The 125,962-nt window shown below is 38.5% G+C and overlaps 11 protein-coding genes across 12 annotated transcripts; 3 read left to right on the forward strand and 8 right to left on the reverse strand.

The window, feature by feature from the left end:
- Window positions 1–9,541: 9,541 nt before the first annotated feature.
- LOC134330889 (odorant receptor 131-2-like) lies at window positions 9,542–10,498 on the reverse strand. The gene has a single exon (XM_063012160.1). It carries the CDS (start codon window positions 10,496–10,498, stop codon window positions 9,542–9,544), a length of 957 nt encoding a protein of 318 aa, XP_062868230.1.
- A 7,942-nt stretch (window positions 10,499–18,440) lies between these two features.
- LOC134330890 (odorant receptor 131-2-like) lies at window positions 18,441–19,388 on the reverse strand. The gene has a single exon (XM_063012161.1). It carries the CDS (start codon window positions 19,386–19,388, stop codon window positions 18,441–18,443), a length of 948 nt encoding a protein of 315 aa, XP_062868231.1.
- A 3,607-nt stretch (window positions 19,389–22,995) lies between these two features.
- LOC134330891 (odorant receptor 131-2-like) lies at window positions 22,996–23,952 on the reverse strand. The gene has a single exon (XM_063012162.1). It carries the CDS (start codon window positions 23,950–23,952, stop codon window positions 22,996–22,998), a length of 957 nt encoding a protein of 318 aa, XP_062868232.1.
- A 7,247-nt stretch (window positions 23,953–31,199) lies between these two features.
- On the reverse strand, window positions 31,200–33,939 carry LOC134330892 (odorant receptor 131-2-like). The gene is made up of 2 exons (XM_063012163.1): window positions 33,913–33,939; window positions 31,200–32,174 (listed from the first exon to the last, which is right to left on the reverse strand). The coding sequence occupies exons 1-2, from the start codon at window positions 33,937–33,939 to the stop codon at window positions 31,200–31,202; spliced, it is 1,002 nt and encodes a 333-aa protein (XP_062868233.1).
- Window positions 33,940–36,187: 2,248 nt separating this feature from the next.
- Window positions 36,188–54,429, forward strand: st14b (ST14 transmembrane serine protease matriptase b). Its single transcript, XM_063012165.1, has 20 exons — window positions 36,188–36,238; window positions 38,445–38,604; window positions 38,682–38,812; window positions 39,716–39,786; window positions 39,918–40,105; window positions 42,302–42,337; window positions 42,696–42,930; window positions 47,231–47,373; window positions 47,467–47,564; window positions 47,680–47,789; window positions 48,276–48,409; window positions 48,500–48,604; window positions 50,199–50,306; window positions 50,388–50,504; window positions 51,116–51,238; window positions 51,331–51,508; window positions 52,570–52,844; window positions 53,554–53,687; window positions 53,761–53,919; window positions 53,991–54,429. Exons 1-20 carry the CDS (start codon window positions 36,188–36,190, stop codon window positions 54,006–54,008), a joined length of 2,574 nt encoding a protein of 857 aa, XP_062868235.1. The 3' UTR covers window positions 54,009–54,429.
- A 5,484-nt stretch (window positions 54,430–59,913) lies between these two features.
- Window positions 59,914–77,509, forward strand: nfrkb (nuclear factor related to kappaB binding protein). Its single transcript, XM_063011943.1, has 25 exons — window positions 59,914–60,039; window positions 60,264–60,465; window positions 60,630–60,757; window positions 60,873–61,044; window positions 61,145–61,249; window positions 61,407–61,480; window positions 62,284–62,368; window positions 62,659–62,830; window positions 62,917–63,028; window positions 64,047–64,173; window positions 64,280–64,357; window positions 65,377–65,456; window positions 65,648–65,694; window positions 65,994–66,054; window positions 66,163–66,337; window positions 67,173–67,279; window positions 67,360–67,483; window positions 68,251–68,330; window positions 68,518–68,726; window positions 69,065–69,344; window positions 70,645–70,854; window positions 71,147–71,884; window positions 73,649–73,755; window positions 74,826–74,961; window positions 76,948–77,509. The coding sequence occupies exons 1-25, from the start codon at window positions 59,914–59,916 to the stop codon at window positions 77,092–77,094; spliced, it is 3,882 nt and encodes a 1,293-aa protein (XP_062868013.1). The 3' UTR covers window positions 77,095–77,509.
- A 1,493-nt stretch (window positions 77,510–79,002) lies between these two features.
- Window positions 79,003–82,169, reverse strand: tmem45b (transmembrane protein 45B). Its single transcript, XM_063011749.1, has 5 exons — window positions 81,970–82,169; window positions 81,659–81,889; window positions 80,579–80,763; window positions 80,314–80,456; window positions 79,003–79,257 (listed from the first exon to the last, which is right to left on the reverse strand). Exons 1-5 carry the CDS (start codon window positions 82,130–82,132, stop codon window positions 79,140–79,142), a joined length of 840 nt encoding a protein of 279 aa, XP_062867819.1. The 5' UTR covers window positions 82,133–82,169; the 3' UTR covers window positions 79,003–79,139.
- Window positions 82,170–89,231: 7,062 nt separating this feature from the next.
- rfc2 (replication factor C (activator 1) 2) lies at window positions 89,232–107,797 on the forward strand. Of its 2 annotated transcripts, XM_063011516.1 has the most exons (12): window positions 89,232–89,347; window positions 99,308–99,476; window positions 103,700–103,769; window positions 104,118–104,159; window positions 104,242–104,348; window positions 104,686–104,787; window positions 104,892–104,992; window positions 105,159–105,316; window positions 106,006–106,071; window positions 106,551–106,631; window positions 106,755–106,868; window positions 107,505–107,593. In XM_063011516.1, the coding sequence occupies exons 2-12, from the start codon at window positions 99,370–99,372 to the stop codon at window positions 107,505–107,507; spliced, it is 951 nt and encodes a 316-aa protein (XP_062867586.1). In that variant the 5' UTR covers window positions 89,232–89,347; window positions 99,308–99,369; the 3' UTR covers window positions 107,508–107,593. The 2 variants fall into 2 exon arrangements, with proteins under 2 accessions (XP_062867586.1, XP_062867585.1); XM_063011515.1 differs by lacking the exon at window positions 89,232–89,347 and having other exon boundaries at window positions 99,327–99,476; window positions 107,555–107,797.
- On the reverse strand, window positions 90,754–93,233 carry gng8 (guanine nucleotide binding protein (G protein), gamma 8). The gene is made up of 3 exons (XM_063011519.1): window positions 93,211–93,233; window positions 91,651–91,749; window positions 90,754–90,954 (listed from the first exon to the last, which is right to left on the reverse strand). The coding sequence occupies exons 2-3, from the start codon at window positions 91,732–91,734 to the stop codon at window positions 90,826–90,828; spliced, it is 213 nt and encodes a 70-aa protein (XP_062867589.1). The 5' UTR covers window positions 91,735–91,749; window positions 93,211–93,233; the 3' UTR covers window positions 90,754–90,825.
- On the reverse strand, window positions 96,694–98,091 carry LOC134330400 (syncollin-like). Its single transcript, XM_063011517.1, has 2 exons — window positions 98,009–98,091; window positions 96,694–97,285 (listed from the first exon to the last, which is right to left on the reverse strand). Exon 2 carries the CDS (start codon window positions 97,228–97,230, stop codon window positions 96,835–96,837), a length of 396 nt encoding a protein of 131 aa, XP_062867587.1. The 5' UTR covers window positions 97,231–97,285; window positions 98,009–98,091; the 3' UTR covers window positions 96,694–96,834.
- A 1,705-nt stretch (window positions 107,798–109,502) lies between the features above and the next one.
- On the reverse strand, window positions 109,503–117,304 carry si:dkey-183i3.6 (LAT2 domain-containing protein). The gene is made up of 11 exons (XM_063012166.1): window positions 117,202–117,304; window positions 117,064–117,106; window positions 116,412–116,455; window positions 115,960–115,987; window positions 114,670–114,704; window positions 114,547–114,588; window positions 114,432–114,453; window positions 113,981–114,027; window positions 113,104–113,151; window positions 109,645–109,695; window positions 109,503–109,543 (listed from the first exon to the last, which is right to left on the reverse strand). The coding sequence occupies exons 1-11, from the start codon at window positions 117,302–117,304 to the stop codon at window positions 109,503–109,505; spliced, it is 504 nt and encodes a 167-aa protein (XP_062868236.1).
- Window positions 117,305–125,962: the final 8,658 nt, after the last annotated feature.

The following is a 125,962-nucleotide window of genomic DNA, read 5'->3' on the forward strand; positions in this document are numbered from 1 at the left end:
TTATCCCGCGCGTTATCACGCCACCAGCGTTACATAACGCAAAATATAAAACTTGCCGTAAAGCACGTTGAGTATTTACCAGAACTATAAATAATTAGCTGACTGTGTGGATCTGAAGAACTTTGGATGCACTTTCCTCATTGGGATTCATTTCTCCTCCACAGACATGAACGCAGGTGAGGCAGCGCTGTGATTGGTTAAATGCTGCGTTCGATCGCTCTGGAAAGTTTACTTTTCCTGGGAAACTCGGATGTTTCACCTCAAGCTTGAATTCGTATTTTTGAGATTTGAATCTGAGAGATCAGAATTTTTTTTTATCTGAATTTTTAAAATCTGAAAATTGCAAGTTGTAATTTTGAAATGAAATTTTTTCAACAGCAAATTTCACCACCTCACAAGTTCAAATCACAAAAAAAGCATTGTTAAAATTCAAATTTATAAATTACGCCATTAAATATTTCAAATTTATAAAATTCAGATTGAAATATTTCAAATTTATAAATTACGCCATTAAATATTTCAAATTTATAAAATTCAGATTGAAATATTTCAAATTTATAAATTACGCCATTAAATATTTCAAATTTATAAAATTCAGATTCAGATACTTATGGCAGCGTTTGAGCTCCATATAAGAGTAGATGTTACAATCAGAAAATGAAAATCAGGCAATAAAACATCAACATTAATTCACTATTTAATCAACTTTCTTGAAAACAAATGTGAACAAAATGTGCATTAACTTTACACAAAGTGCTGTTACTGTTTGGATATCACAAAGCTGATCTTAACTGCTCCAGTCCTGGATGTGTAAAACTTTATAAAAAAGGTAATGTGATGTATTTAAAACAATAAAATATGCATATAAATACGCTGTTATTTAATAATTTTATTTTCACACAGCGAACAACCAAATGTAAATATTCAGATGAACAAATCAGAACACACAGAACAAGCTATCTGAATTTCTAACTGAACTTTGAAAACTCTGAACAATAAACATTGGTTTGCAGTTTAGTTAGTGAAGCTTTAGATGTGACGCTCTGCATCGTTCAAGTTCTTGTATTTCTGTGTTTAGTACCGTAACGGTGATATAAACCCTGGATTTAAACTGTGATCCTTAACCAGCTTTACACCTGACTGACTTTTAAAGTTCATGTCATCGCCTAATTTGCATAAGAGATAGCACATCTGGATAGGTCTATATCTTGTTATAAACTATAGGTAGCGATAGATCCATTGATTTCAAATTTATTTATTAGGATTTTAATTACATTAAATTTTATATTCGCCAGTATAGAAAACATTTTGTAGTAAATAATATGCTAACCTTCTATGACCGTGGTGTCCAAACTTTTTTCTAGGAAGGCCAGATTTGATAATGTGATGTATTTTAAACAATAAAATATGCATATTAATACGCTGTTATTTAATCATTTTATTTTCACACAGCAAACAACAACCAAATGTAAACATTCAGATGAACAAATCAGAACACACAGAACAAGCTATCTGAATTTCTAACTGAACTTTAAAAACTCTGAAAAATAAACTAAAATAAAAGACGGGGAGGTTCTGCTGCACAATATTTAAAGTAATGGTTGTTTGTGAGCTATTCTTATAAAGGATATAGCTAATTAAGATTGTTATATTGTTTTCGTTATAAAGTTTGAGTCTCTTGAAATGATTATTATAGGTGGTGCTGTTACTATTTTTCACTTATGCAGTCTTTTAAATTAAAATGCAAAAAAAAAAAAGGAATTTGAGTCTTTTTTTCAACTGCATTATACAAGAACAAAAAAATCGAAATCGTAATCGACAATCGGTAATAATATTAAAATAATCGAGATTTTTTTTTTTTTGCAAAATCGCCCAGCCCTAACACACACATTCATGCTTCCAACCCGTTACATGTGCATTCACTTAGTAATTCTACCCTCATTATATATTATAACTTACAGTTATATATCACCAAATACAATTCTAATATACTACAGTCTTGAACCCCCAACTGAAAATGAAAAAAGAACAATCCCTCAATTTTTCTTTCCCTATAAACTGAGATAAAATCAGTTAAAATATATTGTGTTTATAATATCTTATTATTGTTATTATTATTATCATCATCGAGCAATTAATTTAAATTAATCAATGGAAAAAAATATAAATTATAATGCAAATGAATAAATGAAAAATGGAAGAAAAAAACAAATAAAGTTAGGTAGTAATTCAGGGCGTCTCTGCATTCTCCCCCTGCAAAGTAAACAAAGAGGTTTTTTAAGTATTTCTGCATATTTATCAGTACATGTAAAACATTTTACACTGTAACCAAGTCATTCTGGGCAGCTAAAATACAAAGCTTCCTTGAAGTTATGTTGCAGTCTTTAATTTCAAGTCTTCAATGTGCAAGAGGTGTCTGTGGCTCTTTTTTAATGGTTGAATTGCTCTGATCAACTATTGGTTGCTTCCGCAATCTGTGCTCTTCTCTGTACTTGCGTTTTTATGGACTTGAGAAACATCATCATTCGAAGCCCAAGTACTGTTCCATTTAAATGTTCACATCTGGCAGAGTACAGCCCAAATAACCAGATGTTGTTCTTGCTCACCCACATTATCAAGGATGCATCACCACTCTCACTTGTGCCATATTGCTTAAACATTTCTAATATGAGGAATTATAAACTTACCTGTAATGGCTCTGATTGTAAGTCATCAGCAGCTGGTTTGACTGGTCAGATTAAATCTTTCACTTAGGAAGAGGGGCGGCACGGTGGCTCGGTGGGTAGCACTGTCACCTCACAGCAAGAAGGTCCTGGGTTTGATCCCCAGGTGGGGTGGTCCGGGTCCCTTCTGTGTGGAGTTTGCATGTTCTCCCCGTGTCTGCATGGGTTTACTCCAGGTGCTCCGGTTTCCTCCCACAGTCCAAAGACATGCAAGTGAGGTGAATTGAAATTGTAGATACTAAATTGTCCATGACTGTGTTTGATGTAACCTTGTGAACTGATGAATCTTCTGTAATGAGTAACTACCGTTCCTGTCATGAATGTAACCAAAGTGTAAAACATGACGTTAAAATCCTAATAAACAAACAAACAAACAAACTTGGGAAGGGCACTTTTCTTAGTCTCTTGGTACAACTCTCTTGGCTGCAATATGGTATTGAACTCTATAAATGTTTTTTCAATAGTAGCAGCAACTGAAGAAAGATCTTAAAAAAAACAAAAAAAACTTGAATGGTCAAAACATTGATTGAGCCTAAGCAGGAGTGACAGAGTATTATTTTCAAAGATAAAGTTATTTTTAAAAATAATCTGTTGTTTGAGTGGTCAGTATATGACAAGAGACATATGAACTTTGTGATCTCAGCATTAATCTTTATGGTGCACACAATATTTATTGCTGAAAAACATGACTTACCTTTACTTGTACTAATGCACTGCCTCAGACAGATGTTCTCTCTCTTTAACTTCTTTATTTTATGCTGCAGTACATCTATTTTGCAAATTAGCTCAGACTAGCTTAAGGTGAATCCGCATAGACCATCTGGATCATCTTCTGATTCACTAGTAGACTACTGGAAAAAGAATCAATGCAATCAGTACACAGTTTAGCATTTTCCCCATGGTAACACACCCAACAAAATGTGATAACAGTCAGGGCTTTAAGCATACAGAGGTGGGCGAGTGGGCACAAAGGTGGATGAATGAATAGATATTGTCAGCACCAGAACTGAAAAGAAGCGAATTGTCCCACAATATATTTTTACACAAATATTATTTTCAACACAATATATTTTAATAAAAAAGTCAACTAGCACTTCAATTGATTTAGGATATGGGCTACAAAAACATTGACGTTCTGTGAATCTGGTTGTGGAGCAGTGTACTAAATGTTAAACTTGTTGCCACTATTATAAACTTGAATATGGGCAATGCATCCTTTTGTGCTGATGTAAATGAAGGCAAAAACTGTATCTACAATACCCGGGTCTTCTCTGTCAGACACCGAGACTCTCAACCTCAGCAGCCCTCCTTGACATGTGGCCATTTTCCTGGAATAAAAAAAACACTGTTTTTGATTCCATATTTTAAATCTGTAGTTAACAGAATGCTACAATAGCTAAAACACAATGGCACAAATGCAGGGTTTTACCTGGGTTGTTGGTGGGCTTAGGTGGTGTGGTCGCTGGGCTTGGGCTTAGGTGGTGGGCCCAAATCTTATAAGAGCAGGGAAAACCCTGGAATGTGTGTTGATAAGAGATTTTCTGAATAAATCATACAAACTTTGATCAATTTAAAGCACACATATAACCTTTTATTTGAAAGAAAATTTTGGACCTCCAGTATTTTAAGTGTAACATGCAGGTTAACGTCCACATTTAATTCATGTGTACAGATATGTGTATAAATATGTCATCAAAGGTGAATTGTCTCGTAAGAGATGTTAAAAGCATTTACAAACTTCTCTATGTTCATTTCTAAGTAATATTATCTGTAAACCTAAAATCATTAAAAGTCATGAGTTTATTATAGTGCAGTTCAGCACAATAACAGCACTATAAACTAAGCAATTGCACCAGTCTTAACAAGTATAACTAAGTATTTAAAATGCACAGTGAGAAGGTTAATGTTAACGTTTAGCTAACGTCCCAAGTTACTCATTAGAAAACATTTCATGCTGATACCTGGGTTGTTTTCGACTTTCTACACTGACCATTATATAGTCTTTCCTGTTTATTATTATAAACTGTTTAAGTTTATGACTTACCATCGAACTTCAGTGGTTTAGCAGGGCATGACGATCGTGTTTTTTCATTTCTCACTGTAAGTTGACAACAGTTCAGTCGTCGATGAGATCTTGTCAGATTCTTTTGACCTTCAATAACACATGTGGCAGAAGTACACAAGCACGTACTTTGGCAGACTCATGTTTCAGAGTAAAATAACTGAAAACTCTGTATTTGTATTTCGCTTAAAGTTCTGTGTCGAGGCCGAGACGGTTGGTTAAAATAACGGTGTGCGCATGTGAAGAAGAGAGGTTTGTGCAGAATAAACATAATACAAAGCGCTATAAAGTCATTTAACTGAATGATATGTAATGTATTATTTGTCCTGCATGGATGAGTTCTGATAACAGCAGTTTTTAATGCAGTTTTTATAAAATCCAATGAGGAAATTTTGGAAAAATAATAGTTTATCTTAAATATATTATTGAATAAAATATTATATAAAGCAAAACTGTTTAGTAGGAAGAAATGAATTCAGTCTTACAGTGGTGCGTCTGATGACCCCTTTAAATTAATGTAAAACAGTGGACTAATATTTCCTTATATGCGTCTAAAGAATATCACACACGTGCGCCTTTAAAAAACGTTAAAAGAACGTTCATATAACGTTACACTTTGAACAGATTTTTTATCAAGGTCACGTAACGTTTATAGAACGTTCTACTGACGTTATTGTGAGAACGTTTGCTCTTAACATTAGGAGAACTTTTACATAACGTTAGTGAAAGTTGTGGGAACTGTTCCCTGTTAGCTGGGTTAGGTCTTAAATTGCGTTACTTGTGGCCCGCCAGCGCAGTCAAACAGAAAATAAAAGTATTTTAATACAAGATGTAATTCCCCTTTTCACCAGATGGTGGCAGCAATACTGTGTAAGTCATTCACATGCAAAGCGGCAAACCCGTGAATGAGACGTACTAATGTATGACGTAATAAAAGCGACACAGGCTGTATGAACAACGATTAACGGAAACAAAATGTAACGTGAAGTGTTGTACTAAAACAACGAGCTAAGCATTGGAGTGGAGAGAACTTATGCTCAGTAATAATTTAGAGAAACTTAGAGTTTCTGTGTCGTTCTTTTAATACATAAAGCCACGTTAAGCTTTATCTTTGTGAATGCAAAAATTTTTTATTTTAGTTTTATTAGAGTTTATTTTCTAGAGTTTTTAAAGTTCAGTTAGAAATTCAAATGACTTGTTCTGTGTTCTGATTTGTTCATCTGAATGTTCACATTTGGTTGTTGTCTGCTGTGTGAAAATAAAATGATTAAATAACAGCGTATTTATATGCTTATTTTATTGTTTAAAATAATGTTATTATGGACTGTTGGCCCTCGGGCACTTTCACATTATCAAATCTGGCCCTCCTAGAAAAAGTTTGGACACCACTGACTTACACAATATTGCTGCCACCATCTGGTGAAAAGGGGAATTACATCTTGTATTAATATACTTTATTTATTTTATGTTTGACTGTGCTGGCGGGCCACAAGTAATGCAATTTAAGACAGTAGACATGCCTGATCTATGAGGAATATCTTCTAAGGTTTTGCCTCTGTGATTTATCATACCGTGTTAGATAGGATCCCAGTAAGAAAACTACAGCTCACACAGATCTTATCTATAGCTACAAAAACATGGAATAAGGAACAAATAATTAGAACAGAACTGACAAGGGAAAAGCAACAAAATTGTTTTACACACACAAACAGCTAAGTACAAGATAACATAATAAATGCTCAACATATTCACTCAGTAATTAACTTTATTAGACACAACTTCGACTACACCAGTTGAACTGTTAAGAAAATACAAACATGAGAAATAATCGAATACATTTTGTGTTGTATTATTAAGGTCGCAGATGGTTATTTAAAAGTGATTGGCTTCCCTAGATGTATGAAAAACGCTCTAAATCACTGAACGCATGTATAAACGTGGTTAAATAAAACGTTAACACATAGCATTAGATAAACAATATATATATACAGGGGTTGGACAAAATAACTGAAACACCTGTCATTTTAGTGTGGGAGGTTTCATGGCTAAATTGGACCAGTCTGGTGGCCAATCTTCATTAATTGCACATTGCACCAGTAAGAGCAGAGTGTGAAGGTTCAATTAGCAGGGTAAGAGCACAGTTTTGCTCAAAATATTGCAATGCACACAACATTATGGGTGACATACCAGAGTTCAAAAGAGGACAAATTGTTGGTGCACGTCTTGCTGGCGCATCTGTGACCAAGACAGCAAGTCTTTGTGATGTATCAAGAGCCACGGTATCCAGGGTAATGTCAGCATACCACCAAGAAGGACAAACCACATCCAACAGGATTAACTGTGGACGCAAGAGGAAGCTGTCTGAAAGGGATGTTCGGGTGCTAACCCAGATTGTATCCAAAAAACATAAAACCACGGCTGCCCAAATCACGGCAGAATTAAATGTGCACCTCAACTCTCCTGTTTCCACCAGAACTGTCCGTCGGGAGCTCCACAGGGTCGATATACACGGCCGGGCTGCTATAGCCAAACCTTTGGTCACTCGTGCCAATGCCAAACGTCGGTTTCAATGGTGCAAGGAGCACAAATCTTGGGCTGTGGACAATGTGAAACATGTATTGTTCTCTGATGAGTCCACCTTTACTGTTTTCCCCACATCCGGGAGAGTTACGGTGTGGAGAAGCCCCAAAAAAGCGTACCACCCAGACTGTTGCATGCCCAGAGTGAAGCATGGGGGTGGATCAGTGATGGTTTGGGCTGCCATATCATGGCATTCCCTTGGCCCAATACTTGTGCTAGATGGGCGCGTCACTGCCAAGGACTACCGAACCATTCTGGAGGACTATGTGCATCCAATGGCGGTGCCGTGTATCAGGATGACAATGCACCAATACACACAGCAAGACTGGTGAAAGATTGGTTTGATGAACATGAAAGTGAAGTTGAACATCTCCCATGGCCTGCACATCAGATCTAAATATTATTGAGCCACTTTGGGGTGTTTTGGAGAAGCGAGTCAGGAAACGTTTTCCTCCACCAGCATCACGTAGTGACCTGGCCACTATCCTGCAAGAAGAATGGCTTAAAATCCCTCTGACCACTGTGCAGGACTTGTATATGTCATTTCCAAGACGAATTGACGCTGTATTGGCCGCAAAAGGAGGCCCTACACCATACTAATAAATTATTGTGGTCTAAAACCAGGTGTTTCAGTTATTTTGTCCAACCCCTGTATATATATCACGTATAGCTAATTTGAAAACCTTGTATAGTTCTGAAATAGAATAAAAAACAACTCACATAATAACGGCATTACATACACTTAACCTTTAAACTTTTATAGGAATTAAAACCAAAACCATACATTTCTAACCGTTAGCAGAAATAAATTAGGCAAAGGTAGCACAGAATTATAGGCGTTCCACTGAACGAGTCAAAAACAGATGTGCGCATGCTCGGTAGGACAAATCGATAAGTAGGATAAATCAACAGAACAGTAACTGCAGAACGATATATGCTTTCACGTCCGAGTCTCTAAAGTCTCCAATAACACCAGAAAAAGTCGCTTGATTTGAGAGAGTCGCTAGATTTAAACAATCCTGTTATATAACATGTGTGATGTACATTTATTGTCACAGGCTACAGGGTAAAAACCCTCGACTTAGAGTATTAACAAGGCTACAAACACTATGAACAAAATTATTAAGACACCCTTTCTCTGTATTAAATGTATATTTTTTAAATGTATGTTTTTCAGCTACAACAATTGCTAACGGTGTAATAAATAAAATATATAAATGAAATTCTTTCAACAGCAACAGTTTAGGCAAGGCCGTGATCACAAAGCAAGCTCTATAAAGTCATGAAGAAAAGCTCACTGAACAGCTTTGGAATTATCTGGAACATCAACTGAGGCTTTTCTGACCAACGTCAGTGCCCAGCCATACAAACACTCTTTTAAATGAATGGGCACGAATTTCCACAGACATACTTAAAAGTCTTGTAAGTTGCCTTTTCAGATGAAAGGCTGTTGTTATAGCTAAAAAAGATAACTTAAAGGTCTCTCTATTTTAATACCATTTTTTTAAATAAGATGTCTAACAGGCTATTGGTCAGGTGTCCAAATATTTTTTGGCCATAAAGTGTACATTTGTTTTTGCTACGGTGGAATAACAAAATAATTTAGTTTAGTTAAAGATTATTAAGATAAACACTTCAGTGGGAAAATGAATATAATATCAAAACAGTTTAAACCTCAGACCTTTGTTTTAGGCTTGAGAACTTAACTGGTATTTATCTGAAATGATACATAAAATATAAAGGATAAACCAGACAAACCAGAATCTCCAAAAGAGCAGAATTTTAAAGTTACATATGCAAACATTTAACATTCCTACATTTTCTCCAATTAGGAAATGTTTTCTCAAGACTTTCTGCAAAACCTAATATTGTGGCACATTAACTTTGTTCAGCTCAGCAAATGAAGAGAAATCGTGCAAAATGTCATCTAAAAGTTTTCTGTTAACTGTTAACTCATTTTACTTCGATAATCGGCAGATCATGCTATTTGACCAAAGGTTTGGCATAATGCATGATGTCCACACAGCATGTCCTGGTAAAGTTTTTCTTTTGTTTTGGAAAGTACAAATAAGCCTTTTTATCTGACACAACAAACATCAAATTGTGGAAGCCATTAAAAAAAAAAAACTCTGCATAAGACTTTAGCGAAGCTCTACATGTCCAAACTGGCCTCTGATCAGTGTATGTTGATTACACTGGCACGTTTTCTTCTGCCAAAGCAGAGGAAGTACATGAATAGTGGCCTCAGGGCTTCATCTCTCAGCCCGTAGATGAGTGGGCTCAGGCAACGTGGCAGAATCAACACAAATAAATAGTTTAAATAGCGCATCTCCCTATAGAAAGTGCTGTTTCCAGTCAGGGCTGCTGCCTGCTCTATGACGATGTAGAGAAACGATGTAGAGCACAGACCCAGCTGAATCAGGTGCAGCAGGACAGTTTTGTGGGCCTTCGTGGCTGGTTCTTTATTAGAGGAAAAAGACCTGGCAGCAATCATAATGCTAACATAAGAGAAAATTATGATCATTGTGACTGACAGGAAAAAGAAAATGTTAAAACCCTGTAAGACATCCACTTGCCACGGTTTCAAAAAGAATTTTTCCCTGGTGCAAACTGTGTCAGAGGTAAAAAATGTTGGATTTGTCGCTCCATAAAACAAATCGAATAGGATGTTAATGGAGCTGACGAACCAGATCACTCCGATTGCAGTTTGAGTTCTTTTCTGAGTTGCAATCTGAACATGTCGTAAAGGAAAACAAATTGCCACGTAGCGCTCGAGTGACATCACTGCCAGGTTTAAAGGAGCATTAATGAAGGTTGTAGTTGATACAAAAATCAAAAAAGCACAAGCAACACTCATTACCCTGATGACCAAAACACTACAGATAAACAAGATGTATGTGAACAGGAGCTGAATGGAATCATTCACAAGCATGTGTGTGAACAGGATGTACCGCGGCGTCTCTTTAAAAACAGCTTTGCTTCGCAGAGTGTACACCATAATGGCATTCAAGCTGATGAAAAACATAGACAGGAGTGTTACAATGAGAGATCTGGCTAACATTCCCTCGGACAGTGTAGCCATGACCATCTGCTGGTATGAAAAAAGAACCTCGGCTGCACTTGCATTAGCCATAATCCCCCCCAAAATCATAACCCTATAGTGATAATCACAGATCATTTAATGTGAGTCACTACAAATGATCAGAACTTACTCACAAATCAAACTGCTAACAGAAGACAGTATTGTTAAATGATGTGTCAGTCTGGTCCCTTACAGAAGAACTGCACTGCCATATTTCACCCAGCTCTGCACACAAGGACAATCGTGGAGTCTTTATATCAGACACCATGAGGCCTTGGAGACCTGATGAAACACCTCTGAGTAAAAAGCTGATTACACGTCTCTTTCTCATGGTACTAAAAAATCACAAATACACTGTTTGTTTTATTTTCTTCCCTGAATTATCCACAGCCATTACGTCAGATGTGAATTTAAACCCTCTAATTTAAGTCTTTCTTATTTTCACTTTGTTTTGACATGACTCACAACCCCTTAATTATTTATTGATGAATAATTACTGTAAATATAATAAATAAATCCACAGTGGTTTAACTGGTTGTGTGGGTGCTGCAATCCGGGGTTCAAACCTTGAGTTGTTTTTTTATGCTTTAATAATAACAACTGTTTGTAATTTTAATGAAACATAGACACATTTAATAATGACTGAATTTTGTATTACACTAACTAGTTTTTTGTTAACTGCTGATCTGGGATTTTTTAAAATCTTAAATACACCATGTGTAACCAGTAACAAACCAGCATTTATCACCAAAACAACCTCTCTGTCCCCTATGTGACCGTAAAACCCAGTATCAGACAAAGTTCTTGGGGAGTCTAGTGAGCTCAAGGCTTTTGATTAGAACATTTCTGATTGCTGAGCGCTGAGGCACATGGAGCTTAAAAGTCACCAACACTCCGCTGACTCAATAAGAGCCGAGTCCCAAACCTCCTCTGGTCTTAACATCAGCTCAAAAACTCTGCACCAGGAGCTTCATGGCATGATTGTAAGGGCTGATTAACTGTTGGTGCAAATGTCTAATTGTAACATATATTCTTAACAGTATCAGCTTATTGAAACTGTACAATGTACTGCTTTTTATTAAAAGTTAAAATTAATATTGAGCAGAATTATGTTCATTCTATTGGTCCAGTCCTCCGCAACAGTCCGAGTTTCTCATGTGGACCCTTGGAAAAATTGTATTTTTTTTATTCTTTTAGATTTTAGTTTTTTTTTCTCATTACATTTGTTTTTGCATTTTCTTCGTGTTTGTTTGTTATTACATTTGGGATGAGTGCTTCATACTGTGTTATGTGTTTCTCATTGTTAAGTTTAAAAATAAAAAGTAAAGGTTGTTTGAACAGTTGGGGTGTTATTATTTAAATTATACCTGGGACACGCTGGCGAATATTAGAACGGTATCCATCACCTGTATGACCTTTGGTGGTTCTCAGATTACACTGGACCTTCCAAAAAACTTCCGCTCAGCTTAGGAGGGAACTGTTGGTTGTCTTTCTGAAATTGGCAAGAGTTTTCTGTTCCATGTACTTTGTAACAGGTAATGTCAAACTAGTCCTATTTATGGTAGGCGCTGTGGTGTTCGTAGGATGTAGACGTGCTTTCCCTCTGCTCTGAGAGAAAATGGACTCAATTCATTTTTATATTTAACACAACAATTCTTTTTTTCATAAAACAGCTTTTGAATACACCCCAGATAGATATTATCGCATTGCCTGACTTTCTTATCGGACAAAATGTCAGCTACCCGCAGCAAAACGGAACTTTCAAAGTTGGGCCGCAAGCCTGCGGCACTCGTGGCTGATACACCTGAGGGAGAAGTGGACATCCCACCTGATACCGCGGTTAGTGCTTCTAATGAACTAATGGCAATTTAATTAAGGGGGCGTATTAAAATGAAATACAATTAGATAATCTTTTCTCCATTTACATAATCAACATGTATTTTTTAATCATTGGGTTTTAAGTTTAAGTTCGAAAACATGCATTTTTATTTCTTTACCTCATACATCACTTTAAGCCAGTATCAATAGCTTGGCTGTCATCATTCATGCACAAATCAAGCCTTGAATATATTTCTGGCTTCAAAAACATGACTATCAACATGCCCCCTCATTAGGTTTTACTGCCCCCCCAAGCAAAGCAGTCCAGAACCGGGGCTGGGCTGTTGGCAAAGTCACTACCCAATGCAAACGCCTTGAAGACAGATGTGAGGACCTTGAGGCACGCTCGCGAAGAAATAATTTGCGAATTATTGGGGTCCCAGAAGGATCGGAAAGAGCTCGGGTTTCGGACTTTGTTGCGGGGCTGCTTCAAGACGTGCTCGGACTGGAAGAGAAACCACTGCTGGATCGGGCACATAGAACCCTCCGTGCAAAACCCAAAGAAACTGAGACACCTAGACCTTTCATTGCCAGAGTACACTTTTTTCATGTTCGGAACGAGATCTTGCAGCGGGCCAGTAGGTCTTCACCATTGTATTACGGAGACAAGAAAATCTTTATTTTTCCGGACTACACTTCATCTGTCGCACGGAAACGTGCTGTTTTTGGTGATGTGAAACGCCGTTTAAGGTCTTTTGCGGACATTACATTTGGCCTGCTTTACCCAGCAACATTAAAAATCACCCTTCCAGACGGTACGGTACACAGATTTGAGGATGCAAAAGAAGCGGCGGATTTTGCCGATGAACTTTCTTAGTAATCGCACCCGTTATAGGGACACGTGAGTTATTTAGTGACTGTTGTTATTAATGTTCTTTATTTGAACAGTTGTTGTGTAGGGTAACGTGATTTGATGGCTGTCGATGTTAGGTTATTAATAATAATAACCATTCCCGGTTTGGGAAGTTGCTATGGAGTGGCTTGTGCTAAGTTTGTTGGGGAGAATTTGTTCTTGCATCTCAGTTGGGGAGGTGCTAGTTGGGAGGTGGGTGAGGACTTTTGGCTTTATTCTGTATTTTATTAGTTTAGTTTTTACTCACTTTTGGTTTTTTATTTTATTTTTTATGTTTTCTTTATTTGTTTTAAGGGCCAGTAAATGTCAGATTCAAGTCCTTTGCAAGCTTCACACTTTCTTAATTTGTTATTATGTCTTTACTAATGTCCTATTAGGATACAGTCCGTAACACATTTTTGCCATGGGGATGGTGAACTTAGATTTATCAGCTGGAACTGTAAGGGCCTAAATTCCTCAAAGAAACGTACTAAAGTGTTCCAACACATCACATCTGGGTGCTCGGGTTATTTTCCTTCAAGAAACACACCTAGATAAATCAGACAGGTGCAAACTTAAGGCTGGTTGGGTTGGTCAGTTTTATTATTCCTCTTTTTCCGGTAAAGCAAGGGGAGTGGCAATCTTGTTTTATAAATCGGTCTCTTTCATTTGCTCAAATGTAATATCAGATCCGAATGGGCGGTATATTATACTTACTGGCAAACTACACAATACCCCGGTACATTTAGTTAATGTCTATGCCCCAAACTGGGACCATGATGACTTTTTTAGGCAGCTTTTTTAAAAACATCCTGGACATGTCCTCACATGCACTTATTCTAGGTGTAGACCTTAACTGTTGGCTTGACCCAGTACTAGACCGCTACTCCAATAAGCCTAGCCCAGAGTCCAAATCAGCCACAGTGATCAAGACTTTTCTGAAAGATTTTGCAATCTCAGATTTGTGGCGTTTTCACAATCCTAAAGGTAGAGCATATTCCTTCTTTTCCCACGTACACCATACTTGGGTGGGTGAATTTTGAATTTGGGGACAAGGCTCATCGGTTACGACATTCTTCTGCTTCTCATCAGATTGTTCAAATTCAAACAGCTTCAGGAATCACAACGAATACTGCCATTATTAATAATGAATTTAGACAATTTTATAGTACATTATATACTTCTGACTTAAAGGCAAATGTTGTTGACTTTGATAATTTCTTTAGGCCATTGGAGATTCTTTTGTTGGATCCAGACGCAGATAAAAATCTGGATGAACCATTAACAATTTTAGAACGGTCTCGTGCAGCAAAATCTATGCAAACTGGTAAGAGGATGGGTATCCTATTGAATTTTATATTAAGTTCTTTGATAAATTGGCACCATTATTATTAAATATGTTTAATGAATCACTAGAATCAGGACACCTCCCTACAACCCTTAATCAGGCCTTAATATCACTTATACTTAAAAAGGATAAGGATCCTCTTAGTTGTTCCTCGTATCGTCCAATTAGTTTATTAAATGCAGACTATAAACTTCTATCAAAGACTCTCGCACTTCGATTAGAAACAGTATTACCTACAGTTATTTCTTTGAATCAGACCGGCTTTATTAAAAACAGACATCTATTTTTTAATATACGTCGTTTGTTTAATGTAATATATAACCCTTCTGAATCTGACGTAATAGAAGCCGTAATATCATTGGATGCGGAGAAAGCCTTTGATAGGGTGGAATGAAAATATCTCTTCTATACCTTGGAAAAATTTGGTTTCGGTAAAACTTTTACTCAGTGGATTAAACTGCTCTATGCTTCACTGCTAAGCTGCAGTAAGAACAAATAATATTCAATCAGATTTTTTTCCTCTACACCGCTCTACCAGGCAGGGGTGCCCTCTGAGTCCTTTTCTGTTCGCTCTGGCTATTGAACCCCTGTCGTTGGCTCTCTGTGGCGACCCTGCGGTTGAGGGCATGGTGAGGAGCGGTCTGGAACAAAAGGTCTCTTTATATGCCGATGATTTACTTCTATTTCTCTCTAACCTTCAAACTTCAGTTCCAGCTGCTTTAGCGGCATTCAGTTCATTTGGGTTTATATCAGGTTATAAATTAAATCTAAATAAGAGTGAACTTCTTCCCCTGGGTAATGCAGCATGGGAATACTCACGTAACTCTCCATTTAAAATAGCCAATCATAGCTTCCGATATTTAGGTATCCAGGTGACAGATGATGTTAGAAATCTTTACAAGGCAAATTTCATTCCACTTTTGATAAAATTAAAGAAAGATTTAAGCCGATGGTCCATATTAAATTTATCCTTAGCTGCACAAATTAACACTATTAAAATGAATGTTCTCCCTAAATTCCTTTACTTATTTCAATGTATACCACTTTTTTTACCCCACAGTTTTTTTCACAAATTGGATTCTCTCATTTTGGAGTTTATATGGAATAAAAAAAAAACAAGATTGTGGAGGCAACTTTTACAGAGACCCAGGGAGCTTGGTGGTATGGCCTTACCAAATTTTTGGTTTTATTTCTGGGCAGTCAACCTTTGAGTCATACAGTACTAGTTGCAATATACTCCCCATTCAGTGTCGCCGGCCTGGCTTCACATGGAAGCTAACTCAGTCAAACCGGCTTCCCTTGGCACTCTGGTCTGTTCACTGACCAAAATATCCTATTCGTCTTACACAAAGAATGTGATGGTTAGAAATTCCTTGAGAATATGGAACCAATTTAAACGTTACTTCCGGTTTCAATCAGCCTCTGTTTTGGCTCCGATAGCTGCAAATCCATACTTTCCTCCATCACTTGTGGATGGTGCATTTAATATTTGGTGCAGTTTGGGTATAAGAACATTTAAGGATCTATATATTGATGGCTCATTTGCAACATTCCAACAATTAGCTCAAAGGTTTGTATTGCCTCAGCAACATTTTTTTAGATATTTGCAAATTCGTAGTTTTGCCAAAAGTACATTCCCTCAGTTTCCTCAATTACCAGAGGGGACAGAGTTGGACATGTTTATTAAGCCCTTACCCTCAATGAGGGGTCAGATTTCACATATTTATGAACAGATTCATTCTCTGCATTTAGCCTCTCTGAGTATTAAGTCACGCTGGGAGTCTGAGCTGGGGGAGGAAATCTCGGAAGAGCTGTGGAGTATGGCACTGAAAAAGGTTCATAAATCCTCCATCTGTGCTAAACATGGCCTTATTCAATGTAAAATAATCCACAGATTTCACTTGACTAGAGTTAAACTCTCTCATATACATAAGAATATAGACCCCATATGTGACAGATGCCATCAAGCCCCAGCTGATCATGTTCACACATTCTGGTCCTGCCCCTCTCTATTCCCGTTTTGGTCGGAGATCTTTAAATCTTTATCAAAGATGATGAAAAAACCTCTTGAGCCCAATGCTCTTACAGCTTTGTTTGGGGTACCTCCTATATCAGCCCCAGTTTCTTCTACAGAGGCCGATTTGATATCTTTTGTCACTCTCCTTGCCAGGACATTGTTATTGCTTAAGTGGAAATCACCTATACCTCCTTCACATACTATGTGGATTAGAGAGATTGTTTATGTAATGAAGCTGGAAAAAATTAGGCATCTTAGGAATGGCTCAGTAAGCAAATTTTACAAAGTTTGGGACCCTTTCTTTGACCATATTAGAAATGTATCTACATTAGACTGTCCTTAATGAACTGGTTGTTCATTCAGCGCCCCCCCACCCCCCCTCCTTTTGTGATTTCTCTGTAATTATTCAGATTCTGACTGTGAAGTTTGTATTTGGACTACATGTTTTGCTCTGTTTTAGGTGTGACTGTCCCACTTCTTTTCTATATTTGGTTTATTTGTGTTTATTTTTATTATTTTACTCTTTGTATATATATATATTTTTTTTTCTCTCTCTTGGTATTGCTTTGTAATTTGTTTCGACTATGTACACTTTGATATCCAGAATGTTTTGCTGTGTTGTTTAAAAGTTAAAATAAAAATAAATATAAAAAAAAAAAAAACTAGTCCTATTTATATGAGCACAGAGCACCAGCTGTAGATTGACATAATTATTAACAAGGAATAAACAGAGCATGCTACAAAATTAAATGTTAAAGCTTTAAAATTTTCCACACCGACAAATTCTTGATCTAAGAGCTGTATGGATATTTTAACCCTGTCATGTTATACCACTGCTTTTTCCTGAATCACTCGGCCCCAGAACAGAATGCCAGTCCATAACGAGGCCTAGACATAGCCAGTCATGTCTGTATGTTGATGTCTGACCGACTGATTACATTGCTGGGGATTCAAACCCTGGATCTAAGCGGTACTGAGCTGGCACATTGTACCACTGCTCTACTTGAGCACCTTAGGAAAACAAGCTCTCCTTCTTGATCAGGAATTAGATCACAAAGTAGATCACAAAAGAGACAGAAGATGCTTTTCACAGAGCATTATTTACTGTTTCTTGTTAAATATACATTGTGTTGAACCTGTTAGTAATCACATGTTTTGTTAGGCTACATTATTTATAATATAAAGAGCTCCCAGCATTGACATCAGCAAGGACAAAATGATTGAAAGAGTGGACTTCAGCTGTTTCACATCAGTGCTTCATACTAACAAACCTTAAGTAAGTAAGTGTGGGTCGCCCCTTAATGTCACAGGCTGCAGGGTAAAAACCCTCGACTTACAGAGTATTAACAAGGCTACAAACACTATGAACAAAATTATTAAGACACTCTTTCTCTGTATTAAATGTATGTTTTTCAGCTACAACAATTGTTAACAGGTGTAATAAATAAAATATATAAATGAAATTCTTTTAACTTTGCAGCAACAGTTTAGGCAAGGCCCTGTGCACAAAGCAAGCTCTATAAAGTCATGAAGAAAAGCTCAGTTTAAAAAAACTCCAGTGGCCTCCACAGAGCCCTGACCTCAGTACCACTGAACCTGTTTGGAATGAACTGGAACATCAGCTGAGGCTTTTCTGACCAACATCAGTGCCCAGACATACAAACACTCTTCTAAATAAGTAGACACAAATTCCCACAGACATACTTCAAAGTCTTGTAAGTTGCCTTTTCAGATGAAAGGCTGTTGTTATAGCTGAAAAAGATCACTTAGGTCAGTCTATTTTAATACCATTTTTAAATGAGATGCCAGTTAGCTCATGGTACGGTGTCCAAATATTTTGGCCATCAAAATAAGCCAATCAAATAAAAACTCTGTATAAGACATTAGCGAAGCTCTACATGTCCAAACTGGCCTCTAATCAGTGTATGTTGATTACACTGGCACGTTTTCTTTTGCCAAAGCAGAGGAAGTACATAAATAATGGCCTCAGAACATCATCTCTCAGCCCGTAGATGAGCGGGCTCAGGCAACGCGGCAGAATCAACACAAATAAATAGTTTATATAGCGTATGTCCCTATAGAAAGTGCTGTTTCCAGTCAGGGCTGCTGCCTGCTCTATGACGATGTAGAGAAACGATGTAGAGCACAGACCCAGCTGAATCAGGTGCAGCAGGACAGTTTTGTGGGCCTTCGTGGCTGGTTCTTTATTAGAGGAAAAAGACCTGGCAGCAATCATAATGCTAACATAAGAGAAAATTGTGATCATTGTGACTGACAGGAAAAGGAAAATGTTAAAACCCTGTAAGACTTCTACTTGCCACGGTTTCAGAAAGAATTTTTCCCTGGTGCAAACTGTGTCAGAGGTAAATAATGTTGGATTTGCTGCTACTCCATAAAACAAATCGAATAGGATGTTAATGGAGCTGACGAACCAGATCACTCCGATTGCAGTTTGAGTTCTTTTCTGAGTTGCAATCTGAACATGTCGTAAAGGAAAACAAATTGCCACGTAGCGCTCGAGTGACATCACTGCCAGGTTTAAAGGAGCATTGTTGAAGGTTGTCGTTGATACAAAAATAAAAAAGGCACAAGCAACTCTCATTACCCTGAGGACCAAAAAACTAAAGACGTACAAGATGTATGTGAACAGGAGCTGAATGGAATCGTTCACAAGCATGTGTGTGAACAGGATGTACCGCGGCGTCTCTTTAAAAACAGCCTTGCTCTGCAGAGTGTACACCATAATGGCATTCAAGCTGATAAAAAACATAGACAGGAGTGTTACAATGAGAAATTTGGCTAACGGTCCCTCCGTGACCATCTGCTGGTATGAAAAAAGAACCTCGACTGCACTTGCATTAGCCATAATCCCCCCAAAATCATAACCCTATAGGGATAATCACAGATCATTTAATGTGAGCCACTACGTACAAGTGATCAGAACTTACTCACAAATCAAACTGCTAACAGAAGACAGTATTGTTAAATGATGTGTCAGTCTGGTCCCTTACAGAAGAACTGCACTGCCATATTTCACCAAGCTCTGCACACAAGGACAATCGTGGAGTGATTCTTTATATCAGACACCATGAGGCCCTGGAGACCTGATGAAACATCTCTGAGTGAAAAGCTGATTACACGTCTCTTTCTCATGGTACTAAATATCACAAATACACTTCTATTTGATATATTTTCTTCCCTGAATTATGCAAAACCATTACGTTAGATGTGAATTTAAACCCTTCAAATAAAGTCTTTCTTATTTTTACTTTGACATTACTAATGACCGCTTAAATAATTCTTTGATGAATAATTTCTGTAAATATAATAAATAAATCCGCAATGGTATAACTGGTTGTGTGGGTGCTGCAATCTGGGGTTCAAACCTTGACTTGTTTTTTTTTATGCTTTAATAATAACTGTTTGTAATTTTAATGAAACATAGACACATTTAATAATTACTGAATTTTGTATTACACTAAAAAAGGACATTTTTGAAACAGTCTGTTTAACTATGTTTAGACATATTTAAATACACTTACTAATAGACACTTTATTAGAAACATGTTACACAGAAACATGTTACACATCCTCAGCCAGTCATGTGACTGCAGCTCAATATATAATATTACAAAGACATAGAACTGCAGTTCATGTTTAAAAAATATCATTTGAGTGACTTTAATCATGGCATACTTAGTTGTTGGTGCAAAATTAGCTGGTTGGAGAATTTTCTTAACTGCTGATCTGGAATTTTTTAAAATCTGAAATACACCATGTGTAACCACTAACAAACTAGTACTAGCCAAAACAACCTCTCTGTCCCCTATGTGACCGTAAAACCCAGTCTCAGACAAAGTTCTTGGGGAGTCTAGTGTGCTCAAGGCTTTTGATTGGAACATTTCTGATTGCTGAGCGCTGAGGCACATGGAGCATAAAAGTCACCAACACTCCGCTGACTCAATAAGAGCAGAGTCCCAAACCTCCTCTGGTCTTAACATCAGCTCAAAAACTCTGCACCAGGAGCTTCATGGCATGATTGTAAGGGCTATTAACTGTTGGTGCAAATGTCTAATTGTAACATAAATTCTTAACAGTATCAGCTTATTGAAACTGTACAATGTACTGCTTTTTATTAAAAGTTAAAATTAATATTGAGCAGAATTAAGTTCATTCTATTGGTCTGGCCCTTTGCAACAGTCCGAGTTTCTCATGTGGACCCTTGGAAAATTGTATTCTTTTTATTCTTTTATATTTTAATCTTTTTTTCTCTTTACATTTTTTTTTTGCATTTTCTTCGTGCTTTGCTTGTTATTAAATTTGGGGTGAGTACTTCATACTGTGTTATGTGTTTCTCACTGTTAAGTTTAAAAATAAAAAGTAAAGGTTGTTTGAACAGTTGGGGTGTTATTATTTCAATTATACCTGGGACACTCTGGTGAATATTAGAACGGTATCCATCACCTGTATGACCTTTGGTGGTTCTCAGATTACACTGGACCTTCCAAAAAATTTCCACTCAGCTTAGGAGGGCACTGTTGGTTGTCTTTCTGAAATTGGAGAGTTTTCTGTTCCATGTACTTTGTAACAGGTGATGTCAAACTAGCCCTATTTATATGAACACAGAGCACCAGCTGTAGATTGACATAATTATTAACAAGGAATAAACAGAGCATGCTACAAAATTAAATGTTAAAGTTTTAAAACTTTCCACACTGACAAATTCTTGATCTAACAATAGTATGGATATTTTAACTTTGTCATGTTCTACCACTGCTTTTTCCTGAATTACTCGGCCTCAGAACAGAATGCCAGTCCATAACGAGGCCTAGACATAGCCAGTCATGTCTGTATGTTGATGTCTGACCGACTGATTACATTGCTGGGGATTCAAACCCTGGATCTAAGCGGTACTGAGCTGGCACATTGTACCACTGCTCTACTTGAGCACCTTAGGAAAACAAGCTCTCCTTCTTGATCAGGAATTAGATCACAAAGTAGATCACAAAAGAGACAGAAGATGCTTTTCACAGAGCATTATTTACTGTTTCTTGTTAAATATACATTGTGTTGAACCTGTTAGTAATCACATGTTTTGTTAGGCTACATTATTTATAATATAAAGAGCTCCCAGCATTGACATCAGCAAGGACAAAATGATTGAAAGAGTGGACATCAGCTGAGGCACATCAGTGCCCAGCCATACAAACAATCTTTTAAATGGATGGGCACAAAGTCTCACAGACAAACTTCAAAGTCTTATTAGTAGCCTTTTCAGATGAAAGGCTGTTATGGCTAAAAAAATCACACCAAAATCACTCTATTTTAATATAACTTCTTAAATTTCATGTCCAACAAGCTCATGGTAAGGTGTACTAATATTTTTTGGCCATAAAGTGTTTTTTTTTTTTTTTTTGCTACAGTGAAATTATGAAATCATTTAGTTTGGTTGAGGATTAAGAAAGAGAAACAGTTCAGAGGTTAAGAAATATCAAAAAGACCTCAGACTTGAGAACTTAACTGGTATTTATCTAAAATAATATATAAAATATAAAAGATAAACTAGAATGTCCACAGGAGCAGAATGTTAAAGTTACCATTCCTACATTTTAGGCAAGGAAATTGTTTAGGCAAGACCATGTGCACAAAACAAGCTCTATAAAGACATGAAGTAAAGCTCAGTTTAAAGAAACTCCAGTGGCCTCCACAGAGCCCTGACCTCAGCCCCAATGAACAGCTTTGGAATGAACTGTAACACCAACTGAGGCTTTTCTGACCAACATCAGTGCCCAGCCATACAAACACTCTTTTAAATGAATAGGCACAAAGTCTCACAGACATATTTCAAAGTCTTGTAAGAAGCATTTCCAGAGGAGTGGCTGTTATTATAGCTAAAAAAGATCACTCAGAGGTCAGTCTATTTTAATATCATTTTTTAAATAAGACGTCTAACAGGCTAATGGTCAGGTGTCCAAATATTTTTTGCCATAAAGTGTACATTTTTTGCTACGGTGAAATTACAAAATCACTTAGTTTGGTTAAGGGTTATTAAGATAAACACTTCAGAGGTAAAATGAATATAATATCCAAACAGTTTAAACCTCAGACCTTTGTTAAAGGCTTGAGAACTTAACTGGTATTTATCTGAAATGATACATAAAATATAAAGGATAAACCAGAATATCCAGAAAAGCAGAAGTTACTTATGCAAACATTTAACATTCCTACATTTTCTCCATTTAAAAAAAAATTTCATCTAAAAGTTTTCTCTAAAGAAGCTGTTAACTTATTTTACTTCGATAATCGGCAGATCATGATATTTGACCAAAGGTTTGGCATAATGCATGATGTCCACATAGCATGTCCTGTTAAAGTTTTTCTTTTGTTTTGGAAAGTACAGAAAAGCCTTTTTAGCTGACACAACAAACATCAAATTGTATAAGACAATTGTATAAGGCCAAACTGGCCTCTAATCAGTGTATGTTGATTACACTGGCACGTTTTCTTCTGCCAAAGCAGAGGAAGTTCATGAATAGTGGCCTCAGGGCTTCATCTCTCAGCCCGTAGATGAGTGGGCTCAGGCAACGTGGCAGAATCAACACAAATAAATAGTTTATATAGCGCATCTCCTTTAAGATAGTGCTGTTTCCAGTCAGGGCTGCTGCCTGCTCTATGACGATGTAGAGAAATGATGTAGAGCATAGACCCAGCTGAATCAGGTGCAGCAGGACAGTTTTGTGGGCCTTCGTGGCTGGTTCTTTATTAGAGGAAAAAGACCTGGCAGCGATCATAATGCTAACATAAGAGAAAATTATGATCATTGTGACTGACAGGAAAAGGAAAATGTTAAAACCCTGTAAGACATCCACTTGCCACGGTTTCAGAAAGAATTTTTCCCTGTTGCAAACTGTGTCAGAGGTAAAAAATGTTGGATTTGTCGCTCCATAAAACAAATCGAATAGGATGTTAATGGAGCTGACGAACCAGATCACTCCGATTGCAGTTTGAGTTCTTTTCTGAGTTGCAATCTGAACATGTCGTAAAGGAAAACAAATTGCCACGTAGCGCTCGAGTGACATCACTGCCAGGTTTAAAGGAGAATTAATGAAGGTTGTAGTTGATACAAAAATCAAAAAAGCACAAGCAACACTCATTACCCTGATGACCAAAACCTTATAGGTGAACAAGATGTATGTGAACAGGAGCTGAATGGAATCATTCACAAGCATGTGTGTGAACAGGATGTACCGCGGCGTCTCTTTAAAAACAGCCTTGCTCTGCATTGTGTACACCATAATGGCATTCAAGCTGATAAAAAACATAGACAGGAGTGTTACAATGAGAAATTTGGCTAACATTCCCTCGGCCAGTGTAGCCGTGACCATCTGCTGGTATGAAAAAAGAACCTCGGCTGCACTTGCATTAGCCATAATCCCCCCCAAAATCATAACCCTATAGTGATAATCACAGATCATTTAATGTGAGCCACTACAAATGATCAGAACTTACTCACAAATCAAACTGCTAACAGAAGACAGTATTGTTAAATGATGTGTCAGTCTGGTCCCTTACAGAAGAACTGCACTGCCATATTTCACCCAGCTCTGCGCACAAGGACAATCGTGGAGTGATTCTTTATATCAGACACCATGAGGCCTTGGAGACCTGATGAAACACCTCTGAGTAAAAAGCTGATTACACGTCTCTTTCTCATGGTATTAAAAATCACAGATATACTTCTATTTGTTTAATTTTCTACCCTGAACTATCCACAACCATTACGTTAGATTTTATTTTTACTTTGTTTTGACATGACTCACAACCCCTTAATTATTTCTTGATGAGTGATTTCTGTAAATATAATAAATAAATCCACAGTGGTATAACTGGTTGTGTGGGTGCTGCAATCTGGGGTTCAAACCTTGAGTTGTTTTTTATGCTTTAATAATAACAACTGTTTGTCATTTTAATAAAACATAGACACATTTAATAATGACAGAATTTTGTATTACACTAAAAAGGGACTTTTTAGAAAGTCTGTTTAAATATTGTTTTGACATTTATTTAAACACACTCACTAATAGACAGTTTATTAGAAACATGTTACACATGCTCAGCCAGTCATGTGACTGCAGCTCAGTGTATAATATTACAAAGACATAGAACTGCAGTTCATGTTTAAAAAATATCACTTGAGTGACTTTAATCATGGCATTCTTAGTTGTTGGTGCAAAATTAGCTGGTTGGAGTTTTTTGTTAACTGCTGATCTGGGATTTGTTTTTATCTTAAATACACCATGTGTAACCAGTAACAAACCAGCATTTATCACCAAAACAACCTCTCTGTCCCCTATCTGACCGTAAAACCCAGTTTCAGACAAAGTTCTTGAGGAGTCTAGTGAGCTCAAGGCTTTTGATTAGAACATTTCTGATTGCTGAGCGCTGAGGCACATGGAGCATAAAAGTCACCAACACTCCGCTGACTCAATAAGAGCCGAGTCCCAAACCTCCTCTGGCCTTAACATCAGCACGAAAACTCTGCACCAGGAGCTTCATGGCATGATTGTACAGTATCAGCTTATTGAAACTGTACAATATACTGCTTTTTATAAAAAGACAAAATTAATATTGAGCAAAATTAAGTTCATCCTATTGGTCCAGCCTTCCACAACAGTCCGAGTTTCTCATGTGGACCCTTGGAAAATGTAAATGCCCACCACTGCTGTAGAGGTTATTTTCCCAGGGTTTTTTTTATAATGATGCATACAAATTTCATTTTATATTCTATTAAAGATACTGAGAAATATATATGGTTACTATACCATTGATAAAACACCAAATCTAATGGTGGCCTAAGTCTTTAGCACAATACTATACATTGACAAGTTTTGTGTGCAGGTGACCTGCACAGAGGCTTGACCTCAACCTAACTTAACTTCTCCAACTCCGTTACCGGATCCCGTCCCTCAAGCCATCATCATCTTTGTTTCCACACCGGGATATTGCTTGCCTTCCACGCCATAAATATATCCATTGTGGCTCTTGTCAAAATTACAAATATGACGACAGCAAATCGATAAGGTCTCTCTGGTCAACTCTACCCCTTTCACCCAGCAGATGCTGTACTCGGTCTGTTAACCGGGATGTGCTGGCTACCTTGGCTAGGTCGGCTAGCACCGTACACAGCATGAACTCTCTATACATTGGTCTACTAAACATCCGTTCACTCTCTGACAAGAGTTCTTTGTCTATGATTTACTAACCGATCATAAATTTTATTTTCTCTGCCTGACAGAGACATGGCAACAACCTGGTGAGTTTTCTCAATTAAATCAATGCATTCCACCCGGGTTTGCCTTTACCTGTGAACCTCGCACCACTGGGCGAGGAGGCGGTATTGCTACCCTCTACAGTAAGAAATGGAAAGTGACCTCAGTGTCTGTTCCTCCTCATTTTTCATTTGAATCAACTATTATCCAAATCAGTGGACCAATATCTACTATTTTGGCCACAATCTACTAGCCACCTAAGCATAATATTAGGAAATTTTATAATTTTCTAACTTTACTCTGCTCTATGTCACCAAACACAATAGTCCTGGGAGACTTCAACGTCCACATGGACAACAAAAATGATACATTTACAAAAGATTTCTTGTCATGCATTGATGATTTTGGCCTGCAGCAACATGTGGACTTTCCAACCCACTGCAAATGGCTTACTCTAGATCTCACCTACTGTTCTGGAATAACTCCTCTGAATTGTACAGCTTTAGATCTTCCTATCTCTAATTATCACCTGATTTCTTTTACTGTGACACTGCCATCAGCTAAAATGAGTTCTTGGGCCATCTTATTCCATAACATCAAGAACATTGGTCATACTGCCCTGTCGTCAGGAATTAGTGCTCTCCATTGGAACTACGGATCTGCTTCTACCCAAGACCTTATCTCTCATTACAACACAGAGCTGCATAATCTCCTGAATAAACTTGCCCTATTAAAAACACAAACTATGTCATTTACTCGCACTGCACCATGATACACTACTGAACTACGACAACTAAAATCAAGGGCACGACAGCTCGAATGCCTGTTTAGGAAAAGTGGACTTACTGTGCACAAGGAAATGTATAATAACCACCTACTGCATTATAAGGATGCTATCTCTACTTCCAAATCTACCTACTATGAAACACTATTTAGGGCGTTCGAGGGTAACACTCGTGCACTCTTCTCTACCGTGAATAACATTTTGCAGCCACCGGACACTTTACCTAACCACATGTATTCAACTGAACTGTGTGACAAGTTTATGTCATTCTTCAATTCCAAAATATTCACCAGCAGCTGTACTCTCCACCTGTTAATTCTACGTATAAGCTACGACTGTACAACTGCTCATGTACTATGTTCTTGTTCCCTATCTACTTTTGAACTTTCTTACTATAACTGAAATAACCAGCCTTATCCAAAAATTTAAACCTTCAACCTACATTATTGATCCTCTCTTGACAAACCTTGTCAAATCTTGTGTTTCTTCTCTGTGTACTCCTATTACTGCCATTGTTCAATCATCTCTTCTTTCTGGTTCTCTTCCTGCCCCTCTCAAGATGGCAACTATTACACAACAACTAATAGACAACGATTTATATGAGGCTTTCCAGTCTGGTTTTCGCCCTCTACATAGCACAGAAACAGCACTTCTTAAAATAACTAATGACCTTCTAGTGGCGGCTGACTCTAGTCTCCTAACCATTCTCATTCTTCTAGATCTGAAGGTGGCCTTCGATACTATCTCGCACAAAATCTTGCTGGACCGCCTCAAGTCAATTGGACTTACTCATACTGTTTTTGCATGGTTTTCCTCCTATATCAATGGTCGTAGCCAGTTCATTCAACTCAAACATTTTCACTCTCACCCATCTGAAGTTGTTTGTGGTGTCCCGCAGGGCTCTGATCTAGGACCTCTCTTATTTATAATTTACTTTCTACCTGTTGGTCAAATATTTAGGAAACATAAAATCCAATTCCACTGTTATGCTAATGACACCCAACTATACTTATCCAGTAAACCTAATGCTTTCCTCCCACCTTCTACCCTATCTGACTGCTTAAGCGAAACTAAAAACTAATTCTTTAAAAACTTCCTGAAGCTTAATATAGATAAAACCGAAAATCTCTCTCGCCAAAACCCAATCATTTACTTTGAACTTTGAAAACTCTGTCGTTTCGCCTTCTTCCCAGGTTAAAAGCCTGGGTGTTGTTTTTGACAGTCATCTTTCTTTCAAAGCACACATCAATAACATTACACGATCTGCCTACTTCCACTTAAGAAATATCCACGGCCTATGCCCATTCCTCAGTCAAACAAGTACTGCCATTCTCGTCCATGCGCTGGTAACATCCCGAATTGACTACTGTAATTCAATCCTATTCGGCTTACCTCAAAAATCATTATGAAAACTCCAACTAGTCCAAAACTATGCTGCACGGATTATCTCTAGGTCACCCTTAACTAAACACCACTCCAGAGAGCTTCATTGGTTCCCTGTAAATTATTGCATACACTTCAAGATCTTATTATTCACATTCAAAGCTTTACATGGTCTAGCACCCTCTTACATCTCAGATTTACTCCAAGTCTACAATCCCACCCGCACTCTTAGGTCTTCCTCAGCCTTCCAGCTTTCTACTCCTTCTGTCCGCCTGTCGACTATGGGTGCGAGGGCTTTCAGCCACTCTGCCCGTTCTCTCTGGAACACCCTCCCAATCCATATCCGTATCGATTGTTTCTCTACTTTTAAATCCCAACTTAAAACCTCACCTCTTCAAGCTAACCTACTACTGATCTTTCGAACTTGATTGGTACTACTACCCCAATATTTGTTTAACAGTGATTTTATTGTATTTATCTTTATTGATTTTTCTATTAGATTTTAATGGTTTATTGATGTCTGTTACTTTCTTGCTTTTGTAAGGTGTCCTTGAGTGTTTTGAAAGGCACCATAAATAAAATGGATTATTATTATTATTATTGGAATACTGGAATATTATCGGAATACTGATTGTGAACTCTATCAACATCAGTGCCTGACCTCACAAACGCAAGTGTCCTCATACATTTTGCTGGATTTTTAGGTGGACCAGAGATTACCAGGACTAGAAAAGGTTTTAAAAACTCTATTTGCCTAACTGTACTGGGTGTCTAATAAAAAAAAATCTTTGGTCTGGATCACCAGCAAAAAACACACAGTCCAACCCTTGACTAATTCGTAAAATGTAATTCATGAGACAAATGGCTGTTAAAGCATAAAAGAATTAAGAAAAAATTATAAAATCTGAAAAATATAATGTCTTTTAAACATAAAATCTGTAAAACACAGAGTTACTCATATAAAATTGCTGGAGGAATGAGGCTTTGTTTAAGGCAGAACATGGCCTTTGATAACTCAACCCTGTAATCACTATGGAAAGGCCAAAGCTAACTTCCAACCTTTCCCTGTGCCCTCATTATTTTATTTAATGAATTATTTATGCTTACACTGTCAATCACCTGTGTTATTTTGTCATAGATGTAAAAACACACTCTCCACTGGGGCATTAATTAAACTGTCTCAAGACTCTGTGGAGCAAAAAGTTTTTAAATAGGTACTGCAGTCTAAAGTTCTCTATTTTAACAAGCTAAAGTTTACTCATTTAAAAAGTTCCCCATGGCACCAAACCCATGCAGACATAGTTTTTCCACCGAGGACTCATGTTTATCTATCTGTATGACAAGTGCAATAAACAGTGTTAACATAGGGTTTGAATAATTAATGTAATAATGAGAATGCATTGGGGTGTTTTCTAAAAGACGTTGCATTGGGGTCTTTTCACTCTCAGATGTTTATGAAAATAAAACATGTTTACTTAATTACTGAGTCTATCACTGGTTTTCACGAGAGGATTGAGAAACTTCTGAATGATGATGAGGCCTAAAGTGTTGCTGCTGACAGTACTTGTGTAAAACTGGACACCATCAGTGGTTTAATTGGTTCAAGTGGGTTGAATTGAGAAATGACCCATGATCCTATTTTGAAGGTCAGAAGATTTGGGATTGATGTGGTAGACAGAGCTCACCATGACCATCATCAAACCAGCAAAATATGTTTTAAAAGAATGATGTCCATCCTTCTATACACTTCCAGAGACTTGTATGCTGTGCACAGAAGCTGCTGTGTTAATTCAAGGAGGCCTAAAAACTTAATTCTTACTTTAATTTATCATTCATAATAAGCATGTTGGCAGCATGGTGGCACAGCTGGTTCATGGGGTGTTTCATAGCAACAGGGTCTTGGGGACCTTCAATCACTGTCTGTGAAACATCTTGCATATTCTCTGTGTCCTCTCAGAATCATGCTAAATCATGTGTAAGTGTGAAGATGCTGTAAGAATTTAATGTTAGTACCACAGGCTGCTTTAGGAGCAGAATGTAGAGAGAACATACAAAATGTAAGATGCTCTGAGAGCAGAATTTAAACCTAAGTGAATTTAGGAGCAGAGTTAAAGTAAGCTTTGTGTAAAATCTAAGCTTTATGCTTTATTACTAAGTGTTTGTAATTTTAATGAAACAAACATATTTAATAATTACTGAATTTTGTATTACACTAAAAAGGAACATTTTTAGAAAGTCTGTTTAATTATCTTTTGACTGCTCAGCTAGGCATGTGACTGCAGCACAACATATAATATTATTGATAATATAATATTACATAGACACATGAAGAACTTCAGATCATGTTTAGATGAGACATCAAAAAGAGGAAAAAATCATCTGAGTGACTTTGATCATGACATGGTTGTTTGACTATTTTGTTAACTGCTGATCTTGGATTTTTTTATGCCAAATACACCATGTAACAAACCAGCATTTGTTGCCAAAATGCCCTCTTTGTCTCATATCTGACCATAAAACCCAGTTCTAGACAAATTGCTTGTGGAGTCTAGTGAGCTCTAGGTACTTAACATTTGGGGTTTTACATTTTTTATTGGAACGTTTCTGATTGAGTCCCAAACCTCCTCTGGTATTATCATCAGCACAAAAACCATGTACCAGGAGCTTCATAACATGGTTGTAAGGGCTGATTAACTTGTGGTGCAAATGTGAAGACATGTCAAGTGCTCTCATCATTGATCACGACCATTCACAGTGTATCTGTTTGTTTCATTTACTTTATTGCTTATTTATTGATCTGTAGGTACAGTTTCTCAGTCATGTACAAGATACCACAAGAAACCAGTTCATACATTCAGTCAGGGCCAGCTATAAATTCATCTATTCTGAAAAATAATCCTATCAATCATTGGCTCTACTGCATTTAGTACTTTGTGCAACCTTGCTTTCTCAGTGTAACAACACTGCGTCTTTACCTAGAGCGCTTGATGGGACTGTGGAATCTGTGAACCCTTTCTTGAGATACCCAACATTTTCAACTGAGTTTAGGATTGATTCTGTGCTCATCAGATCAGTTTGGGTGGATTTTGTGTTGCATCTTATTCAGGTTTTGGTTACATTTCCTTCTAAAAACAACCTTTACGTGAACTTTACTAAGGGTGCCAAATTAATCAGAACGAAAGTCTAACAAGGAGTTAGTCCTACAGGCTGGGACATCTGATACACACTTTTGTCCCACTGATTAGGCAACATGGACTACAGGCTTAATTCTGTTGGGTCTATAACAAAAATAATATCTGAACATGGGCCGTACAGCATCGTCTCTGAGCCCGTAGATAAGTGGGCTGAGGCAGCGTGGCAGAATCATGACTATGAGAAAGTTCAGATAGCGCAACTGTATAAATAAATTGTTAGTGCTACCAGCCATCATGTATAACGTTCGCTCTATGGTGCCAAATAGGAACGTGTTAACACACAAAGCCAGCTGGATTAGGTGCAGCAGGACAGTTCGGTGGGCCTTTATTGCTGATTGTTTGTTAGAGGAAACATTCCTGGCAGTGATTATAATGGCGACGTAAGTGAACAGTATGATCACTGTAACTGAGACAAAAAACACAATATCCACTCCTTGAGCTTTATCATATTGCCACCTGGCAACAAAAAGCTTCTCCCTGGTGCACCAAGTAGTTTTTAAAAAGAGGCTTGGATCTGTAATCAATTCAAACATGACATCTGTTATTAAATTCAATAAGATCAAAAACCAAATGATCCCCAGGGCAATGCCCGTGCTTTTCGGTGTCACAAGAGTGCCGTGGCGAAGAGGTAAGCAGATCGCTATGTAGCGCTCCATGGACATTAAAGCCAGGGTCAGAGGTGCATTCTGAGAGGTGCAGGTCACGAGGAGGACCATAAAGGAACAAAGAGCTCGGACTACGCTAAGAAAAGTGAAAGACAGCGCATACAGTGCAGTCATAATTAGCAATTGGACCGAGTCATTGAGAAGCATGTGGCCGAACAGGATGTATCGAGGGGTTTCATAAAATACGGACTTGCTGCTGAGAGCAAAAAACATGATGCAGTTTATATAGACAAAAAAGAGAGACATAAAAACTGCAACTATAATTTTAGAAATGGTGACAATGTCATGGTCCACTGTGTAGGCCTGGTCGTAGACGTTCAACAGGTTGGCACTTGAGCTGTTCATTGCCACCTTGCACTGCAAAGAAATAGACAGAAAGCTGTAATACAGTATTTCATGCTGAATCTTTTTATATGGCAGATACAGTTAGAAGAAATTAGAAATCGCATAGATTCTTTGGATTGATTTCTCTGTAAATGTGGTCTGATCTCAATATAAGCCAAATCTCTTGTAAACTAGCAACACAAGTACAAAAAATCACCTTAATAAGTCCAGACTTTTAAGAACTTTATTTAATCAGCAGACGTTTCTGTTCATGTGTCCACTGAAAAAGTGTTTTTCTCTTACTTTGGTAATAAGACCACAGTTCCTTGTATTTTATTGTGTGCAATCAGACAAGCCCTTTCTTTATGGGCTCAGAGAAACACCAGCTGTAATCTATCATAATCACTAACAAGGAATTAAAGTCAGTGTAAATGTATTATTCAAGTTGTTCTGTGTATGTTTTTGACTCACCAGATTTTGTCACATTTTTCCTAATAAACTCACAAAGGAACTTATTAGAAGATAAAAGTAGGTGTTTTAATTATTTATAGACGGAAAAAAAACAGGTGTATTTGTAAATCAACTGTCATGTCTGCCTTGCCATACAGTACTTTTGTCTTAAAACTGTATTTAAACATTTGACTTTAAATATGTGCTTTAAAACAATGCTCTCCAAACCATAAAATTTGGTGAGGAGTGCACCATTGAGCAGGTTCCAGACCTCAACACCACTGACAGGCTGTGGTGTGACCCATTGAGGGAGGTTATGCAGTAAATTCAAAAATGGTCTTAAATTCCTCCTAGCAATCAGTACATTGCTTTATTTTCTCAGTGTTGAAAAATCTGCAATTATTAGAGGAACAAGTGCACATTAAGTTAATTTATAATTGTGTAGAAAACAAACGAGAAGAACACCAGGGCAGCATTCATCACCTGAAGCTAAAGAAAAGTTTTATAATGGAACAAGACAATTATTTAAAACACAGTAGTAAACATAGTAATACTTTTGTATGTAAGCAGAATGTGTTTAAAAATTAGACCACATTTAAAAAAGAATTTAGTTTAAGGTATTTCAAAGCATTCACACATTTCTTTACTTCATATTCTTGTATCTGCAATACACATAAATAATATTAATATTAAAGTTGGAAAGGTTTTAATGTACAAACCTATGCTTTCAGCTGAACAAATACCAGAGACTGTTAACCCTCCATGTGTTTCAGCTTTGGGAAACTCTAAAAAAACCATGCCAAAAAATCCATCCACTCCTGAATTTATGTAAAGTCTTATAGTCTCCAGTAAGTGTCCCTTATGGGGTAACAGGAGTCTGAAGTGTGTGTCTGCGCATGTGTGGTTTTAGTCATGGGACAGTTTTGACCGTCTCAGCCTGTGCAAAAAATGTTAATAAAGATTAAAATTAAATGTAGAAAAAAGTTAGATAGATGGGCAGACAGACGGATGACCAAAAGAATGGATGAACATTTTAGGCCACCTCTAGCGTTTGTTGTTTTAGCAAGTTTTAATGGACATCTACATTTATGTTTTGGTCTGTTTATTAAGTTGAAATACAGGAAATACATACACAACTTTTAAAAAAGTCAACATTTTCAAAACAAAATGGCTTGTACAGGCAAAAGTCAGTATTTAATATGACCTCGCTTGGCACTAAACACATCTTGAATTCTTTTGGTGAGACTGTTTGTTTCTGAAGTAATCTTCTAATATATTATACCAGGCTTCTTACAGCACTTCCCAGAGTTCAGGGCCTGACCTCACAAACACAGATGTCCTCATACATTTAGCTGAATATTGTATGTAAGCAGTGGTGGCTTAGCTGATTGATTTTAAACTGTTTAAAAGTTTAAGGCGGTGTCAGTTCCTTTGACTGAGGAACTCTGCCTTTAAATGTTTGTTTGTTTGTTTGTTTTATAGGATTTTAACGTAATGTTTTACACACTTTGGTTACATTCATGACAGGAACGGTAGTTACTCATTACACAAGGTTCATCAGTTCACAAGTTCAATGTCAAACACAGTCATGGACAATTTAGTGTCTCCAATTCACCTCACTTGCACATCTTTGGACTGTGGGAGGAAACAGGAGCACCCGGAGTAAACCCACGCAGACACGGGGAGAACATGCAAACTCCACACAGAAAGGACCCTGACCTTAAATGCTTTGACTGTATTACCTATTAGCTGTAAGTCACTTTGGATAAAAGTTTTTGGGAAAAAAAAGGTTTTTAGGTGGATCAGGACTCACTACTCATTTGCTGTACTGGATCACCAGCAGAAAACACACAGTCCAACCCTCGACTAATTCTTGAAATTTAATTCATGAGACAAATGGCTGTTAAAGCATAAAAATAAAGAAATAATACAATCTGAAAAAAATGTCTTTTAAACATAAAATCTGTAAAACACCGAGTTATTCATATAAAATTGTTGGAGGAATAAGGCCTTGTTTAAGGCAGAACATAACCTTTAATAACTCAACCCTGTAATCACTATGGAAAGGCTAACTGCCAACCTTTCCCTGTGCCCTCATTATTTTATTTAATGAATTATTTATGCTTACACTGTCAATCACCTGTGTTATTTTATCATAGATGTAAAAACACACTCTCCACTGGGGCATTAATTAAACTGTCTCAAGACTCTGTGGAGCAAAAAGTTTGGGGCTAAGACACTTTTGACCAATTTAACAAGTAGGAACTATAAAATCTGACGTTTTTGGTACATACTAAGTGCAGCTTAAAGCATATCCTGAAATCCAATTTTAAATAGGTCCTGCGGTCCAAAGTTCTCCATTTTTACAAGGCCTAAAGTTTACTCATTTAAAAGGTTCCCCATGGCACCAAACCCATGCAGACATAGTATTTCCACCGAGGACTCATGTTTATCTATCTGTATGACAACAAGTGCAATAAACGGTGGTAACATAGGGTTTGAATAATTAATGTAATAATGAGAATGCATTGGGGTGTTTCCTAAAAGACGTTGCATTGGGGTGTTTTCACTCTCAGATGCTTATGGAACAAAACATGTTTACTTAGAGTCTATCACTGGTTTTCACGAGAGGATTGAGAAACTTCTGAATGACGGTAAAGGCCTAGTGTTGCTGCTGACAGTACTTGTGAAAAACTGGACACCATCAGTGGTTTTATTGGTTCGAGTTGGTGGAATTGAGAAATGAAACCTGATCCTATTTTTTCTGAAACAGGCTGGTCTGTAAATGCAAATAAAAAATGAATCTGTATGTACTATGACAACAAGTAGTAATAGTGTATCTGTAAAGTCCACTTAAATGGGAGGTGAAAATGTTTGTGAACCCCATAAAAATACCTGGATTTTTCATTATTGACTTAATGGCTGTCCCTTGTCTCGGTCAGAATCCTTAGGAAGCACTAATATAGAGCTTTACTGATGAACTGCTATACTGTATTTTATTTGCTGTTATTATTGCTTGAACTGAAAGTAATAAGATTATCTGATCATAAATGCATTTGTTAGTTGTCTTGTTAAAACGTAGCTGCAATTGTCAAATATTTAACCCCTGACAAAAGAAAGTCAACTACAACTGTTCTCAGGTTGCTCCGCCTCGGTTATTGATTTTACCTCAGCAGTCAGGTTCACCGGACAACACACCTAAACTAGCTGCGCTAGCCCGACTTTTAACTCAGCTTTAGCTATTATTTTCTTCATTAATATGTGCTTTTATTAGCATAACTTTTCATACATATACATTTTAAACTATTTGTAGTGGATTTCATTCGAGTTCAGTCGGAAGGAAATATCGCTAGCATGACACACACCTGTTCCCAGGACTGAGTCGGCAGGTGAACCAAACCATACAGACCAGGCAGCGTTCAAAACTAACTAAAACTAAAGCATGGAACTATATAAGAACTAAAATAATACACCTAATGTTTTTTAGGGTTCGTGTTTTAATATGTTAGGTTTCAGAATGGACGCTAACGCAGTGTGTAAACTATACTGTCCGGTAATGTGAGGATCAGTGAAGTCTCCTGAATGCGGTGGTTGATATGGAGGTGGCGGAGCCGGAGAGTGGCATTGAAGGCAGCATGAAGCATCCGGTATGATTCATAAACACGTATATATTTTATATATTACATTATTAAAGCCATGTCCTGAATACCAACACAAATAAATATATTTTATTTATTTATAACAAGAATAGGAATATATATTTTACATTTATATATTTAGTTCCTCTGTAGAAACAAGTATGTGCGACCAGCTACATTTTCTGCTCTTGTTGCAGGTCTCAAAAATTTTACTATTTTAATCTGTGTCCATGTTGTTTTAAATTTAATATTTTATATATGTATGTAATATATAAAAAAACAGTAATTATGAAAACAAAGACTGTAATCAGCTATAAATTTAGTACTATTTAATGTACTTTTGAGGTCAAACATTACTATAAACTTGTAAGGAAAATTGTGCTTGATGGCAATCTGGAAATTTTAGTTTGGTTACAAACAGTTCTGTGTTTAAGAACAAATTTGAGTTATTTTATATGTTTATTGTGGGTTTTCTGAGAATAGAATCAAACTTGTAGGATTTGTGCCTATAAATAAGACAGGCTTGATTAAACCAACACTATCAGTGACTCTTATTATTTATAAATGTAATGCCGTCATTTGTTATAAATAAATTTCTTTTAATAAGCATTCAGAATAATTTCCATTTAAATTACTGCAGACTTCAAATAAAAAGTGTTGTGAACGTGTATATTTATTTCCTTATTTTGAATTGTATTAATTTGGATGTACTTCATTTACAATTACTGATACTCTTCATTGGTCTCACGAGTGTTTCAGACATTCTCATATCTACACCGTTTAGTAGCGAATTCTTACAGAGATTCTAAGCATATGTGGAGGATCATGTTTCACTCTTCAATCAATCTTTCCTCCCAAAAACATCACCAATTCTGTAAGTGCTCAGCTAGGCCATTGTTATAAAATCTGTATAGGAATATTACCAGGTTTCAAACTTCCTTTGGAAGGAATGGCAGACTGTGGTAATACATACCGCCACTGGACTTCTGGTAGGCTTCTTGGGTTTGGCGGTTACTAGGTGAACACTACCTGCCTGAGTGCATAGTGACAACTGTAAAGCTTTGTAAAGGAGAGACGTTGATCCCCTGCAGTTCTAACAAGGGGGTTTGGAGTCAAGTGTTTTGATAGAGAAATATTATACAAAATAGATTATATACCTTTAAAATGCAAGGAAACTACATTTACATTCCTTGAAACAAAACAGAAAATAAGGTAACAGCCACAGGTCACAAATTTAAATTAATTTTTGGTGGCTTTAGAGGCCAGTGAAGTCTGTTATAGCCACAAAATCATTTGAATAATGCCCATGGTTTTGCAGTAAAATCTTCAATAACCAAAACCTTTATGATGCTTAGATGTTCTTTCTGCCATGAAGTTTTGCATTTAATTACACAAGTGTGCATTGTATTGAGCCTCTTTATAGAAAGGTGTCAGAACACCCAGCCCTAAACACCGCTGCACCTGCTGAGTCACCTTACTGTTGACACGACAGGCTAGATTAAACTTGAATAACATGACCTATTAACTTAAAGTGGTGGCTGGTATGCAGGGTGTGGCTGGGCTTCTACACTTCTTGGTAGTAACTACATAGTTACTGCGAATGAACAAATCACAGATTCTTGTTTTTATTGCATTTTACAAAATGTCACAACTTTTTTGGAAATGGGGTTTGTATACCAACACAAATAAATGGTATAAAATGGTATAAAAGGGTTTGTAAAAAGTTGAATGATGTATAAAGACAATGAACGCTTGCCTCAGGTGTGAGTGAGTGAGTGAAGGTTCCTTGTGTTGTTAAATGGTTCTGGACCCACTGCAATCAGGACTAGGTTAAAGCGGCTAGTAAAAATAAATGAATACATAAATGTTACTGGAAACATTTGGGTGGTGCAGCGGTTAAATGTGCTACCCCACTACTGCTGGGAACCAGGGTTTGAATTCACAGTGATTTGCTGAGGCCCTGTGATGGATCGGCATCCTTTCCGGGGTGTGTCACTGCATTGCACCCAGTGATTTTAAGGAAACGGGACCCATGCAGCCCTGATCAGGATAAAGCGATGGTAAAACATAAAAATGACTGAATGTATGAATATTATTCCTTTATTATGACTTTTGATGAGTAAGTTAAACTGAATGATTTGACACTTTGAATGTAATTACTACACTGTACAAATATTTTCATTTGTGCATGTTTTATATTGTGATATATTCGTAGGATCATGACTTGGACCCATCTGTGCAGTTTCTACCTGCATCTGATGAGAAGAAATTGGAGAAAAGGAGCTTATCATTAAGGACAATGCTGCTGATTGGGCTGGTCGTATTAGCATCAGTCACTACACTTATAGTAACATTGCTCGTATGCAACTTTCATTGTGAGTACTCATGTGTAACATGATTTATATTCATGCAAAATTGATATGTTTCTCTGAACTCTCACTGTCATGTATAGTAAGAACAGGTGAAAAAATAAGGAAGGTTTTTAGTGGCTCGATGACTATCGCCAGTCAGAGATTTACAGACTCGTATGAGGACAGTAACAGTCGTCAATTTAAAGAGCTGGCATCTCAGGTCTCCAAACAAGTACGTTTTATGTCTCATCATATGCTAATCTTTTTTATTTTCCTTGTTATAATAAGTTATAAAACATTTCAATTACCAATATTATTATGCCTTTCCAAAATGTTTTGCAGCCGGTCACTTTTTTGTACTTGCATGAGGCAGGATAATATAGGGCAGTTGTAGCCAAGTGGTTAAGGTACTAGACTACTAAACGAAAGGTCACTGGCTTAAGCCCCACCACTGCCAGGTTGTCACTGTTGGGCCCTTGAGCAAGGCCCTTAACCCTCGATTGCTTGGACAATATATTGTCACATTACTGTAAGTCACTATTGAAAAAAAGCATCTGCTAAAAGCCAAAAATGTAAATATGAGATCCGCATCACACATGGAAAGTCACAAATCGATCTTGATTATCTCATGTCTCTCTGAAGGCAATCCTCTCCAGCATTCCCACCCTATGGATGAGCCAGTCATTGTCCGTATAGGAGTCAGGCCTGCCAGTAGCAGAGCTTAAATTCAAACCCGTTGGTATGCTAGTTTGTTTTGCCCATGCGCCACCCGAATACACTATGGCCTTTAAGTCCGGAAAATTACAATTTCTGTCAGGCTGTAAAGGGTTAAAAACCTCTTTATTACTAGAGGTATGTCTGTAAAGTAAAATATCTCAAGTTTTTAAATACGTTTATGTCTATAATATCAAGAGAATGTAAATATAATAAAGGTTATAATAACCTGGCAGTGTGAGTATACGGGCATGGCCCTCTGAGACCTGCAAAATGGCAGGTCTGCATTGACTAATTCGGCAAAACGGCATGCTGATTGTATTGCACATGTGCAAATCTTATTGTTTGTATTGTTTTCTTTTTGAGCTAAAAAGCTGTTGGCTTTTTTTCATTCTTATCAAGCTAAATTTTTGCCTTTCAGATGAAAGATATATACAACAACGTCCCATTATTATCCAGATACTACATTAGCTCCACCATTCAAGCCTTTAGGTATGACTTCTCTCAAGCTTTAACTCGAGCTTTTCTTTTAATTTCATCATCATCATTATCCAGTAGTTGTTTTTAAACTTTTGAGTACTTACTTTAAACCTCATAAACATACATAAGGGTTTTTTTTTCAGTGAGTCGAGTAATGACAGTGTTGTAGCGTACTACCTGTCTGAGTTCAGCGTACCAGAGTCTCAGTTATCTGCTGTGGATGAAGCCATCAGATCCACAGAACAGATTGGGGCACTCAGAAAATCACGGAGAGTGAACCTAGAACACAAACCCACCAATACCCTGCTTATATACAGCATGATGTCTGGAGGTACGTAGATCCTTCCTAAGGCTATGTACTATACAGGGGTTGGACAAAATAACTGAAACACCTGTCATTTTAGTGTGGGAGGTTTCATGGCTAAATTGGACCAGTCTGGTGGCCAATCTTCATTAATTGCACATTGCACCAGTAAGAGCAGAGTGTGAAGGTTCAATTAGCAGGGTAAGAGCACAGTTTTGCTCAAAATATTGCAATGCACACAACATTATGGGTGACATACCAGAGTTCAAAAGAGGACAAATTGTTGGTGCACGTCTTGCTGGCGCATCTGTGACCAAGACAGCAAGTCTTTGTGATGTATCAAGAGCCACGGTATCCAGGGTAATGTCAGCATACCACCAAGAAGGACAAACCACATCCAACAGGATTAACTGTGGACGCAAGAGGAAGCTGTCTGAAAGGGATGTTCGGGTGCTAACCTGGATTGTATCCAAAAAACATAAAACCACGGCTGCCCAAATCACGGCAGAATTAAATGTGCACCTCAACTCTCCTGTTTCCACCAGAACTGTCCGTCGGGAGCTCCACAGGGTCAATATACACGGCCGGGCTGCTATAGCCAAACCTTTGGTCACTCGTGCCAATGCCAAACGTCGGTTTCAATGGTGCAAGGAGCGCAAATCTTGGGCTGTGGACAATGTGAAACATGTATTGTTCTCTGATGAGTCCACCTTTACTGTTTTCCCCACATCCGGGAGAGTTACGGTGTGGAGAAGCCCCAAAGAAGCGTACCACCCAGACTGTTGCATGCCCAGAGTGAAGCATGGGGGTGGATCAGTGATGGTTTGGGCTGCCATATCATGGCATTCCCTTGGCCCAATACTTGTGCTAGATGGGCGCGTCACTGCCAAGGACTACCGAACCATTCTGGAGGACCATGTGCATCCAATGGTTCAAACATTGTATCCTGAAGGCGGTGCCGTGTATCAGGATGACAATGCACCAATACACACAGCAAGACTGGTGAAAGATTGGTTTGATGAACATGAAAGTGAAGTTGAACATCTCCCATGGCCTGCACAGTCACCAGATCTAAATATTATTGAGCCACTTTGGGGTGTTTTGGAGAAGCGAGTCAGGAAACGTTTTCCTCCACCAGCATCACGTAGTGACCTGGCCACTATCCTGCAAGAAGAATGGCTTAAAATCCCTCTGACCACTGTGCAGGACTTGTATATGTCATTTCCAAGACGAATTGACGCTGTATTGGCCGCAAAAGGAGGCCCTACACCAGGGGTCAGCAACCTATGGCACGCGTGCCAAAGCTGGCACTTGAAGCACGTTTGTCTGGCACTCTGATTGGTAAGAGTAAAAAAAATTATTTCATGCTCAGGGTTGCGCCTTATTAGTTGGATCCGTCCTTACACCCTTATGCCATATGCTCACTCCCGACACCTTAATTAACCTTAACAACCATAAATTACTCCACCTTAACCTCCTCCACCTATGGTCAGTTAAGGTTGAGTAATTTATGCTAGTTAAGGTTAATCAAGGTGTCAGAAGTGAGTCAGCTTTCAGTTTTGTGCAAAACGTGGTATAGCATGGCTGCTAAACGTGCAAAAGTGGATGTTCGTTCAGTTCAACAAGACTGGACAGATTTGTATGGATTTATTCAACAAAAAGACCAGCCTGTGTATGCTATGTGCGGTGAAAGCATCGTTTGTCGCACCTCAAGTGTGCGCTGCCATTTTGAGACAAAGCACCAAAGCTCATTTAAGGATGATGCTGACAAAATGGAATCAATCAAACGAGCAATTTCAAGGTACAAGAAACAAACCAGTGTTCTTCAAAAATTAAGCCAGTAAGTTCACCTCATATACACTACAGATGGATCATCTTTGTAGAGAGTCAGGGACAAGGATCACACTGACAAGATTAATTAACTGATTAATTGGTGTATGTCACATACATAGCAACAGTTTGTGTTATATGACGTATTCTATGGCACACTTATTACTTCATCTTCAACCTATTTTTTTCAATCGGCACAGAGTACAAAAAAGGTTGCCGACCCCTGCCCTACACCATACTAATAAATTATTGTGGTCTAAAACCAGGTGTTTCAGTTATTTTGTCCAACCCCTGTATGTTATACATATTTCTATACATGATACTCCATGTAAACTTGTACTAAGTTACTTGTAACTTAATTGTTATTTTTATACTTATTTTTGTGTGTCACAGCTGTGGATGCTCGCTTCATTAACTCTTCACTGAATAGTAAGTGATATATGTTTGCTTTTTATGTCAGTCAGACACATACAGTCTGATTTCAGTTCATTCTGCCCCAGGTGGGGCGGTCCGGGTCCTTTCTGTGTGGAGTTTGCATGTTCTCCCCATGTCTGCGTGGGTTTACTCCTGGTGCTCCGGTTTCCTCCCACAGTCCAAAGAGTGAGGTGAATTGGAGATACTAAATTGTCCATGACTGTGTTTGATATAACCTTGTGAACTGATGAATCTTGTGTAATGAGTAACTACTGTTTTCTGTCATGAATGTAACCAAAGTGTAAAACATGACGTTAAAATCCTAATAAACAAACAAACAAATAGTTCATTCTGACTCTGTTTTGTCTTTCAGGTCACTATATGGAATCCCATCACTCTCACCCAGGAAAGACTGGCATTATCCAGTCTCCAGGCTTTCCAGATACTCCGTACTTTCCCAACATGTACACTGAGTGGCAGCTCCGTGCTGACCCTAACCACAGAGTCCAGTTAGAGTTTATTGCTGTAGATCTGGAGGACGACTGTCGTAATGACTTTATCCGGGTGTATGATTCTCTTGTTCCCACTGAGAGTCAGGTGATAACAGAGTAAGTGCTCTTTAATTACAGTATGACATGGTTATGGCAAGGAAAAGTGGTTCAGATTTTAAAGAAAGAACAAATACACTGTTACAAAAAAATTTAACCGGTTGGTACAAGGTACTGTAGGCCCAGTATTACAGATTTAGATAAAAGCAGGTGTGCCAATGATGGAGCTGGGAAGTGTGAGAGGGAGAAACCGTGATATATATAAAACCTCCACCTGAAGCGAATTAACACCTACAAGGCACAGGTGATTGTCAATCAAGAAAAACTGGCGCCCAGGTGGCGCAGCGTGATATTCCATGGCCGCCGGCCGGCTGGAGTGCCTGCAGCAGATACTAATTGACCATCGTATCTGCAGGGTGGGGTGGGCTCTTCATACTCTGTATAAGGACCCTAATTGGTGGAAGAGACGACGCCTGTGCAGAATGCAGGGGCGAGAAGAGGAGGGCTGTGCACGTGTCAGAAGAGATGTACAGCGACATGCTCTCCTCGGATGCAAACAGCCAATACCCTCAGCAACGGAAGACAAATTAACTGCACTAAATCGGGAGGAAAATGGGGAGAAAATGCATATATGTATACAGTGTATCACAAAAGTGAGTACACCCCTCACATTTCTGCAAATATTTTATTATATCTTTTCATGGGACAACACTACAGAAATAAAACTTGGATATAACTTAGAGTAGTCAGTGTTCAGCTTGTATAGCAGTGTAGATTTACTGTCTTCTAAAAATAACTCAACACACAGCCATTAATGTCTAAATAGCTGGCAACATAAGTGAGTACACCCCACAGTGAACATGTCCAAATTGTGCCCAAAGTGTCAATATTTTGTGTGACCACCATTATTATCCAGCACTGCCTTAACCCTCCTGGGCATGGAATTCACCAGAGCTGCACAGGTTGCTACTGGAATCCTCTTCACTCCTCCATGATGACATCACGGAGCTGGTGGATGTTAGACACCTTGAACTCCTCCACCTTCCACTTGAGGATGCGCCACAGGTGCTCAATTGGGTTTAGTCCATCACCTTTACCTTCAGCTTCCTCAGCAAGGCAGTTGTCATCTTGGAGGTTGTGTTTGGGGTCGTTATCCTGTTGGAAAACTGCCGTGAGGCCCAGTTTTCGAAGGGAGGGGATCATGCTCTGTTTCAGAATGTCACAGTACATGTTGGAATTCATGTTTCCCTCAATGAACTGCAGCTCCCCAGTGCCAGCAACACTCATGCAGCCCAAGACCATGATGCTACCACCACCATGCTTGACTGTAGGCAAGATACAGTTGTCTTGGTACTTCTCATCAGGGCGCCGCCACACATGCTGGACACCATCTGAGCCAAACAAGTTTATCTTGGTCTCGTCAGACCACAGGGCATTCCAGTAATCCATGTTCTTGGACTGCTTGTCTTCAGCAAACTGTTTGCTGGCTTTCTTGTGCGTCAGCTTCCTTCTGGGATGACGACCATGCAGACCGAGTTGATGCAGTGTGAGGCGTATGGTCTGAGCACTGACAGGCTGACCTCCCACGTCTTCAACCTCTGCAGCAATGCTGGCAGCACTCATGTGTCTATTTTTTAAAGCCAACCTCTGGATATGACGCCGAACACGTGGACTCAACTTCTTTGGTCGACCCTGGCGAAGCCTGTTCCGAGTGGAACCTGTCCTGGAAAACCGCTGTATGACCTTGGCCACCATGCTGTAGCTCAGTTTCAGGGTGTTAGCAATCTTCTTATAGCCCAGGCCATCTTTGTGGAGAGCAACAATTCTATTTCTCACATCCTCAGAGAGTTCTTTGCCATGAGGTGCCATGTTGAATATCCAGTGGCCAGTATGAGAGAATTGTACCCAAAACACCAAATTTAACAGCCCTGCTCCCCATTTACACCTGGGACCTTGACACATGACACCAGGGAGGGACAACGACACATTTGGGCACAATTTGGACATGTTCACTGTGGGGTGTACTCACTTATGTTGCCAGCTATTTAGACATTAATGGCTGTGTGTTGAGTTATTTTCAGAAGACAGTAAATCTACACTGCTATACAAGCTGTACACTGACTACTCTAAGTTATATCCAAGTTTCATGTCTATAGTGTTGTCCCATGAAAAGATATAATGAAATATTTGCAGAAATGTGAGGGGTGTACTCACTTTTGTGATACACTGTATATACAGTGCCTTGCAAAAGTATTCAGCCCCCTTGAACTTTTCAACCTTTTGCCACATTTCAGGCTTTAAACATAAAGATATGAAATTGTAATTTTTTGTGAAGAATCAACAACAAGCGGGACACAATCGTGAAGTGGAACGAAATTTATTGGATATTTTAAACTTTTTTTTAGAAATAAAAAACTGAAAAGTGGGGCGTGCAATATTATTCAGCCCCCTTGCGTTAATACTTTCTAGCGCCACCTTTTGCTGCGATTACAGCTGCAAGTCGCTTGGGGTATGTCTCTATTAGTTTTGCACATCGAGAGACAGAAATTTTTGCCCATTCTTCCTTGCAAAACAGCTCGAGCTCAGTGAGGTTGGATGGAGAGCGTTTGTGAACAGCAGTTTTCAGCTCTTTCCACAGATTCTCGATGGGATTCAGGTCTGGACTTTGACTTGGCCATTTTAACACCTGGATACGTTTATTTGTGAACCATTCCATTGTAGATTTTGCTTTATGTTTTGGATCATTGTCTTGTTGGAAGGTAAATCACCGTCCCAGTCTCAGGTCTTTTGCAGACTGCAACAGGTTTTCTTCCAGAATGGTCCTGTATTTGGCTCCATCCATCTTCCCATCAATTTTAACCATCTTCCCTGTCCCTGCTGAAGAAAAGCAGGCCCAAACCATGATGCTGCCACCACCATGTTTGACAGTGGGGATGGTGTGTTCAGGGTGATGAGCTGTGTTGCTTTTATGCCAAACATAACGTTTTGCGTTGTGGCCAAAAAGTTCGATTTTGGTTTCATCTGACCAGATCACCTTCTTCTACATGCTTGGTGTGTCTCCCAGGTGACTTTTTATAGATATCTTTGAGAAATGGCTTTCTTCTTGCCACTCTTCCATAAAGGCCAGATTTGTGCAGTGTACGACTGATTGTTGTCCTATGGACAGAGTCTCCCACCTCAGCTGTAGATCTCTGCAGTTCATTCAGAGTGATCATGGGCCTCTTGGCTGCATCTCTGATCAGTCTTCTCCTTGTTTGAGCTGAAAGTTTAGAGGGACGGCCGGGTCTTGGTAGATTTGCAGTGGTCTGATACTCCCTTCATTTCAATATGATCGCTTGCACAGTGCTCCTTGAGATGTTTAAAGCTTGGGAAATCTTTTTGTATCCAAATTCGGCTTTAAACTTCTCCACAACAGTATCTCGGACCTGCCTGGTGTGTTTCTTGGTCTTCATGATGCTCTCTGCGCTTTAAACAGAACTCTGAGACTATCACAGAGCAGGTGCATTTATACGGAGACTTGATTACACACAGGTGGATTCTATTTATCACCATCAGTCATTTAGGTCAACATTGGATCATTCAGAGATCCTCACTGAACTTCTGGAGTGAGTTTGCTGCACTGAAAGTAAAGGGGCTGAATAATATTGCACGCCCCACTTTTCAGGTTTTTATTTCTAAAAAAAGTTTAAAATATCCAATAAATTTCGTTCCACTTCACAATTGTGTCGCACTTGTTATTGATTCTTCACAAAAAATTACAATTTCATATCTTTATGTTTAAAGCCTGAAATGTGGCAAAAGGTTGAAAAGTTCAAGGGGGCTGAATACTTTTGCAAGGCACTGTATATATATAAAATGACTTATCAAACATATGCACCTCCGTGCCCCTTCTGCCGGGCAGAAGACACGACTTCTAACGTGGGTTTTTTGAACGTTTGCCTTGTTTAGCCAGTTTTCATCTTAAAGCACAAAATACTGGGAGATTGAGATTTGTATTGAAGGACTGACAGCAGCATTCATGTAGTTATTTTGGTAACTGTTACTGTTGGAACAGTTACTGTTCAGCAGAGACACTGAGCTTTACAAAGACAGCATTTTTGCATTATTGATTTTTTTACACACCCAACAAACCTTTTTAAAATGACTAAAACATTTCTTGACCGCAATGAAACCCACACATAGCAAATAGTTGTAGCTACATCTAGACCGTGTTTTTAGAAGAATGAAATCACACATTAATGTGACTGCATTGTTTGTACTGTTTAAACCTCAGAAAAACTCTGTTACTGTTATAATTGTGAAGCAAGGATTTTTTTGTTTGGACAGCCTCATAAGTAATCATTTGAATATATTTCTGCAGGGAATGTGGAAACATCACACCCAATAAGAAGCTGGTGTTCCTCTCATCTGGAAACGTCATGTTAGTTACACTAGTCACAAATGAAGAGAAAAATTTCCCAGGCTTCAGGGCGCAATACTCTCAGGTTGCGGCCGAAATCCCAGGTAAATTTTTTACAAACCAGCATTCAAGGATCATATCACAGCCCTAACAAATTAAAGCTCAGACCTATTGAATTCTTTAGTCTCGTGTTTCAGGGTGTGGTGGGAAACTAACGGGAATGAAAGGCACCTTCACTTCTCCAGGTTTTTCGTCCCATTATCCTCCTCAGATCCAGTGTGTTTGGGATATTGAGGTAATGACACAGCTGTTTAATAAAGCGTACCCATACACTGTCAATAGATCCTAGATATTTTAGTATCTTATTCCACTTTAATTAGGAGTTTAATGTTTCTTTGGGTTTTTTCAAGGTTTCAACAGGAAAACAAGTCATGCTAAATTTCAGCAGGTTTTCTATGCATGAGCCTGGACAGAGTCCCAAAAACTGTACTAAAGATTACGTGGAGATCAACAGCAACAGGTTGGAGCCTAGTAATAATTTATGTACAGAGAGGTAATAAAGTTAAGAACTACATAAAGTGTCTTAGCAAGGTCAAAACAGCTTCAGTTTACATTGACATACCGTTAAAGTACACAAACTTCAGAAAAAATGGCATTCTTGGGTTTTTAATTATTTTTGCAAGTGTTTTTTTGTGACTGAATGATTGAAACACATCATTGTCCTTAAATCTGCTCAGTCTAAAATATACATACAACAATTTATTTGGCTGTGTAGAAAATTCCAAAATAAGATCTAACTTTGTGGCATGTTTTAATAATTAAAATACAAAGTTTCCATTCAAAGTTTCCATTTTGACTTAAAATATTAGTAACAACACTAAACGATACAATATTTTTACATGGATTATTTAATAGTTACATATTTAACAATGTTATGCAACAATCAGTTGTGCCGAACATGCTTAAGAAGGCTTAGTATCTAATAAAGTACTATGTTTCATTTCAGAATGTGTGGATCACAACCTACAAACAAAGTTCACGTCTTTGAGAGCAGCAAGTTAACCGTGAAGTTCTTCTCTGACATGTCCTACGTCGATGAGGGCTTTTTTGCACAGTTTGAGGCTTATGATCCCCATCATTGTAATAATAATAAAAATAATAATATAATAATAATAATAAAATGTATTGTATTTATATTCTAGTCATATTAAAATGTGTTTTTTTCTGAAGTTTGTCCTGGGAGGTTCCAGTGTGACAATCGTGTGTGTATTGATTCTAAGCTTCAGTGTGATGGCTATAATGACTGTGAAGACATGAGCGATGAGAAGGATTGTGGTGAGTTAAGAGTCACCAATTTCACTACTTAAATAAAAAGGTTTATTTATTTATGTTTTACTTTAAGTCAGGCATGTCCAAAGTCGAGGTTGGATTTTTTATGGCCCGCGTCTTCTGTCTTAAATTGCATTACTTGTGGCCCGCCAGCGCAGTCAAACAGAAAATGAAGTATATTAATACAAGATGTAATTCCCCCTTTTTACCAGATGGTGGCAGCAATACTGTGTAAGTCAGTGGTGTCCAAACTATTTTCTAGGAAGGTCAGATTTGATAATGTGAAAGTGCCCGAGGGCCAACAGTCCATAATAACATAATTTTAAACAATAAAATATTTAATAATTTTATTTTCACACAGCGAACAACAACCAAATGTAAATATTCAGATGAACAAATCAGAACACACAGAACAAGCTATCTGAATTTCTAACTGAACTTTAAAAACTCTGTAAAATAAAAGACGAGGCGCATTCACAAAGATAAAGCTTAACGTGGCTTTATGTACTAAAAGAACGACACAGGAACTCTAAGTTTCTCTAAATTATTACTGAGCATAAGTTCTCTCCACCACTCCAATGCTTAGCTCGTTGTTTTAGTACAACACGTCACGTCAGACTTTGTTCCCGTTAATCGTTGTTTGTACAGCCTGTGTCGCTTTTATTACGTCATACATTAGTACGTCTCATGTTTCACATGTTTGCCATGACTTACACAGTATTGCTGCCACCGTCTGGTAAAAAGGGGAATTACATCTTGTATTAATATACTTTATTTTTTTTCCTGTTTGACTGCGCTGGCGGGCCACAAGTAATGCAATTTAAGACAGAAGACATGGGCCATATAAAATCCAACCGCGGGCCGGACTTTGGACACTTTGGGCCCCGTCTTTTGAGTTTTTAAAGTTCAGTTAGAAATTCAGATAGCTTGTTCTGTGTGTTCTGATTTGTTCATGTGAATGTTTACATTTGGTTGTTGTTTGCTGTGTGAAAATAAAATGATTAAATAACTTTCACATTATCAAATCTGGCCCTCCTAGAAAATAGTTTGGACACCACTGCTTTAAGTGTTTGAGGCCCAACTTTAAGTCATTTTGGATAAAAGTTTTTTGTAGTTGCATATGTGCTAAAGCTTTGGTCTACAACCACTTTTATTTAGGATTACTTAGCATCTCGCAACGTTTTGAAAAAAAGCACATGTCGATTCTGCATAATTTTAAGCTTTTCTTACTTGCTTGCAGCATTAGGCCTAAAATACAAAAGATAGATAGATAGCTAGACAGACAGACAGATAGATAAACAGATAGCTTTATTATTCCCATAGGGAAAGTCAGTTATTACAACAGCTCAAGATAAAAAAAAAAGTATTATAAAATGAGATGACACCAAACATATGCTGCCTGATTAATTACAATTTGTTAAAAAATTGTGTAAATAAGACAAGTTTGCTCTGCACAATTTTTTGCTATGTAGTTTAAATCTCAGTTTACACTGTATTTATATGAAACTAAAACAGCTATAATAATAATATGCCAAGATGCTTGTTGTCTGCTTTTTAAACGTATTTATTATTTATTTATTTATTTACATATATTATGCAGTCTGTGAGGAATTTTACTTCAGATGTAAGAACGGCCTCTGCAAGCCCAAGCACTTTTTCTGTGATGGAGTGGATGACTGCGGAGATAACACAGATGAGGAGAACTGTGGTACACGTGGATTAATTCTAGTCTCCCTCAGTCTCTTATTATAGCTCAGAGAATACAGTCATTGTTTTGCCCTGTCTGCAGGTCACTGTGAAGCTGGGCAGGTCGACTGCCGGAACGGCAGATGTGTCTCTGAGCAGAAAAAATGTGATGGACATAATGACTGTGGGGATGGAACTGATGAATCAGAGTGTGCCAAAGGTAAGTCCATATACCACATCCATAAAAGTTTAGTCCTTCTTTTGGTTTTAACTGGTTTTAATGACCTCAAAGATTTGCTCTTTATTCAGAGTGGCTACATAAGCCTATTATCTGGGTATCTTGTGTAGATTATAGGAATGAACCTCATATCATATAACTAGAGCAAAAATTAATCAGGGGTGGCTCGGTGGGTAGCGCTGTCACCTCACAGCAAGAGGGTCCTGGGTTCGATTCTTAGATGGAGCGGTCCGGGTCTTTTCTGTGTGGAGTTAGCATGTTCTCCCAGTGTCTGTGTTGGTTTCATCCAGGAGCTCCGGTTTCCTCCCACAATACAAAGACATGCAGTCAGGTTAATTGGAGAAACTAGAATTGCCCTTAGGTGTGTATGTGTTAAGGTGTGAATGTGTGTGTGTATGTCTGCCCTGCAATGGACTGGTGCCCCGTCCAGGGTGTTTCTGTGAGCCCATTGAGAGCCACTCCCTCCTAGACCCTGATTAGGATAAGCTGTATAGAAAGTAAGTGAGATTAATCAGTAATGCTTGATTGTTTTTCAAAAGTGTAGCCATGTAGCCTTGCTTGATATGATGTGACTATTTTTTTTCCTTGTTTAGCTATAGTTTTAAGCTGCTCTGAGTTCACCTTCAAGTGTAAGAATGAAGAGTGTATCAGTAAGCAGAATCCTCGATGTGATGGAGAGAAAGATTGTGACGATGGTTCGGATGAAGCAGACTGTGGTGAGCTTTTTTTCCTTCTTTATTGTTCTCTCTGTATTACTGTTCCAGTGTAATTTACATTAGTAGCACTTGTTTGTTCTGTTTCTGTGCAGATTGTGGTACGGTACCATACAAGAGCTCTCGCATTGTGGGTGGTGAGATTGCCGGTGAAGGCGAGTGGCCCTGGCAGGTCAGTCTCCACCTTAAGGGCGAAGGTCATGTGTGTGGAGCGTCTATTATCAGCAACAGCTGGATTATCACTGCTGCACACTGTATACATGAGACTAACAGGTAAAGCTCTATGGTAACACTTAATTTAAAGGGTACAAAGCTAGGGGCTTTCAGACGCAATACATAAAGTATATGTTTAATAAATAAATAAATACTTTACCAGTGTCACTCACTCACTCACTTTCTTAACTGCTTATCCAATTAGAGTTGCAGGGGGTGCTGGAGCCTATCCCAGCTTTTAATGGGCGCAAGGCACACAGTAACACCCTGGACAGGGCACCAGTCCATCGCAAGGCAGACACACATACACACACCCATTCAACTACAGGGCAATTCAGTGTCTCCAATTAACCTGACTGAATGTTTTTGGACTGTGGGAGGAAACCGGAGCTGCCGGAGGAAAGCCACACAGACACGGGGAGGACATGCAAACTCCACACAGATAGGATCTGGACCGCCCCGCCTGGGGATCGAACCCAGGACCTTCTTGCTGTGAGGTGACAGTCTTACCCAAAAGGTGTCACTAGATATTTAATTAATAATGCTGTGGAAATATGTTTAATAACAGTGTTATAAGTAGTAAATTGAGTTTTTAAGATTGATGGCATGAAGCAATTTTTTCAGCTGGCACATAAAGTTTTTAAATACGTAAGATTGTAGATACAGTAGTGCGGCAAGGTAAGGTTCTATTCTCTAATGTCATCTCACATGCTGCAAAATACCAAAACACCTCTGTCAGCTCAAGTCTTTTGACACAGATTCTGCATAATTTCTTAGTTTTGCTTTTATAAAAGGTTTATGTTATGTTTATGAATGTGTTATGAAGACGTTATGAAGACTCTATGTTGGAACACTTCAAATAAACTGTTACTACCTGTTTCCCTACTCAATTTTAATGTCAATTTTTTAAGTCTGGACGCCCCTAGGTAAACTGTTTTTTAATATATATTATATAATATAATATAATATATATTATTATACAAGCCATATTATGTTTGATTTTCTAATTGATAAACAGTAAAATAAACAGTAATGGTGCTTCAAAATGTGTAGAGGTTTGTTTCACATGGAGCAAGTCTGTACTTCAATTAAAAAAAAACTGTATGTGTATATATGAGCAGATATTCTCAGGCGGAGCAGTGGGAGGTGTACCTAGGTCTGCACACTCAGGGTGAATCCAACACATGGACAGTACAGAAGAGTGTGAAGCAGATCATCTGCCATCCCGCCTACAACCCCGTCAGCTTTAATCATGACATCGCTCTGATGAAGCTGGACAGCTCGGTGATCTTTAACCAGTACATCTGGCCCATCTGCCTACCTTCAGCCACACGTGTCTTACCTGTTGGTCAGTCTGTGTGGATTTCAGGCTGGGGCAAAACCAGAGAACATGGAAGTGAGTAGAAATAATCTGGGTTTTTCAGATTTGTTGATGATGATTGCTTTTGTCTATCTGTAAATCATATAGCTAAACATCTTACTCTGCTTCCAAAATAATAAAATAAACCCAGTTGGCCTCGTCTGAGGACCAGATTGCTGCTGGTCTCGTTCACAGGTGGTAGTCTGCGGTCCTCCACAGCCAGTGGGTGTTGTATGTGGTTGCTAGTGCAATGGGGATTTGGAGATGACTAAAATTGAAAATGAAATAAAACTCAATTTGTCAATTTGTCTTCCGCTGCTGGGGGATCCCTGACTGCAATATAGGTGGGTATATTGCTGCTCACGCCTCCTCCGATCCACGTGCAGCCCTTAGCGGAATACTTTCTCCACCCATGCACTCTGCACAGGCACCTCTCTATCTGCCAATCGGGGTCCTTACACAGCGTCTGAAGACCCCACGCACATAGTCACCCCGCCCTGGGCAGCCCTAGTTTATATGCAGTACAAAAGCACACAGATGGCTTTATATGGCAAATAAAAAGGGGGCAGTTATGCGTTCTAAGACTCCCGGTTATGGAAGGTTGGCATTGTCCAGCTGTTTAAACTCCTAACAACCACACAGTTAATTCAATTCTGTTTACACTGTATGACTGTGAATATTTATAAAAATCATATGGATAGAAGGATCGTGGTGTCAATTCTGTATTGCCTTGTCCCTGGTAAAGATTTAGCAACAGTGCTTCACAAAGCAGAGGTACGCATCATCAACGACACAGTCTGCCATCAGCTAATGGGTGATGATATCAGTCCAGGAATGATCTGTGCAGGCCTTCTCACTGGTGGTGTGGACGCCTGTCAGGTACAAAAAAAGCAACCCTGTTCTTAATTACTGTTCATTTAATTATTTCCTAATCATTTTTGTTTACTCTCAGGGTGACTCTGGCGGGCCGATGTCCTACATGGACCCGGGCAGCAAGCGATCGTTTTTAGTTGGAGTGGTTAGTTGGGGGGAAGGCTGTGGTCAGAGGGAGAAGCCTGGCATCTATACACGGGTTACCAAATACCGCAACTGGATCAGGGAAAAGACTGGGGTATGAATGTGTAGTACGAAAGGCATTCGCTGTATGGTTTACTATCATTTCTGATCTGTCCATCCTCACAGCATCCGTTGGGGAGCTAGAGGTGGCAGAGATGAGGATGCTGCCACCAGCTGTGAGGATGCTGTGAGGATGGACAAGATTAGGAGTTGATAGATCCAGTTAAAATTGTAAATCATTTATGATGCCTTTTACTGTATTATGTCATTGTAATTGGATCGTTTTAATCAGTATGTGTAGTCTGTATGTATGTCAAATATGTGTTTTCATTGTCAGGGATTTTTAAATTGAACTGGTGCTGCTGTTTCTTAATAAAATGTCAAATGAAGTGAATTAGAACCAGCTTCTTTATTTATGTGCCTTTGTGTTTCATTATTTTTATTTCACAATTTTTATTTAATTAAATTGTAGGGGTTAGACAACCTTGCCCAATATATACAGTGGCATTTTACTTTTTTATATTCTCACAATTTTACAATGTGCCTTATTTCTGTACAACCTTCTGTTATGTCTTTTAGTGTACATAATAAAATGTCTTTAAAATTTTGTAGCGTAGTGAACGTCTTTATGTATTTATTTACTATATGAATGTAAAATAACAATCACTTGAATATATCTTTAATTATTTTTTATAAATGTGGCGGCACGGTGGCTCAGTGAGTAGCACTGTCACCTCGCAGCAAGAAGGTCCTGAGTTCGATCTCCAGGTGGAGCGGTCAGAGTCCTTTCTGTGTGGAGTTTGCATGTTTCCCCCGTGTCTGCATGGGTTTTTCTGGGAGCTCAGGTTTCCTTCCACAGTCCAAAGACATTCAAGTGAGGTGAATTGAAGACACTAAATTGTCCATGACTGTGTTTGATATTAAACTTGTGAACTGATGAATCTTGTGTATTGAGTAACTACAGTTTCTGTCATGAATGTAACCAACGTGTGTAAAACATGACTGATTTATTTTTTACCTTTTATTTATTTGTTAAAATAGCTAAATCTACAAAAATAATGGGCGTCCATATATATTTTGCCATATAGTATGTTTCATCCTGAATGTATTTGGACAGGCCTTCTGGTACGGCAGTGTTATTGTTCCCTACCTGCCCCTCTTGTAGCCAACTTATGTTTTAAACAAAGCTGAAGAGTCAGATGGGTAGCATTTATTGTTTCAGCAATAGTAACATCAAATTTGTGTATACAAGCTTTACAATAGATAGAATAAAGAATAGCACAACTTTTCTGATTCATGTTCGTCACTGATGAGGATTAAGCTTATATATTCAAAAACTAAGATATGTTAATGATATATCACAAGAAATGTTAAACTTACAGATTTTGTGAATAAATGTTTAACTGGTGTTGGTCCCAGCACTTAGACATTGTGGGGCAAAAGTCTGAGATCACTTCACCCTACAGTTCATATTAAACACTCCACCGCTGTACAGTACAAACTCCACGCTTTACTCAAACTCAAACAGCTTTATTGGCATGACAAATATGGACATTTGTAATGCCAAAGCTTGGTAACGCATTTAGGAAAAAATAAAGTAAAATAAAAATAAAAAAACAATAATAGTAATAGAAAATATACAATATATAAAAATTACAGACACATAAAAATGTAAGAAAAACTGCAAATTGTAATAATATAAGATAAAAAAATAACAGTGACATGAACTACATTTAAGCAGTAATAAGAACAAAAGTGTGTGTGTGTGTGAGAGAGAGAGAGAGAGAGAGACATGGTCACCCACTGTACCTCACCTGGTGGCAGGTGTGTGTGTGTATGTGAGAGAGAGAGAGAGAGAGACATGGTCACCCACTGTACCTCACCTGGTGGCAGGTGTGTGTGAGAGAGAGAGAGAGAGAGACATGGAGACATGGTCACTCACTGTACCTCACCTGGTGGCAGGTGTGTGTGTGAGAGAGAGAGAGAGAGACATGGTCACTCACTGTACCTCACCTGGTGGCGTGTGTGTGTGTGTGTGTGAGAGAGAGAGAGAGAGAGACATGGTCACTCACTGTACCTCACCTGGTGGCAGGTGTGTGTGTGTGTGTGAGAGAGAGAGAGAGACATGGTCACTCACTGTACCTCACCTGGTGGCGTGTGTGTGTGTGTGAGAGAGAGAGAGAGACACATGGTCACTCACTGTACCTCACCTGGTGGCAGGTGTGTGTGTGTGTGTGAGAGAGAGAGAGAGAGAGAGAGAGAGAGACTCTACACGACTCGGAGATTAAACTCCTGCTGTATGCAGATGATCTGGTCCTGCTGTCCCCCAGCGCTCAGGGTCTCCAGCACAAACTGGACCTGCTGCAGCAATACTGTCAGACCTGGGCCCTGACAGTCAACCTCAAAAAGACCAAAATTATGACCTTCCAGAAAAGAGCCAGATCTCAGGGAACCAAACACACATATAAATTAGGACAGCACGAAATTGAGCACACTAAAGATTATACTTACCTCGGACTAAACATCAGTTCCACAGGAAACTTTAACCCGGCAGTAAATGAACTGAGAGAAAAAGCTCGCAGGGCGTCTACGCCATAAAACGTCAAACATTCGTGGAAATTCCGATTCGAATCTGGCTTAAAATTTTTGAATCAATAATTGAACCGATTGCTCTATATGGCAGTGAAGTTTGGGGTTCGCTTACACACCATCAATTCCATAATTGGGACAAACATCCATTAGAGACCCTGCACACAGAGTTCTGTAAAAGCATCCTAAAGGTGCACAGACACACCACGAACACACACCAACACACCACGAACAATGCGTGCAGGGCAGAATTAGGCCGATTTCCACTAATTATAAACATACAGAGAAGAGCAATCAACTTCTGGAACCATCTAAATGAGAGCGACCCCCAATCTTATCATTATAAAGCCCTGAAACACCAAGAGCTGAGCAAACATACCAGTCCCCTCATCCAACTGGTCCTGAGTCACTGCACCCACACACCACTAACACACACAGATACACCAGTAACACACACAGATACACCACTAACACACACCGATACACTAATAACACACACAGACACTCTAACACACACAGATACACCACTAACACACACAGACACTCAAATAACACACACAAACACATTGCTAACACACACTGACACACTAATAACACACACTAACACAATAAAGACTCAGGAACAAGAGAAATCTGTAAACCCAATTAGAATAAACCAAATTACACAAAAACTCAGAACTAAATATCTGAATTATTGGGAAACTGAAACTAAAACTCAAAGTAAAATGCAGTGTTATTTGGCCCTAAACAGACACTACAGTGCAGCAGATTATCTGAGCACAGTATCCGACCGTAAATTAAGAAACACCCTGACGAGGTACAGACTGAGCGCACACGACCTGGCCGTGGAGACGGGGCGACACACCCGGTCCTGGCTGCCCCGGGAGGAGAGGTTGTGTCAGCACTGCACTCTCAGTACAGTAGAGACGGAGCTGCACTTCCTCACCCGGTGTACCAAGTACCACCACGTCCGCTCCCAATTCTTCCCTAAATTTAATAACATCATCCCCAACTTTACCTCCCTCCCAGACCCCGACAAACTGCCCCACCTACTGGGGGAACACAGAGAGAGCTGCACACTAGCAGCACTCTATACTTACACCTGCCACCAGGTGAGGGACAGTGGGTGACCATGTCTCATACACACACACACACACACACGCACAAACTGATTGTTTTACTACCTCATTATTGTAAATATTATACTTTTTATTGTTATTATTTTGCACTGTTTTTATTAATATTTTATTCTATTCTATATTTTTTGCACATGTAACTGTTCTGTATATTTTTGTTCTTTCTTATTTTTATTGTTTATATTTCCCTGTAACTTGCTTTGGCAATACGAATGTCCTTATTTGTCATGCCAATAAAGCTTCTTTTGAGTTTGAGTTTGAGTTTGAGACATGGTCACTCACTGTACCTCACCTGGTGGCGTGTGTGTGTGTGTGTGTGTGTGTGTGTGTGTGTGTGAGAGAGAGAGAGGGAGAGAGAGCGATAGAAAGAGAGAGACATGGTCACTCACTGTACCTCACCTGGTGGCAGGTGTGTGTGTGTGTGTGTGTATGTGAGAGAGAGAGAGAGAGAGAGACATGGTCACCCACTGTACCTCACCTGGTGGCAGGTGTGTGTGTGTGTGTGTGTGTGTGAGAGAGAGAGAGAGAGAGAGAGAGAGAGACATGGTCACTCACTGTACCTCACCTGGTGGCGTGTGTGTGTGTGTGTGTGTGTGTGTGTGTGTGTGTGTGTGTGAGAGAGAGAGAGAGAGAGACATGGTCACTCACTGTACCTCACCTGGTGGCAGGTGTGTGTGTGTGTGTGTGTGTGTGTGTGTGTGTATGTGAGAGAGAGAGAGACATGGTCACCCACTGTACCTCACCTGGTGGCAGGTGTGTGTGTGTGTGTGTGTATGTGAGAGAGAGAGAGAGAGAGAGACATGGTCACCCACTGTACCTCACCTGGTGGCAGGTGTGTGTGTGTGTGTGTGTGTGTGAGAGAGAGAGAGAGAGAGAGACATGGTCACCCACTGTACCTCACCTGGTGGCAGGTGTGTGTGTGTGTGTGTGTGTGTGAGAGAGAGAGAGAGAGAGAGAGAGAGAGACATGGTCACTCACTGTACCTCACCTGGTGGCAGGTGTGTGTGTGTGTGTGTGTATGTGAGAGAGAGAGAGAGAGAGAGACATGGTCACCCACTGTACCTCACCTGGTGGCAGGTGTGTGTGTGTGTGTGTGTGTGTGAGAGAGAGAGAGAGAGAGAGAGAGAGAGACATGGTCACTCACTGTACCTCACCTGGTGGCGTGTGTGTGTGTGTGTGTGTGTGTGTGTGTGTGTGTGTGTGTGTGAGAGAGAGAGAGAGAGAGACATGGTCACTCACTGTACCTCACCTGGTGGCAGGTGTGTGTGTGTGTGTGTGTGTGTGTGTGTGTGTATGTGAGAGAGAGAGAGACATGGTCACCCACTGTACCTCACCTGGTGGCAGGTGTGTGTATAGAGTGCTGCTAATGTGCAGCTCTCTCTGTGCTCCCCCAGTTGGTTAAAGTTGGGGATAATGTTATTAAATTTGGGGAAGAATTGGTACCGAATGTGGAGGTATTTGGTGCGTTGGGTGAGGAAGTGCAGGAAGGTTATACATCCACAACAGAAGGTGGCGGTAATGCACCAGAGCGTGGTTCTCCAACCACCATTGAACCCAAGAACAAAAAAGCAACCTAAGCTAGCATATGCTAATGTGGCTAGCTGATGTTTATTTACTTTTGTATTGCTTATGGTAAGTTTATTTTAATTATTTGTCGGAAATAGAAACACTGATAAAACTTTAATTATCAGAGTGCAGCTTTGACTATTTTTGCAAAACCGTCTTAAATGCTAATTTGCTACACGGATACATAATGACAGGCTGCGTCTCAATCCGCACAGTGTCGTATTAACACCTTAACAACAGCAAAGGTGCTAATCATATTAATCCTCACTATTGAGAACAGTATTGTCCGGTTTGGGACAATAACAATAACTGACTAGATCTTGTACTAATATACATATTTTACATCACTCCAGTACCTTACACTTTTTGTGATCACTCCACTAACTGTCTATTTTTTATTGATCTGATGGGCAGTGGTAGCATTAGGGATTAAGGGGGAATGGACTGTTGATTTGAAAGTTGCTGATTTGCCACACTTGGAACCCAGCTCAATGCATGTAAGTTGTAAGTTAATTAGGATAATACACTTTTGATAAAGGCCATAAAAATAATGTGCCTTTTCATTACAAATGATCCATGTATGATCATTGATCATCAATGATCGGTGAATAGTTTGGCCGATGCAAAAATTGCCCACAGCTGGAAAGTTACGATGACATTAAACAAAGTCCTGCCTGTAGTACACAATCTTAAGTCTTAACACACAATGTTAAGTCAGTGCATCTCACAACTTTGTTTTCATTTAGGGATTCTGAAAGATGGATTCTTTGGATCATATGCTGACAGACCATTTAGACTCAGGCATGGACAGCTCTAATTATGTAATGGAGGAGTGCATGCTGGGAAACTGCAGAGTTCGTATTCCTGAAGATTTTCTGGAAGATGTGAGTAGCAGCTCTTCACCACACTTTACACCTGAGCAGCAGTTGACGGTTTTTATACATGCATTGTCTTGCTAATAATGAATATGTTATAGACCTGCAGCATAGACATGTGACTACCATAGACGTGTTGGCTACCAGATTGAGAACCATTGTATTACACTATAAGAATACATTGTCACTTTTCTTCTTGTCAATGAAAGGGTGTGTTTTTCTTGTATTTGCAGCCAGAGATTTTCTTTTCTGTTATGAGTGAAAGCACCTGGTCTGAGGTTCTAACAGACTCGCAGAGACAACATCTTCGTCAGTTTCTGCCGCACTTTTCAGAGAATAACACTTCAGAGCAGGACCAGGTCATCAGTGACCTCTTCAACAACCAGAACTTCCACTTTGGAAATCCTCTTCACCTCACCCAGAAACTCTTCAGAGGTAGCTCTCTTTTACTTAGAACATTTAGTTTATCTTTATTCCACCACTGTAGAACTTCAGGTATTTACATCAGAATTAACTATCTAACAGGAAAGATTTGCAGGTTTGGCCAAAAGTTCGGAAGAACTTTTATATTTTAATCTAACTTTAATATTTGTTCTTAGATGGCTGCTTTAACCCAGAAGTGGTTAAGTACAGGCAACTCTGTACCAAATCCCAAAGAAAACGACAAATCTACTCACTCCAGCAGTACTACCACAATCTACTTAAGCAAATCCTTGTTTCTAGAAAGGTATGTTAAAGAACAGATGAAATGTAAATTCATATTGAACATTGTGTCCTCTATTCTGTATTAGTTGTATTGTATGTGTCCTCTATTCTGTATTAGTTTTATTCTTTGCATGCAGGAGTTGCTGGATCTGGCTGTTCGAAGTGGTCCTGAGCTGCCAGTGAAACGTCACTACCCTCTTTCCTCCCAAAAAGAATTGCGAGACCAGAGGGTCAGGCACAGGGTAAACCGGATACTGCGAGAGGTAAAAACTGAGTGTGGCGACACCAACCTATCCTCTGATGATGATGGTGAGTCTGATTTTGTTTTGTTTTTTTTATGTAAATTTTTTTGGAAATATTTTATGTTAAAAATTGAACTAAAGAAACTTCAAACGTTTGGTTCTTGCAGACGCGGGATCTTGGTTTGCAGAGCCCACATCCCCTTCTTCTCCAACACCAACCATTTCTCTCAGAGTTCTGCCCAGTCTCTCCACCCAGGACATGAAAACTATAGGTCAGGTCTTCCTGAAACGAAATTTGTAAATGTACTTTTCTGGTTCAAAAACACATGTAACATAATCCAAAGACTTTTTGAAACGTGATAACCTGTTCACTTGAAATGTCCTAAAAATTAATATTCAGTTCTTGGTGTTTGATTTTTATACATACAGATAAGCCAGAACTGGGAGAGAAGGATTTAAAAGCCATGCTGAGAAGACACAGAGAGAAACGGAAACATCAACCAGTTAGTTTGAAAAAAATTTCTGTATTTTATGCTGATGCCATGAACTATGATGCACTCATTAGTCTGTTTAGCTTCATTAGTTTAAATAGCATCTCTGCTCATCAAGCTCATATGAGTGTTGTTAGTTGTTTCTGTCTAATTCATGTAAGAACCTGCATCTCCACTTAAGAAGGGATAGTGCCTAAATGTAATGTTTTAGGACAGGGGGTTTAAACTGTGCCCCTAAGGTCATAAGCTGGCCATATTTAGCTTTAGTTTTGCTCTAAACACAGTTCCCACACAGTGTCTGTTAGACCAGCTCATAGCATCTGAAGCCTATAAAAATGGTTGGATGAATCAATATGCTGATTGTTAAAGACAATTGATGTCATTTGGTTCTTTTTGGACCCATTTTCATTGATTGTTAGTGCAAGTTTCTTTAAAGCTCTGACAAAAAGCTCTAAAATTATTAATAGCCTATATGCAGAATGTAAAAAAGATGACTGTTTAAAGCAAACAGCAGAATTTTAGGAGAAAATTATGTTTGTTTTGCAATTGAAGTTTTAAGATTAAGTGTACATGTTATAAAAATAACATCATTTAGAAACAGTTATTATTTTTTAACATAACAGCAACTGCCTAAAACTTTCCTATATATCTTTTCATCTTCATTTAAATGGACAGTGTTGGTGGCTGTCAAGCCAGCCTATATTACATTACACATTATGTTTTTCTGTTGTTTGTATAAGGTAATTCATTACTATGTCTGACATTTAAATTCAACAGAATTAAGACAATAACATTGTTTCCATTACATTTTTTAGGATCATCCTGACTTAATGACATCTGACCTTCACTTAGGCGATGTCACATCAAGAGTAAACATCGGCCGAAAAGGATCAAGCATGGGTAAGATAAAAAAAAAAAAGCTTTCTATAAGGGTGCACATAATAGTAACAGCAACTGCAATGTACGTTTCTGATGGATTTTAAAGACAAAAAAATGGTACTTGGGGCATGTTTTAAGTAAATGTTGTTTGCATACATACTTTATACAGTAAAGTCCGTATATGGGCTAAATGTTAATCTGTGATTAGATACGCGCTGCATATAAAGTATTAAAGTATTGTTTGCTGCTTCAGTTGTAGGTTAAAGCTAATTGTGAAATTGTTTAATGCATGTTCTTTCTATGCCGTGCAGCACTGATAGACCTGGCCTTGCCTAGGAAGAAGCTGAAGGAGGAGAAAAAGAAGCGAAAAATGAGGCCCATTAAAACAGAATCCGACGATGGCTGTGATGGTCCGACACCGGCGGCCTCTGTGCCTGCTGCCCTCTCTGAAACTCCCAACCCTCTTCAGAGCATTAAGGAAGAGTAAGTCTTTTTAAATAGGGCTGGGACAGGCCTGAGTTTAGAGTTCAGACCAACAAATTAACTAAAATTTGTTCTGTTTACTCCAGAGTTATAGAGGAATCACAGAGCAGCCCTAATACTGTGCAGGAAATAGCCATGAGCTTCTTTCATCTACTGGAAGATATCTTTAAACAGGATAACATGGCATCCTCTTCCCAGGTGAACTCACAGAATGCCTTATAACAGGCTGTAATCTCTGTTAACTGCATCTCTTAATGGTGTCAATGCTAACAGTATTTTTAAAGTATCACTGCAATTTAAAATCAAACAAAAACAAAAGTAATCTCATCCTGAGTGGTTTACTCTAAAAGTGTTCAGACTGGATTTTACTTTAAAAACGTGTCTTGTCAAATGGGTAAATTCTTTATTTATTTAATATCATTTACTAGTTCATTAACATTTAAAATAAAATACAGAATATTTTTAAGAATGGAAATTGTTAAGTAGTTTTCAAGGAAAATGTGTTCATCAGCACAGTATTGCGGTAGTGCAATTTTAGCACTGTGCCATCTGAGCGGCCCTTGTGCTTTATTATGCCAATTGTTGCAAATGGCATATTGAATATCATATTACTTTAAATAAATAATTAAGGCTTTACAAGACAGCTTGCAGCAGTTCAAAGATACCACAGTTTAAAACATTGATTTCAGTGCTGGCTGGGCAGTTAACCTTTCTTAATTTTATTTTAATAAGTTACATACTGGTGTTTACGGCACAGTGGCTTAGTGGGTAGCACTGTTTCCTCACAGCAAGAAGGTCCTGGGTTTGATTCCAGGTGGGGGGGTCCGGGTCCTTTCTGTGTGGTGCTCCGGTTTCCTCCCACAGTCCAAAGACGTGCAAGTGAGGTGAATTGAAGATACAAAATTGTCCATGACTGTGTTTAACATTAAACTTGTAAACTGATGAATCTTGTGTAATGAGTACCAACCGTTTCTGTCATGAATGTAACCAAGAGTGTAAAACATGACGTTAAAATTCTAATAAATGAATAAATATACTGCTGTTTAAAAAAACATTAAATTTAACACATAATGTCTCTAGAAACCTTGTAGATGTTAACTAGGAGAAAAACTATTTGCTAACATCCACATGTTGGTTTGGTGAACAGATTTCTCACATAACTTATCACAGCTGATATTATACTGCTTTGTTGTGATGTGTTTTTTTTTGTTTGCAGATCGAGGAGAAGGTGCAGCAATGGCAGGGCTCTCCTGCAAGTGCCCTGAACCCATGGTTCTCTGTGTCCCCCTGCTGGTGTGAGTTGATAGTTTCTGCTCTTCAATTCCTAGCAGGGGAAAGTAAGTGTAAGTAATGCTGTTTTCCTTTTTAATCCCATCTAGTGCTGGCTAACACAGTATTGTGTTGGAGTGTGTAGTTTAATGGTGAACGTTTTATCTGCTCTTTGTGCAGCTGGCTCCATGGTGCTGCCCAGTGGCTTCACTCCTTATGTAGAATTCAGAGAGCTCAGTCAGCAGTGGAAATGGATAGGTAAGATGATCTGACTTGCTTTAGTTTTGCACTTGACACACACGGTAAATGTACTAAACAAAGAGAGGGAAATATAAAGGAAGCTCACACTGTTTGACATCATAGGAAACAGTGTTATCTATAAAAGAAATACAATTAAGGAATAGTGGTAGCCTAGTGGTTCTCAGCTCTGCCATGCAGCCACTGTTGGTCCCTTAAGCAAGGCCCTAAACCCTCTTGGCTCCAGGGGCGCTGTACATTGGCTGACCCCAGCTTTCAAACGAGCTGGGATACGCGGAAAAAGAATTTCATTGTACTGTACACGTGTTTATGTATAAATGACAAATAAAGACATTCATTCATTAAAATGCTTAATTGGCACAACAAGCAAATGTGCAATGATAATTTATCAGCACTGGCTTCACTCTCAGTCACTGACTTTATCAGCTAGGTCAGTGTGACAGTTGGCTACACAGTAGCCATTATAACATTATAACCAACTCTTAGTTCATTTACCAAGTTTAGTAAGGCAGCCACTAACTAAGCTTAGCTCTGACTGCCTCTACCATAATGAAATACCTCACAAAGTGATCTTCATCTGACCTAATTTAGATTTTTGTGTTGTCTATCAGAAAATTGAATAATCTAAAGATTTATTTATTAATATAGCTCGGCAAGGTGGCTCGATGGGTAGCACTGTTGCCTCACAGCAAGAAGGTCCTGGTTTCAATTCCCAGGTGGAGCAATCTGGGGCCTTTCTGTGTGAAGTTTGCATGTTCTGCCTGTGTCTGCATGGGTTTCCTCCGGGAGCTCCGGTTTCCTCCCAAAGTACAAAGACATGCAAGTGAGGTGAATTGGAGATACAAAATTGCCCATGACCGTGTTTGACATTGAAGACTTGAACTGAGGAATCTTGTGTAACCAGTAATTACCTGTCCTGTCATGAATGTAACCAAAGTGTGAAAAACATTATGTTAAAATTCTAATAAATAAATAAATATTATAAACATTACAAATCTTTTTACCTTCTTATATTTCAGGATCCAGTCAGGATACAGAGAAAGATCTCGGTGCACTTTGTGGCCTCTGGCTGGAGTCAAAGGACCAAGTGGTAATTAAGGTACCTTGGTGTAAAAATGGCTTTTTTTTATTACGGCACTGTTGTCACTGTAGGCACCTTAACAAATGTCTATTTACTTTTGCTTAATTTTTTGAACCAAGCGCATTTTTTATCATCAGGTATCAACACATTTTCACTATGTTGCTCACTGTTTGTCTAAGCATATGTTATTTTTCTCTTATTATTAACAGCAGGAAGGTGAGGAAGCTGCTGAACTGACTCCTCCAGCTCCCAGAGTGTGAGTAACAACCTCAGTTTTAGCTTTTTAAAATCCTGTACATACTGCTATGCTGCATCAACTACCTGCTGTCCTCCCTCACCACATCCATAAACCTCCTCTTTGGCCTTCCTCTCCTTTTCCTGACTGCTGACTCCATCCCCAGCACCCTTCTCTTGATAGAACTCTCATCCCTCCTCTGCTCATGCTCAATTTTATCCATCCTCATCACTCTCAACAAGAAACACGTCAAAGTAACCTGATGCCCTTGATCACACTGCTGCACGGCACCTGTTTAAATATACTTTTTTCTGTTTCAGATGGACTGATTATGTGGTCAGACCCAGCACTGGTGAGGAGCGGAACGTCTTTCAGGAGCAGGTTTGTACACCATGCTTACCCAGTTTGTACAAGGAGTGGTGCTATGAATGTTCTGCCTGAAATGTAGCTCTTGGCTCTGATGTTACTTTGTGTTATTCTAAATTATAGGAGCAGCAGCGCTATGATCAGCCTCACAAAGCCTTCACCTTCCGAATGCATGGCTTCGAGTCTGTGGTGGGGCCGGTCAAGGGAGTTTTTGATAAGGAGACTTCACTGAATAAAGCCCGAGAGCACTCACTTCTGCGCTCTGACAGGCCAGCCTATGTCACCATCCTCTCTCTGGGTAATGTGGTTTAAAGATTTCATCGACACCAGTAAGCATCACACCAAAATGAATAGATCTATCCACACTTGTTGGCATGAGATATTCGGTAAATAAATGTACGCAGATCAGGAAAACTTTAGGACCACCCCAAAAAACATGCAGACAGTGTCTTGTGTAACAGTTGTGTGTGAGACAACTGGGATAAAGTATCTCTGAAACAGCAGTGGCCCAAGGAGGGATAAGCCATGAACCCTGACAGGTTGTTGGGTGGCCAAGACTCATTGATGCTAGAGTACATAAAGGCTGTGGCGTCTGGTGTGGACCAACAGTAGATCGACTGTGGCTCAGTTGCAGGTCATTTTAATATTGATGTAAGTCACAACACACATTGTATCGAACACTTCTGTGTACGATTCTGCAGAGTCTTCGGCCAGTCAAAGTGCATGTTAGCTCCTGTCCACCATCTAAGACACATACAATGGACATAAATTGCATTGTAACTGGACAGTGGAGCAATAGAGGAAGGTTGACTGGTCTGACCAATCCTGGTTTTCCCGTGATCATGTGGACTGTGGGCGGTGGATGGATGAACTGTAGGACATTTCACCTTGCAAGGTAGAGAAGAAACTGCTGGTAATGTTCATCTACCAGACACCACAGGACTCTTAGATGTCTTGTGGAGTCCATATCTTGGTGCGTCAGAGCTGTTTTGACAGCATATTAGACAGGTGGTCCTAATGTTTTGGCTCATTAGTGTAAAAGACCCAACAGCATTGATTGGATAATGACTTATTTGTCTGTTGGGGATTTGCTGGACTTAATACACACACATGTTTCCTTTTGTGTTTCTTAGTGCGCGATGCAGCTGCCCGTCTGCCTAATGGTGAAGGTACCCGAGCTGAGATCTGTGAGCTGCTGAAGGATTCTCAGTTCCTGGCACCTGATGTCACCAGTGCCCAGGTCCTAACCCCAGAATTTTTACTCCATCATTTCCCAGTTAATTTTTCAATGTAAATAACCTGGCTTTGTACTTTATACAGGTGAACACTGTTGTAAGTGGAGCTCTTGACCGTCTGCACTATGAGAAGGACCCATGTGTGAAATATGACATTGGGCGCAAGCTCTGGATTTACCTGCACAGAGACCGGAGTCAGGAGGAGTTTGGTAATATACAAATTAACCATAGACACCTGAGCTTCATTGTGAAAGATTTTCCACCAGTGGTTGTGTGTTAGCTTTCTGTGATGTTAGTCTAACCCCAAATGTAAATGAGCAGAAGAGGTTAAGCACAGTGTCAGGTGAACTCAACGTGATTTGCAAAACATTCACAAAATGCTTACAAACTTATACAAACACATGTTCTCTACAAACATATGTGTTTCTGACTACTGCGATATCTGATATGTTATAGTTTTACACTAAAGCTAGAAAGCTAATATAACTAACAAGTAATGAAATGCTTTATCAGCTTAAAAACTAAGGAGCTACAGGGATATTGAAGATAAAGAGAGGTAAAATGTTGCTGACATACACTTTTAATTACTTGTTAGCAACATCAGCCTCATGGATCCAGTGCAAAAGTAAACTTCACATTACAAACATGTCCTGCCTCATTTTTAAATTACAGTTGCCTGTGAAATTACTTAGCCTAACGGTTAAGGTACTGGAATGGTAATTGAAAGGTCGTTGGTTCAAGCCCCACCACTGCCAGTTTGCCACTGTAGGGCCCTTGAGCAAGGTCCTTAACCTTCAATTGCTTAGACAATATACTGTCACAGTACTGTAAGTCGCTTTGGATAAAAACGCCTGCTAAATGCCGAAAATGTAAATTTGTGTATGTTTTCTTTAATACTGGTGGGTCTGTCAGTCTTCATATTATCAGCCTCAGTTAAGTATAATCATGCTGATTTTAAGGTGCTTTTTCTGTCCAGAGAGGATCCACCAGGCTCAAGCAGCTGCCGCCAAGGCACGAAAAGCCCTTCAGCAGAAACCCAAACCCACCCCCAAACCTGTAAGTCCTGCACACCCCAACACCACTCTATTCTCAAACAACAGCTTCTTTCTGCTCTTCGACTCTGTTTTAAAACTGTTGTGACCTGTCATTCCCAAAAAAAGTCATCCTGTGCTCATATTGCAACTTTATTTTAAATGAAAATTATTTGTGGGTAAAGATTTGCATGTCGTAATATGTTTGGTAGAAGTCCAGCAACAAGGAACCAGTCGTCAAAAGCGGAGCTGCAGAGGCCCAAAGTTCGGTGTCTGAGAGTGTTTCTACACCTGCTACAATCCTACCTCCACCCCCTAGCACCCCAACACCAAGCACCCCTGTGACCCCTAAATCCACACTACCTATTGTGTCTACACCAACCAAAGCCGGAGTGCCAGATCCAGTCAAATCCAGCCCAAGGTATATAATATATTATCAAAATATTAAAAAAAAAATTCTGGGGACTTCCAAAACATGCCAAAGGTGGATTGGGATTACCCACCTGGGTGTGATCATGTTTGTCATCCACACATTACACTGCTGAATAAATGGCAACTCATTATGCCATGGTTGCAGAGATAATCATTTTTAACATAATGTAAATTGTCTGGTGAACTTGGAAAGGCCAAGAGCTGATTTGCTTTTACCTCAGCCAAATATGATGGGTAATTTATATTTAAACCGATTAAAGTATGCACAGTCGTTGTGGCTCTGATTCACATTGATGTGGTTTGATTGTTGGGTTGTGACTTCCTCAGTGTCCTGCTGGTGTCTCCTCCCACCATGCCTCAGCTCGGCACTCTACTATCTGCTGCTCAAGTGACTCCACAGACCTCTCAGCAGGCCCCAGTTCAGCCTGCAGCTCGAGTAGTGTCACACTCAGTGTCAGCGGGCTCTCTGCCTCAGGTACGGGTGGTTACTGCTCAGCCTGGTCTTTCCACTGCATCAGCAGGACAAGCAGCCACACTGATCCACCACCAGACCCCCCACCATATCAGGCTGCCAGTCAGTGTTGCACACAGCAAGGGCATCGCACAGGTAAGATTAGGACTGAATGCAATTCAGAATGCTAGTTTGAATGTTTGGTAAGGTAGCTTAGGACAAGTGAACCTCCCAATGGCTGAGCTGTTCAGTCTCCCCCGCACCGTCAGACATGATCTGATTCCCATCTGTATTGGTATCAGCAGAAATCACGCAGCTACAGCAATAGACAAAAATGCATTTATGATTTTTTTTTTTTTTTTTTTTTTTTTACTTTTAAACATAAACACATTTACTGAGGATCCAGATTCTGCCCATTTCTTTTAACTAATAATCAAATGTAATCAAATGTAAAGCTTATAGCATCCTATTAAAGTCTAAATATCACTAAGTTTTATATCACTAACGTTTATTCTTTATTAATTAATAAATAACATAATGTAGCAAACATAGCAGTGATGTTAAATACATAAGGTGAACATAAACAGTGTGAGTGTAGATTTCAGTCAGTTGCAAACAGTTCATTGCAAGAGGTAATTAAACATTCTAAACATCTAAAAATAATTAAAGCTCTTCCTAATAACATTAGTGTAGATATTATAGGATGAGTTTACCCTTATACTGGAGCATGATGCAAAATATCCACATTATTTTTGTAAGAAAAAAAAAAGGCACTGATGTTGAATATGTTGACTGTATTAAATAATACACCGACAGGCATAACATTATGACCACCTCCTTGTTTTTACACTCACTGTCCATTTTATCAGCTCCACTTACCATATAGAAGCACTTTGTAGTTCTACAATTACTGACTGTAGTCCATCTGTTTCTCTGCATTCTTTGTTAGCCCCCTTTCATGCTGTTCCTCAATGGTCAGGATCCCCACAGGACCACCACAGAGTATGTATTATTTGGGTGGTGGATGATTCTCAGCATTGCAGTGACACTGACATGGCAATGCTGATGGAGTTTTTAAACACCTCACTGTCACTGCTGGACTGAGAATAGTCCACCAACCAAAAATATCCAGCCAACAGCACCCTGTGACCACTGTTGAAGGTCTAGAATGTGCTTCTATATGGTAAGTGGAGCTGATAAAATGGACAGTGAGTGTAGAAACAAGGAGGTGGTTTTAATGTTGTGGCTGATCGGTTTATTGTCCAATTTTATATCTAAATGTTTAGCATCGTTAAATTTGTGGTAGTGTTTTCATATTTTACCTGTTTATTATTTTTATGTTTCTGACCTGTTTGTATCTAGAAATGTGTCTATAGGAATTAGACAGATATTCTGTGGAACTCATGTAAATAATGTTTATAAACGGTGATATGGTGATATTTTGTTGTATGTCCAGGCTGTGGTGACTCTGCCACTGAGAAGCCAGTCCACAGGAAGTCCAATTCAGGTTCAGGCCTCACGAGCTCAGACCAGTCTCTCTGTACCACGCCTGACCTCTGCTGTGCCAGTCAGTAAAGCTCAGAGCAGTTTTCCAGGAAGCCCAGCTACCAACACACCCCCACCTGCAGTGCTGCAGGGGATCACTAGTCAGAACATCATCAAACAGGTACAACCATGTTGAGGCTATTTTTTATTATCAATGACTGAAAAAAGAAAAGATCACATGAGGATTTCATGCTCAAATTTATTGATTCAAATATTGCCATTTGCAAGGATCTGCAATTTCACATTGCACAGCATTTAGCAGACACACACACATACATGCTTACACACACACACACACACACACACACATATGGTGGCTTAATGGCTTGATTGCTAACCTCAAACACAGATTACTGGTATGACAACAGCTTTACGCAAATCCAAATGTTTTATCCCCTGTTTAAAATCTGCAGGTTGCCATTACTGGTCAGCTAGGTGTGAAGACCCAGAATACAGCGGGCATTCCGCTGACCGCCACCAACCTGCGCATTCAAGGCAAAGACGTGCTCCGCCTGCCCCCGTCCTCCATCACTACTGATGCTAAAGGTCAAACCGTGCTCCGCATCACCCCAGACATGATGGCAACTCTGAAACTCACACCTGACATACTCACCAGCGCCAGCAGCTCCACCGCTAAAGGCATCTCCGCCACCCTGCACGTAACCCCACCGCAGGCTCCTCCTTCTGCCTCCTCCAACCCTGCCCCCTTGGCCAAAGCAGAGACCTTGACTGCCAAACCCCCTCAAACCTTGGTGCCACCTGGCACTGCCACACTGGTCAAGGCCACATGTGACACTGCCATTCGACTCATGCCCGCCCTGGCTGTCACTATGGCAGACCCCAAGGCCCGCACCTTCTCCACAGTCACTTCGTCTGACTCCAAGCTTGGCAGCACAACCATTCGCATTGTGCCAAGTCTGGGTGTGATATCACAGAAACAGGGGCAGACCGTTGCTGTCACCACCACATGCGCCAAGCCTGGTACAGCTTCCTCAGGGGCAGCTACGGTTACCATTGCAACAAGTGGGGTAGCAGGAGGTAAAGGGGTGACACTGGCCACTTCCGCAGCAGGGTCGACTCTTTCACTGGGAACTGCCGCAGCCACAGTCAGACAAGTGCCTGTCAGCGCAACTGTAGTAGCCACGCAGCCGGTAAATACTAATGTGTGACACCGTCCCACATTATATATTACAATTTACATATACATATACAGTGTATCACAAAAGTGAGTACACCCCTCACATTTCTGCAGATATTTAAGTATATCTTTTCATGGGACAACACTGACAAAATGACACTTTGACACAATGAAAAGTAGTCTGTGTGCAGCTTATATAACAGTGTAAATTTATTCTTCCCTCAAAATAACTCAATATACAGCCATTAATGTCTAAACCACCGGCAACAAAAGTGAGTACACCCCTAAGAGACTACACCCCTAAATGTCCAAATTGAGCACTGCTTGTCATTTTCCCTCCAAAATGTCATGCGACTCGTGTTACTAGGTCTCAGGTGTGCATAGGGAGCAGGTGTGTTCAATTTAGTAGTACAGCTCTCACACTCTCTCATACTGGTCACTGAAAGTTCCAACATGGCACCTCATGGCAAAGAACTCTCTGAGGATCTTAAAAGACGAATTGTTGCGCTACATGAAGATGGCCAAGGCTACAAGAAGATTGCCAACACCCTGAAACTGAGCTGCAGCACAGTGGCCAAGATCATCCAGCGTTTTAAAAGAGCAGGGTCCACTCAGAACAGACCTCGCGTTGGTCATCCAAAGAAGCTGAGTGCACGTGCTCAGCGTCACATCCAACTGCTGTCTTTGAAAGATAGGCGCAGGAGTGCTGTCAGCATTGCTGCAGAGATTGAAAAGGTGGGGGGTCAGCCTGTCAGTGCTCAGACCATACGCTGCACACTACATCAAATTTGTCTGCATGGCTGTCACCCCAGAAGGAAGCCTCTTCTGAAGTCTCTACACAAGAAAGCCTGCAAACAGTTTGCTGAAGACATGTCAACAAAGGACATGGATTACTGGAACCATGTCCTATGGTCTGATGAGACCAAGATTAATTTGTTTGGTTCAGATGGTCTCAAGCATGTGTGGCGGCAATCAGGTGAGGAGTACAAAGATAAGTGTGTCATGCCTACAGTCAAGCATGGTGGTGGGAATGCCATGGTCTGGGGCTGCATGAGTGCAGCAGGTGTTGGGGAGTTACATTTCATTGAGGGACACATGAACTCCAATATGTACTGTGAAATACTGAAGCAGAGCATGATCCCCTCCCTCCGGAAACTGGGTCGCAGGGCAGTGTTCCAGCATGATAATGACCCCAAACACACCTCTAAGACGACCACTGCTTTATTGAAGAGGCTGAGGGTAAAGGTGATGGACTGGCCAAGCATGTCTCCAGACCTAAACCCAATAGAACATCTTTGGGGCATCCTCAAGCGGAAGGTGGAGGAGCGCAAAGTCTCGAATATCCGCCAGCTCCGTGATGTCGTCATGGAGGAGTGGAAAAGCATTCCAGTGGCAACCTGTGAAGCTCTGGTAAACTCCATGCCCAGGAGAGTTAAGGCAGTTCTGGGAAATAATGGTGGCCACACAAAATATTGACACTTCAGGAACTTTCACTAAGGGGTGTACTCACTTTTGTTGCCGGTGGTTTAGACATTAATGGCTGTATATTGAGTTATTTTGAGGGAAGAATAAATTTACACTGTTATATAAGCTGCACACAGACTACTTTTCATTGTGTCAAAGTGTCATTTTGTCAGTGTTGTCCCATGAAAAGATATACTTAAATATCTGCAGAAATGTGAGGGGTGTACTCACTTTTGTGATACACTGTATGTGTGTGTGTGTGTGTGTATGTAATGTATGTATATATTTAATGTCTATTTATTTTCCTTTGTAGGGGAAGTTACCTACAAGGATCACAGTGCCTCTTTCAGTCCTTAGCCAGCCTCTGAAAAGCAAGAGTGTGGTGACTACACCAATACTGAAAGGAAACATCAGTACCAAGTGAGCTCCTGTTCTCAATTCATTTTTAAAACCTGATAAAAGTGGAAAACATAATGTGCCCCTGTCCAACAAAACACCCATTCCTGGCGTGAATATCACAAATGTGAAAACAAAAAGCCCCTGTCTGGAAAGCAAGGTCCACAAAGACATGGTTTGACAGGTTTGGTGTGAAGTAACTTCAGTGACCTGCACAGAGCCCTCGCTTTAATAGTCCATTCTGATGAATCAGAACATCAACTTCATTCCAGGCCTTCTTGCCCAACATCAGTACTTAATCTCACAAATGCTCTTCTAAATAAAATGTGCCCAAATTCCCAAAGTACTATAGGAGGCCTTTCCAAAACAGTAGAGGCTGTTGTAGCAGCTAAGATGGGAAGGGAATGTACTTTCATATTAATACCTATGGCTTTGATTTAAGATGTACAACAAGCTCATGGTCTGGTGTTCCAATACTGGCTACTTTGGCTAACAGTGTATCTTCGCCCAGATCCTTATAAATTTCTCTTATAATTTTTTTTCTAGATGTGAGTAAAGTGTGTAATGACCTGTGTAATTGACACCAGTTGTGTCACAGGGGTCTAATATGCTAGCCTACTATCATTGCGCCAAGCCTGATATCACTTTTGAGTTTGATTTAGCGGTGCAGACACAACTGGCCATCTGAGGGAGGGAAACTCCTCTGATATGTTTCTCATCATCACAGCTGCACTAGTGACTCTTTCTATCTGGTAAAGGCAACAACACAAGGGTTAAATGATTCACATTTTGAATATTGTGTCTCTTTGTAAGAATCCACTGCTGGTGGAGGGAAATGAAGTGTCCAATGATAGCATGTGTCCGACGAGGCAGGTACTAGTATACAGCAGTCCTTTGCCTGCCTGGGGGTGGTGTAAGCAGCAGATAACTTGGAAAAGACAAGGTTGGGAGAAATAGAGGAAAAATGCAAACATGATATTGGAGCATTAACTGACTTTGTGCCCCCTAAATTTTACTGTGACATTAACTTTTTCAACACAAAAGAGAAAGAACTTCTGTTCAGCATCTGCTGTGTTTTTGTTTTCTGTTTGCAGTATCAGTAATCTGGGCAGGAATATTATTCTCACCAGCATGCCAGCAGGCACCAAACTGATTGCTGGAAATAAGCCGGTCAGCTTCGTTACAGCTCAGCAGTTACAGCAGCTGCAGCAGCAGGGTCAGGCCACTCAGGTCAGTAATCACAACTCCCACTTTCACATCCACAAACACACTATATAAACAAAAGTATTGGGACAGCCCTTCTATTTTTTAATTCATGTGTTTCAGCCACAACAATTACTAACAAGTATAATAAATTAATTATATAGAGGAAATTGTATGCTTCCAGTTTAGGGAAGGTCCTCTCTGTTCCAGCATGACTGTGCCCCTGTGGACAGAGAAAGCTCTATAAAGACATGAAGAATGGTTCACTTTAAAGACACTTCAGTAGCCTGCACAGAGCCGTGACCTCAGTACCACTGAACAGCTATGGAATGAACTGGAACATCAGTTGAGGCTTTCTTGGCCAACATAAGTGGCCCAGCCTTACAAATGCTCCTTTGAGTGAATGGGCACAAATTCCCACAGACATGTTTATAGCTGAATAGACCACATGGAAGTCACTCTCTTTTAATACGATTTGTTTTTTAAATAGGATGTCCAGCAAGCTTATTAACAAGGGTCCAAATACTTTTGGCCATATAGTGTATCCCAGAGCGGTAGAGAGAACAGAGTGGCGACACTCTCATAGGGAACCGTTGGAAAGGGGGCGGGACATTTTTTCTGCGCAGCTTCCGGGTTGTGGAGCTCTGTATAGTTCCAAACAACCCATAGAGCCCCATTCATTTCCAATACTTATCAAGCATTTTTAGCTGTATGTTGCTTTGTTTTAAAACAATTATGAATTTAATGTCATTAATATACTTAATACTGTTATTGTTTAGCATTTGCTCAGCACTAAATGTTACATGTTTATCTTAATTAATAGGTATAACTGAATTTAGCTTATTCAGTTTAGCTTAATTAATGACACACGAGTCTTTTCACCTAAAATGAGTTGATTAATCAAGAGTCTTGTTACAGAAATGATAATAAAATATTAGAACCACAATAAATCATTATACTTTTACTTTCATACTTCAGTACATTTGAAGGTAAATTTAGTTTAGTACTTTAGTGGAGGTAAAGAGTATTTTTACTTTTACTACTACTTTTACTGGAGTAATATGTTACCTTGGATATCTCTACTTTAACTCAACTGCATGGTTTGTGTACCTTGTCCACCACTTACATTAGACAAAATGAACTAGTGCATATTCATAATGAATTCATTAATGTATTACATGTAGGAATCAATTATTAATCACTCATGAAATAAGAGATGAATGAATGCTTTTTCATGTACCTTAAAGGTACGGTAGTGTGTTTATCAATCTGTTCCTTCAGTGCAGGTAAACCTTATGAATCCAGCCACATGGTTTAGTGACATGAGTGTTTAGCCAAAATGATTATTATTATGAATCCTCAGGAAAGTGAAGGGAGATTAGTTTATGTAAAAAACAAAACATAAAAAAACTTTAATCTCTGTACTGTATATTGTCTCTACTACTTAATGATATCGCATTATGTAATGTATGCTAATATAATGTACTGTGTGTTAACAAGAACGACCTATTAACAAGTCATTATAAACATCAAGCTTCCACTTTATATACCAAATTGACATTAAAGCAGATGCAGTAAATGTAAACGCAGTTGAAAATACCCAGAAATTGTACAAATGTTTATTATTTGCCGTTTAATATTTCATTTACTGCTGCCTGTCCCATATGAGAACATGACAGCGCCGGGTTTGTTTGGAACTATCGGAGGGTTACATGAACCACGTGACCGCGTGGCGGCGAGATCAAGGAGTGTCGCAACTCTCTCTATCTACGGCTCTGGTGTATCCATTGTACATTTCTACTTCACTCTCACTCACTCACTTTCTTAACTGCCTATCCAGTTAGGGTCACGGGGGGGGTGCTGGAGCCTATCCTAGCTTTTCGCCAGTCCATCGCAGGGCAGACACATATACACACACACATACACACCCATTCACCTATAGGGCAATTCAGTGACATTTCTACTTCATTATAGTAAAATTCAGTTGTTATTTCCTTTCTTTTTCTCTGACAGGTGCGCATCCAGACTGTTCCAGCCCAGCAACTGCAGTCGCACTCAGTATCCAGCTCGCCTAAATCCGCAGTGTCCACAGTGGTGGTGTCCAGTGCCCCCTCTGCCCCCTCAGCCCTGTCCACCAAAACAAACCCTGAGCCACAGTGATGCTTCCTTTGGTTTAAATCCAGCTGTTAGACTTTTATACATTGAGATTCAGAGATTTCAGCTAGAAGTTGATAATGAATCATAGAACCAGAGCAGTTGTGTTAAAAGCCAGTGTTTGGCTTTCAGAGCTCCTGGTATTTATGTACGATGTGTTTTCGACATTTAACAAGACTGTCTAGGAAAATTTCAACTCAGCAAAATGGTAAGTGTACCTACAGTTACACTTGAGGTTAACATGGACTTGTCAGAGCAAGGTCAGTTTTCTATTTCGAATGTTCCTAGTTTGTTTGTTTTGTTGTATGTAAAAGCTTTGTGTCGTCTCATCCATTTTTTCCAAAATCTTGTATTTCTGTAAATTCTTATTTTTGCTTGTAGGTTAAAGTCATGTTAATATGAAATAAATAACTTAATTGTGTTACACTTTCTGCATTGCTATTACTGCATACGTTTACCAAATATGGTCACATTCCAGCTATACAGACACAGTCTGCACTTTTTATTGAAATGGTTTTAATTCTATTTTCATTCACTTATGTTATTATTTATATATACACAGATTAACCATAACATTAAAACCACCTCCTTGTTTCTACACTCACTGTCCATTTTATCAGCTCCACTTACTATGTAGGAGCACTTTGTAGTTCTGACTGTAGTCCATCTGTTTCTCTGCATGCTTTGTTACCCCCTTTCATGCTGTTCTTCAATGGTCAGGACTCTCCCAGGACCACTACAGAGCAGGTATTATTTAGGTGGTGGGTCATTCTCAGCACTGCAGTGACACTGACATGGTGGTGGTGTGTTAGTGTGTGTTGTGCTGGTATGAGTGGATCAGACACAGCAGCGCTGCTGGAGTTTTTAAACACCTCACCATCACTGCTGGACTGAGAATAGTCCACCAACCAAAAATATCCAGCCAACAGCGCCCCGTAGGCAGCGTCCTGAGACCACTGATGAAGGTCTAGAAGATGACCAACTCAAACAGCAGCAACAGATGAGTGATCGTCTCTGACTTTACATCTACATGGTGGACCAACTGGGTAGGAGTGTCTAGTAGAGTGAACAGTGAGTGGACACAGTATTTAAAAACTCCAGCAGCACTGCTGTGTGATTATATTGGATACCCCATATATATATATATATATACTGTATATATATATATATATATATATATATATATATATATATATATACTGTATATATATACTGTATATATATATATATATATATATATATATATATATATATATATATACACATATATACACACACCCCAGAAATACCCTGAACAGGGGGTCCATTGCGTGGGCTCAGCACCCCAAATTAATATATAAAAGTATTAATGAGTTATTTGTGTCTGGCAAAAGTGGTAGGTCTTGAAAATGAGAAACAGCATGTGTGGTGTATGATTGTGTTGTACGGTGTCTGTTTAGCCTACAATATTACAGTAATATTTTTGTTGTCTGTAAAGTCTTTTCTAACAGTGTATCCACATTTAAGTTTAGTAGGATGGTTTGCATATACAACACCTAGAACAAAATATTCAGCCCCCTATTTGTATATTTTACTTTCTCTGGTTGCATTTCAGACATAGTGCAGTAGGGTTTTTTTTTCTGGTTGATCTTTGTAACAACATGCTCCTATTATGTCAAATCATATTTGTTTATATTTTAAAGCTTGCACATGTCTAACAAGCCATTCTGCTGAAGTGACCCTTAAATTCCATTATACAGAATGCAATAAAGATGTGCACCTTGCATGCACAGATGCATTATAATTAGAAAAGCAGGTCTGTCTGGTTCGCAGCGGGATTTGCTTCTATTGTATGGGTTGACAAGAAAAACTTGAATTAGCATGTTAAAGGTAGTAACATGCTTTATTTACAGATTCATTGAGAATTTACAATGCTTTCCTGCAGAAATGTAAGAACATACAGGAGTTAGAAATAAGACAAGTTATTTGATACATACTGTATACACTAGGTGTCCACTGTGTCTTTATTTATATCAACAGAAACCTTCATAAGCTAGTTACCAGGAATCTGTCTATTCGTCGTCTGATTCCTGGAGCAAAGCTTTCTGATAGCCGGAGTCTGAGTGAGCGGTTTTCCTGAGGCTGATTTCAGAGTCTGTCAGCTGCCTTCGTTTATATCTGTTGTTTAACCTGTAGGATAAGATAAGTATGTATTTCTATAAAAGTTAATCATTTACATGCCCTGGATTTGCAGGCCGCCCTGGGTCCACAAAGCAGAGTTTAAGTTCAATTTTATCAGCCAATCTGCCATGAAACCATGAAACATTAATCCGGTGAATGCAAACTCTTACTAGTACTTACACATGATTTTAAACCTGCCCAATTACAGTCTTCAATTCACCTATGTATCTGTATTAAACTGTAAATCTATCTGTCTGGCTGTAAGCGTTGTCTATTTAGCCACCTGTTCATCTGCACATTTTGCATGCCAGCTGTTTGGCTCTTAATCTGTCTGTCTATATTACTACTGATCCATATATCAATCAGTCAGTCTGTTTAAAATATATATTTGCTTCTCTGTCTGTCTGTCTGTCTACTGAATCATTTATCAATCTGGCTATCTATTTAGCTCCATGACTAAATCATTTAGGCTAAATTGTCTTACCTAGTTATTTAATTATTTAATTGTCTGTTTTACTATTCCAACAGTCTTTTGGTTAGTCTCTCTGTCTAGCTGTTCATCTGCATGGCTGTCAACCAGTCAGTCTAAATATCAACATGTCTGTCTATTATATTGTCTGCTTGGTCATCTGTCTGTCCTTTTAATATGTCTAGTAACCTGCTGATCTGCATGTCTGTTAGCAGACTGTCTATTTGTTTATTGATACATTCTTTGATATGCTGGTCTATGTAGTCATACTTATGACCACCTGTATGTCTGTCTATCATTATGTGGTGGGTTGTCATGTTTTTTTCTTTCGGCTGCTCTCAAATTTAGGGGTCGCCACAGCGGATCTGACGTGGCACAGTTTTTGAAATTCGAACCAGATCTTAGCAGTACTGGGTTAGCGTACTTGCACCCCTGTTGTCATTAGCTGACCAAGTCTGACTTTGACTTGAATTTGACTTGAGTTCACATGTAACTTGGTTATATTAGGATGTGCCCTGGTAAGTATTGTATACATACTTAAATCCTTTTTACACTTCACATAATGGTTTGACCAAAACTAATAAATATCCACTTACCACCACACCACACTGTAGTTTACTCCTACAATCAGTAAAGCTACTGCATAATGCCAACAATAGCACATGGTGATAAACATGATGTTGCCATGGTTCTCCTGGTCCCATTGTTTTCCATTCAAAGGAAACAATACAAAACCAATCTGCCATAAAAAATGACTGTTAGTATTAATACTGTTCGTATTAATCTTTACTAGCAACTTTATTAAGAGCAGTCTCATTATTTAGATCCAGAAATATTTAGCTGATTTGGACACTGGCTTACCTGATAGAACCAGGTGCCCTGCAGAATGGCCAGGCTGCTTCTGAACACCTCGAGCAGAGAGATGTCTCGCATGAACGCCTCTAGCATGGTGCTGGCCGCACCCCCAAACACAGCCACCAGCAGCAATGAGTGAATGTGCTGGTCCAATGATGGCCGATTGTGTAAATGGAAATAGAACAGGAACCCTGGAAGAGATCATGTAAACATCATCTTTCCATATGCTCATCTGTCCATGCAACCATACGTTTAACCAACCACTAACCCAAATAATTCATTCAACCATTTTTCAACCATCCAATCTTACAACCAAATGTTCATCTATAGTAGCTATCTATTTGCCTAACCATCCATCCATCTATTCAACAAAGCATTTCCTTTTTTTTTTTTCTTATCTATTTTTTCCCACTTTTTTCCCCCAATTTTTATCCCTATTCTAGTCATGTCCAATTACCCTGATTGTGTCCTCTATACTGATTCGACCCTTTGCCGCTGACTGAGGACACCACTCAACTGACTTGCGCCCCCTCCGGCACGCAGTCAGCACAGAGCACAGTACCTGCACGAGCCGAGTTCATATACCGAGAGACACTGCGCACGGAGGGTCACACTTCCCTCAATGTTATTCCTCAGCTCTGTGCAGGCACCGCCAGTCAGTCGCAGTCGCACCAGTTATGAGGACCTATGCTCCGACTCTACCCCTAACCCTGAACAACAGCCAAACGTTGTTCATACTGCCGCCCAACCCAGTCGGAAAGGCAGAGCTGAGTTTCGATACGATGTATCTAGAAACCCAACTCTGGTGCGCTAGCGTACTTTACCGCTGCGCCACCTGAGCGGCCAACACAAAGCATTTCCTTAAACAGTTGTTCATTCTTTTATCAATCCATTTGACCATTGATTTATTCAGCCATAAATCTATCAATCCAATCAGCCAAACATTTATCTGTTTAATCAATACATCCATCTGTCCAATGAAGCAATTAAACATTGTGGGTTTTTTTTTCATCTATCCATACTGTCCTTCTATCTAACCTGCCATCAAACAATCCATCCATCCATTTATATATTAAGGCAAACTACCTTCTACAAAGAGAGCCAGAGAGAGGCAGAGACGGTCAAGTCCAGCCGGGACGGGAAGGTGGGACATTGTGAGAACATCTGCAATGCCAGAAATGCCAAAGAAGAGGTACATGGTGCTGTGTTGCCAGTTCATCAGCTTCACCCACTCCCCATTGTACAGGTGAGCATGAGGTCCATCGGGCACAAACTGTTCAGCCATAATGCCTGAAACAAAGAATGTTGTATATAAAACTGATACCATGAAACTCTGACACAACAGGACATGAATACGCATGAGGTCTTACCCACAAAAGCAAAAAAGATCTTCAGACACCCTTCAATGAAGTCCATTCTGTTGAAATACACACGCAGGCTTTGCCTCCTGCCATGTTGTCTTTTATTCCAGATGTGTTGCAGAGGGTATTTCACTGACCACCACAAACCAAACAACAGGAAGAAAGTACCAGGCAGAGCGTGTCCTTTAAAGTTGGCCATCTTTTTGGAACTGGCTTTAAATAATCACTGCATAAAACTGAAAGTGAATAGTGAATTAAAACAGGATCTAAAATACAAAAATAAACCTCATTATTTAACTATTACTTGTTTAATTCTGCCACGTTTTGTACTGTTATGCAACCATGTTTAGCTCTTTATATGTTTTTACCGCCTTGGAATACACTTAGAAATTAAGGAACACAATTGGACCTTTGCTTGTAGCAGAGTTTTTGCCCTATTCTTTTTTTTTTTTAATTGTCATACTTGTTATAATTTTCATACTTGTTTTTACTCCATAATGAGACTTTTAGGACCAATGTTGTATCATAAATTAGGGTAAATTACATAAACAGTTTGAGTGCATTATATTTGAAAGCATAACAAATATAATTATAGTATTTCTGAACTACATAAGTTGTATATGTACAGGTTACATAAAACATTATGTCTAGATAATTGTGCAAATTGCAAAATTCTAATATTCATAATAACAAATGGTTTCATTATTATAAAGTTTGTTTTCATTGGTTGAGAAAATTTTACACCATGAATATCAATCAACATGAAGGTAAAGGAGCTTTTAGTTCTTGAATAGAAAGGGCCTCAGCAAACACATTAATCATCCTGTCAGTAAAATGGTTAAACAACCCACAAGTAAAACATTTGAGTACCTCAAATCATCTGTGGGCGGAGACACCATACAATATTTCACATGTTCTTCAACTTGTGACAAAATCTGCAATAAGTGAAAAGAGTTGAATGAACACCATGCCCACAGTTAAGTATGCAGGTGGGAGTATCAGGATAAGGTTTTCCTTTCTGCAAATGGTTCTGAGATATTAGACATCATTTATGAGAATGATGAATGATGTCTTCAGGATATATAAGTAAATTATTTATTCTTATTGGCTAGGAAACCATATTTTGAACTTATATTTTGGCTTTTCTACCCATTTACCTAACCTGCCATCAAACAATTCATCCATCCATCATTATTTTATTTATATATTAAGCCAAACAACCTTCTACAAAGAGAGCCAGATAGAGGCAGAGACGATCAAGTCCAGCCGGGACGGGAAGGTGGGGCATTGTGAGAACGTTTTGACAAGACAACAGCTTCAAACATAAAGCCAGAATAATTCACGACTGGTTTGTAAAAATGAAAGTAAATGTGTTTGCACATTCTATCCAATCTCCTCAAATAAAATCCCAGTAAAACTTAGTAAATGGTTTTAAAATAGTCCATCAAAGCAACCTTTGTAACTTTAGGGAATTAAAAGACAATTTGTTATTATTTACAAGAAATTACAAGAAACCACGGTGATAAAAAAAAAGCTACTTATTTTATACAGTAGCCTTGAAACTAATTGGCAACGGTGGCTTATTTTATTGCTTAGTGTTTTGTAAATACCTTTTTCCTTGGGGAAAAATTTGGGTTACAATTTTTTGTTTATGCCTATAATTACATATTTTTGTTTATATGTTTGTAGGTGTGGCACAGTGGCTCAGTGGGTAGCACCAAGCCACTGTCGCCTTACAGCAAGAAGGTCCTGGGTTCGATCCCCAGGCGGGGCGTTCCAGGTTCCTTTCTGTGTGGAGTTTGCATGTTCTCCTCGTGTCTGCGTGGGTTTCCTCTGGGAGCTCCGGTTTCCTCCCACAGTCCAAAAACGTGCAGTCAGGTTAATTGGAGACACTGAATTGCCCTATAGGTCAATGGGTGTGTGTATGTGTGTCCGCCCTGGGTGTTATTGTGTGCCTTGCACTCATTGAAAAGCTGGGATAGGGGGAAATGGCTATAATTATGAATTTTGGGGAACAAAATGCAAAAAACCCTTTGGAAATGATCAATTACTTTGTATGCCCTTAGGTATTTTACAACTGACTGTAAATATTTGCATGTGCTCTCTAAAGGCTAAGTCAAAAGGTTTAATCTGTTGTTTTATATTTGGAAAAGGGGAAATCAAAGCTGAAACGCTGAAAGGAAAAAGGAGTGGCCTGGTCAAAGTCCAAAACTGAAACCCAATAGAGACTGTGGTGAGATGTAAAATGAGAAGCGCGTATCTGAGGTCAGTGTAATCTGTGTGGTAGTGTTGGATAAAATTATTCCACAGTGACATTTATTATTAAATTATTAATTACATTATCAAAGAATTAGTTAGCACCGTGCCTTTTTAGGGAGAATTTTACAGTTAAAAAACATATTAGCTGAAAACGTTCAGAATAACATATATTACAAACAAATTTTCTTAGAAAAGGTCACATTGCCTCAATACTGGTCTAAACTCGCCACAAATATGAACCACTGTCCGTATTCCATAGGTTTAGAATTAATGCCACGTCCACAGGATTACATGAGTACACATGGCTACATGGTGACATGCCACTCAGCAAAATGGACCTTTCAGACCCGATCACTGTCTGTGAGGAGTATCTTCTTGTGTTCATATGGGTTTCCTCTGGGTAGTCTGGTTTCCTCTTACCTATCAAAAACATGCAGCAGGTGGAGCGGCTTTTCTAACTTGCCCCTGAACGCAGATTAGTAAGCGAAGGTGTACATTTCTGTTGTCCTGCGATTGTCTGTCTCACTGTGCTACACTGAGCAGGCTGAAGCAGTTAGTGAAAATTCGTTCATTGTCTGTTTTACCACTGCTTTTTCCTGGTCAGGGTCGAGGTGGGTCTGAATTATTGGGTGAAAGGCAGGAAACACTAGTCCATCACAGGGCACACACACACCCAGGGCAATTTTAGCAGCTCCAGTTGGCCTGACATGTCTGCATGTCTTTAGACTTGGGGGAGGAAATCAGAACACCTGGAGGAAACCCACATGAACACAGAGAGAATAGGCAAATTCCACACCAAAGGACCCTGGTCACATGGCAGGGAAATCAAACCCAGACCCTTCTTGCTGTGAGGTGGCAGCTTTACCCACTGCACCACTGTGCTGCCTGATTAGTTAAATTAATGCATAGGTATTGGTGTGCTTAATACTCAATTTAGCACCTGAGGGTTTACTGTATTTTCTTTCTTTCTTTCTTTCTTTCTTTCTTTCTTTCTTTCTTTCTTTCTTTTAGTCTTTCTTGCTTTTTAGAGGACTAAATAGTGTAAATAAAATACAATCAATAAAACATCTGTGTGATTTTTACAGAACAAACTATTTTAGGCTACAAGGTATTTTACAGTAAACAGTTAACAGAAAATATTTTAGGAACAGATTAACATAAATTCATTCATTTCGTTTCTGATCACAGGGTGTTGACTTGCTCCTGTTTAATTAATACAAATACCTATATTAAAATTAAATAATCCAACAATAATCCTAAAAATCCCAAAACGGTTTAATTCAGTCATATATATTAGAATAATAAAGCGTGTTTTCAGTGTATAAATAATTATATACACACATAATTAATCAATAAATAAAAACATACTCATTTAATCAGTACTTGCGCTCAGGTCCGCAGAGACTCGTTGCTGGAACCGGTGAAGCTCGTTCTTGTTCAGGTGCGCGCGCGCGCGCCCGTTGTGACGGAAACACCTCGAAAGCATGTGGGTCCACCTGTTCAGTGACAACGCCCCAAATTACAAACCATCCCTGCTTCTTTTGTTCCCATCATACATAATACACAAGTAAACGATAAAAGATGAAATTACGTACTTATGCAATCATCTCCACTAACCGCTTTATCCTGGTTAGCGTCGCAGTGGCCGCGGCGCCACCAAAATCACCAATTAATCGCTGATTAACACCCACTCACACCTACTAAATTTACATTTACATTTTCGGCATTTAGCAGACGCTCTTATCCAGAGCTACTTACAGAAGAGCTTCCATAGCAAACATTTCATCACTAGTTTAAGTAAACAACAGTCCAAGAACACAAATCTGCTAAAACCTGTTAGAACCAAAGTTTTTTTTTTTAAAGAAATGAAAGACAAGTTAGTAAGTAAGTACATGTCAGCTTAAGTGCTTAGTAAAAAGGTGATGAAGGTTTTTAATAGTTTTTTGAAGACAGCGAGAGACTCAGATGTTCGGACAGACAGAGGAAGTTCATTCCACCACTTGGGTGCCAGTACAGAGAAGAGCCTTGATGCTTGTCTTCCTCTAGTCCTGGGTGGAGGATCAAGTCGAGCGAGACTAGAGGCTCGGAGGTTGCGTGGTACAGAGCGGGGTTTGATTAGACCACGAAGGTAGCTTGGGGCTGGTCCATTTTTGGCTTTGTAGGCGAGCATCAGAGTTTTAAACTGAATGTGGCAGCTACAGGAAGCCAGTGGAGAGAACGCAGCAGTGGGGTGATGTGGCAGTGTTTAGGTTGGTTAAAAACCAGGCGAGCAGCTGCATTTTGGATGAGTTGCAGGGGTTTAATAGTGGACATGGGAGCACCTGCCAGCAGGGAGTTGCAGTAGTCCAGCCGTAAGCTTACAAGTGACTGGACCGGAATCTGGGTAGCTTCCATTGAGAGAAATGGCCGAATTTTCCTGATGTTGTAGAGGAGGAACCGGCAGGTTCTTGTTGTCATGTTGGCTACACGGAGAGGTCAGCTGGTTATCCAGGACGACACTAAATATTCAAAGCATGTTTTTGGGAGGCGGTAGAAAGGCGGACAGCACAGGAAACCCAGTGGGGTTTAACATACCACACTCCTCTAACCTGTTACCGGAGGTGAGGATTTATTTATTAGGATTTTAAAGTCACGTTTTACACACTTTGGTTACATTCATGACAGAAACGGTAGTCACCTCACTTTGGACTGTGGGAGGCACCCAGAGGAAACCCAAAGAGACACAGAGAGAACATGCAAACTCCACAGAATTAACCCGGACCACCTGACCTGGGGATCGAACCCAGGACCTTCTTGCTGTAAGGCGACAGTGCTACTCACTGAGCCACCATGACACCTCGAGGTGAGGCTTGAACCCAGGTTACCAGAACCCATGTTGCTGTGCAGCATTTATATTTCCAGCTGCGCCACTGTGCTGTCTTCATGACAGTCTCATTCATTCAATCGTTTTCACTAAGCCTATTATCCTGGTCAGGGTTGCGGTGGGTCTGGCACCATTCCATTACGGGGCACCATACTCTCACATTCACATTTAACTGGAACATTCTGCATGTTTTTGTGAGATGGGAAGAAACCAGAGTACCTGCAACAACTACACTGAATGCAAGGGTTGAACCCCAGGGCTAATGTCATGTTATGGCAACTCATGAAACAATAAATTCTATGTTTTACAGCCTTTCTTCGAAACATTAAACTGTACAGACCGTTTATTGGTCAAACATCTGTCAGTGTGGTGAGACAATACAAGCTCCATTTTAAAAACCCAAGTGCAACAGAATATGAGAGGGGATATCATGAAAAATCTTTAGACTTAAACAAAGCTACAGAAAATTAAACACCACAACAAACAAGCAGTGTGGCAAACCAAAAATGGCCTGGTTGTTGCTAGTGCTATTGTTTACAATTAACACATGGTATAAGCCACCTCAGACTGACCTTCAGTGATTTATTTTCTCCTTCTTACCCTTGTGCTACTAGAAACATAAACAGCACGTTAGTGACAACACAAATACCTGTAGTTCTAGATTGGAGTAGGTATGGTTTTGTATTGTAGCTACCAATATGGTGGATGGCCTACAACTTTATTAAGCTAAATTTATATAATAATATTACATGCAGCTGAATAGTCAGAGCTAGTGTATCACAATTGGGACAAGTTTTTGTACTTATATACACTGTACAGGGACCTCTGTACTTTTTGGCAAATGTTGATCCATTTTCAAAATTCTTTCACACGAACAATTCTTTCAAAGTTTGTAATCTGCAACTGCAAAACAGATAATCAGTGTTGAATTTGGTCATATTTGGTCAATTGTATTGTTTACACTTATAGTTGTCTTGTATTGTTATTATGAAAATATTTGTGATAAATATATGTTATATATAGGTATAGTAGCTATAAACCTAAGGTGTGGTGAGCTATTAGTAATCACTTTGTTGCAATTTCAATGCAATAGTGAAAGAATTTTAAACATTTATCAACAGTTATCCAGTTGCCAGTTATGGGCAAAATTATAAAATATATTCAGCATTTCAAATTTAATAAATGTATTAAAAGTCACTATTAAAAGTTCCCAAATTTGGTTATTGGTACAAACTATACCACATGTACTCATTTGCATTAAGCTTACACAAGCAATTACTCTTTTAAGTATGATATCACTGTATGTTTCTGTCTCCAAAAGTTACATATCGAAGCTTTAAACATCCATAATCCATAAAATCCTCCAAGCAGAAGATGACAGTTTGGCTATTCCTCTTGACCTTGGCAAAGAGACCACTGTTCCATGCACTTTTAAGGGGTGTGATCAAACTTGTATTTAGGTGGGCACAGAAAAAACACCAGAAATTAATTTAGTCAATTATAATCACTAACAAAATATTAGGTGACATTAGATGATATTTCTAAAAAGCCCATAACTGAGTAATGAATAATCACATTTTTGGACAAATAAGTATGTGTTACAATTATTCAGTCACATAAAAATGATTTCATGATATACTGTACATGTCCTTTAGTGTATGCAAACTTACTGTTAATCTGTATATTGTAAGAACATTAAAAGGCAGTAAATTAGGATAATGTTTCTTGGTAAATGTGAATAAATGTATGTTTTTACACCTTCACAGTAACATATATGGAGGAAAAAAGTGATGTGTGGTGAAAAGACAGTATCTGGGTTGGAATATTTTCTGTGAGTGAGTGCATTTTAATCATTTAAAACCAGTCTTTCATTACCTTGGTTCACTGCTCCACCTTTTTATAACTAGACTGTTTTAACAGGGAGTCAGTAAACATTTAAATTTCTTTTTCCCCTTCATTCCATCTACAAATATTTGTTTAAGTCATTTATGTAAGGAATAGCTTAAAGGAATATTTTACTATTCATCTCATTCGGATGATAAATACTGCACATAATTAGTGATTGGAGGTACTTTTATCAGATGTATCTTATGATGTGCTCTTTTTCATATACTGCATTTTTTCATTGCATGGCTCTTGGATGGGCGAGGCTGGCATACTTCAGGTTAATGTGTAATCTACACAGAGGTTACCACACACGTCATGCCAAACTGAAAAGAGGAAGGAACTTTTTTACCCTGAAAATGGCATCTTAATACAGTCAGTGGTGGAGTACATTAGCATGCCCAAAAGGTAAGATTAATATGGTAATGAGCTTTAGTGACTGCTGTCATCTCACAGTACAGATCATGTCTTTACCGTCCATGTAAATACTGAAAAAGAGTACGCACAGCAAGCCTGGTTTACACACTACACATAAGTAAATAGTACTTCTAACTACTGGATTTTGCTCTTTTATTATTTCATTTGTACACTTTTTGCTAACAGATGTGTGGCTCAAAGCTTCAACAAATTATAGGTGCTGTTATTGTGAAACATAAATGTCTTGAACCAAGCAGCTCAGAGCAGCTCAGCCATGAAGCTTCAGGCACCACAGCTGTTTATGACTTTAACTACCAAGTTCCAAAATGCCTTCTGAGTTTTGTAGATCACATTTTTACTATTGTGTGGCTACACACAAGCGTCAGAACATCATGTGTAATTACCAGCATTGCATTCTGAATCAAGCAGCGCCATCTGCTAGTCATACAAAAAAAACTAGGTTTGGTTAATTCCAGAAGAATTGTCATTCCAGTCAAGGTAACTTCTTAATGTTATTGCTCAGTTAATAAAGGAAATCTCAAGAATTATGTACTCTTATTTAGAATAAAAATGGTTCCGAAATAAAAATGCACCAATATGTTTTCTCCAATGTTAAAAGACCACCTGAAAATACTGGACATGAGGCAGGAACCCAACTATTTTACTGCAGGGCAAATTCTTCACTCACACCAACACTTTTAGAAATGCCATTACGGTGGTATTGAGGTACATTCTTTCTACCTTTAGTAAGTTTTTCACTCGAGGGGGCACATAAAATCATATTTTTCTCATACAATCATACATATTAAAGGTACAATATATGTTCACTTCAGGGTACCACCCTATCAACAGGCAAATATGAATAGGAGAGTGTAGGAGCAATTTATAGCAGTTAATCCACTTACTGCTTATTCTTGGTAGGTGGAGGAAAACAGGAGCATGTGGAGAAAATTCATCTGGAAAGTGAATTCTAGTGAAGTAAAGTCTTCCGACAGTGCAAGTACAATCACACTGTGCCCACACCATGACCACTAACATCAGTTTCGGATCCCTTATAGAGGCCATTAAATAAATAAATACACATAACACATTAGCTCCAATGATTTAACATTCAAAATTTTACCGGGCTCTATTATGTTTTAAAACAATGTGTATAATGTTCAGGACACCTAGTGTAAGGATAATGATGATTTTATAACAATAATAAATATTGTGTTGTTACTTTATTAAAATCAGACAAACACATCATCTAATCTCATCCTTTATCCACTGTTCTTTAGGAGAGTTGTGGAGAAAAACACATTATATACAACATATTTGCAAATTCAAAAAAAAAAAAATGCTTCATTTTGATGATTTTATCTTTTTAAAAAAAACGTTGAAAAGAACCTATATAAATGATATGACCTTTATAAATATTAAAACAATCTGCCTGATGTGATATGGAGGTAAAGCACCTAAAAATGCAGCTACAAAACTGTACAGAAGATCTTCTTTTCCCGGAAGGGATTTTCAGAGTTGGGTAAAGCGGAGACCAGCGGATCCTCTTTAGCATGAGATTCACAGTATGACATTAGCTCAGCAGCGGCTTTAGAGACCTGTGGAAAGAGAAGAACTCTGATCATCATTCAATGCAGTAAATGTAGTATAATCCAATTTTTATCATCTGGGCCACGACGACCGCCTCAGTCCCCTCAAAGCGAGTAGCCATGGGTACACAGACATGCATTTATACTTAGGAATAACAGGGATATAGCATAAAGGTTCAGACTACACATTCTCGTATAGCAGGGCCTTTAACTGTAAAGTGCAAAGAAAAAATGTCCAATGTTTTTTTGTAGATATAAACACATAGGATTTGATGCCTGAAATACACTCAGAAAGAAATGGGACTAAAGCATGTTTCCTTACTGTGTGAGGTTTCCTTAACTATTATTTACTCCTTTTTATCATTTGTGAACTGAGAATACTACTACTTGTTAACATTTTTGCCCATTCTTGCATAATACTAGACTTCAGCTGCTCAACACTCCATGGTTGCCATGATTCTCCTTGTTATGAGGTACCTCACATTTTTAATAGGAGTAAGCAGAGTTTAACAGAGGTTTGTACAAAACGGTGAGCCATGACCATATTTTCTTGCAAAAACTGAGCCTTTCGTGGATCTGCTTTTAATATCCAATTGTTTTATGCGTAATATTTTGTAATGAGGTGTCCAACAAGCTCATGGTGTATTTAAAAAGGTTTGCTGTGTTTGTTACATTAATGATTGAAGTGTGCATACAGTATCTTACCATCATCCTGTCAATGTTTACTTCCAGTTTTAACTGTTCCACTGTCTTTCGAGCATCTGCAATCTTGGCCATGTTGTTAGACATTCTGTTTTCCTACAGCTGGAATTAGTCAGGGATGGGTTCAAGCAGCTGACACAGATTATACATACAGATTAAGATTATGGAATTAAATTACATACCGTTTTTACTATTCAAGCAATTTCAATCATGTATTTAAAACACATACGCTAGATGTTTTTTATGGTGAAGCATGGTTGTGCATTTGATCCTTGCCTCTGATCAGTGTTTGTGAGCAATTTGGCATGTTCTCAGTGTGTCTGATTTGGGTCCTGTGGTTTTCTTCCAGCTCCAAAAAACATGGTGAAGTTTGATTGGCTGCTTTAAATTGCCCTTAGGTGCTAATTAATACAGATGCAATAACCTCTTCAAGTTAATTTATCCATTTTTAATTTTCCCCAATTCCCCAACTTCCTTTGAAGCTTTTGCGTTACACACCATTTTCTAATATTAATATGGCATAAAACAGCTCTCAATACTAATACTTACTGAATACTTAATACTTCACATGATGCTTCCTAACTGTTTTTCATTTTTTATTGTGTGTGTGTGTGCGTGTGTGCAGAGGCTGGTGTAAGAGAGAGCAACTGTAATTGTTTTCCTAAGCTTATTGGGTCTCAGCTGGTCATACACATCATGAGTCTCAGTGGGAGTAGAGAGCATGAGTACAGGTATTCTCAAGAGACGGCAATAAGTTACTCAACGTCCCTGTTGCACTTACCTTCTGTAGCCTTTTATTTTTATTTAATTAATAAGACATTAGTATGACTGAGATTTTCTCATTAGATTGTCTTTTTGGTATTAGATTTTATTTTTAATGGAATTTAATCTCTGCTATTTAATTTCCTTCAAGAAAATAGATTGTATCAGTATTTTATAGAGACATTTTAGGAGCAAATAAATAGATATATATGTATTTACATATTGGACGTGTTTTATACATGTATTCATTTTTAAATCATAAATCATAAATTAGAGTTTTTTAGCATTGCTAGAATTTATTATATAATTTTAGGCAAACATTGGGAAATTGCTTGTTTAATAGACATCAAATTTATTTGAAATGTATTTCTGGTAAATAAGCAAATTTGTTCACTAAATCACTTACTTGTTCATACCAATTCAAAGTAGCCCTTTTAACATTTTTGGGATTTTAAAACAAGGCCATAATCATAATATATACTGGGATAACATGTTTAAGGTATCAGTTAAAAATAATTTTTAAATAATTTTAATTTAATCGTAAAATTAATTTTACTTGATAAACACACCCTGATTACTCTACAGATTTTGCTGCAACAGGGTGACACAAAAGTACCAACTCATAAAGAAACTCTTGAATAAAATAGTTAAAAGCATATTTGCTTTCTGCATATTTGCAGTTATTACAAGCTGCATGAATATTCTGCTTAAATAATAATACATTTAATTAATTAAATGCATTTACACCCTCAATTCTACATCCCACATTATTCAAGTAAAGTTTCTAAATAAAACACTTACCACAGATGAGGGTCAGTGTCCAGGATGCTGGCTGTTGAAGTTTTGGCTAATACGAAGCACACATTAGGAGTGTTGCAGGAGTAAATGAAGTGTCACTGAGGAGTTGAGTGGATAGGAGCCACGGGAAAGGTTGCCTCCTCTTATAATTAGCGTTTATTCCCCTCACATATTGGACTGAATAGATAAGTCCCAGAGCTCATGTGGTGTGTGACCTTCTATTGAGCCTATCCTAGGTGAAGAAAAAAAGCTGTGTGGTGTTTTTAATTTACACACCTCTTTGGATTCTAAATCTATTTGTGGTCTGGGGGAGGCAGGAATAATTATACTATATTTATACTCTATTTATACCCTATATCTTTTTAACAGAAAAAAATTTATTAACAAGAAACAATCAAATAATCATCATAAACACTGTCATACTAAAAACCTCAAAGACTTCAGTCGTGCCACTGTCCATCATATGTCAGTTCATCATAAATCCTCCCTATAGATCTGTCCCAGTCATATGTAGGTGCTATAATTGTGAAAGTGTCTAGTATCAACAACAGCTCAGCTGAGAAGCCACAGAACCTCCCAAAACGGTTGTGAAAGAATGTATAATATATATAATGAACAGTTGCTACCAAACCTAATATCACTGGAGAAATTAGGTGGGGTAAATCACCTCATTAGTCTTTCAATTAGTGGAAATGTTTTCTCTTTAGGTGATAAATCACGCTTCACTATCTGTTAGTCTCGTGACGTGAAGAGGAGAACACTACAGAAAACTACAGTGCTAATGTAAAATTTAAATTTTAGTGTAGTAATAATAGTCTAGGCTAGTTTGATGATTTATACTGGACCTCTCTCTTACAAAGAGAAGCAATCTTAATACCACTACATACCATGACGTTTTTTGTTTTAGCATGTCATAACTCCTGTGTACATGGTGAGATCCACAAAGAAATATTGGACAATAAGAGTCATGCCTTCAATGCTTCAATTATGGTCGTATAACTGAATGGAAGTGTATCCCCACTGTTTCTAAAGAAGAGTGAAAATCCTGAGTGAAAGTCTGCAAGTCAAAGATTTGAACTGTTTTTTTTCTTTTCCACCTTTCATACATTTAGATCTGCAACACGACACATAAAACATGGTTCTACTTCTCAACATGCCTTTAATATTTGTAGTTTTGTACTACTCACTCAGACTCTGGTTTACTAAAAATCTGTGTGTGTAAAACATGCTGAATTGCATTCACAAATAAATAATTTAGGCTAGCTTACTTTTGTTTTGTTTTGTCTGTATTTTGATATACAGGTCCTTCTAAAAAAATTAGCATATTGTGATAAAGTTCATTATTTTCCATAATGTAATGATAAAAATTAAACTTTCATATATTTTAGATTCATTGCACACCAACTGAAATATTTCAGGTCTTTTATTGTTTTAATACTGATGATTTTGGCATACAGCTCATGAAAACCCAAAATTCCTATCTCAAAAAATTAGCATATCATGAAAAGGTTCTCTAAACGAGCTATTAACCTAATCATCTGAATCAACGAATTAACTCTAAACACATGCAAAAGATTCCTGAGGCTTTTAAAAACTCCCAGCCTGGTTCATTACTCAAAACTGCAATCATGGGTAAGACTGCCGACCTGACTGCTGTCCAGAAGGCCATCATTGACACCCTCAAGCAAGAGGGTAAGACACAGAAAGAAATTTCTGAACGAATAGGCTGTTCCCAGAGTGCTGTATCAAGGCACCTCAGTGGGAAGTCTGGGAAGGAAAAAGTGTGGCAGAAAACGCTGCACAACGAGAAGAGGTGACCGGACCCTGAGGAAGATTGTGGAGAAGGGCCGATTCCAGACCTTGGGGGACCTGCGGAAGCAGTGGACTGAGTCTGGAGTAGAAACATCCAGAGCCACCGTGCACAGGCGTGTGCAGGAAATGGGCTACAGGTGCCGCATTCCCCAGGTCAAGCCACTTTTGAACCAGAAACAGCGGCAGAAGCGCCTGACCTGGGCTACAGAGAAGCAGCACTGGACTGTTGCTCAGTGGTCCAAAGTACTGTTTTCGGAAATCAAGGTGCCAGAGTCTGGAGGAAGACTGGGGAGAAGGAAATGCCAAAATGCCTGAAGTCCAGTGTCAAGTACCCACAGTCAGTGATGGTCTGGGGTGCCATGTCAGCTGCTGGTGTTGGTCCACTGTGTTTTATCAAGGGCAGGGTCAATGCAGCTAGCTATCAGGAGATTTTGGAGCACTTCATGCTTCCATCTGCTGAAAAGCTTTATGGAGATGAAGATTTCATTTTTCAGCACGACCTGGCACCTGCTCACAGTGCCAAAACCACTGGTGAATGGTTTACTGACCATGGTATTACTGTGCTCAATTGGCCTGCCAACTCTCCTGACCTGAACCCCATAGAGAATCTGTGGGATATTGTGAAGAGAAAGTTGAGAGACACAAGACCCAACACTCTGGATGAGCTTAAGGCCGCTATCGAAGCATCCTGGGCCTCCATAACACCTCAGCAGTGCCACAGGCTGATTGCCTCCATGCCACGCCGCATTGAAGCAGTCATTTCTGCAAAAGGATTCCCGACCAAGTATTGAGTGCATAACTGAACATAATTATTTGAAGGTTGACTTTTTTTTGTATTAAAAACACTTTTCTTTTATTGGTCGGATGAAATATGCTAATTTTTTGAGATAGGAATTTTGGGTTTTCATGAGCTGTATGCCAAAATCATCAGTATTAAAACAATAAAAGACCTGAAATATTTCAGTTGGTGTGCAATGAATCTAAAATATATGACAGTTTAATTTTTATCATTACATTATGGAAAATAATGAACTTTATCACAATATGCTAATTTTTTGAGAAGGACCTGTATATAAGCCATTTAAAAGCCATTTGAGCACCTCAGAGTATCAACCAAACTGCCAGGAAATAAGAAAAGCTCAGATATCTCTCTTTATTTTTCTTTATTTTCCTTTCTCTCACAATCTCAAACATTATCAGCTGTTATGTTAGGTGGCGCTGGTTCTGTTTCTCAACAGGGAGCTGAATTTCACCTCCGGATTTTAATGTCAGCTGCCTCATTAGCTACCTTTTTATGAAGTTATTGGTCTACACACAGCAAGAGTGCTACAGCGAGGTGCCTGAGCTCAAGGTTTACCCCTAAACCACAGGTGTTCACTGTAGGGTAACTCACCCTGTATAATGCAGTGTAACGGCTGGAGGTAAAACTAAATGTAAAGGTTTAAATGACAATAAATTATACATAAATTATTTAGACTGTTTTTATGAATCAAATTATCATAGCAATGTTTAATACCATGATGAAATATGAGGTGACTTAAAATCATCCCTTCATGTCTGTATAAATTTAGTATTACAACTAACTTTTAAACAGGGTTTTCTTCTTCTGATACCAGCAAATAGACTGATTTTTTAAAATTAAGTATGAACATACAAACACATTTTATTTGCCGTAATTAGTGCAGATTTATTCATGGTATTGAACTAAATCAAACAATAACCAGCACATTTTCAAATGATGTATTGCAGAGTAAGCTTAATTTCTACAGTAGGTTTTTGTTTCAGTCTCTCCTCCTTGGCTCGTGTCAGCACCCTCTAGCAGACGCAGTAGTAGGCAGAGATGTCGTTGTCCCAGTTTCCGAACAGGCCCTGCTGCACATCTTTCAGGCGGTACACAATGCCAGAAGAAAACTTTCTCTTACTGCCATTCTTCTTGATGCGAGACCACACAGTCAGGCTGCAGAACTTGTTCACCACCAGAGATGACACACGGTTGTTCCAGCGCCAGGGAATGATAGGGACATCCTCATTGGGATAGACATCGATGTACTCTCCACCACAGCTTTGCTCGTAGTAGTAGTTGCTGTCCTCAAACAGACGGGCACAGAGCTTCTGGCCCTCAGCGTCTTTTAGGGTACTTGGCTCTGGACACTGAGCATCCAGGCCCAGAAAACAAAGAGCACAAAGAAGGAAAGCGAACACAACCTTCATGGTTTCAGTCTGGTCAGGCTGTAGGTGTTTGGATTTCCAGCCTTATATGCAAGAGCTGTGTGAATATCAACGAGAACCAACAGATGGAATGAAGGTTACTTACAGGAATTTCAACACAGTTCTCAGCATTAATCACACAAACCAAATATATTAACTTGCCAGTTTCTTAAGTATCTACCACATGCAAATATGTGACGAAAAGGAATAAAGTGCAACTTTATAGATTTTAGAAGTCTTTGGTAATCATTGGTCCAAAATTTTTATGATTTCCATCATCTTGCTTGCTGGCTTGTTTGCATGTGTTCTGGCTGCCTGGCTGGCTTGCTCATTTGCTTGCTTGCTTAGGCATCTTAAGTTTCCTTAAGATTTTAAAGTGACACAGGAGGTGGAACTGGATAGGCTTTGGACCCACTGCAGACTTTACCAGAACACAGCAGAAACACAATAATTAAGGTGCAGTGGTAAAGAGGCAGTGTTTGTACTACACAGTTTTAGTGACTCAGGATCAATCCTCATCAATGTCTACAGCCTAATTAATTCAACCTCCCAATTCTACTGTAAATATTGTCAATGAACCTCAACCTCACTGTGGCTGGCTGTATGTAGTGTAGTTTAGTCTCTAACAGACTAGAGAATTGAGGCCTAAAATGACTGCTTGGTTGATGTCCCTTTAAAAGATGTGGAAATTTTACACCTGTTCATTTTAAAATGCAAGGAAAGCTGGGGTATCAAGGTCTGATAAACATTGTGTGTCATGTACACTTTATTTTTAACTCACTGATTAAATATCACCTACATAGGTGATAAATACAGACTTGTGCAAACTGCTACCAGACTGGCTCTTTCCAAAATGTGTTTAGCCTAGCAGACAATGAGACAAAAAAAACAAAAACATTAGAACTATGAACAAATGTAACAATAGACCTTAGTGGTACATGACTGATCAGTAAAAGAATGTCTGGTTTTTATATTGGAGTTAATTCAGTGACTGATGAACACAGTCATGCAGTTGGTCCATTTTTTTTACTAGCCTTTTTGTTCTATATGGTTTTGAGGCATTCTGAGTGGCATTATGCAACCTTTTAAAATTAAATTATTTAGAGTGGCATGGTGGCTCAGTGGGTGGCACTGTCACCTCACAGCAAGAAGGTACTGGATTCAATTTCCAGGTGGGGCGATCCGGGTCCTTCCTGTGTGGAGATTGCATGTTCTCCCCGTGTCTGCGTGGGTTTTCTTTTGGGTGCTCAGGTTTCCTCCCACAGTCCAAAGATGTGCAAGTGAGGTTAATTGGAGACATAAAATAGTCCATGACTCTGTTTGACGTTAAACTTGTGAAGGGGCAGTTGTAGCCTAGCGGTTAAGGTACTGGACTAGTAAGCAGAAGGTCGCTGGTTCAAACCTCACCGCTGCCAGGTTGCCACTGTTGGGCTCTTGAGCAAGGCTCTTAACCCTCAGTTGCTTAGACTGTGCAGTATACTGTAAGTCGCTTTGGATAAAAGCGTCTGCTAAATGCAGAAAATGTAAACTGATGAATCTTGTGTAATGAGTAACTAAAATCCTCATGAATAAAAAACAAAAATTATTTTAACACTCAACAAGCACTTTTAGGTACACTTATCTGATACACACATTCATTGATACATTTTTAAGGCACACCACCATACAGATTATATTTGTGAGTATATCCTTACTGACTGTAGCCCATCTGTTAGCCTGTGCACAGGTTAAAGGTTAGAAGTGGATAACACACATTTGCAGGAACAAAATGTCAAAGATCATCTAGTTTATGTCAGTCCCTTTAAAATCATAAATGGGGTGCAGAGTAGTGACAAAATGTACAGAGCAACAGTCGGGCTACAGTCAGTAATTGTTTACCCACAAGTTAATATGTACAACATGTGTAGCTTATAAAATAATGAATGTACGTATCAGATAGGTGTACATATTAACGCTTCGTTCAACTTTGTTTAAAGTTAATACAATTTAATTTAATGCAATTTAATTTTTTTTTATTTGTATAGCTAAAATCCAGGACTAGCATAAATAAAATAAAAACAACTTTTAATGTGTAACGAAGGGTCACGTGACCGAGTCGTTGCTTCCGGCTGGAGCGCGGGAAGATCCGATACAGCGGGAAACATGGACGTCGAGATGAAAGAAGCTGATGAACAAACTCAGGATGAAGCGCAGAATAAAAAGGAAGACGTGGCTGCGAAAGCATTAACAAGCACTTACGAACTGCCATGGTAAGGTTAGCTCTCGTTCACATCGAAATTAAACGCTGCTAACGTTAGGATGGAGCTACCGAAAGCTTCTCCATACGTGTACTACAGTACTAAGAGTACTGCGTTCACATACTATGTAGTACGGTAGTATGCAAGAGTAGAAACTAAAGCACCGGGGCTGTACTGCGTTCACACACTATGTAGTACGGTAGTATGCAAGAGTAGAAACTAAAGCACCGGGGCTGTACTGCGTTCACACACTATGTAGTACGGTAGTATGCAAGAGTAGAAACTAAAGCACCGGCGCTGTACTGCGTTCACATACTATGTAGTACGGTAGTATGCAAGAGTAGAAACTAAAGCACCGGCGCTGTACTGCGTTCACATACTATGTAGTACGGTAGTATGCAAGAGTAGAAACTAAAGCACCGGCGCTGTACTGCGTTCACATACTATGTAGTACGGTAGTATGCAAGAGTAGAAACTAAAGCACCTGAGCTGTACTGCGTTCGCACACTATGTAGTACGGTAGTATGCAAGAGTAGAAACTAAAGCACCGGCGCTGTACTGCGTTCACATACTATGTAGTACGGTAGTATGCAAGAGTAGAAACTAAAGCACCGGCGCTGTACTGCGTTCACATACTATGTAGTACGGTAGTATGCAAGAGTAGAAACTAAAGCACCTGAGCTGTACTGCGTTCGCACACTATGTAGTACGGTAGTATGCAAGAGTAGAAACTAAAGCACCGGCGCTGTACTGCGTTCACATACTATGTAGTACGGTAGTATGCAAGAGTAGAAACTAAAGCACCGGCGCTGTACTGCGTTCACACACTATGTAGTACGGTAGTATGCAAGAGTAGAAACTAAAGCACCTGAGCTGTACTGCGTTCGCACACTATGTAGTACGGTAGTATGCAAGAGTAGAAACTAAAGCACCGGGGCTGTACTGCGTTCACACACTATGTAGTACGGTAGTATGCAAGAGTAGAAACTAAAGCACCGGCGCTGTACTGCGTTCACACACTATGTAGTACGGTAGTATGCAAGAGTAGAAACTAAAGCACCGGCGCTGTACTGCGTTCACATACTATGTAGTACGGTAGTATGCAAGAGTAGAAACTAAAGCACCGGCGCTGTACTGCGTTCACATACTATGTAGTACGGTAGTATGCAAGAGTAGAAACTAAAGCACCGGCGCTGTACTGCGTTCGCACACTATGTAGTACGGTAGTATGCAAGAGTAGAAACTAAAGCACCGGGGCTGTACTGCGTTCGCACACTATGTAGTACGGTAGTATGCAAGAGTAGAAACTAAAGCACCGGCGCTGTACTGCGTTCACACACTATGTAGTACGGTAGTATGCAAGAGTAGAAACTAAAGCACCGGCGCTGTACTGCGTTCACATACTATGTAGTACGGTAGTATGCAAGAGTAGAAACTAAAGCACCGGCGCTGTACTGCGTTCACATACTATGTAGTACGGTAGTATGCAAGAGTAGAAACTAAAGCACCGGCGCTGTACTGCGTTCACATACTATGTAGTACGGTAGTATGCAAGAGTAGAAACTAAAGCACCGGCGCTGTACTGCGTTCACATACTATGTAGTACGGTAGTATGCAAGAGTAGAAACTAAAGCACCGGCGCTGTACTGCGTTCACATACTATGTAGTACGGTAGTATGCAAGAGTAGAAACTAAAGCACCTGAGCTGTACTGCGTTCGCACACTATGTAGTACGGTAGTATGCAAGAGTAGAAACTAAAGCACCGGCGCTGTACTGCGTTCACATACTATGTAGTACGGTAGTATGCAAGAGTAGAAACTAAAGCACCGGCGCTGTACTGCGTTCACACACTATGTAGTACGGTAGTATGCAAGAGTAGAAACTAAAGCACCTGAGCTGTACTGCGTTCGCACACTATGTAGTACGGTAGTATGCAAGAGTAGAAACTAAAGCACCGGGGCTGTACTGCGTTCACACACTATGTAGTACGGTAGTATGCAAGAGTAGAAACTAAAGCACCGGCGCTGTACTGCGTTCACACACTATGTAGTACGGTAGTATGCAAGAGTAGAAACTAAAGCACCGGCGCTGTACTGCGTTCACATACTATGTAGTACGGTAGTATGCAAGAGTAGAAACTAAAGCACCGGCGCTGTACTGCGTTCACATACTATGTAGTACGGTAGTATGCAAGAGTAGAAACTAAAGCACCGGGGCTGTACTGCGTTCGCACACTATGTAGTACGGTAGTATGCAAGAGTAGAAACTAAAGCACCGGCGCTGTACTGCGTTCACACACTATGTAGTACGGTAGTATGCAAGAGTAGAAACTAAAGCACCGGCGCTGTACTGCGTTCACATACTATGTAGTACGGTAGTATGCAAGAGTAGAAACTAAAGCACCGGCGCTGTACTGCGTTCACATACTATGTAGTACGGTAGTATGCAAGAGTAGAAACTAAAGCACCGGCGCTGTACTGCGTTCACATACTATGTAGTACGGTAGTATGCAAGAGTAGAAACTAAAGCACCTGAGCTGTACTGCGTTCGCACACTATGTAGTACGGTAGTATGCAAGAGTAGAAACTAAAGCACCGGCGCTGTACTGCGTTCACATACTATGTAGTACGGTAGTATGCAAGAGTAGAAACTAAAGCACCGGCGCTGTACTGCGTTCACACACTATGTAGTACGGTAGTATGCAAGAGTAGAAACTAAAGCACCGGCGCTGTACTGCGTTCACATACTATGTAGTACGGTAGTATGCAAGAGTAGAAACTAAAGCACCGGCGCTGTACTGCGTTCACATACTATGTAGTACGGTAGTATGCAAGAGTAGAAACTAAAGCACCGGCGCTGTACTGCGTTCGCACACTATGTAGTACGGTAGTATGCAAGAGTAGAAACTAAAGCACCGGGGCTGTACTGCGTTCGCACACTATGTAGTACGGTAGTATGCAAGAGTAGAAACTAAAGCACCGGCGCTGTACTGCGTTCACATACTATGTAGTACGGTAGTATGCAAGAGTAGAAACTAAAGCACCTGAGCTGTACTGCGTTCGCACACTATGTAGTACGGTAGTATGCAAGAGTAGAAACTAAAGCACCGGCGCTGTACTGCGTTCACATACTATGTAGTACGATAGTATGCAAGAGTAGAAACTAAAGCACCGGCGCTGTACTGCGTTCACAGACTATGTAGTACGGTAGTATGCAAGAGTAGAAACTAAAGCACCGGCGCTGTACTGCGTTCACACACTATGTAGTACGGTAGTATGCAAGAGTAGAAACTAAAGCACCGGCGCTGTACTGCGTTCACATACTATGTAGTACGGTAGTATGCAAGAGTAGAAACTAAAGCACCGGCGCTGTACTGCGTTCGCACACTATGTAGTACGGTAGTATGCAAGAGTAGAAACTAAAGCACCGGCGCTGTACTGCGTTCACACACTATGTAGTACGGTAGTATGCAAGAGTAGAAACTAAAGCACCGGCGCTGTACTGCGTTCACATACTATGTACTACGGTAGTATGCAAGAGTAGAAACTAAAGCACCTGAGCTGTACTGCGTTCACACACTATGTAGTACGGTAGTATGCAAGAGTAGAAACTAAAGCACCGGCGCTGTACTGCGTTCACACACTATGTAGTACGGTAGTATGCAAGAGTAGAAACTAAAGCACCGGCGCTGTACTGCGTTCACACACTATGTAGTACGGTAGTATGCAAGAGTAGAAACTAAAGCACCGGCGCTGTACTGCGTTCACACACTATGTAGTACGGTAGTATGCAAGAGTAGAAACTAAAGCACCGGCGCTGTACTGCGTTCACATACTATGTAGTACGGTAGTATGCAAGAGTAGAAACTAAAGCACCGGCGCTGTACTGCGTTCACATACTATGTACTACGGTAGTATGCAAGAGTAGAAACTAAAGCACCGGAGCTGTACTGCGTTCACACACTATGTAGTACGGTAGTATGCAAGAGTAGGACGCTGTCTTTAGTAACTTTGTATGAATTAGTGTTGATAGTGATGTTACTGAGTGTAGATCGTTCGAATCCCCTGATTATGTTGTCTTGAAATGTCAGACTGATACTCTCTTAAAAAGTGCTAACTGCTGTCTTTTTTAGTTTACATGTTGTATTTTTGGCAAGCAGATTTCCTGGAAGAGGAAGTTTTACATGTATTTATTTTTAAATAATGTTAATGTGAGAATTATGTGCTCTTTTTAGGGTAGAAAAATACAGACCTCTGAAGCTAAATGAAATAGTTGGAAATGAAGAAACTGTCAGCAGACTGGAGGTGAGTCAGATTTAGCTGTAAACTTATCTGAACTGATGCTTATTTACCATGCTTCTTGGGGCAGCTCGGTGGGTAGCACTGTCACCTCACAGCAAGAAGGTCCTGGGTTCGATCCCCAGGTGGGGCGCTCCGGGTCCTTTCTGTGTTGAGTTTGCATGTTCTCCCCGTGTCCGCATTGGTTTCCTTCCGGGGCTCCGGTTTCCTCCCACAGTCCAAAGGCATGTAATTGAAGATTCGAAATTGTCCATTTCTGTGTTTGACTGTAATTACCTGTCCTGTCATGAATGTGTGTAAAACATAACGTTAAAATCCTAATAAATAAAACTTTGCTTGTTTCCTTTTAAATAGGTGTTTGCCAGAGAGGGAAATGTACCCAACATCATCATTGCTGTAAGTAGTCAGTAACTTATCACTCCATCAAAGTCATTTTTTGAAGTACCATTATTATAATCAGGGATTGTTGTGTTTACAGGGCCCTCCTGGTACTGGAAAAACAACAAGCATTTTATGTTTGGCCAGGGCTCTTCTCGGCCCAGCAATGAAAGATGCTGTTCTTGAACTGAATGCCTCGAATGATCGGTAAATGCACAGTTTTTGTATTCCTGACTGTTTGACCTTGGTTCGATTCTGTAAACATTTCAAATCAGTGGAAGCATTAGGCCCTTTTGCATAATATTCTGTCAAAACAGCACTGACTCGCTGAGACATGAACTCCACAAGACATTTAAAGGAGGTATCTGGTACCAGGACATTACATTAAACGTAGGATTTAGACCAGGCTTGTTAAATGAACTGAGGTACTTGTAACTTGCCCCACAGTTTGCAGTTGATGTGGAGCTGGTATAACAGCTTGAGGGACCTGCAGTTGAGGCCAACCTGCAATGTTATTCTGTCTTTTTTTGCTGTTTATTTCTAGAGGTATTGATGTTGTCAGAAACAAGATTAAGATGTTTGCCCAGCAAAAAGTTACTCTTCCTAAAGGACGTCACAAAATCATTATTCTGGATGAAGCAGACAGGTAAAATTCTGTTACATTTTACAGTTATATTTATAGTTTTTTTGGCGTTTTTTTTACCATTACTGTGTATGAAGTATTAACATGAACATGTTTGTGTAAACAAGCATGACAGATGGAGCTCAGCAGGCTTTAAGGAGAACAATGGAGATCTACTCCAAGACTACACGATTTGCTTTAGCCTGCAATGCTTCAGACAAGATTATTGGTGAGTACCTGTGTAGTTTTGGTGTTGAATATAGCACCACTGGTTTTTACTCGTGTCTAACACAAGTGGGTTTGTTTAATATTTATAACCTTGCAGGTGTGAATTCAGATCACTTTACCTTTCTGCATTGTTTCTTCTTGGAGCTAACTGTGGTCTTTTTTTGTAGAGCCCATTCAGTCTCGCTGTGCAGTGCTGCGCTACAGTAAACTCAGGGATGAACAGATCATGATGCGGCTGATGGAGGTGGTGGAGAAAGAGAACCTGCACACCACCAACGATGGGCTGGAGGCTATTATCTTTACAGCCCAAGGAGATATGAGACAGGTGAGTCTTGTGAACATTCTGTAATTTTTGGTGGGTAAGCGTTATTTTTTAAAGTTAAAGGTAAAGTTTTTTGCTTTAGTTTTTAGCTAAAAGGCAAACAAAATGCCACACTTAATAAAACATTTAATTCTAGAATGTATCATTTATATCCATAAGAGGCAAAAGACCTTAACAGCAAAGAAAATAAAGGAACACACAAAAGCAGACACACTCCTAAAATTCCTTTTAATAACAAAACTAAAGCAACACATAATGGACATACATAGACATCATACATAAACATAACAGAATGGCGACTTTTCACATTTTGGACATACCACAACCTTTACTGCCCAAGGGCAGACATGGTGTTAAAAACTAAACACTAACTGATGTGTACATCAGCAGATCTGAGTAATATTATCAAGAACAGTTTATGACAAAGGTGGCACAAAGAAGATAAAAGGTGGCACAAACTACATTAGTATTGCAGCTTTGGTGTGAAATGAGAAAGCAAATTAGAACATAGCCCCTCTCAGACATGTCTTATTTAGCTGTTCCTTTCTTTAAGCTGAATAGTATTGCTTGTGTAGTGTTATAATGGAGTCTTGGAGTCTGTAAAGTGGCTTTGAGAGCATGTCCATTGTAAAAAGCGCTATACAAATAAAATTGACTTGACTTAGTGTTGATGGGGGTTTTTTTTTCTGCAGGCACTAAACAACTTACAGTCTACACATTCTGGATTTGGTTTTATCAACAGTGAAAATGTGTTTAAGGTGGGTCCTACCTTCTTCAAGCTTTTAATTAGAGCAATCTGTTATAGCTGGAGTATAAAATGTATGTAAATGTGTACAGCACATGCCCTGTGTACTTCTTGCAAAGAATGTTTATCTGACAGTGAACAGTGCAAAATTATTGTGGAGAAAGCTTACAACCACAGGTGTAGTGTAGAGGATCTCAAATGAGTGTCAAACAAGAGAGCTTGTAACAGATCAGTGAAAAAGTGACAAGGAGATAGTATTAGTCATCAGCGATAGAAACTATAGATGGAAACTAATTTGTCTTAATAAATGTTTAAAATCGCCTTTGCAGTGAGCAATCAGCTAAGATGAAACTGCAGAACTAATATTAGTTGGGAATCCGGTGCTGATGGTTTTGGCTGTATGGCTACCTCACTAATTTCAATGTGCTGGAAGTATTCAGAGGCTGGTAGTGCCAGAGATTGCTCGATATGAAAGGTTTTTTCTCTGTTTAGGTGTGTGATGAGCCACACCCTCTCCTGGTTAAAAACATGCTTGAACACTGTGTCAGCGCCAACATCGATGAGGCCTACAAGGTACAGAAATCTAATGTTTCTGATAAATTTATTAAATATTAATAATACACCTAAAGTAATATTCAGTGTCTGAACTCTGTTATACAACATCCTCATCTGTCTTTATATGTGCTTATTAAATAGATTATCTCCCAGCTGTGGTCACTGGGTTACTCTCCAGAAGATATAATTGGAAACATCTTCAGAGTGTGTAAAACCTTCCAAATGCCAGAGTACCTGAAACTGGAGTACATCAAGGTAAGAAAAATAATTTCGCATTTGTTTTTATTTATTTTTAATTAGGTAAATATTTGATGGGCACAAGCCACAAAATCTTATTTGTTTATATTTAAATACTGGGTTTGTGGTTAAATATTCCAATTTAACTGCATTTGAAAATGATAATTTTATGCAGTTTAAAGCAGTGGTTCCCAACCTCCCCCCATCTAAGAATTTTCTCCCCAGACACAGACAAAAAGAATATGTAAGTGATTTATTGCAGATATTCATTGGCAAAACATCAATTATCTGAAGAAACTGGTAGGTGTGCCCTACTCTATTTGAGTGAAAATATCTTTTTCATATAATTTTATATACAGATTTTTTTTATCTAGTGAGTGTGATTTTTATTTTATTTACATGACAAACTCACCTTGCACCTCAGAGCAGAGGGGCCCTGCACACTCCCTGTGATTAGGGAGTTTATCCAGGTTGGGAACCAAGGGTTTAAAGATTACAGCCGTATTGAACATGTAGCAATATTTAAACAAGTGATTTAACATCTTTGTTTTTTTCACAACAGTAATACATTGGCATTTAATCTGCTCTCTCTCTGTGTGTGTGTGTGTGTGTGTGTGTGTGTGTGTGTGTGTGTGTGTGTGTGTGTGTGCTTAGTAATACTGCTCTTATTATGAAGGGATTTGTGATTTTTTTTTTTCTCTCAGGAGATCGGTTACACACATATGAAGATAGCAGAAGGAGTAAACTCTCTTCTCCAACTGGCTGGATTGTTAGGACGACTCTGCAGTAAGACTGCTGCACCTGATGCCAGCTAAATCCCAGTGTTTTACATTCTACATCATTAAGGTCTTCTTAGTCTTACTGTGCTTAAAATGTAATGTTGGTTAAGTGTTTATCAATACGTTTACCTGTAAATACTTCAATAAATATAATTTGTTACTTGTCAATAGTCGCTCTGTAAAATGCTTCCCCTCTTTTTTTTTTTTTTTTAATAATTGCACTAAATTATTAAAGCAGAGTTGCTGTGGTGGAAGTTAGTCAAAGCCTCAAGTGAGCTTAAATGTTTACGTACACTTGTTGCTTACAAGAATGTCATGGAAGACTTAAATTTAGATTTCCTGTGACTGAGCTATTAAAAAGGTTAGCATGCTGCAGACTCCATGTTAATGATAATATCAAAGGGTTGATTTAATCATTGACCAGCAAAAAACACCGCCTTGTCCTAATAAACTGCTTTTACTAAAACAAGGTTTATAAAATAATGTAAACAAGTCAACAATCTACTTTATGTATATTATAACTTTTACATTTACATCCTGTTCAAAAACCATAGACTGATAAAATCCTATTAGAGAATTAACACACATTTGCTGGGAAAGCAAAAAAAAAAAAAGCAAACAGCTCTAGTATCAGACAGTAAGTATTTAAAATGACCAGATCTGCTGCTGCTCCTCACTACACTAATACCAATACAACAAAAATACTATATTAGTGCATTTGCAGTGCTAAGCATGAGCCTGTATGGTAAGAGAAGGTCTTATGGGGGTTCGATTTGCATTGAAGTGGAAAGAAGAGGTTTCACAGTGTTCAGAGCAACAACAGTGCTTTCAGTACTTATTTTACTATTTGAATGATCAGGGAATGTACATACAGTGTCATACAGTGTAGGTGTGTTTCAAAAAGTGGCTGTAAATAAAAAAAGAATTAACTGCATGTTGATGATAAATGTTTGTTTATCTGTGAACCAGAGGTTCTTGTTTTATTCCTTGGGGGTTTCTAGCAAGTCAACAATCTGAGTTACTGCTTGTGCACACCTGATCCAACAGTAGTTATTGCTTTTGTTACCTGGCTCAGGTGTATTATGAGATACAGGTAGACTGATGTTTTATAATATATCAGTTAAACGTTTACTTTAATCTGTCGTTACATTCTGTAGCACAGGCTGCACTATAGAACCATAATATAATTTTCACTTCATAGGGATGCCCCCAAAAGCCCTGCACGGCACCATAATCCTTATCTTTTACATGTCAGACCTTCTAAATGTCTTGCGTTTTATTGTAAAGAATTCTTAACGCCACACCCACACTGGCCTAAAAGAGCCGCAGACTAGGACACGCCCCCTCCTACACTGCTGCTGACATTTTTTTTACACCAGCCACAGCACATCTTTTTTAATCACACAATGCGCTCTGTATTCCTTTACCATTCATGTCAGTGCTTCAACCAAACAACAATTCACTGTTGCAGCAGCCAAGTGTTCAATCCCCTCCCATCCTTCCCTCCCCCAGACACGGCCAATTGTGTCTTTACCTTCCAGGCCGGTTGCATTACTGACACTTGAAATCTGGTGTTTTTGGTAGTGAAAATGTAAATGTAGTGAGCTAGTCATTAGAATGGCAAAATCCAGTAACCTATAAAGTGTAGTTCTACTTCATATATCTATTAAAAAAACTACTACAGCTACAAAGAAGTGAAATCATCAAAATGAAATTAAGCTAGGATGCTGATGCAAATATTAAACAATCAGCCATTAAATTATGCAACTCTTATTTATTATACAACTATTAAACAATAAAACAAAAACAAACAAGTTACAGTAATTTAATAGAACTAAATACATAGAATGATAAATGTTTTTCTTTATTTGATTTATTTGATCTCATTTTCAGCATTCACATAGTCTGGTTCATCTGTTAGAACAATAAAGACCAAAGTATTATTGTTTTATCTTTCATCAATAGCAGAAATATCATTAATACACAAACCAAGAGATTCTAGTTTTGTTTCTTACCTTCATCAGCCTGCTTCTGAAGGAATTCTGTGTTTTCATAATCATAACTGTCTGTTAGCACAAAGGCAGAAAAAAAAACATTGTATTGCATTTTAAACAAGTCAAGTTTGTTCTTGCATTTTTTTGTATTACATGCACACAAAAACACACACACTGTTCAAATGATGTGAAAACTCAAACACTGTATTTAAAACACCAAAACAGTATCAAATGGATCCCCCTTTCATGCTACAACAGAATCCTTTCATCTGAAAAGAGCTCTGTGCTGCACAAATGTAGGAGTAGGGCAGTTGTAACCTAGCGGTTAAGGTACTGGACTAGTAATCCAAAGGTTGCTGGTTCAGGCCCTACCAGCACCAGGTGTCCACTGTTGGGCCCTTGGGCAAGACCCTTAACCCTAAATTGCTCAGACTGTATACTGTCACAGTACTGTTCATCGCTTTGGATAAAAGCGTCTGCTAAATGCTGAAAATTTAAATGTAGCGAGCCAGGGCTATTAAACAGGTCACCCATCAGATGGCAGCAAATTAATTATAGTTTATTATACAAACTGCTGAACTTTGGGGGAAAAATAATATTTTGTGGTCTATTAGAAAGCGTCCAGTTTCAATCCACTACAAGTGCTTTGGAATACTTTTGAGTAAAATAGTATGCATATTATAGTATGTATATTTGGGACAGAACCACAAACTGGTTAGGAGTAAATCAAGTAATGCTGTTTTCACAGCTACAATGCTACAATGGAATATAATTGTATATTTTAGGTTGAGTGATCTTTCACTCTCTCATGCTGTGTTTAAACAGGTGAAGTCAACGTCTTAATATACAGTAAATCTCTAGCAGCAGATAGTAACAGTGCTGTTTCATTTTAGCAACAGAAACCAGGGTTCACACTTGGAGCTCAACAGTAAAGTGTGATTAGTCAGCAAGACCATTTGTGCATTTAAGGAGCTTGATTAAGTGTCCACAACCTTTACATATACAGTATATATTTATACATAAGTACACTACAGTATATGGCAAGAGTATGTAAACATCTGACCACAAGCTTGTTCAGCGTTCCATTTTAAAACCATATGCATTTTATTGGCTTGTTCCCCTTTTCTCTTTGTGGCTACACTAACCTCTGCTCTTCTGAGAAAGCTGTTTACAATATTTTGGAGTGTGTCTGTAGTAATTTGTGCCCACTTAGTCAAAGAAGCATGTGTAAGGTCAGGCACTGATGTTGAATGAGAAGACCTGGGTGGGAACTTTCAATTTTTCACCCAGCATGTTTAGTGGAGTTGAGGTCAGGACTTTGCTGGAACAGTAGAGGCCTTCTCCAAACATTTGGAAAAATGGAACCATATTATTCATTCATTAATCTTATACTCCTCCCAGCAAGAGTGGCTGCAACAACTGCATTTGGAGGGTGTCCACTTACCTATAGTTTATTTTTCTTATAGTACAGCCTAAAAAGTATTAATCATAGTTGAAAGAGTTGTTATATGTATTGTTTCACACATAGCACAACAATGACTTCATGCTGTCATTTTAAGACAGGAATCCCCAGACTGTTACCGCAAAGGTTAAAGCACCAGCTTCTCTAGAATGTTACTAATGACACATTAAGACTTCCCTTTACTGGAACCCCTAGTAGAGTTGGTGTCACACAGCAGCCTCCCAACATGCAGAAAGTGAACTGGCAGCTCTTATTTCTCATGGTCTTAGTGGGGGTGTATATTAGTAGGAGTGTCCTTTTGGTATTGCTGGGTTTTATAACTGGGTGTTATAGAAGGTGATCCAGGACCAGATTTAGGAAACACTAAGCGAAGTTCTAGCATTGTTCAGAGCATTTTACAGCACATCAGTGAATTCTGCTTTCTGTAGTCATGTTCAGGAAACTTCAGGGTGTTACTGCTGAGCTGTTATGCTCCTAAATGTTTCATCTTCAAAATTACTGCACTTACAGTTGAGCTCTAACAGGGCCGGAATTTGGCAGAATTGACTGGCTTGTAAGGTTGGTTGCCTCTTATGACCTTGTTACTTTAAAAGTCTATTACAACCTATTCTCTTCCCAATCTTTGTCTTTGGAGCTTGCTCGATTAAATGTTTGTTTCATGCAACTAAAAAAAAGACCAAACACAAGTGATTGGCTTTTCCAGCCATGCAGCCACCTTGGGCCCTTGAGCATGGCCCTTAAGCTTGACAGCTTCAGGGGCACCGTTCAACGGCTGACCCTGCGCTAACCCCAGCTTCCAAACAAGCATTGTACTGTACACTGATCAGCCATAACATTAAAACCACCTCCTTGTTTCTGCACTTACTGTCCATTTTACCATATAGAAGCACTTTGTAGTTCTACAATTACTGACTGTAGTCCATCTGTTTCTCTGCATGCTTTGTTAGCCCCCTTTCAAGCTGTTCTTCAATGGTCAAGACTCTCACATGACCACTACAGAGTAGGTATTTTTTTAGATGCTGAATCATTCTCAGCACTGCAGTGACACTGACATGGTGGTGGTGTGTTAGTGTGTGTTGTGCTGGTATGAGTGGATCAGACACAGCAGCGATGGAGTTTTTAAACGCCTCACTGTCACTGCTGGACTGAGAATAGTCCACCAACCAAAAATATATCCAGCCAACAGCGTCCTGTGGGCAGCATCCTGTGACCACTGATGAAGGTCTAGAACAGGGGTATTCAACTAAAATTTAAAGAGGTCCAGTTAGAGAAAATTTCTTGAAGCAAAGGTCCGGAATGTTTAACTATATACAGTATATATAAATATATAAGCGACTTACACAATGAGCAACTGAGGGTTAAGGGCCTTGCTCAGGGACCCAACAGTGGCAACTTGGTGGTGGCGGGGCTTGAACCAGCAACCTTCTGTTTACTGGTCCAGTACCTTAACCACTGAGCTATCTATATTTGTTATATATAAGTAGCCTAGTAGTTGTATCAACATCTGCATGTAATCAATAACTGACTGTCAAATCAGATGTCTGTTTATTTATTAGGGTTTTTAACATCATGTTTTACACTTTGGTTACATTCATTAAAGAACAGGGTGGAAACAGGCTAAAACAGTATGTAGAGAAACAGATGAACTAAAGTCAGTAATTGTAGAACTACAAAGTGTTTCTATATGGTAAGTGGATAAAATTGACAGTGAGTGTAGAAACAAGTAAGTGGTTTTAATGTAATGGCTGATCAGTGTATATGTCTATATGACAAATAAATGTATTCTATTTAGCAGACAGCTTTATTCAAATCAAGTCAGAGTTCTAGCCAAGTACACAACAAGCAACTGAAGGTGCCCAAGAGTGGCCACCTGGTGCTGTTGGGCTTTGAACCAGTAACCTTCTGACCTTCTGATTATAGCCCAGTATATTAACCACTAAGCTGCCAGTGTATAATGAATTTCTACAAACACATATTAAAAAGCAAACAACCCTGTTTTAGATTTTCACTGTACTTACCGGAGTCATGGTTGATGACTTCTGTTGGAAAAACATTTTCATATTCACCTACACGTATGAAAGACAAAAAGTAAATATGCCACGTTAAATAGACGCTGGTGGGGGTAAAAGTATTTTCACTCTTTCAGATTGCATGTTCTCTCGTGTAACATTGACTGATATCAGATTATCTGTCTGTCTGTACATTACTAACACATTTAAATAAATGTCAAAGGACATTCAACCACCATGTCACCTATGTGAAAAAGTAATCACCCCTTTTGCATTGCCGCGGGGGAAAAACTACTCCATTTTATTTGTAATTTAAATATAAACTTGCCTTTGTATTTTGGATCATAACCCAATTGTACCTTAGCTATTTTAGCTTGTGACAAACACATGATTTCGGGGTATATTTATCACTGTTCCATTTGGTTATAAAGGGTTTTTACTGTGGTTTGATAAAGTTCTAAAGCTTTTCCAGAAAGATTGTTTTTAGTTCATGACGTCTTCCAGTATCACGCTTTGTTTAATAAACTGTAGATGTTGTGTGACATATGCAAAGTCAATGGCTTTACATGGTTTACCATGCGTAAAAAGTTCTGTTTTCAAACAAGTTTAAAAAAAGGGCAATTCATGTATATATTAACAGAGATGTAGAAATGAGACGGTGTTGGTGTTCAGCTGCAGTCACAGCAGTGCACCACTGCTTATCTTTAACTAGTTGTAAGCTGTTGTGGTTTTGTGTGACATTTTACTTGACAGTCTAGCTGAATGTTTCCTTTCCCCACCTCATTTGAATACAACCAAAAAACACAGCATGCAGAACAGTGGACCACATATCAACAGAGCAAATAAAGTGAACAGAAAGCAGTGTTCATCTGATGTTTGTACGTACCATTGTCCAAAACAGTGTTGCTGTACGGAGGCGATGAACGTGGGTCTCTAAAAGAAAGTCAGAGATAGAAATGTACAAACAAGTAACTACAAACGCAAACTTCAGACACAAAGCATCTTGTTCAATCAACTGCAAATTAGCCGATCGAAGTACAAATTTCATTTTATTTTTATCGTCCGTTTCACCCTGGTTTCAGTAGGAAACAATGGACAGGGCGCCAATCCATTGCAGGGCTTCAGCCACCCACATCTTAGTATTGCTGATATTCAAACCTGGGTCTCAGGGGTGGTAGGCTGGCAACCACCTGAGCTCCAACTACAAATGTGATTTTTTTGTAAAATAGAAACTAGTCAGTGTATTAGATCTGTAACCAGATCTGACCAAACAATTCCACGATTTAAACTTTTCCCCAGCGTTTTTATAATAACACGTAGGAAGAAAGATAACTTACATATACATTGGTTCCAGAGTGCCTTGAACAGTGTAAAAAAAAGGGGATAGTGAGGTACAGTTTCCTATAACACATGTCTCTTATAAAAAAGCTGATAAATAAAACATGAACCTACTTTTTGGAATGTTCTGGTAACTGGTTTGCAAATCAGTTTGTGCTGTTAAGGAGAATGTAAAAATGATCACAGCTTTCAGTTTCTGTTACTATAAAACATGTTTCTTTAATTTTAGCTACTTACTCTGAAGCTGGGGGTTAGTTGTGTTTGCAAAATTCCTGTAAAATAAAATTTTCCTTAAATATTCAGGTTAAATTGTCCAAAATAATTAAATATGTAGCTGAATTCAGTTTGTAAAGGAAAATATCTAATAATCAGAGGAATTCTGTCAACAACATGCGATGTAACAACTTGAAATTTTCAATTGGTATTTTAAGAGCATTTTTTGTTTTCTGCAAACAAATCTAAAAGAAACTGATTGTTATTTTGTTAAAGCTGCATACATGAATAGAAAGTTTACAGTTTGACATTTTTCTTTCTAATGTACTGATCGTGTGCATTACTGGCTTCAGCTGTTATTTAGTTGTTAAATACAACTGCCCCTTTGACCTTGAATTATATCGTAATGCATCAGCAACGCTTTAATGTTGAAATAATGGAAAGTTTTTCCATCTGCTTAAATTCTCCTTTTCTTTTAAATACATCAGTAGTAGCAACAGTAGTGATAATAGTACTAGTAACAGTAGTAGTATTGTTATTATTAGTAATATCAATAGTTTTATAATTTTTGTATGAAAAGTGATGGTGGTAGGATTAGTAGCATTAGAAAAGGTAGCTACAGATGTTTTTACGGTAGGCGTAATGGGACTAAGGTAGTAATGGTACTAGTGGTGTAAAAGTGGTAGTATTAATTGTTAAAGAGTTAGTAACAATAAAAAAAATAGTATTTAAAGTAATACTAGCTATAGCAATAGCAAAATAGTACTTTTAGTAATAGTTAGAATAGTTAGTAGTAGTAAACACTGTGAACCTTTGATCAAGGCCTTTAACACTCTTGGCTTTAAGGTTGCTGTACAATGGCTGGGATATGCAGAAAAAAGCATTTCATTGTACTGTACATGTGTACACATGACAAATAAAGGTAGTAATAGTTTGATAGTTGTAGTTGGTGAAATGAGCAGGGTAGTATTAGTGGTTAAAGAACAGTAGTTTTAGTATGTGAAATAATAGTAACCATAATAGCAATAGTATTATGCTAAATGTAATAATGGTACTAGTAGTTAGTAGTAGTGTTAGTATTATCATTATTAGTAGTAGTATTAGTAGTAGTAAAGGTAATAATAGAAGAAGTAGCAGCAGCAGTAGTAGCAGTATTAATATTTGTAGGGACCTTAGAAGTGGTACCATTTATGTAATTATAGCAGCAGTAGTAGTAAGAGAACAGTTAGAGATGCACATTAGTAGTAATTTTATGAGTAGTAGTTTTATCAAGGTAGTAGTGATAATAGTATAAAAGGCAAAGGTATACGTTACCTGGATCTCATCTCATTAGTTCTTGTTACTGTAAATAAAAAAAGTTTTCATTTATATTCATAGTATCCATATCCAAACACAAACCAGATCAGTGTGTTTAATAAAATACCATTAACTCTGTATATATGATTAAACACTGAGATATTGCTTTAACAGTAGGATTTTTTTATCTGCCTACCAGTCTGATGTGGCTTTAAAAATAAAATACCTTCTGACACAATAAGTGAAGAAGCAAAATTAGTGAAAAGTCACTGGGCTCATGGCCAAGGGTGAGTTGATGATCAGAGCTTTTAAAATGGTTTAGCAAAAAGTAAAACGAAGTTAGAAAATAATATTTTATTCTAAATGTAATTCATCAGATAAGACTTGTTTTTGTTTGCATCTTTACAAATGTTTTTACTTTAAAATCATAAAGTGTGAAACTGTAAAAACTTGCAAAATAACCCTTGTACCTGTTTTTGAGCGAGTCACAGCAAACCTGCTTCCTGCTCGTTGACTAAACAAGCAAAAAACATAATTTGTTAATTTATAATTTATTTCATATGCATTGATAGTCCAAGGTTTTCAAACGAAACCATATTTTAGCTGTAAGAAGGGCTTGTTTTAATCAGTGTTGGGTGTTACAGTACACAGTAACGTTACTGTAATCTCGTTTCTCCGTTAACAAATGACACTGTAAATTGTAATCACATTATCTACTGACTTAACAGCAGTTTTACTAACTGTGCTGTGAAAAGGTACATGCACCCCTCTGTTATTATGTTACACTAAAGGATTTAAATATATTAAACATGATATTAGGCAAAGAAAACTTCACTAAAATACAACATATTGTGTAAAACATTGTAATTAAATTTTTCATTACATAAAACATCCTTGTGAAAAAGTAATCACCCTCTTAATTTAGTGAGGAATTTAAGTCTTTAAGGTCATCATGAAGTAAAGCACAGGTATGACAGTTGGTATGACAGTTGATGTTATTATAAAAAAAAATTTAAATAAAATGTTAAATCTAAAATGTTGTCTTGTCGACTGAACATGTTGAAATTTTAATCACTGCATTTTGTCTCTCCATGAGTCTGACTTATGTAGTAAAATACTTACAACACGTGCTCTTGATAAAGCTGGTTATTCTCCTGTACAATCACTGCAAAAGAGAGAATTTGTACATTTAAAATCTAGCTGATATTAAGTTTTCATGTTCTCTTTTATTTAGTGTGTAATAAAATTAGTAACACTTACTCGAGTTCTTTTTACAGCGCAGACAGATAGCACAGATGAACCCAACAATGGTCAGAGACAGAAAAGCAAGGACAGCTTCCTGCTGGCTCATTCCACCAACCATAGCTAGAAGAATAAAATGTTTAAAAAATAAATAAAATCCCTTTTATTTATTTATTCATCTTAAGTAAATGCTGTATTACTTTACTTACTAGCATGTTTTAGAAGGTGGGAAGAAACAAAAGTACAAATTACAAACTACTACTACTATTTAAAATCTGCATAATATAATCTACATAATCAGGAATCTACTAATTAATGCCACTTAGAATTTGTTTTATTTCTACTGTTCACACATTTAAATGAACCATGGTTTTTATCTATAAAAAGTTACCTTACAGGTACATTTGTTTTCCAAGGTATGGTCTTTATTTATTTTTACCTTGATGGTTAAGTGGTTTGGTTTGATGTGAAATTTGGTTTAAAACATGATTTAAAAAGATAAATATTGAAGTAAATATTGTGATTCCACATATGATTGTAATATTTCCTATATCAAAAAACATGTCAATTTATAAAGTCTGTAGGTCTAGAAAAATTCATTTTGAAAAAAATTGTCATCTACAAAAAAATGTTTTACCACATAATTAACCACTTTTGTCTTTGTTATTTATTTCAGTGTATAAATATGGGTGGTATTTACGTACTTGTTTTGAAATGTAATTTAAAAGAGAGAAGGTAATCAGTATATATACGCTGATCAGGCATAAGTTTATGCCCACCTTCTTAATATTGTGTTGGTCCCCGTTTTGCTGCCCCATATGCAACAAACTGTGATGCACTGTGCATGAATGAGCCTTGGCCACCCATGGCCTTGTCGCCAATTTACCACTGTTCCTTCTTTGGTCCACTTTTGATAGACACTGACCACTGCAGACCAGAAACACCCCACAGGAGCTGCAGTTGATCATGGAACTTGATGTGGAAGATCATCTTAAACATCCTTGACATCCTTGTCATTTTTTGGCCAAGACGAGAGAGTCAAACCACTCTTAAAAGTCTTCTCCAGTACATACCGAAGACTTTTAATGAGGTTAAGGTCTGGTGGTGGCTAATTCGTGTGTGAAAATGATTTCTCATGCTCTCTAAATCACTCTTTCAAAATCTGAGCCCGATGAAACTCCTGGAATCTGTACATGCCCTCAGGAAATAAAAAATCCATTAATGGGATCCTCTTTTTATTCAGTACATTCAGGTAGTCAGCTGATTCATTTTATGCCAACATCAAGATGCTGAGCCTTGACCTGACCAATTGAAGCAACCTATATACATATGGTGGGCACTATGGATTATGGGTACATTGCTTTATTCTCTTCCCTTCACACCCTGATGCACTCCTTATGCTTCCCAGCAAATTGAAGCCTTTTTGTTCTAAATAGCCTCACTAAGAAGTGGTTTTCACTAAAAAGTATTCTTGTCACATTGTGTGTGTGGAAATGCTCTTACTGTCACTGTTTTACTGCTATTTTTTTATGTTTCTGTAAACGTGATGGTTTACCACTACTCCTGTGGCCTTAAATAATTAATAAAGTGTTAAACAGTTCTTAATCCAGTTTTATTTCAGCTTTTTCTCTGTAGTTTTCTTTTGCTCAATGCAGGTCAGTAATTTGATGCATATGAAGCACAGTAACATCTTGTGCATGACCAGGGGAAATGTTTTCCGCCATGATATGTTTAAGAAATGAGAGGGTGCTCACTGCATCAGTTAGTGTTATTAATACTCATTTCAACATAATAATATTTTATATATTGTTAGTAGTAGTAGTAGTAGTTTTATATATATTAATTAAACTTTTTTGGCTAGGCAGTTTATATTTATAAGAGGGTTCAAAAAGAGGAAACCAATACTCAAGAGAAGCCAAAGTTCCTTAAACAAACTGTTCAAAAACATACTTTTTATACATCAGGGGTGTCATTCTGTCTATGTGTAGGTGTGATGGTTTGGGGTTGCTTTGCTGTGTCAGGATCTGGACGACAGTATCAGTAAGGATGGATTCCACTCTCTACTAGTAAATTTTTGTGGAGAATGTAAGTTAATCTGTCTATTAACTAAAATTATAAACTATAAAAAAAGATTAAATTAAAACCGAGTTAGCAGCCATACAATTATGATTCTAAACACAGACATGTTCACAGCTATAATACTGACTTCACAGCTTATAAGACACATATTAGAAATTAACCACAGAATTAACACCAGCAAATTTACACCGATTTACAAGACTGATAGTCAGTGTCTGTTAAATTAAGTAAATATAAATAAATTAATATTTTTTTACTCAAGTTTACATTGTTTACTGTCTACTATTGTTTATTTATTATGACAAATATGCAATATTGTACTTATTATGCAGTGACTGTCAATGTAACGTTAGTTGTGGGAGGTATGAAAGTATTTTTGGACATTACAAATAATTGAATCCTTTTTTACTTCTTTTAAGTTTCTAAAAATAAATTTACTCAATACATTTGGTCTTTATAGTTATGCCAGTTCCTATCAGATCAGCTTTAATCAAGAAATATAAATGAAAAGCCCTTACATCACTTTTGCTAATGTTTTATTTCAAAGAAAAGAGAAAACAGTAAAAGGTAAACTTTGTACTGTGCTTATCATTTGCACCTGCACTTTACACAACTGTCATACATATATATGTATAGTTATAATTTTTTTTCACCATCCTTTTTTTCCCACAATATAGTTATAGTTACAGTTGTATAGTTATTTTTACACATCTGTTATTATTATTACTATTATTACTATAATATATCCCTAACTAATCTTTTATTATTATTATTACTGTTATTACTATAATATATACCTAACTAATCTTTTATTATTATTACTGTTATTATTATAATGTATACCTAAATAATCTTTTATTATTATTACTGTTATTATTATAATACATACCCATTTCTATTCATATGCTTATTGTTATTATTGCTATTATGTATATAGTACTATGTAAATATCTATAAGTATAACTTTATATTTATATTAATCATAGATATATGTTTACTGATATTCTCTTGCACAATGCTACTATTTGCACTTCTGGTAGATGCTAACTGCATTTCGTTGCCATGTACCTGTACTGAGCAATGACAAAAAAGTTGGATCTATCTATCTAATCTCCATCTAATATCCATCTAAAGATAAAAAATACCTAACTCTTAAATTTTGGCATTGTGTTCCTTTAGAAACTTGAAGGTAAAATGCTAATAATAATGAATAGAGAGAAGAAGAATTTAACTTTCTACATTACTTGCACTTTAACTCTTGTCACTATTTTTGGACTGAGAATTTGCTATGTATTTATGTCACCTCTGCCACCTCTGAAACACAGTGGTGCAGTTCAGTCTGAAATGACTGTACTGGTTATACGTTCAACTTACAATGAAAAGAATGTAAGGAATTTTAAATGTTGTTACCTTAATGTAACGTGTCAGAGTGCTTCCATTCTGCTGAGATGCTTCCAGTTTCAGCTACAGGTCTGATAATTGAGAACACGGTGAGCATTGCTGTTTCCTGTTTCAAACTGAACTAAACCACATCCGTGCTTTGGTGTGCCGGACACTAGCTAGAGACCACCACAAAGCCTCTGTAGGCTCCACACAGCTGGTCTTGCTTTCTTCTTAGAATTTTTATGACATTATGTTATTATACTGTGTATAAGTATCGAAGGATGAATTCATGTTTACTGGGTCACTTTTTGACAAAATATAAAAAGCTGTTTTGAAATAATTATGTACATGAATTACTGTGGATTGTGTGATTAAAGCCAGGAATGTTCTATCATTTTAAAAATATATTGTACAGCATCTATTACTTTTGGGTGTCAGAAACAACCCAGCTTATATAGGCAGTGCAACAGGGGTGTATAGGGGGTATACCCTGGAATATACTTTACACCTTCATATCTACCCCAAAATCTAAGAAAAAACAACATAATTATAATAACTTTTATTTCCATAAATGCAAATGCGCTGAAAATACTACACTTTCAATTCTAAATCAAAACATTAACAACATTTAGCCAGTTTGTGTTCATCCTTTACAGAAAATTAAGAAAAATGAATATTAGGCTGTTCAAAAAAATAGCAGTGCCAGCATTTTTCTTTAAAAATTAAAAAAATTTATGTATAGACTGAAAATGTTTGAGGTTTCACTTTACTTTAAATTACTGAATTAATATTTAGTGGCATAACAATTGTTTCCGAGATCTGTGTTGCATGGAGTTGACCAACTTCTGGCACCTCTGCACAGGTATTCCAGTCCAGGATGATTAGACGACATTCCACAGTTCTTCTGCAATTTTGGGTTTTGCCTCAAAAAAATGTGTTTCAGTTGTCAGAAAACAAATTCTCTATGGGATTGAAGTCAGGGGATTGGGCTGGCCACTCTATTACCTCAGTCTTGTTTGTCTGTAACCAAGATGTTTTGGGTCATTGTCATGTTGAAACACCCATTTTAAGGACATTTCTTCTTCGACATAGGGCAACATGATCTGCTCAAGTATTCTGATATATTTAAACTGATCCATGATCCCTCGTATGTGGTAAATAGACGTAACACCATGGTGTGAAAAACATCCCCATATCATCATTTTGTACCACCGTGCTTTACTACCTTCACAGTGAACTTTGGCTTGAATTCAGTGCTCGGGGGTCGTCTGACATACTGTCTATGGCCACTAGACCCAAAAAGAACAATTTTGCTTTCATCAGTTCACAAAATGTTGAGCCATTTCTTTGGACCAGTCAATGTGTTCCTTGGCAAATCTGAACCCATTCAGGACACGTCTTTTTCTTAACAACGGGACTTTGCAAGGAGTTCTTGCTGGTAAATTGGTTTCACTTAATCATCTTCTGTACTCACTGGTAACTTCTTTCTGGAGGTGATCATTGGCTGAGTATTTGCCATTCTGGCTATTCTTCAATCCTTTTGAACAGTAGTTCCACGCTTCCTTCTGCGTCTTTCAGGTTTTGGTTGTCACTTCAAGACATTTGAGATCATTTTAGCTGAGCAGCCAATAATTTGCTGCACTTCTCTGTATGTTTTTTCCCTCTACAATCAACTTTTTAATCAAAGTATGCTGTTCATCAGAACAATGTCTGGAACAACCCATTTTACCCAGTATTTCAGAAGGAAATGTGCTATGACCAACCTGTGCAACATTTGCCCCCCTCCTACCTTAAATAAGGGCCAAAATTGACCCCGTTCTTCTGTAGAATTAATGACTTAACCAATTGAACTCCTCACTGCTATTATTTTGAACAACCCCCTTTTAATCAATGCTTCGATTACTCAGAATGAGTGGGATGCATGTCCTAATAGTTGGGTTTGTTTTGTTTTCATTACTCTACTACACTTTCAAGTGAATTTTTTGCTATGTAGAAATAGCATTTCTACTGAAAACAGTGATTTATCAGGTTAATGGTGTTGGACTGCTATTTTTTTGAACACCACTGTATATATATATATATATATATAATATATATTCTCTTTTTTTATTAATTGAGGTGATGAACAGCATCAGAGCAACTCAAACCTGCTACCAGTTAATGCTATGCAATGTGGGTCATTGTGTCAAGAAGTAAATTACACTGAAATGTAAATTTACCAAAAGCTTGTGCTGTTTAGTTAAACTTAACTCATTACTTGTGTACATTTTTAAACAAGTGCAGTTTCTAACATTATATTAAACCTGCAAACTTTCAAAAGTTTTATTTATTTATTTTAGAACTATTGCTCTCATTTTAAAAATTCATTTTAATTTCTATCAAAACATGCCGTGTTTGGTAGCAGTGGCAAATATGATAAAGTTCACATCATGTTAAGTTCTTCATTTTTAATTAAAATCTAATCTCATGTAAACTTCTTTCTGATGATTCGTTAGTGTTGAACGTTTTCATTTCACAGTTGAGATGTATTCACTATTCATTTACACAGAGAACATTAGAACATATCCTTTCATTATAAAGTGGAATATTAATGTTTCTGGTATATGATAAAAATAATATATAAAATAAAAAGTAAGACATTTTGATACGTCTGTGAGTTTAGTCTGTGGCTTTAGTATAGCAGCTTGTTTAAAGGCTGTGTATACCTCTTTCTTAGTGGTTTTTAATAATCAGGTAATTACTAATTATAATTATTATTATTTTATAATTATAATAGTAATTATTTCCCCTGCAGTAAAACCAGCTTTTAAGTAAAGATTTTATTTTACTCTTACAGTATAATCAGTTATTAATTTAGGGTTTTTTTTTTATAAAAGCTTTCATTTTTACAGATTTACTATTCAGTTAATGGAAATTCAGGTTCTAAAAGATTCAGGCTGCAAAGAAAAACAGGTTATAAGCATTTAGTGATTTTTTTAATCTGTTTGTAATAGTCAAAGTTACACTATTTCGGGTTGTAAAATCAAGTTATTTAGAAATTCAGGTAAAAAATCCAGTTACAGACATTCTGGCTAAAAGACTAATGTGGCAAATATTCGTTTGTTAAAAGTCTGTTAATAAAAATATTTTAAATGTTAAATATTTAGGTTAAGGTTCTACTTTACCAGGCCCACTTTACAAGAACACTAGTGTCAGCTAAAATTTGAGCATTAAAGCAATTGTTGTAGAGCTAATCCATTATTAAACACAATTGCTTTTAACATATTTTACATGACTAGGGTCGGTCTATAGTATAGACATTATCATGTCACTGCTGATAATGTCACGTTTTAGTTCCAGTTAGTCAGTCAAACATCAGCTGAAGTTCACTAAATTCAAACCTTTTCCTTCTCTCTATAGTTTATGTTACAGTGTCTTTAATATTCTTCTTTTGTTTAAAAAGAATGTATTATTTATTTTTATTATTTTTGGAGGTGGAAAATCTACATGTTGGTTACTACCACAGTGCTGGTGAGTAGGAGAATCTGTAGGTGGAGTGACTGTGTTTGTTTTTCCGCTGATGAAACAGATTAAAGTAGATTTAGCTTAAATGTTGTTTAGCTGTAGTATAACAAGGCTTCTGTCAAAGTAATTAGCAGAGTCTGTGGTTTGAGACCTAGAATAATTTAGTACTAGAACTATTGTCGACTAAATGCTGTTAGTTTGATGTGTTTGAGAGATTACAGATAACAGATAAGAATCACAACAAGGGAAGGAATTTAAAACTTTAACACATCAGCGAGACACTAGAAAACTGCAATCAGATCAACTTAGATAGAAATGACTTTTGTACATGTACAGGATATGGCCAAAGGTATGTGGACACTTTTAACATTGAGCCCTCTTCCAGCTTTTATTTATTTATTTTTACATCTGTTAGTATTGGGTAAACCTAGAGATCAGTAGTACAGTATGTAAAATGTATATATTTGTGAGCCGACAATATTATGTACAAAATTACAATTATTAAATGATAGGATATACATGAGGGTGGTTCTAAACTGCACATTTATATATAGTTATACATCCTGGTATTTTAATTAGTGTGCAAATGTTTCTATGTCATTTTAATATTGGTTTGGGCATTGAAAATAATAACATTATGTGAAGGGTTAAAATGAGTAGTTCAGTATTTCTTTATTCTCAGAACATATACAGTGGTGTTTAAAAAAATAGCAGTACAGCACCATTAACCTGATAAATCTCTGTTTTAAGTAGAAGTGATATTTCTACATAGCAAAAAATTTACTTGAAAGTGTAGTAGAGTAGTGAAAACAAAACAAACCCAACAATTAGGACATGCATGCCGCTCATTCTGAGTAATCGAAGCATTGATTAAAAGGAGGTTGTTCAAAATAATAGCAGTGAGGAGTTCAATTGGTGAAGTCATTCATTCTACAGAAGAACGGGTGTCAATTTTGGCCCTTATTTAAGGTAGGAGGGTGGCAAATGTTGCACAGGTTGGTCATAGCGCATTTCCTTCTGAAATACTCGGTGAAATGAGTTGTTCCAGACATTGATCTGATGAACAGCGTACTTTGATTAAAACATTGATAGTAGAGGGAAAAAAAATACAGAGAAGTGCAGCAAATTATAGGCTGCTTAGCTAAAATGATCTCAAATGCCTTGAAGTGACAACCAAAACCTGAAAGACGCTAAGGAAGCGTGGAACTACTGTTCGAAAGGGTCGAAGAATAGCCAAAATGGCAAATACTCAGCCAATGATCATCTCCAGAAAGATCAAGGAACATGTGAAGTTACTAGTGAGTACAGAAGATGATTAAGTGAAACCAATTTACCAGCAAGAACTCCTTGCAAAGTCCCATTGTTAAGATAAAGACGTGTCATGAATGGGTTAAAATTTGCCAAGGAACACATTGACTGTTCCAAAAAGAAATGGCTCAACATTTTGTGGACTGATGAAAGCAAATTTGTTATTTTTTGGTCTAGTGGCAGTAGACAGTATGTCAGACGACCCTCGAGCACTGAATTCAAGCCAAAGTTCACTGTGAAGACAATAAAGCATGGTGGTACTAAATGATGATATGGGGATGTTTCTCATACCATGGTGTTACGCCTATTTATCGCATACGAGGGATCATGGATCAGTTTAAATATATCAGAATACTTGAGGAGATCATGTTGCCCTATGTTGAAGAAGAAATGTCCTTAAAATGGGTGTTTCAACATGACAATGACCCAAAACATCTTGATTACAGACAAACAAGATTGAGGTAATAGAGTGGCCAGCCCAATCCCCTGACTTCAATCCCATAGA

This window comes from Trichomycterus rosablanca, chromosome 16 (genome assembly GCF_030014385.1).
Source record: "Trichomycterus rosablanca isolate fTriRos1 chromosome 16, fTriRos1.hap1, whole genome shotgun sequence".
NCBI lineage: Eukaryota > Metazoa > Chordata > Actinopteri > Siluriformes > Trichomycteridae > Trichomycterus > Trichomycterus rosablanca.

Excerpts from the sequence above, each read along its gene's own strand:
- LOC134330889 (XM_063012160.1), bottom strand. The coding sequence starts at position 10,498 with ATGGCTAATGCAAGTGCAGCCGAGGTTCTTTTTTCATACCAGCAGATG.
- LOC134330890 (XM_063012161.1), bottom strand. The coding sequence starts at position 19,388 with ATGGCTAATGCAAGTGCAGTCGAGGTTCTTTTTTCATACCAGCAGATG.
- LOC134330891 (XM_063012162.1), bottom strand. The coding sequence starts at position 23,952 with ATGGCTAATGCAAGTGCAGCCGAGGTTCTTTTTTCATACCAGCAGATG.
- LOC134330892 (XM_063012163.1), bottom strand. The coding sequence starts at position 33,939 with ATGTATGAGGACATCTGTGTTTGTGAG. Across the intron at positions 32,175-33,912 it reads AGGACATCTGTGTTTGTGAG|TGCAAGGTGGCAATGAACAG; the intron begins GTCAGGCCCTGA and ends ATTTCTTTGCAG.
- st14b (XM_063012165.1), top strand. The coding sequence starts at position 36,188 with ATGGAGGTGGCGGAGCCGGAGAGTGGCATTGAAGGCAGCATGAAGCAT. Across the intron at positions 39,787-39,917 it reads TCCACCATTCAAGCCTTTAG|TGAGTCGAGTAATGACAGTG; the intron begins GTATGACTTCTC and ends TTTTTTTTTCAG. Across the intron at positions 42,931-47,230 it reads GAGAGTCAGGTGATAACAGA|GGAATGTGGAAACATCACAC; the intron begins GTAAGTGCTCTT and ends ATATTTCTGCAG.
- nfrkb (XM_063011943.1), top strand. The coding sequence starts at position 59,914 with ATGGATTCTTTGGATCATATGCTGACAGACCATTTAGACTCAGGCATG. Across the intron at positions 66,338-67,172 it reads TGTCACCATCCTCTCTCTGG|TGCGCGATGCAGCTGCCCGT; the intron begins GTAATGTGGTTT and ends TGTGTTTCTTAG. Across the intron at positions 68,727-69,064 it reads CCAGTCAAATCCAGCCCAAG|TGTCCTGCTGGTGTCTCCTC; the intron begins GTATATAATATA and ends TGACTTCCTCAG.
- tmem45b (XM_063011749.1), bottom strand. The coding sequence starts at position 82,132 with ATGGCCAACTTTAAAGGACACGCTCTGCCTGGTACTTTCTTCCTGTTG. Across the intron at positions 81,890-81,969 it reads AATGGACTTCATTGAAGGGT|TTTTATATACAACATTCTTT; the intron begins GTCTGAAGATCT and ends TCATGGTATCAG. Across the intron at positions 80,764-81,658 it reads TCTGGCTCTCTTTGTAGAAG|GGTTCCTGTTCTATTTCCAT; the intron begins GTAGTTTGCCTT and ends GATCTCTTCCAG.
- gng8 (XM_063011519.1), bottom strand. The coding sequence starts at position 91,734 with ATGTCTAACAACATGGCCAAGATTGCAGATGCTCGAAAGACAGTGGAA. Across the intron at positions 90,955-91,650 it reads TAAACATTGACAGGATGATG|GTCTCTAAAGCCGCTGCTGA; the intron begins GTAAGATACTGT and ends CTCTTTCCACAG.
- LOC134330400 (XM_063011517.1), bottom strand. The coding sequence starts at position 97,230 with ATGAAGGTTGTGTTCGCTTTCCTTCTTTGTGCTCTTTGTTTTCTGGGC.
- rfc2 (XM_063011515.1), top strand. The coding sequence starts at position 99,370 with ATGGACGTCGAGATGAAAGAAGCTGATGAACAAACTCAGGATGAAGCG. Across the intron at positions 104,349-104,685 it reads CTGAATGCCTCGAATGATCG|AGGTATTGATGTTGTCAGAA; the intron begins GTAAATGCACAG and ends GTTTATTTCTAG. Across the intron at positions 106,869-107,554 it reads TGAAACTGGAGTACATCAAG|GAGATCGGTTACACACATAT; the intron begins GTAAGAAAAATA and ends TTTTTCTCTCAG.
- si:dkey-183i3.6 (XM_063012166.1), bottom strand. The coding sequence starts at position 117,304 with ATGGTTGGTGGAATGAGCCAGCAGGAAGCTGTCCTTGCTTTTCTGTCT. Across the intron at positions 114,705-115,959 it reads ACTAATGAGATGAGATCCAG|GAATTTTGCAAACACAACTA; the intron begins GTAACGTATACC and ends TTTATTTTACAG. Across the intron at positions 114,589-114,669 it reads AACTAACCCCCAGCTTCAGA|CACAAACTGATTTGCAAACC; the intron begins GTAAGTAGCTAA and ends TCTCCTTAACAG.